The 121,896-nt window shown below is 36.5% G+C and overlaps 7 protein-coding genes and 1 pseudogene across 12 annotated transcripts; 4 read left to right on the plus strand and 4 right to left on the minus strand.

The window, feature by feature from the left end:
• Positions 1-52,596: 52,596 nt before the first annotated feature.
• LOC132149425 (myocardin-related transcription factor B-like) lies at positions 52,597-84,033 on the plus strand. Of its 5 annotated transcripts, none has more exons than XM_059558653.1 (17): positions 52,597-52,729; positions 60,990-61,070; positions 64,418-64,654; positions 73,153-73,218; positions 74,581-74,636; positions 75,815-75,890; positions 76,000-76,140; positions 76,333-76,493; positions 76,734-76,862; positions 78,129-78,376; positions 78,912-79,080; positions 79,159-79,896; positions 79,978-80,097; positions 81,854-81,976; positions 82,492-82,626; positions 83,250-83,310; positions 83,389-84,033. In XM_059558653.1, the coding sequence occupies exons 3-17, from the start codon at positions 64,501-64,503 to the stop codon at positions 83,793-83,795; spliced, it is 2,784 nt and encodes a 927-aa protein (XP_059414636.1). In that variant the 5' UTR covers positions 52,597-52,729; positions 60,990-61,070; positions 64,418-64,500; the 3' UTR covers positions 83,796-84,033. The 5 variants fall into 5 exon arrangements, with proteins under 5 accessions (XP_059414636.1, XP_059414637.1, XP_059414635.1 ...); XM_059558654.1 differs by having other exon boundaries at positions 64,496-64,654; XM_059558652.1 differs by having other exon boundaries at positions 60,990-61,055.
• On the minus strand, positions 61,936-62,052 carry LOC132150737 (5S ribosomal RNA; annotated as a pseudogene).
• Positions 84,034-86,933: 2,900 nt separating the features above from the next.
• Positions 86,934-88,694, minus strand: LOC132148643 (lipopolysaccharide-induced tumor necrosis factor-alpha factor homolog). The gene is made up of 5 exons (XM_059557344.1): positions 88,353-88,694; positions 88,071-88,187; positions 87,877-87,930; positions 87,600-87,747; positions 86,934-87,457 (listed from the first exon to the last, which is right to left on the minus strand). The coding sequence occupies exons 1-5, from the start codon at positions 88,486-88,488 to the stop codon at positions 87,349-87,351; spliced, it is 564 nt and encodes a 187-aa protein (XP_059413327.1). The 5' UTR covers positions 88,489-88,694; the 3' UTR covers positions 86,934-87,348.
• Positions 88,695-89,414: 720 nt separating this feature from the next.
• LOC132149409 (U11/U12 small nuclear ribonucleoprotein 25 kDa protein-like) lies at positions 89,415-90,616 on the minus strand. The gene is made up of 5 exons (XM_059558617.1): positions 90,239-90,616; positions 90,022-90,112; positions 89,845-89,950; positions 89,691-89,765; positions 89,415-89,564 (listed from the first exon to the last, which is right to left on the minus strand). Exons 1-5 carry the CDS (start codon positions 90,440-90,442, stop codon positions 89,507-89,509), a joined length of 534 nt encoding a protein of 177 aa, XP_059414600.1. The 5' UTR covers positions 90,443-90,616; the 3' UTR covers positions 89,415-89,506.
• A 228-nt stretch (positions 90,617-90,844) lies between these two features.
• LOC132149411 (DNA-directed RNA polymerase III subunit RPC10-like) lies at positions 90,845-92,904 on the plus strand. Its single transcript, XM_059558619.1, has 3 exons — positions 90,845-91,090; positions 91,771-91,858; positions 91,945-92,904. The coding sequence occupies exons 1-3, from the start codon at positions 90,980-90,982 to the stop codon at positions 92,070-92,072; spliced, it is 327 nt and encodes a 108-aa protein (XP_059414602.1). The 5' UTR covers positions 90,845-90,979; the 3' UTR covers positions 92,073-92,904.
• A 2,340-nt stretch (positions 92,905-95,244) lies between these two features.
• LOC132149408 (cell death-inducing p53-target protein 1-like) lies at positions 95,245-102,283 on the minus strand. Of its 2 annotated transcripts, none has more exons than XM_059558616.1 (5): positions 102,131-102,283; positions 98,048-98,201; positions 97,203-97,373; positions 96,154-96,424; positions 95,245-95,443 (listed from the first exon to the last, which is right to left on the minus strand). In XM_059558616.1, the coding sequence occupies exons 2-5, from the start codon at positions 98,130-98,132 to the stop codon at positions 95,332-95,334; spliced, it is 639 nt and encodes a 212-aa protein (XP_059414599.1). In that variant the 5' UTR covers positions 98,133-98,201; positions 102,131-102,283; the 3' UTR covers positions 95,245-95,331. The 2 variants fall into 2 exon arrangements, with proteins under 2 accessions (XP_059414599.1, XP_059414598.1); XM_059558615.1 differs by having other exon boundaries at positions 97,203-97,376.
• A 2,520-nt stretch (positions 102,284-104,803) lies between these two features.
• LOC132149734 (intercellular adhesion molecule 1-like) lies at positions 104,804-106,659 on the plus strand. The gene is made up of 5 exons (XM_059559141.1): positions 104,804-104,975; positions 105,411-105,668; positions 105,782-106,105; positions 106,345-106,528; positions 106,623-106,659. Exons 1-5 carry the CDS (start codon positions 104,912-104,914, stop codon positions 106,657-106,659), a joined length of 867 nt encoding a protein of 288 aa, XP_059415124.1. The 5' UTR covers positions 104,804-104,911.
• A 2,363-nt stretch (positions 106,660-109,022) lies between these two features.
• Positions 109,023-113,356, plus strand: LOC132149434 (protein amalgam-like). Its single transcript, XM_059558677.1, has 5 exons — positions 109,023-109,209; positions 109,758-110,015; positions 110,122-110,451; positions 110,776-111,022; positions 113,272-113,356. The coding sequence occupies exons 1-5, from the start codon at positions 109,146-109,148 to the stop codon at positions 113,336-113,338; spliced, it is 966 nt and encodes a 321-aa protein (XP_059414660.1). The 5' UTR covers positions 109,023-109,145; the 3' UTR covers positions 113,339-113,356.
• Positions 113,357-121,896: the final 8,540 nt, after the last annotated feature.

A 121,896-nucleotide genomic window follows, 5' to 3' on the forward strand; every position in this document is an offset into this window, starting at 1 on the left:
GAAGAAAGAATTGTGTTAGTGACTTTATTTTGATAAGTAGGGCCACGAAGGAACACCTCCTCAGCCTCCTGCCAGGATAATGCCTGCAGCTCACATAGGCCATGAATGATGGCCTGTCCATATAAATAAATACATTAATTAATGTATAAAACATTTCAACTTATGGCAATATTAGAAACAATTCAATTGACAAACATGTGCGGGCCTACCTCAGGAAAAAGAAAACTACAAATGAACTCCACTTCATTTGTGAAGTTCAGTTGAGTTTTACAATTGTGTAGCAGAGCTTTGAGGTGTTCAAAAAGAATGGCACACTGCTGCTCACTGTCCATGAAGATTGGCACACGTGGCTTTAGGGGGAACCACTTTGATGGTTTCCCATTGAGAACATCCTGCGGTGCAAACAAAAAGTGTTGTTTTATATATACACAAGCCATCAATGAATAATTGGCATAACCATTAAAAATATAGCTAAAGAGCATATTGGATAATCAATTGACAATGTTGTAGTTGACAATGATCACAGCCCTGGGTGAGTCATTTAGGAATGCTAATCTTTAAATGGTGAAAAATGAGCATTTCAGTACCACTAAATGCTGCTCTGTTCCCTTTGAAGACACAATGCAGGCCACCAGTGCTTCTTCAGTTCTTGTCCGATCTTGGACTGCTTGGACGTGCTGTGGGACATCTTGTGTGGTGCTTCTGCTTCTTTTTAGCCTATACAGAGGTTGAGTTTTTGCCTCCAATAAGCATTTTGCCTCGTCTGTCCAGAAGGCAAACCTGCGCCCATAGCTTGCAAACAATAATAAATAAAAAAATTATAGGAATAATAATAAAAAGAAAAGAAAAGAAATTGTCGCTTAAGAGAGTTATTAAGGGTGTTTAGTTACTCATGCTAAATAAAATGTTGTATTGAAAAAATATTCAAAAGTAAATTAATTTAAATAAATTTAACTCATATATGGGACCTCTGAATAATATTTTACCAAAATGTACAATACTTTTTGACATACCCGTCAATTTGAAATCGTTCCATTAGCATAAGGCACCACCATTTTCTAATCATGGGCATGTCAACCTGAAAGAAATGCCCAGTTAAAGGTCATACTGTTTTCTACTTTTACCAAATAAACTTAAAGTAAATAAAATAAACATAAATTTCCTTTTTTTAACTTACCTCTTGGAAATCGAACTCGATGTCACAGACCATTGAGAGGGTGTACTGAAATACAGGAGACAAGCTGTTGTTAACACTGTTCACTAGACCTTACTTATAAACAAATGAAAGACCCTATCATCAGCACAAAAACACCACAGTCATTCCCTCTTGTCTGACGTGGCAAAGCCTATGATTGAGAAAATGAGAAAGTCAGTTTAGAAATTAATAATTGATAAAAGGTACGGATGCAAAATAATAATTTGTGCAGTAGAATTATCACCGAAAAATCCTTTCCAGTCATTTCTGTCCAGATCCCTGGATCAATTTGGTTGGCAATTTGTCTGTAGACAAAAAAACATGAATATGACTGATCAAATTTAAATGACAGCTCATCTGTAACCTGAGAACAGTGTCAGACACACCATGCAAAACAGGCTAAATGAACGTAGCCAAAACATGCAAGAAATGGCTAGGAGAACATAGCCAAAAATTAGAGTTAAGGCAATAGAACATGGCCTTTAAACTCTGAACAAAGCTAATTGTATAGTAGAACAAAAGCTAGAAATGGCTAAAGGAACATAGCCAAAAATTAGAGTTAAGGCAATAGAACATGGCCTTTAAACTTTGAACAAAGCTAATTGTATAGTAGAACAAAAGCTAGAAATGGCTAAAGGAACATAGCCAAAAATTAGAGTTAAGGCAATAGAACATGGCCTTTAAACTTTGAACAAAGCTAATTGTATAGTAGAACAAAAGCTAGAAATGGCTAAAGGAACATAGCCAAAATTAGAGCCTGAAACTGCATGTCTAAATTCATAGGTGGACCTAAAAATTGCTCTGTATTCCACATCTCCAAAGCCGGATTCGTGCTCTGCATACTGAGAGTCTAAAAAGACTATCTCCCTTCGAAGTGGCCTCATAATCTATAATGTGTTAAGGTGTAACTAGATTTATTTCTAAAGTTCTTGGAAGAAGCATTGATGATAAGTTTAGTTTTAGAAACACAACAATTACGCTGTAATCAACATATCTATGAGACACTCAATATCTAGTAAGAAATAATTCCTTACACAGACAATGTAGTGGTCAGGGCCATTAGCTTTTGTCCATGCTGGAAAGACTATCAAGTCTTTCATATCTGCATCCTCCTAAAATTGATTTCAGAAATTATGAAATTTTTTAAATAAGAATTTATGCCTTTTTATAGTTTTTACCTCCCACTCACTATATACACTCACCGGTAAAGCTGTAACAATGTTTGGGGTTTCCTTCCAAGTAGGAACAACATAAAAGTTCTCTATGCATATATCTTTGCCCTATGGAAAAAGAAAGCAAGCAAAAATGTAGGTTAATTCAGACACATGTATACTCTTTGAGAGTTTACATTGTAATTTTTTATATACATACAATATTCCGAGCCATTTCAATAATAAGCTGCATGCAGGCATTTCCAATCTGCAATAAATAATTAAATTAGTCACTCATTAGTGAATGTTTAAATACAAATATAGCTTTCCAAATGCAGACTGCTTACGTGTGAATCCATATCCCTCAGCAAACCCAAGCTCCAAAACTCCTCTCTAATGAGACACAATTTTCCCTCCACAAATATTAAATAGACTGTTCATATGTTGGTGTATCGATGAGCTATAAAGCAGTTTGATTAAAAAATAAATCATTGTATAAAATTGACGATACTCACCGTGTTTCGGTTCTTCACGTGTTTATCCATGTGTTTATCCGATCCAATTTGATAGGAGGCGCTGTCTCGAAAAATGAGGGGTCTGAGAATGCAGGACTCTGGGTGCGGGACTGTAGATGCAGCAGGCTCCGAGTCTGCAGCTTCATACTACTCAGTTGAGGCCTGGACCCGGAAACAGCGCTTCTTACGTCATCACTTAACAACCGAATACTTTCACCACCATTAAAAGGCAGCAGGTGCATAAATACACTTTTGTTTACTCCATGTAGTTCTAAGAGCTGAGGTGTACATTGTGATTTTCTGAAATATATTAAGGTAAGTGCGCAAAGGTCTCTCTCACACACACTCTCTCTCTCTTTCTCACACACACACACACATACACACTCAATATAATATGCTTTTATACTCCATATAGCTTCATATACAAGTCAGAAACTAAGCTTTTTTTGCACAGGCCTATCTAAAGGGTTAATGGTCCCACTTAGTGATCAACTGTAAAAATAACAAATGTTAGCTCTTCCCAACAGGGAAAACCACCAACAATCAAGAATCTCACACACACACAAACACTATAATTTGCTGTTATACTCCATATAACTCCACATACAAGCCAGAAACTAAGCCTTTTTTTGCACAGGCCTAAAGGGTTAATGGTCCCACCTAGTGATCAACTTTAAAATTAACTAATTTTACCTCTTCCCAAAAGGGAAAACCACAAACAATCAAGAATGCATGATTACATGGTGGCATGGCTTTGCAATCAAAAAATGTCGTTATAATGGAAATCAAATGGGGCAAAAACAGCCACCAACAACAAATTACGGAGAAAAAAATTAAATCTAATGTTGCACAAAAACTAAAAATGCATCAAAGCCAATGTTGCTACTAATCTTTGACATGCCCAAGACTGTTATAAAAAGTAAAAAAAAAATCCAGCCACAATTACTTTTATATTGAAAATAAGTCATTTTGTGTGTTTTTCCCCCAAATTAGTGACATCATTTATGAACTTGGCAATTAAAGAGTTCAAATCTTGGATTTTTTTAAAAAACATTTGGTAGTTTTGATCAGGACTGAGGTTGATTAACAGATTTATGCAAATAAAATTGAAAAAAATATGAATCTGAAACATTTTTACAGCAGTTTAATTGAGTGGATGTTTTCATCCCGAACAACTCGAAAGGGTAGTGAATTTGAACAATCCACAAGGGTTAAGTGTGGGGCGTGCCTTCCCAGGGGGCGCAAGAGCATGTCAGGTGAGGGGGAAAATTATAATAAACTAAAAATATAATTATTGAGTTCAATTATTATATGTATTTTTTTTATATTTAAATAATAATCATTAAAAAAAGAAGAAGTCAGCATTTTTCACATTTTTCATGCAGAAGGCCGTAGCTGTGAATTTACTGCTGTTTGGCAAGCCTGCCATTACAGGTATATTCCTATTAATACATCATTAACACATCCCTCCACACTGGTGTTTTTCCCTCATAATTTAGACAGGCCATCTCTTTTAGAGAACTACAGACCAGTTTACTTTCTTCCTTTCATTGCTAAAACACTTGAACAAGCTGTGTTCAACCAAGTCTCTGCATTTCTCACAAAGAACAACCTCCTTGACAGCAACCAATCTAGCTTCAGAAGTGGACATTCAACTGAGACTGCCTTGCTCTCAGTTGTTGAAGCCCTAAGACTGGCAAGAGCAGAATCCAAATCTTCAGTACTTATCCTGCTTGATCTGTCCACTGCATTTGACACGGTAAACCACCAGATCCTCCTATCAACCCTACTGGCAAAGGGCATCTCAGGAACCACACTTCAGTGGTTTGAGTCTTACCTATCAGATAAGTCCTTCAAAGTATCTTGGAGAGGTGAGGTGTCCAAGTCCCAGTCTAACTACTGGGGTACCTCAGGGCTCAGTTCTTGGACCACTTCTCTTCTCTGTCAACATGGCATCATTAGGTTCTGTCATTCAGAAACATGGTAGCTCGGTAGCTACTTGCATCTCAGCTTGTCAAACAGACATTTCTTGCTGGATGATGGAACATCACCTTCAACTCAACCTTGCCAAGACAGAACTGCTTGTGGTTCCAGCAAACCCATCGACAGCCAGAAACCTTGGAGTTATAATTGATGATCAGCTAATTTTCTCAGACCACATTGCTAAAACTGTCCGATCCTGCAGATTTGCTTTATTCAACATCAAGAAGATCAGACCCTTTCTTTCGGAACATGCTGCATAACTCCTTGTTCAAGCTCTTGTTCTGTCCAGTCTGGACTATTGCAATGCTCTCTTGGCAGGTCTTCCAGCCAGTTCTATCAAACCTTTACAATTAATCCAGAACGCAGCAGCAAGATACATTTTTTAATGAGCCAAAAAGAATACAGATTGTCTTTCTGACACTGTGGATGATTTGTGGCAGGTCCCTCAGGGATCTATTCTTGGTCCAACCTTGTTTTTTCTGTATTTGTTGCCTCTGGGGTCTATTTTTACACGCCACAGTATTAATTACCACATCTATGCAGATGATTTGCAATTATATTTTTCTTTGGATAAGCGTGCTGCATGGGACAGTTTCAACATATGCTTAAATGAAGTGAAGGTATGGCTTGCGAGTAATTTTCTGCAATTAAATGAGAATAAAAATGAAATTATAGTTTTTACAAACAGTCTACGGGAAATCTGTTTATGAGTGAGGATTTTGCTCCCAGTATAAATGGTTATGTTAGGAACCTGGGTGTCATTTTTGACACAGAACTTTGCTTTGACAGACAAGTAAATGCTGTCGTGAAATCATCCTTTTATCAATTAAGAAAGTTGTCCAAGCTGAAATCTATTCTCTCCAGAAAAGATTTAGAATCTGTTGTTCATGCTTTTATTTCTACGAGGTTGGACTATTGTAATGCTCTATACTTGGGTTGGAATGCATCACTCATAGCTCACCTTCAATATGTTCAAAATGCTGCTGCTAGGCTTTTAACTGGCACTAAAAAAAGCTATCACATAACACCTGTGTTAATTTCTTTACACTGGCTTCCGGTGTTATATAGGATAGAATATAAGGTCCTGATCTTTGTGTATAAGGCCTTAAATCAACAGGCTCCTGACTACATCAAAGCTTTGTTGAGCCCATACAAAACCTCTCGCTCTTTGAGAGCAAATTAGCATATAATGTTGTCTGTTCTGCGATCACAGTTGAGGAGGAGTGGAAATCGTGCATTCTCCATGGCAGCTCCTGTGTTATGGAACGGGCTACCGCTATTTTTGAAATTGTCTCCCTCTTTGGGTAGTTTTAAAGGACAATTGAAGACTTTCCTTTTTTCTAAAGCTTTTGCTGTAAGATTGGTTGTTTTCTTGAGTTACTGTGTATGGTATTTTTATACTTTTATCTAATTGTTAGTTTGATGTGTTTTTATGATTATACTTTTTATGACTTATATAATGATTTTTACCATGTAAAGCACTTTGGTCCATTGTTATGGTGTTGAAAGTGCTATACAATTAAATGTTGAAATGTTGATTAATATATAAGACCTCTAACACTAGCTTGCTCTATTCTTTTTCTATTCTATCTGTTTTCTTTTTATTTATTATATTATTTAAAAGCCCTTGCTACGAGTACTGTGTTAAGCTAACTGAGACTTGTAATAGCACTTATATATCATTGCTCTTTTTGTTGTTTTTGATTGCTTCCACTGTCCTCATTTGTAAGTCGCTTTGGATAAATAGGCTAATAGGCTATAAGCTAATAGAAGACTCAGGAAATCAAAATAAAACTAGTCATAACCAGGCACTCTGATTGTTTTTGCTGTAGAATACGATAGGTTATATATTCACACATTATAGAAATGGAAATGATGGTACATAAAATTGATTTTAAGATTTAAAAAAATACGATAAGGAATTTACTTGATGGAGCTCAAACTCAAAACACACGTAGTGAATTGTTTTCTTCCCCTTGCAGAACTGTATTCTCCCTAATCTGCCCTAACGTGACAACTGCAAGGCAACTGATTAGAAGAGAATAGCACACAGCAAAAAATATTTACTACCTGCAAATATTTACTCATGCTGTTAATTACAACTCTGTCAAGACACTTCCCCACCTGTTCTTTTCATCTTTTTCTTGTCCTTTCAACAAAGAATCTAAATTAGATCAAACCATGAGTCACAATAATTATCGACTTTATCTCTAGTTGCTGCTGTACACAGATGTCACAGTTGACTCAAGACAGATTTGTATAGATTTGCAATAGCGTTGCTTCAGGCAGGCTTAGCAGTGATTCACGCTCACTGTAAAATGCATGTATAATGTGAGGATTACCTATGGTGGCCGAGAGAGCTCAACACGCTGCAACTTAAGAAAACACATGCAAATTGAAAAAACACCAGCAAATGAAGAAAACATCTTCATCAGTTTGACAACACAAGTGTTGCAAATCCTCACAACACATTACAGAGCCTAACACATTCATATGGCTGATTCTGTGCAGCTTGGAATTCTTTGACTTTGGATGCTGTATTTGAATGCATTGTGGACATCTAGACATCTGCTCGGCAGATGACATGCAAAATCTCTGCCATGTCCAATGTACTGAAGAGTTCAAAATGGCTGACACAAACTATAGAGTCATTCTGCCAATATAGCCAGCACGTCCTGAAAAGACACTAACCTGCAATTCCTTGTGAACAAAGTCGATGTGGCAGCCAGTTTAAACAAAAGTCTGTTTGACCAGAATTGGTTTCATGTTTTGTGTTAAAAATTCAATACTCTCTGACAGTGGAGGCTTAGTAATCACATTTCGGTCTCTAAACTCTGATAATATGCAGTGAGTCATGATTACACTGGTAGAACAAGCCCATGTCAAAATCTTGTCAAAAGAGCAGTTAGTTAAATGAGGTTTCTGTCAGAAGACTGCCTGTCATGCTTTAAACAATCTATTTAATTTGTCACTCAAAAAGCATTTGGTTTCTGTGGATAATTTAGGTGAGGGAGAAATATGTAGAGCTGAGGAAAAGAGTCCTACATTAAGGCAGGTGCTTATGAATATTCATAAGGAGTCAAACGCTACCTGTTCACATCATATTCCAGCACCCACTGGTGACTATCAAACATGAATATCCACACTAACATATGTGCTTTATGTTCTCAGCAGGTATATTTGATGATGTAAGGAAAAATAAGAGGCAATCCATATACTCAAGAACTTTTCAGAACAGTTTCCAAGATCAGCTTTCATGTGCTGGAGAGCAAATAAGTGCTCAAATTGTTTCAGACAGATTCCCTGAATGACATTACAAAGTCAACCAAAGCATCTTCACCAAACCTCTTGCATCCATACATTTCACCCATAAAGCTAATGCCTAGGAATTATAGAAGCAAACTGTGTAATTACTTTAAATTATTGTTTTAAATACTGATTTAAAAAACAAGCCATTTTTTATAAGTAAATTAAAGAACATTTATAATGCAATATATAAAACTAATTCAACTGAATTCTAAATGTTAAATGTAAATAGCATTGAAAGAACCTGGTTATCAGTGATGACACATCATTGACCAGAAGTTGATGAACCAAAATTCCAAATCTGGAATTTAAAAAAAAGTCACACTAAAAAAATAAATGTATATTAATAAAATATAGTTTTAATTTTATAGTTCATTATGGAATATGTTTTCTTGGAAAGTTATATGGGTAGTCCTGTGAAATGGTATACTGAGGAACTGTTTAAGAATAATTTTCTCTAAATTGTCATTAAAATACAAAATAGGTGCACCAGTCAACTGTATCAGTATTGTCAAAAGACAAGACATTCAAACACACACATACACACACACACATTGGGTGGAATTAATCTAAAATTAGCCCAAGAAGAAAGAAGCTGCTAATTATTGTCAATCTCGCACGTCATCCCATGCAATGTTGGTGAAACACCCCCCTCACCCTAAAGGAATTCTGATATGTCTACCACCAATAGCATTTTCACTCCACGTCTTTTACAAATCTTAAATATCTGATTCAGTTCACACAGAATCCCCTTGCAAACATTCATCGTTTATTAAAATCTCAGTTATAGAAGACATAGCTCAGGAGCAAAGTTGGGAAAGTCTCAAAAACTTTTTCTTTCTTTTTTTTTTGTAAATGTTGACATAAACATTGTTCTGTTCTTTTCTTCTTATGGTAAACAAAAGTGTGTTCTTGTAGACACTCGCTGGCCTAAGCGTCTAGTATACTGTAATAAGATGTGAGAAATCAGGGCAAAAAATGCTTTGTGGACATAAGCCGATATGGGATTTGCACTTGTTATGATCAACTTAAATGAGTGTGAGAAAGGCTTGAAATTAAATTAAAGGAGGCAGGGCTGACTGGGCACAGCTGGATTTGTGAGGCTTGACATGGACGGGTTTGATTGAGACCCTGCCGGTCTCAAAGTGGAGATCCTAATTGAAAGCCAGGAATATCAAACAGCAGGCACTGATGAAGCAAACTAAACAAGATGGTACTGAGGGGTGTCCTGTGTGCTCACTCCTAATTGGGTCTCTGATGGGTCAACAGAATCATTATCACTCCAAAACATGCTGATTACTGACATAAACTTGTTTACTTGTGCGTCTTTGCGAAATCCCTGGTTAGCATAATTAGCACAGCACTTCTCCTTTCCATTCAGAATAAAGTATGGTGAGAGCGAGAATTAATCCAGAAGAACTAATTTTTCCAAGAATTTAAAAAATATCAAATCACATTTTTTTACAGCCCTGAGAGATTCAACAATCACATCCAAAAACTGAAACACTTTCAAAAAACTGCAGGGTTCCCTGCTGGAAAATTACGAGCTTCTTATGGCAGTTAATTTGTTTTTACCTGATTTTTCACCAGGATTTTTTGTTTGTCTGTTTTGAAAGTATGGCTACATTGTGACATGTTTACATGATATAACTTTTTTTTTCCAGTCATTCTGTTTTAAATTCAAGTTTTTATCTCTCCAGTCTAGCTTGTAGGTGTCAGTAATGTCAGTCTAACAATTTCTGTTGAGCTGCTGAGTTGCTGCAAGTTTACTTTCATAATGAACAATGTATTTGGACCTGAATGGAGTAAATGGAGCCTTTGATCAAAAAAGGAAGCAGTTTCTTTCCTGCCTGCTGAAATTGTAGTGAATTTTGTGTTTGCTATTTTGTGTCTTATCTTTTAGATACTGATGCAATAAACCTGCAGTACATGGACCATTTAAAAGATTCCAGAAAGAAAGATAACTTACTGTCACATATTCCCTGAACTCTTGGTTCCAACCTTGCTTACACATATATATATATATATATATATATATATATATATATATATATTAGGGGTGTAACGGTACGCAAAAATCACGGTTCGGTACATACCTCGGTTTTAAAGTCACGGTTCGGTTAATTTTCGGTACAGTAAGGGAAAGAAATGCAAACATTAAACTGCAGGTTATTTATTACTATAAACTTTTTTTAACAATTTGTTTACACTTTTTTTTAATACTTTTTAATAAAATATATATAAAATAAAAAAAGAATAGGAAATAAAATACTGCTGCAAAGTTCTCCACTAAATAAAATACTCTCAGTCTCAAACCAATATCATATAATAAAATATAATGAAAAATATAAATAAATAACGGTGTAGCATTACCAATCCCAGCTTGTAGGCCTGCTCATATTTAAAAATATATATAACTTTTCCAAAGTTTAAAGTGCAGCATCAACAGTTTCAGTTTTTAGACCTGCTCAGATTTCGTTTTTGCATTGGACCGATCGGAAATTAAGAGCAAAGGTCTGTTTAATTGCCGATGGGAGCTGCGTTTGAATTACAATCATTTTTTTCCTAGTTGTAGTGATGTTCACACTCGCGTGATGACTTTTGAAAACCTTAGGCCGGTGACACACTGGCATATTGCACCTGTCAAACATAGTCTATTTTGCCGTCAATACTGTTGATGGTGTCCTTTATCAGCAGGCTTTATATTTATGCTCAACATGAAGTATGGATATTGTTGTTGTGAAGACAAGATCCTGGTCTGTCGGCGGTCTCCCTCTATGTCACCTAAAGTAGCAGCAGCGTGCCAGGGCCGCGTCAGGCACCATTCTGGTGTGTAAAGACACAGAAAACGCAAAGTAGCCGTCACGCAACTGACGCAGCAGAAACGCCATGCTCACGCCACACAGCCAGTGTAAGCTGCAGGGCGGGATTTGCGCTGAACGCGGAGACTTCCGCCACTTAATATGTTCATTTTGAAACACGAAAATATATATGTTCCGCACACAAAATATTGCATTCGGTCATTCCGTACATACATACATACGAATACATGTACCGTTACACCCCTAATATATACATATACATATTTTCTGTAGACTACAGGAGCACTGAGCAGCATTGAGCGCCCTCTGACAGCTGGAGACGGTAATGTTTTCTATTGGTTCATTTCTCTTGGTTCATTTCTCTCGGTTCATGTCAAATTAATTTTGATAAATAAGTCGCACCTGACTATAAGTCGCAGGACCAGCCAAACTATGAAAAAAAGTGCGACTGATAGTCCGGAAAATACGGTATTCAGGTGAAAGCCCATCCACGCAAAGCAGTGGGCCCAAATATTCAGTCTACAGCGTGATTGTCTGCCAACAACAGCGGGCATCATCAGGTCTTATGGCATCATGGTGGCAGAGAGACACTCTCTAGGGGGCTGAAGGGGCAGCTGCCAGGATTCCTTCCGCCCCATTACTCCCACATAATTAGATCACCCCTAACAATCTCAGCTGCTGACATTGCGCTGGTTTAGCCATCTGTGACAACACCTTACCTGCACTAATTCCTGACTAAGTTCTTCTACTTCCTCTAGTTCAGCAGCATCTGGTCACTGATAAAGGAAATTTGGAGAGTCATGGAACACAGCTTCACCTGAACACAATGTAGAAAGAGACATAATGAAAAAAAACATCTAATTAATGTGACAAAACTGATCCCTATTCACCTTTACTGCATGACAAAGAGCAGATTAGACATTACGCTTAATATCTCCTTTTTGTGATCTACAGAAGTCATAGTTTGGAATGACATGAGGGTGAATAAATTATAGATCTGTCATTTTTGGGGGATTTTTAGAAAGCTGATCAGTTTTATGGTCTTGGTTTCAGAGTCCTTCTGTGTGAAACACCTCTACAAATGACATGGGTAGTGATTTCAGAAAGAATATAGAAAGAAGAAGATTTGAATGCATGTTTTAATCTAATATGAGTGTCGCAACAACAAAATTTTAATGAAGCCCACTGTAAACCACTTGCACTGCAGGAGTATTAATTTTGGGGCTTGCTATGTGAAAGGATGCTAATAAGGAAAGAGATCAAAGCGAGGATGTCATGCGAGTTCCCACAAGATTTTGTGGCCCATATTGCTGTTTAGCTCCAGGCTTCCACCTGCTTCTCTTCTCTTTAAAATCACCCAGCACACTATACAAACTCTTCTTTGCCATGGACACAATTTCTTTCCCATTATTCCCTTTGTGACCAAAGTGTATAGCTACTAAAGACACATTTAAAAGAGTGTTGCACAAGATTGAAAGAGCTGTACTGACAGATCTGTGGTTATGATTATGTTATTACTGCTTATTATTGCTTAGTGCTAAATATAACTTGACTGGTCTTCAAATTTCATTTTGTTTTGATTTAATGATATTTAAATAGCCTAACCTTGTCTGGTGCTATTTTTAAAGGAATAGCTATTTTTAAAAAAAATTATAATATGCTGTCATTATTTTCTTACCAACACTATCCTTACCATCTACAGTAACACAAAAGGATAGTTTTTTTAAAGAATTTTCATGCAATTTCAGTTTTCCATAACCCAAGAAAAAAAGTGGGGAAAAAAGAATAAAGAAACTTTTCATAAAAATGTCATATGATTTCTATGCTACAGTCCAAACACATAAATGTAAATAAGATGACAAAACGCATTCATGAATCAGGAGTGAAACTGTGCACACTGAAAAATTAGTGTAATTTTAACTAAAATATTGTAAAAAAAAAAAAAAAAAAAAAAAAACTGTTAATAGGTTAACAGTAAGTTCCCATACAGAGAAAACTGTAAAAGGTCTAACCAGACATTTTATGTAATTTTACAGGAAAATTCTGATAATTGTAAAAAAATGTACAAAGTAAAAAAAAAGGAGAGAAAAGAACAAATCAACATATATTTATAGTAAAAACTGATATTCCCAGAATTCCCTGCATGACACTCCAAAGTATTTTGTTTAAATGATCATGCTCCTTAATAGTTTTGTCATGTTTGTTTTCAGTTATGTACATGTGGGTTAATGTTACATCTTCTGTTGTTTAATAAATGTTTATTGGTTTAAGTGTTGTGTGTTACCATTATGGTGTTTAGTGTTTGTGTGAATGACTCTATATTCTATATACCTTCTATATATTAGTATATATATTTAATATTCATATTCACTTTTTTATCATATGTATTATTATGGTGGTTGTCAGTTTGGAGTGGTGGGGCTAAATCACACATGCAACAACTATACCAACCCTGGGTCCCAATGTTCATACTATCCATCCTAAATAGTATGTGAGATTAGAATAAGTGTGTCCCAAAGCATAGTATGTTGAAAATAGTATGCCCTAAGTCCCTAGATGGTCTATTATGTCAGGTAGATTTTTGAAGTGTGGATCCACGCACTCTGGTATTGCTAATATTATCCACAATCCATTGCCCTTTGGCAAAGAGTTATAAACATTAATAAAAGTGTTAAAAACTACAAACATGGCGGACATGCGCTACTGACGGTTAAGGATAATGCATTCAAGTCCTCCCTTGGAAGTTCATATTTATGAGTTGACAGGTTGTCATTACGATGTCAGAGGCGTTCAAGTCACTTTAATCAAAACAAGATGTTAATTGAACTTTTCTACTTAAAATTCTAATCACTTTTTAACTCTACATCTACAAAACGATGAATAAAGAATGCGCATCATTGTGTTTTTGTTTTGATTTTCTGATTTTATTCAAATTATGAAGGTGATATAAACTGAATGATATATATGATATATCATATATTCTATGGTGTTTATACAATAATATTTTGTATATTAAACATAGTTTTATCGCACATTACAGAAAAAAACTGATAAATACACTTTGAACTGTTCCATATTTTCAGTGAGTAATGACTGTCAGGATTGAGTATTTACTATATTTGTGTGTGTGTGTGTGTGTGTGTGTGTGTGTGTGTTTTTTTTTTTTGTAGTATCAAATGCCCCCTTTCAAATGCAACATCAGAGGCTTGTTTCATTCTTTGACAACTGTAATCTAAAATTTGTGATTGCAAAGTCTTTTTGACCTTTTTACCTTAAAGAAACAACTGACAAACAGTCTTATTTACAAGACAACATCTTACCCTTGAGTTAAAGAGTCAGCACATTTCTTCAGTCAGCAAAACACATTAAAAAATAAATTCACATCAAATATGGAGCGCAGATAAAAGTCAACTCCTATAATTGGAAACATGAGGGCAAGTACAAGGTGATAATAGCGATAATGAACCACTCTAGACTCATTTGTGAGCAATATAACTGTACTTTAAGCAGTATTCCTTTGGAATAAGTGTTATTTTAGCACTGTTTCTATTTTCATATAAATGAAAGCTACTTAAAAAGTTACTGGATCTCTATAGACAGCACATTCCGAAACAGAATCTGAACAGAATAATCTCAGAAGTATTCAGAGGGAAGAAGATGATGGGATGTATTAATAGGACTTGGGCTGTGCTATAGGACTGTCAGGAAAGAGATGATCATAAACATATCATCTTTCTAAACCTCCCTGTGGCATGGAGGAGGCAGTTACAGAACTCCCCAGGTAAAGTTTACTGCTGGAAATGGACATTATTGGCAATGCTTTCCACAAAATTGTATTTCTCTTTCCATTTGTAGAAAGAATCACCTTAAGAACATCTTGGATACATACATAACCCTTGTTCCCTGATGGAGGGAATGGAGACGTTATGCTGTAACGACATTAGGGGTCTAACCTGAGATTAAGAAAAAACAACAATGAAAATGGAATAGGAATGGAACAATTGCCAAAAGAGATGGGTTTACAGAGAGGAAAACCTTAGCGTGGAAGAATACATATATGGGATTACCTGTAGGGAATCAAGCCATATGGACACCTAGTCCAGTAAAGGGGCTGACCGAAACTCTGGGCATGCAAACACCAGTACTGGGCCTGGCGTCAGACTGCTCCGCCAAGTCTGACTGCGGGAGGTGATGGAGGATGCTCGATCAGCAAGCTAGACACAGAGCCAGTTCTTCCTGCCAATTACCTGCAGAGGTGGGTAGTAACGAGTTACATTTACTTCGTTACATTTACTTGAGTAATTTTTTGGGGTAACGAATACTTTTCGGAGTATATTTAAAGATGGGTACTTTATACTCTTACTTGAGTAAATTTTGGGGGAAAAATCTGTACTTTTACTTCGTTACTGTGGGCGACGCTCCTCTCATTACTTTATCTTAATGCAATAAATGTTATAATGCTTCAGTTTATTCCAAACGCGCCGTCTACTTTTCTCTGGGCAATGAGCGATGCCCATTCGCGAATGATTCATTCTTTTGAGTCAATTCTGTTCAAAGGCTTGATCAAACCAATTGGCAAACGAGTGAATTGGTTCATGAATCAGTTTGAATGAGTCGTTCAGTTCCCTGCCGCACGTGCTGAGCGTCTGAAGTGGTTCACTCGGAGTTGTAACGTTTAAGAACAGAAAGAGCGTTGAAAACGTGGCTGGAACTGCAGTGAATTGAAATCTGCAAAGGTTATTATTTGCTAGCGATGGAGATCCTTATTAGATGAACACCGCGTGTGCTGTCTACTGTTTAACAGGTAATAACTTGGGCTACATTCGATTACAGTACACGATACCACTGTGACATTCGTTTGTTGTACGTGTGTGGCTTATAACAGAGGGGAGTCAAGTTGAATGCAGCTTCCAAAAGACAAAAAATAGCCGATTAAGATTTTATTAATTTTAATACAATCACACTGGTGCAAGTACGTTCAGCGAGTCATATTATCAGCTGCTAAATTCCGATCTGTGATTGCTTGCTGGCGCTTAGCCAGAGATAGATGCGTTTATACAGCGCTGCGCATTATAACCAATCACACATGATTCATTTGAGCTTATTAAAGCATTGGCCAATCAGAGGCGTTCAGATGAGTCATCGCTAAAATGCCGGTGCTTCCTTCACTTGCTCACTGACTGAATACCTCTTTCTGGCGAATTCTCTCGCAGGAACAACAAAGTGCAGATGTGTGTGTACGAATCTTTAATTAAGATATTGATTTCACAGTGTTAACAGTTTCAGTGATTTTAATGGGAGTTTCTGAGAGTGATTGAAATCTAGACTGTCAGTGAAAATGATCTTTAATAATGTAAATGTTATTTGCTCTCTTTCTGAACAATGAAAGATTAGTAGCAATATTTATATCACATTAACTTTCAATGTTAAATTCACATTTAATATAAAGTCAGTCGTATTAAAAATATGTTATGGCATGACACCTATATCTGTTACTTAAGTAAACAGACAGGGTTTTATAATAAATTACATAAATTGGAGTAAAGGCTGATGAAATACATACATTTATACATGCACACATACATTACATACATTTTATCTATATATCTAAATAAAAATAGGCTCAGTATATATGACCCAAAGTAACTAGTAACTAACTACTTGAGTAGATTTTTTATCCGATACTCTTTTACTCTTACTCAAGTAACTATTCAAGACTAGTACTTTTACTTTTACTTGAGTAAATATTTCTAGAAGTACTTTTACTTTTACTTGAGTACAGTTTTTGGGTACTCTACCCACCTCTGATTACCTGTTACCCAACACAAGGGGAAGAATGTCAAAGTTCGCAGCTGTTTTGGTTTTCTGAGCCAAGAAACCAATCACCCAGCTGCAAGCGCTCAGGTCTGGGAGATGTAGTCTCCTACAGCCTGATGCTCACGGCTGCCTGGGCAAGCATGGCTGACAACTCTGGGTCCGATTCATCAGTGGTGTCAACACCCAAGGGGGGTAGCCCTGCCAAATCTTCATCCTCAAAGGCCTATAGCCCATCCCCTGATGCTGTGATCGATATCTGATTCTCTGGCGGACTACTGAATGACACACTGGGACTGCTGCCAGACGGCCCAGCAGAACCATGCCCCACAGACCTCTCACTCCTCCCATAGCGCATGTCCTGTGTGGCTGCTGGAGGAGTGAGAGGTCCGTGGGGCATGGCCCAAGTGAGAAACTCTCACTGTCACCCTCAAAGCTAGTGGTCCTCCTCTCTTGGCAGAGAAACCAGGGGTGGGTAACGGCAGAGGGTTCTGCTCCTCTCCCCTTGAGGAGGGAGAGACACAATCGCAGCGATGCCATGGACATGCATCCACAGAAGATGCATGACTCATCCACAAACAGAGCTTCAGCATGCTGAAGGCCCAGACACTGAAAACAGCGATCGTGGCCATCGATAGAGAACAGGAAACGACTGCATCCAGAAGAACACGAATGAAACAGCATCTTGAAAAAGATGCAAATCGTCCGTGATTTGCTCTTTTAGGAAACTGCTCTTTTAGCTGAAGTGTCCAGGGGAATCGCTGCAGAAAGGGACACCACTGTAACATACCATAACACCAACCAGGAACAGCTCCTCTCTCTTAACACAAAGGTGAATGGCTTTGTAGTGAATGTCATAGACATAAACCATTCAGCTCCGAAGCAAAAATCGAATGAGTGGATGCACGCTGTCACCTTATATGCCCGTGTGCATAAATTTCTGAAAATGTAAGAATTGTCTAAAGATGAAATGCAAAATGTGGAAACCAGAATAGACCGCAGCTGCTGGTACTCCATAAACATTGGAATTGAAAGGACCTCAGGATAGTTTTTCTGAGAGGATTACTTTCCCAGATCTGCCATAGCTGGTTTAACTTCTGCATCTTAACTTCTGCAAGTTATTTTCAATGTGCAACCATTAGCAAACAAACATTTGCTTGAGGATAGAGCAGGATTGCCAGTGGCTGATTAGACCATGCTATTCAATGATTTTGTTCAGTGAAATCTGTTTAGCTGTGTTTCTCCTCAACACCAGTGTACTGTTTATATTTGCATGTAAAATAGGCTATAAAACAGACTTGGTAATAAGATATCGTCTTACATTAGGCAATATAGCTTTATTATCAGTCAAGAGAAATGGTGAATGTCATTACTGACACCATGATTGAGCTTGAGAACAGTCACTGTCTGGACACATGGAATATCATTATGTTTACAGCAGAAGAACGTTCCATTATATGATATTTAGTGGACCATTTTTAATCAAAGCAGTTTACGGCACAGGAAGTCACCCTGCAGCACACTGACCTGTCATGGCTTGCTTAAGGGCGCCATGGTGACTGGGCATCTCACAAATTGTCCTATTTGTGGAGAACACCATCAAGTCCAACTTATTTCAGACAGGATTCTGAGAAAGCATAATGGTCTTATGATCTACAACAAAATAGACAGAGCTTTGGTAAAATTAAACTAAGCAAATATCTAAACACGAAAATAATAATGTGGGTTGTGCGCAGCAAATTTCCACTAAGCTCAGGTTGCATCACCTACGGTTCCCTTTCAAGGGAACTTCGAACTGCCTCCTCTAGGGGTCGCTATGGAGAACACCTCGTTGTGACCCGTGTCTGAAGCATACAATGAAAAAACGCCAACGCGTTGGCCGGCGACAGCCTCTGACGTCACTACCAGCGCGACTATAAATAAGCGCCCGGAGAGCACGTCATTATCTTCTTCGTCTTCATTGACTGTTTTGTTTGAAGCGTGCATTCTGAGAGAATGACCACGGTAAGAGCGATCTTTCTCTGTTTATCATGGCATCCACTAGTAAGGCGTTTAGACAGTGTGTACATCCGTGTCAGCGTTATTTGACACCTGATGACACACACAGTCTGCGTCTCTTGTTTGGGTGAAGAGCACACACGCGATGTCCTTGAGCGGGCGATCTGCGTGCACTTTTTCTATGAAAAAGCTCCACTCTCGTCTGTCTCTCTTTTCGAGAAAAGAGGGACGGCCGTCTGATTCCCTGAATCTCCTGAGCTTGTGGGGATCGCAGATGGAGCTCGCTGAGGAGTTTAGGGAGGGACTTTCCCTTTCGCGCTCTTTGGCGGCAGGCGAGAGTGAACTTCAGGAGGAAGATGTGTTGTCATTAACCCTTTCTGATACTGAAGTTTGTGCTCTGCTGGGTTCTGCCCAGGAAGAGCAGGAGATATTTGAGGGTGGCGAAGAATCTGAGGCTGAGTCTCCTCAATCCTCCTGCCCTGCTTATGTGGAGCTGTTAGAGGTTATGGATCGCGCCACGGCAAAGTTGGACTTGCCATGGAAGCGTGCCAGCAAAGTGACGCCGCGAGGTCGTCTCGACGTGCGTTATTTATCTGACCATAGCCCTCCAGCCCAGGTGAGCCTTCCATTCTTGCCTGATTTACATGCAGAAATTGAGAAAGAATGGAAGAGGCCGTTTTCTTCTCGCATCCATCGGTTTCAGCATACGAGTTATGCCAATATTGAGGCAATGCGCGAAAACGGCTATGAGAGGATGCCCCCTGTGGAAGAGGCACTAGCTAGCTATCTCTCTGTGGGGGAAACATCCTCTCTTAAATCTCTCTCTTTGCCATCTAAGCCCCTCCAGGATACATCCCGCTTAAATGGCAGAGCATACGCAGCAGCAGGTCAGGCTGTGGCTTCGTTGCACACAATGGCAGTGCTTCAGGCTTATCAGGCTGACCTGCTGAAGGACCTGGATGAAGGCGAGGGCCTTTCAGCTGACCAGGTCGCCGAGCTGCGCCGCACCACAGACCTCTCTCTTCATGCTACCAAGCAGGCCACCTCCGCCATGGGTAGGTCTATGGCGGCCATGGGGGTAACGGAGAGACATCTGTGGGTGAACCTGGCAGACATTGGGAGGAAAGAAAGAGGCTCTCCACCTAATTGAGGTTAGGTGGGGAATTTCTTGCATAACAGTCTCCTATGCTGGACTTGTGATGTTTTGGATGGTTTTATGTTCACAGAACAACCACCTTACTGATGGTCCGGACTAAGGAGGCGCCCCTTGAGGGGGGCTCCTATACAGGAGGGTGGGTAAGTAAAATTGTAACCCTTTCTGTATATACTTGTGTATTAAATTGCTGGTGGTTATGTGTCGACTAAAAAAAAAAAAAAAAAATCTGTGAGTTTCCTTTACAGTGCTCCGGTTTAGGCGGCCGAGGTCACAGGCTTCTGCGGGAGCCTCGCTGATCATCAAAGCTGGCTCAGCACTGCAGGGAATTTCATGGATGTCCGGCCAGGTCACCCCCCAGGAGGCCTCCTGGCTGCTTAAGTCCCTCAACGGTGGTCCCAGGGAGAACTCCTCTCGCTGAGAGCAGTCACATTCCTGGGCATCTTATTATGGGAACAGACATCCTGTTGAAGCAGGGGCCGAGGCCCGGGGAATGGCGGCTTCACACTGAGGTGATGACGCAGAGTTGTAGGGGTTGGCTAGACTCGGGTGGATCTGTTGCGACTCAAGAGAGCATCGCGCTGTCCCCTCTGGCTTCCTCTGACTCATCCAGCTCCAATGGGGCTGGACGCCATTGTACAGACATGGCCGAGGCTTCATCTGTACGGTTTTTCCCCCGATTGCTCTGCACCCGGGAGTTCGGGAGGGAGTGCGCCGGGACGGTGTTCGGCTGCTGTTAGTAGCCCAGTTCTGGCCAGGTACGATTCCTGGGCCTGATTTCTATTTTTTGACGGTACTCCATGGGAGGTTCCTGTCAGGAGAGATCTCCTCTCGCAGGCGGAGGGTGCGCCCCCGCATGGAGCTTAGAGGCTGTAGGTGTGATCTCTGAGAAGGCACAACTCGTAACTTCCGGTCTCTCAACCGAGGTTTTTAAGACCGTTTTCCAATCCAGAGCTCCCTCAATGTTGAAGGGATATCTGGGTGTTTTCTCGTGGTAGTTAGCAGCGCTCCCCTTTTCCAAGGAGGGTCGCCTATGAGCGCGCTACTCTAAATTCGGAGTTCTCCTCTCATATGAGACGGAGTTCTCTGTTTTTTCCCCCAGAGCGCTCAGATTGGGTTGATGACTCTCAAACATACTGTTTTGAGATGCACCATTCCATTTGTGAGAGGCTCAATCAGAGGGCCACGAGAGCCCCTCCTTTGAACAGTATTTCGAAATCCATGTTATGGTAAGTGTACACGCGAGGTCTTTGTGCACTTTCTGAAATCCACACTGTGGTAAGTTCGCACGCTAGTGCTCTGCGTTCTTTCTTAAATCCTTTATGGTGAGGGCTTCGCACGGTTGCTTCGTGCCCTTTCTTGAGTTGGTAAAAGCCCCGTTCATCTTGGGCGCCACTCCACCCATGTATCCTCGGATACCCATCTAAACAGGGTGTTGCTGCTAGAGATCTGTTGAGACAGAATTTTCAGCAAGCTTGTGCGAGAGCAAACAGTTAACCCTGTGTGACAGGCGAGACCTTGTATAAATACTGGGTTCTTAGCCATATCCCTTTAAAGGAATTCTTCTTGATTCCAAGCCTTGAGCAATACCCTGGGTCGAGGCCCTAACAGGTAAGTTGGGTATGTAGCCTAGGTTTCTGGCCGTAAGGGATAATGTCACGGACAGCCGTCTAAACGTCCCAGGGGCAACTCCCATGGACATGGTAGAGTTGGTACTTAGTGTTTGCCATGGTTCTGGCCTGTACTCCCCTCAGCATGGCGGCGTGGGTATACTGTTCCCCATAGCGACCCCTAGAGGATGCAGTTCGAAGTTCCCTTGAAAGGTTACGAATGTAACCTTGGTTCCCTGAGTAGGGAACGAGACACTGCGTCCTCTAGCTTCCTAAGCCATGCTTCGGACGCAAGCTTCAGACGAAGAAGTAAATGACGTGCTCTCCGGGTGCTTATTTGTAGTCACGCCGGTAGTGACGTCAGAGGCTGTTGCCGGCCAACGCGTTGGCGTTTTTTCATTGTATGCTTCAGACACGGGTCACGACGAGGTGTTCCCCATAGCGACCCCTAGAGGACGCAGTGTCTCGTTCCCTATTCAGGGAACCAAGGTTACATTCGTAACCTGAGAAGTTCTTGTCTTTTGATATCTAATTTTTTCTTCTGACTAACTTTCGAATATTAGAATTGAACAGCAACAATAAAAAGAACTAGATAGGTTAGCTAATTACCTTAAAAGTCCATAGATAGTTATACTGCTAATACTTTCTCTGGCATTATTTTCTTGCAATGTTCAGTGTAAAACTTTTTTCAACTTTTTTCGTTTACAGGCGACATTTGTCAAAAACGATCCTCGTTCACACAGAACTGCGGAAACAACTAAAAACACTTCCCTGACTGCGGGTGTCATTGTTAGACAGTGTTTTCTCTGCTTCCTGCTGACTTCCTGCTGGCCTTGATGCAGCTGATCGTAGCTCCGTGTAGCTGTTTTTTTTTTCTTTTTTCTTTCATTTTATATCCGTGAGTGCAGTACACCTGCATTGCGTTAGCACTCGTTAGCTTGTCGAACCTATCACTGTTTTCTCCTCTCCTCTCTCTCGCTCCAGTTTTTCAGTTGATCAAACAACTGTGTTAAGAATATTTCATCAAGCATGGTGAGTAATGGCTTCTCCTGCTATTGTTATTTGCACCTCTTGCCACATGTACAGTTTATCTATCTCTGTCGCTGATGAGGGATTCACATGTGATAAATGCAGGGAAATAGTTATGGTGACAAAGAAGATTTCAGAATTAGAGACATGCATCCAAACTTTAATTGAGGACAGTAAGAATGTTAGGGCTCTAGATACGGCTTTGGATGTGTCTAGCTTAGGGATTCCTGTACATTGTTCGGTTCCGCCACCAGAGCCCCTGCAGCAGGGCAACTGGGTGACAGTGAGGCAGCATAGTCATGGGTCAAAACACCGCTCTTCTGTTCCGATCAAAACATTAAACAGGTTCTCCCCACTCAGTGATGCACCCACTGAGAAACCTGATGAAAGTGCTCTAGTTATTGGCGATTCTATTGTACGGAACATGAATATACAGACACCAGCCACCATAGTCAAATGTTTACCAGGAGCCAGAGCGCCTGACAAATTTAAAAGTGCTGGCTAATGCTAAACGTAAATACAGTAAGATTGTTATTCATGCCGGCGCTAATGATGTTCGACTTCGCCGGTCAGAGATCACTAAATATAACATTAAAGAGGTGTGTGAACTTGCAAGCATGATGTCAGACACTGAAATATGCTCTGGTCCCCTCCCTGCTTACCTTGGTGACGAGATGCATAGCAGATTGTCATCACTCAATGGCTGGATGTCTAAGTGGTGCCCGCAGAATAACATAGGTTTCATAGACAATTGGACGAGCTTTTGGGGCAGACCTGACCTGTTAAAAAGAGATGGCCTTCATCCCTCCTGGGGTGGCGCCGCTCTTCTCTCTAGAAATATGGTAAATAGTCTTAGAGTTTATACTTGACTAACTGGGGCACAGGTCAGGAAGCAGACAGACTGGTTAAACCAACCGTTTGCTAGCTGCCTCACGTCACAGAGGTCAGTTAATTCTCAGCATATAGAGACTCTTTCACCTAGATATCACACTATAGAGACTGTGTCTGTTCCCAGAACTAGAAAATACGCAAAAACTTCCAAACCAAGTTAAGAGTAACAATTTAATTGAGGTTCAACAATTAAAAAACAGATGTAATACGGATAAACAAATTATAAAGCTTGGCTTATTGAATATCAGATCCCTTTCTACGAAAACACTTTTTGTAAATAATATGATCACTGATCATAATCTAGATGTGCTCTGTTTGACAGAAACCTGGATAAAACCTGATGAATACATTATTTTAAATGAACAAAACTAAAGGTATTTCATTTTGCTTGGCGGGAAAGTAATCTATCCTACAGAAAAGCATTAAAAACTGCTAGATCCGATTACTTTTCTACATTACAATCAGTGTTTTCGGGATAACCAGATAGATACAGGCAGATGAGTTTTTATGAGGGCTGAAGCTAAACTCTGCAGGATATAGTGGCCCTCCAGGACTGGAGTTCCCTATCCCTGCCCTATACCATCTAAGCTCCTAAAAGAGGTGTTTCCAGAAGTCATAGATCCTCTTCTGACTATTATAAATTCCTGATTGTCATTAGGATATGTCCCCAAAACCTTCAAACTGGCTGTTATTAAGCCTTTCATCAAAAAACCACAACTTGACCCCAAAGAACTAGTTAATTATAGACCAATCTCGAATCTCCCTTTTCTGTCCAAGATACTAGAAAAGGTGGTATCCTTACAATTACATTCCTTCTTAGAGAAAAATGGTTTTCAGTCTGTTTCCTGTGATCTTGTCCTGGTGGTCATCTGAGACATGGTCTTTACAGGGGATCTGTATCTTGGGCTCTAGTTGTCCTGGTAGTTCTATTGGATCTTAGTGCTGCGTTTGACACAATTGACCACAACATTCTTTTGCATAGACTTGAACACTTTGTTTGCATTAATGGAAGTGCATTAGCATGGTTTAAATCGTACTTATATGACCGCCATCAATTCGTAGCAGTGAATGAAGAGGTATCATATCGATCACAAGTGCAGTATGGAGTACCTTAAGGCTCAGTACTAGGGCCGCTACTCTTCACGCTCTATATGTTACCCTTGGGAGATATCATCAGGAAACATGGTGTTAGCTTTCACTGTTATGCTGATGATACTCAGCTCTATATTTCTTTGCGGCCTGGTGAAACACACCAATTTGAAAAACTAATGGAATGCATAGTCAATATAAAAAACTGGATGACGTGTAATTTCTTGCCGCTAAATTCTGAAAAAAAAACAGAGGTGTTAATTATAGGACCTAAAAACTCTGCATGTAATAACCTCGAACACTGTCTAAGACTTGATGGCTGCTCTGTCAATTCTTCGTCATCAGTTAGGAACCTAGGTGTGCTATTTTATCGCAATCTTTTCTTAGAAAGCCACGTTTCTAGCATTTGTAAAACTGCATTTTTCCATCTCAAAAATATATCTAAATTACGGCCTATGCTCTCAATGTCAAATGCAGAAATGTTAATCCATGCATTTATGACCTCAAGGTTAGATTATTGTAATGCTTTATTGGGTGGTTGTTCTGCACGCTTAGTAAACAAACTAGAGCTAGTCCAAAATGCAGCAGCAAGAGTTCTTACTAGAACCAGGAAGTATGACCATATTAGCCCGGTCCTGTCAACACTGCACTGGCTCCCTATCAAACATTGTATAGATTTTAAAATATTGCTTATTACTTATAAAGCCCTGAATGGTTTAGCACCTCAGTATTTGAGTGAGCTCCTTTTACATTATAATCCTCTACGTCCGCTACGTTCTCAAAACTCTAGAATATCAAAATCAACTGCGGGTGGCAGATCCTTTTCCTATTTGGCACCTAAACTCTGGAATAACCTACCTAACATTGTTCGGGAGGCAGACACACTCTTGCAGTTTAAATCTAGATTAAAGACCCATCTCTTCAACCTGGCTTACACATAACATACTAATATGCTTTTAATATCCAAATCCGTTAAAGGATTTTTAGGCTGCATTAATTAGGTAAACCGGGAACACTTCCCATAACACCCAATGTACTTGCTACATCATTAGAAGAATGGCATCTATGCTAATATTAGTCTGTTTCTCTCTTATTCCGAGGTCACCGTAGCCACCAGATCCAGTCTGTATCCAGATTAGAGGGTCACTGCAGTCACCCGGATCCAATACGTATCTGGACCAGATGGTGGATCGGCACCTAGAAAGGACCTCTACATCCCTGAAAGACAGCGGAGACCAGGACAACTAGAGCCCCAGATACAGATCCCCTGTAAAGACCTTGTCTCAGATGACCACCAGGACAAGACCACACGAAACAGATGACAATCTGACTTCTGCACAATCTGACTTTGCTGCAGCCTGGAATTGAACTGCTGGTTCCATCTGGTCAGAGGAGAACTGACCCCCCCAACTGAGCCTGGTTTCTCCCAAGGTTTTTTCTCCATTCTGTCACTGATGGAGTTTCGGTTCCTTGCCGCTGTCGCCTCTGGTTTGCTTAGTTGGGGTCACTTCATCTACAGCGATATCGTTGACTTGATTGCAAATAAATGCACAGGCACTATTTAAACTGAACAGAGATGACATCACTGAATTCAATGATGAACTGCCTTTAACTGTCATGCATTATTGACACACTGTTTTCCTAATGAATGTTGTTCAGTTGCTTTGACGCAATGTATTTTGTTTAAAGCGCTATATAAATAAAGGTGACTTGACTTGACTTGCAACTTTCAGATGCCATTTTTTTTTTCAAATGTCACGCAAACGCACTCATGGGATAGTCATAGGCAGTGAAGGATACATCTATGCTGCCTTCAAAAACTGATCAAATAAAAGTATCTCAGCAGACAGGATATGACATAATCATCTGATTCGGACACGCCTTGTTTTCCTTCTTCCTTCATATGCTGCCTGCAAAATAAAAAATTGTAGGATTAAAATTAACTTAAATTAAAAGAAATGTATATAACTGTATTTTAAAAAAAAAAAGACAAACCCTTGTTTGAAAGTTCTGAAGCTTTTTAAGGCATTAATAATTTTTTAATAATTGCAGTGTAATGTAATGTTTTCTTAATATGTCTGAGATACAAAACTGTAAATTTACAAAAAAAAGTTATACATTGAAAATAGTTTTTTTTTAAATGTTGCCATTTGTATACATTTATTATATTTATTATATAATAATATGTTTTATTTCTAGAATAAATAATGGCTCTTCAGTGCAAGTGTGAATATTGTAAAGCATGTGACCCCCCCCCCCCCCCCCCAAGCATTACAGAGCATATATCTATTCAAATCATTAATTCTATTCACTTTTTGTAAATCCCGTACATCCATCTCATTTTTCAGTAATTTGGATTGAGGTGTTTTTGAGGAAATAAGATTAGAAGTCATATAGAATGAAGTTTTTGTCCCTATAATGTCACTATAAAAAATTAAAACCTCTTTGTGTGTGTGTGTGTCACAATCTGAGTCAACAAACTTAAATCTGCCAATGTCACACACTATAAACCCATCTCACCATTCATTAATAAAAGAATCCAGCACACAATTACTAATCAGCATAGCCTGTTATTCTTTCATTTACACTGTCAGTCAGCAGTACATATTTCCTGTCTCAAATCAGATTGACTTGAACGTCTAGAATCATTTTTGTTTCATCTCTAATCATGGTCTAAAACGATGCCAACCTATTAGTCACTGTAAATTTCCCTGTTTTCAAAACATCAACAGCTGTTCCAGGAATTCAGTTCTATTTCTGATTGCTGGACTGGAAACCTTGATAACACTTGATAATGTGCTCTTTTAAGAGGCACTGGAGCCCTGTCAAGTGATTATTCCAATCTCCTTTTGATTAAGATACCGCCATGGTGCATTTTAATTATATTTTGCAATCGGACATGTGTGCTTTACGTTATTTGTCCTCCAGTCTTCTTCAGCAGGATGAAGGATGCCTTTAATAAACTGATTCTGTCATTATTACACTTTGCAGAAAGTAGCTGTTTTACTTTATTCCCAATGCAGTAAACTCACTGATGCCTACGTTTTCATTTTTATGTTGTCTGACTTCCAAATTGTAAATCCCTCACTGCTGACATGCAGCCAATAATCTGTAATAACCACAATTCCTGTGTTTCTTCACCTTAAATTTGCATATTGAGTTTTGGTGGCTGAATTGAGCAGGATCAGCGAACCCACAGGGAATTGGATGACGCCCGTGATGAAGTCAGTCAACACCTTTAGTTTCTGAATTTTCAGTTCCAGAACTTCATGCATTCCTGCTGAAAGGGCTTGAATGTTAATTCTGCCTTATCCCGAGCAAAACACACCCCAGTCCCAGGATGGATAGGCACATCAATCAAGGATTTGGCCTCTCTCACTTTTTCCATCTCCTGTGCATACTCATGCTGCTTCCCACATGTCAGAGTCGTACATCCCTGAACATATTTTTTTATTTATATTTTCCAGTTAACATCTAAATATCTCTTTAATATATATATATATATATATATATATATATATATATATATATATATATATATATATATATATATATATATTATATATATATATATATATATATATATATATATATATTTAGTGTACACATACAGTACTACCATTAAATTTTTTTTATAAGATTTTTCAATGTTTTTGAAAGCCTCTTATGCTCCAGAAAGCTGCATTTATTTGATCTAAAATGCAGTAAAAACAATAATATTGTGAATTATTACAATTTAAATTAACCGTCTATTTGAATATATTTAAAAATGTAATTTATACCGGTTTCAACAAAGCTTATTTTCCATTATGATCATGCAGGAATCATTCTAATATGCTAATTATTTGAATATAAGTTTTTATTGTTGCTTTTTTTATGGGAGCCATGAATAAATTGGCAACACAGTAATAAATTCTGTTTTAAAATATATTCAAATAAAAAATATTGAATGTATTGTCATAATAGTTTTATTGTATTTTCAAAAACATTGAAAAATCGTAATTATTATAACGTTTGACTAATGTGTATAGTATATACACAAAAAATAGGTTAAATAAAATTAAAAACAAGTGAAAAATACTTAAGTTTTTTCGCACTCATTTTTTGGAAGTTCATGTGCACTTTTAGAAACACCCAAAACCTATTTGGACCAGAGAAACTTTTTTAGAGAGCCAGAATCACCAGATTCTGTAATAAATTTTATTTTTTATATATATATAATGAATATAAAAAGTTGCTCTTTTTGTCTCTATGATGTCTCCATAGACAGCTCGCCAGAGTTTGTAACAGAGCTCTTGTGTCACTTTACATGCTGTGCTACATGCTGTCACCTTCCCTCGCTCTCTGTGAAGTTTGCACAAAACTAGTCGCCTTAATTTCATAAGGCGAATGGTTACTTCGCTTTGAAAAATTACTTCATCTTCCCTAGTGCTCAGCCTCTATTACTCCCTCTCTCGCATTAACTGACCTTTCAGGCTTCTCAGACTGTGACAATGGACCCATCTTGTCTGTCAATGTGCAAGACTCAAAGAAAAGGGACTGGCTGCTGACACTTCCCATTCAGCACAGAGCTTCCCAAACTCATCACGGGACTGTTGCTTTGTGACAGATTGCATTAACGGCAGGAGACATTGATGGATTCGTTTTTTGGCAAGAAACAGTTTCTGCCTTTTCACACCCAAACCACACACATTAATCAGAAATCTTGCCCGGTGAAAACCTGTTCCTTTTGGAACTTTCTTCAAATATTGCTGCTCTAGCAATACCAGATTGCTGGTGTCGAGTGGGGATATTGGAATTTGAAATTCGAATTGGCCCCACTGAGCTAATTTTCTCACTGTAATGAAAGCCTCAATTTAATTTTACAGTCTGAGATCTGATCCTCTGACAGAAGCAATATTTTTATTAGCCTGATGTAGGAGGTGCATCCTCTCCCTGCTTTGTGCCCTGCAGGCAACCATTTCGGTCATTTGCTGCCATCTCTTATCATATGGGGTATTGGAATTGCTCTCACCCATAGTGACCTATTTACATTCCATTTCTCTCTCACAAAATCCTTTTTTCTTTTTTATCGGCTTCATTGGATGCTCTTATCTCTGGTTTGGTTTCAGATGAGGCACATTTGGCTCATATTTCACCATCCAGTTTTTTATTACTTTTGCAATTGTTTTTGGAGTGAGACTCTGCCTTATCATAACGTTAATGGCCCGTTTTTGACAGAGTATTCAAAGCTGTCTCCCTCACCCTATTATTTTATCCAAACTTTGCCTGAAATTTTCCTGCTGGCTTTATTGGTATTTATTGCTAACTCCATGCAAAACTGGACAATAATATCTCTGAACCCACTATCCATGAGTATTTAATAAACTTTAAAAAATTAATACGAAACCACTGCAAAACAATATACATCAGACAGATATTTTACTTAGAATGCCTTTTAAATATCTGTTTCTCTAGAAGATTTTGATGCTGTAAATGAGATTGTCTCATACTAAACAAGGAAACGCCAAGAGTAAGTATTTGCTTTCATAACACAGAGAGTAAGTTTATGCATTCATATCCATCCTAATGTAGGATTAATGATAAACAGGAGTAATAATAAATAGCTAGTTTGAAGACTCCTAGCAAAATGAAAAACATGCATCAGCTGTCTCAGTGATCACATTAACAACCTTAATGGTCTGTTATACCTCAATACCACAATACCGAAAAGTCCCCTAAATTATTGACCCGATCAAAACCTTGCTGAAAAAGCTGCTGTACACAATCTTCTACATGCATTGTGTAATCTGATTGATAGTTTATACTTTTTTAGCAAGTAAAAGGTCTTTAATTGTGAAAACAAATATGATACATCAGGCTTTTCTTAAACGTTTATTTGTCAAATTAGTTGATTGGGTCAAAGCAGTGAGGAGGAAGTGATCCGAGGTGTGCAGTGGAGTAACCAGTACATGATCAGTGGAGCAGTGATGTGTGTAAATAAGGTCCAGTTGACAAATAAGCAAAAACATATAAAGTGAAACCAATTAGTTCAGAGCTTAATGAAAATTATACAGAAAGAATATCACAAGAATATTATATGACTGGTTATTTGGAGGGGCACGTTCAGATCAGTGATACTTGACATAGTTCCAGCATCTGTGACAATGATAGCCTGATTATGTAATTATGTGTCATTTACATTACATCATTAGCATCAATAACGCAACATGGTCATTTGTTGCTGTGCTGCATCACAGATTGGCACAGCTCTCATTGACACACTTTAGGACTCTAAAGTGGTTGTGGAAAATGTGGTCTCTTACCATATATTTCCTTTCTTGTGTAGCTAACAGAGTCAACTAGATTGATATGTGGGAGTATATCTATAAATTCTGCAATGGCCCTGTAATTACAGTATATTAAGCAATGAGGCAATCTGGATCACATAGCAATTTAACAGGTTTTTAAAACCACTTCCATTTACCCAGTTCTCTGAGCCTAGTGCACCCACTGTGAAATATATAGAATGCATGGTGCATTGTCATTACATTCATTTATTTTCCCTATAAGCCCGGTGAGCCATATGTGAATACCTAGCATTGTGGAGCAGCTTCCTCCGTATTACAATCACATAAGATCTGATAATGCACTGGGGGAATGAATACTAGAATTCGTTTAGATTTTATACTAGTTCAACCTTTATGGAGCCTTTGGATGATTGAAGGTGTTAAGTCTTCATTGTTCTTTTAACATGCACCCATTTTAAAGCATCTTTCAACATCTCTGACATAATGCCAGCTGTTAAAGCCTTGTTAGATTTGTCACTGTCTTAATATAAAAGCCCGGACTGCTGTCCTTTCAATTCATTAAAGCCTTTTTTATCCTCAGGTTCTGAGACATTCACACTCATCACATAATGTGAAATTATCTTTTGTCTAGACCATATATGATTCTCAGCTGATTTTGCTTGAGGACTCAGACGTTTACATTGTATATCAAGTGGGGACCCAGAAGAAGATCCTCAGAAGATTTTTTTTTTTGTTTTGTTTTTTGGCAAATCGATGCTACATGACTAGAGAAATGGGGCTGTGGCATTACCTTTGGCCAAAAAGATGAGAAAACTTCAGCTTTCATAATGCACTTGGCTCAGCAGAAATACAAAAATGCTGAAGTATGATGTGTAGTTTTATGTCATCTGGCAGGCTTTTAATGACAAATATACAAGTATAACTCAGTGCAGTTCATACTAAAAAAGAGTCTAAATTGTTTGTTTACCAACACTGGATGTATGTTGCATGCATGAAGCAGTATATTGCATATGATGATGTTGTGTGGAGCACTAACAAATGTGTTTTGCTGATGACTGTTGTATTTGCTGGTGAGGGATGCGAGTTCAGCATGCATGACACATTTTGGACAGGAGTGGGTGTTCAGCCCACATGGCAAAATGAGTGGAGAGCCTCTGATACAGGCTTTTGTTATTCTGAGTACTAGGCTCTTTGAGAACAACATCATGTTCACATTGTTTTCAAAGGCGTATTGTTGTTTGTTAATGTCATAGGTGTAATTGCAGACTACAATACTTCACACCATTGCTTGGTGTTGTGTTTGGCATTTCTCAAAGGTAGGTAGCATCCACCAATTTGTGATTTTTTAAAGTCAGCCATATACTTTTTTTCTGTATTTTACATCTAATATTTGACCAATTATAGGTGACTATAAAGAGCACCACTACTCTTTCAGTGTGCCCCCCAAAATCTATTGAAATTCAAAGACCTCCAAATAGAAGGGCTGCAAGCTGTTCTTGGTTTTCTAATGCTTTTTCCATAAAATTACCAAATTGGAGTTGTTTACAATGAGAGGAATTGGATGTGGGGTGTCTGCAGATGGACTGATAAGCCACTTTTTTTTATTTTGTATCACTATTTGTCACGCTCAGAATGCAGAAGCAAAAAAGAGTGGTTGTCATGACGACAGCTGAAAACTAGATGACCATTAGTAAGAGGTGCCTAGTAGGTAGTCCATTGTGAGATGCCCCATTTGACCTGACATAATAACATGATGACAATGTCCTTAAAAGCCACTTTCATAAGATAACTTATCCAAATAAAACATATATAACCCATCAAATAACTACAACTACTTTTTTACAACGTACTTTACTTGAGTTTTTATATTAGCAACTTTTACTTTTACTCGACTACATTTGCTAATTAAAATGTATACTTTTACTCCAATACATTTCCCCCGAAACATATTCGTTACTTACTACAAAATAGTCAGAAGAACACGGACTGCAGGAACGCAGGTTTGATTAATCAGTGGTCTGCCGTTTGCAAGTTAAACTCATGCTCATTTGCAAACAAGTGTGTTTTGTTTCTGAATTCATCAGTGTGTTTTTGAACAATGACTGTTTTAAGACAAATACTGTTTTATTGCCTTAATGAATCAATATTTTAACAAATCAGTGGAGTCAATGATTCAGTGACAATTAATTATTTCGTTTCCTAAGTGTGTTTTAAGAAATCAGCAGAGTGATTGATTTAATGGCACTCAATAAAGCCCACTACAAATTTTATTCCTGAATCAATCAGTGTTTTTATTTTTAACAAATCAGTTAAATGAATGATTCAATGACTCACTCATAAAGACTGTCATTTGTTTCCTTCCGAAATGAATTAGTGTTTTCGAGCAAATTGAGTTGAATGAATGAATCAATATCTAACTCATGTCAGTTAGCTAATAACAGTGTAACAATGTTTTTGTCATTATTATGAAAACAATTCAATCTTCTTAAATATACTTGTGCGCAAATTGCTTTCACAAAACAATAGAGTGGTCAACAGTATGTAGCCAATTCAGACACAAGTACCCACATTCCCCTTGAGTTGTTCTGCACAAAGACACTATTAGAAGAGTAAACAAGGTATTGCCTTGCAGCAGCAGAGCCAAAAGCCTTGTGATGTTTAGTTGTTGTGGAGCTAATCGAACACTGTTTATTCTGACACCGTTTCAGCTGCTTAATTGTGCTTTGGGGAATGGGTGATTCAATGGTGATTCATCCCGTCTCATTACAATAAAAATGTAAACCATTATGCTTTCTCATCCCAAAGCCTGCATTCATGCATTCTCACAGCTCTCAGAATGATGACAGAATTTGAATTGTGGCAATTTCATGTGGCACCCGATGGGGCTTTCTGACAGTCTCAGAGATGTTCTTTGGTTTAAAAACTCATGGTAAAATGTAACTCTGACAGATTATACTCTCGTGAATTGAAAAACAGAGCCACAAGTTTGACTCTGAGGGATAATCCTTATTTGAGAAAGCAAAACATGACTTATTCTCATTCCCATAGCCTTCAAATTGACATCACTTGTGTATTTATGGTGTAATATTTTGTTTACCTATGATTATTATATAGAATGCAATAATGAGAAATCCACTTAGAAATGTCTATTTTATGAACAAGAAATGAGAAGTGAGATTGAAATGTAAGTTTTGCTTGGAAATGCTGTTTCTCTGATTCTTTTTCTTTTCTTTTTATCACTACATCATCACTTCAGGGCTTCAGGTTTATATTTGCACTCTTCATTTTCACACAGCAGAAGGTGAAATGAGAATAATCAAGAGCATCAAATTAGAGCAACTGGAATAACTTTATAAGTGTACTTTATAAACTTTATAAATGATTCCATCTTTTTTAAATAAATCAAATTCAGAGCATAGCTCAAGTATACCACCATTAATCAAAATGTATTCTCAGAATGATACAGCAATTTTAATTTTAATTTTATTTATTTATTTTTATATTTTATATTTTCAGTGTTGCAGTGGGATTATGCAGATACTGAATCTTTTCAGGTAAATATGCTGAAGAAACAGTGTTATGGAATAACTACTAACAAGCTATATTTTCAATGGTGTGACAATAATTTGATGTAACTCAAGCCTAGTGGATATGTAAAGCCCTTTGATATACCTTTGTGGTGGAAAAAAGTACACTTTAACATAGTGTACTTTTGTACTTGTTGTTCAGTTAATATACTGTAAAAGAATGAACTTGCAGTAAGTATAGAAAAGAATCACCCCCCCCCCCTCCCCCTTTCAGTTAATCATATTTTGTAACTTTGCAGCCTGAGATGAAGAGGGACACAATTTTTTTTTTCTAACTGTGGTTTTACCCCAGGCCCTCCCTGGATCAGGACCTCACTCCAAACTGGATGAAAGAGCAGGAGGAAACTGGTCAGAGAGGCCTAAATCAACTCTAAAGCAGTTGCAGGACTTCATGACAAATAGTTTTCATTGTGTGCATGTGACAACAATATCACAAATTCTCCACAAATGTGGCTTGTATGGGAAAGTTGAAAATGGAAAAAGGCCACATGCAGTCAGACTGAACATGGCCATAACACACCTTGACGATTCTGAGGCAGATGAGAAAAAAGTTTAATTATTTGTCCTCAACACCAAACAATATGTCTAGCGGAAATCCAATACAGCTCACCATCTAAATAACAGCACTCCTCCAGTAAAGCATGGAGGTGGTCATATCCTGTGAAGGGGATGTTTCTCTGCAACAGAGACTAGAGAACTTGTCAGGATAGAAGTGGGGCAAAAAAAATGCCCCAAAAATGTTTGCCCTATGCGAGAAAATCATCAATGGGAAGAAATTTTACCTTCCAACATGACAATGACACAAAGCACACAGCAAATCTGACACACAGTGGTTGAAGGAGAAAAAGATGAATGTCCTTGCATGGCCTCATCAGAGCATATATTTAAACCCCATTCAAAATCTGTGGAATTGTCACCATCAAATTTAACTGAATTTGAGCATTTCTGAAAACAAGAGTGGGTAAATATTGCAAAGTCTAGATCATGCAGAACATCTAGACTAGATTTGCAAGTTAGTAGAGACAGATATATATCCCAACAGACTAAAGGGTTTAAAGCAAAAGGTGTTTCCACAAAAACTTATCAGAGGTGTAAAATACTAGAGTAATTTTACTTGATTACTTTACTTAAGTATTATTTTGGGGGTTTTTATTCAAGTACAATTTAAACTGGTTACTTGTACTTTTACATGATTACATTTCTGGAGGAAAAAAAACAGTACTTTTTACTCCTTACAATTTTATTTAATCTTAAAAAGGTCATTACATTTTTATTTTATCTTATGCACAATAAATATGGTAAAAAGACATTCAAATGTGTGTGCTTGATGTGAGAACCAATGAGCACTGTGTTCATGCATCAAGCACACACATTTCTACTTCAGTTGTGACTTTCATCAAGTAAATTTCTGGCTTCAGAAGTTCACTATCAAATCTGAATAATCATACTTAAGTAGCAAAGTTGCGTTTCGCCCATAAAAAGTTAATTCATTTTTCTTTCTGTTTTGATAGAGCCTGTAGCTCTGTAATATATTAGCTGAACGCACAAGATTGAGCGCAAATAAATCAGTGATGAGAATTTAAATACAATTAATATTTTTGTGGTAATGTTTATATATATAAAATGTTACAGATCTCCAAAAAGAGTTTAAATAAACATTTTTTTATGTTAAATAATTTGTAATTTATGTTTAGTGATTTTCTTACCAGGTAGTGGATATTATGTCATATGATAAATTGAGAAGCAATTAAGACTTGTCGATAAGTATTTTTTTTTTTGTTTTTGTAATCTTAATAATTTTATGATTTGCTTATTAATTAATCTAATTAGTAACAAATAATTACTTATCAATATTTGCTGAGAAAAAAAACTCTAAATAACTCAAATAAATAATTAAAAGTTTAATTATCCTTATATACGTACAGTGATGTTGAATAGACAACACAAGAAAGTGGCCTTTCAAAATGTTAATGTTGTACAGTATGTTTTACTTCTATGACTCTCCTCATTAATGCAACACATTTTTGTGTTCTGTCTGGAATATGTTTTAGCCTCCGCATCACATTTTGCTATTCAAAGGAATAGTTCACCCCAAAATGAAAATTCTCTCATCATTTACTCACCCTCATGTCATCCCAGATGTTTATGACTTTCTTTCTCTAGATGAACACAGGAAAAGATTTTTAGTCTGTATAGTGCAAAAGGACAGGACCACTTCAGAAACCACACAAAGTGAACACAACAGTCAAGTTTCAAATATTGGTATTTGTATTTTTTTGCTATTTATCTTTTCGCTAAAGAATAACACTTTTTGTTCATCTGATAAATGAATAAATATGTTTATTGGATGGCAAATACTTCAACTTTTTTAACACTTGTGTACAATTTAAAGTTGTACTTTTTTACTTTTACTCAAGTATGTTTTTGGCCAGATACTTGTAATTTCACTGGAGTAAAAGTTTTGAGTGCTTTTTACACCTCTGATACTGACACAAGGGGGTGATCCTTTTTCAAACTCAGTGATTCAGTTTTTTTCCCCTCTCTCTCTCTTTCTCTCTGACACGTTGGTGTTATATCTTTCACTTGGATGTTATAAGTTGCACTGAGTAAATACAGCTGGATAAAACAAAAACTGTATCTGTCTTCATTTCAGGCTGCAAAGAAACAAAATATGATTATTTTAAAGGGGGAGGGGGTGATTCTTTTCTTTGCAGTTCACACTGTAAATGTGAACTTATTTTTTTTTTCAGTCAGTGTAATTGCTTTTTAATGCAAATTATATAAGCTGTATAGTTTAACTTTATATTACATTTATATTAAATGCAATTAGCTAAGCTAGAGTTCTTTTTATCCTTATCTTTTTATATGTATTTTATATACAGTACAGACCAAAAGTTTGGACACACCTTCTCATTCAAAGAGTTTTCTTTATTTTCATGACTATGAAAATTGTAGAGTTACACTGAAGGCATCAAGGGCTATTTGACCAAGAAGGAGAGTAATGGGGTGCTGCGCCAGATGACCTGGCCTCCACAGTCACCGGACCTGAACCCAATCGAGATGGTTTAGGGGTGAGCTGGACCGCAGACAGAAGGCAAAAGGGCCAACAAGTGCTAAGCATCTCTCAGGGAACTCCTTCAAGACTGTTGGAAGACCATTTCAGGTGACTACCTCTTGAAGCTCATCAAGAGAATGCCAAGAGTGTGCAAAGCAGTAATCAAAGCAAAAGGTGGCTACTTTGAAGAACCTACAATATGACATATTTTCAGTTTGTTTCACACTTTTTTGTGATGTATATAATTCCATATATAATTCCACATGTGTTAATTCATAGTTTTGATGCCTTCAGTGTGACTCTACAATTTTCATAGTCATGAAAATAAAGAAAACTCTTTGAATGAGAAGGTGTGTCCAAACGTTTGGTCTGTACTGTATATACAGTATATATGTATATATATATATGCAATTTCATAATACAGTTTTTGATTGTCATTAATATACTGTAGAATATACTAAAAAAACATTAATGGGCTATAATTTACTTAAATGTCATTTCTATTGAAAGTTGCATTTAAGGTATACTTTTTTTTTTCAGGAAGGTCCCACTGAGATTAAAAGAAATCTGTTCTTCCAGGGAGTCCTGGCCGAGATGACCATACAAACAAAGATTTTCACATAAATTGAAAAGGTTATACAACACACAGAATTACAAACAAACAAAGCAAAACAATAATCGGAAATCAACAGCCTAATTAAAACAACCACAAGGGTCATTCAGTACATGCTGCAATATATATTTTTTTAAATATTAAAAGAAGGAATTGCTTCTAATGGAGTATTAATCTAAAAAAATAATTCCACAACCAAGAAGCATAATAAGAAAAAGCTGATTTTCCATCTTCTGAATGCACTCCAGGCACTTCTAGTTTAATCCAAATTGAAGATCTGGTTGAATAATTATTTCTACGCAAGCATAAAAGACTAGTAATATACTTTGGAAGCATACTCCGCGATGCCTTTACTATAAACAATAACATACGTATGTTCTTTCCTTCTCTGATATAAAGAGAACCAAACTACACTCTGTACACAAACAATGGTGAGTATGTGAGCAAGTATTTGTTCTAGATTGCAACACAGCATGATAAACACTATCCAAACTTTTTAGTAAATATATAAGGAAGCGTACATATAAATACAGTCACCATAATCTAAAATGGGTAAAATAATAGTCTGTATGATTTGCTTTCTAACTCCAAAGGAAAATCTTTCCTTTAATTATTTTTTATTTTATTTTTTATTTTTTTGCCGAAACAGAAATCCCAATCTTGGTTTAAGGTTTTTCACCAAGCAATCAATATAAACAACATAAGCCAACTTCTCATCAAGTTATATCCCTAAATATTTATAACCAGTTACTCTTTCAATGTTTAAGCCATTAATTGTAAGAATAGACGGTACAGTAGTCATAGAACGTCTATGTGTAAAAATAATGTATTTAGTTTTATTTGCATTTAAAAATAATTTAAGTTTTAATCAATTGTACTGTAACGTATAAAAAGGTATAAAAAGTCCTGAAGGATTGTAATAGCTTGAGACAATGAGGATGAGGCTGAATAAATAATTGTATCGTCCACATAAAAATGAAACTTTAGAAGTTATTTCCTTATTTAAATCATTAATAAAAATAGAAAAAAGAAGTGGTGCCAGTAAAGAGCCTTGTGGGACAATCTTCTTGACTGTTAACATTGATGAAGTATAGTTATCCACAGAAACACATTGAGTTCTATCTGATAAATAATTTTTAAACCACCCTAAGGCCATCTACCATCTTCGTCATACTACCGAAGCCTATACTCTTAAGCCTCTGTAACAATAAGGCATGATCCACCAAATCAATTTTTTTGTCAAATTGACAAACAATGCTGTCTCTTATCCAAGGCTGAAATTAAATCATTAGTGACTTGGGTAGAATCCATTATCATACTAAGGCCTGCTCTAAACCTTGACTGAAATACATTAAAGATATAATGTCTAACTAAGTATTCTTTCATTTGTACACATATCAAAGATTCAAATACTTTTGCTAGAACCAATAATCTGGAAATAGGGCGATAATTATTCAAATCAGAGGAATCTCCTCCCTTTAATAAGAGGCATAACCATAGCTGATTTCCAAGACAACAGAATAACATAAGTTGATAAACTCAAATAAAAAATAGATGCAATAGATTCAGCAATAATGTCTGCAGAATCATAATCAAAACAAGTGTACTCCTTTAAACCATGTCAAAAGAATATTTAAATATAATGACTTAAAATGGTTAATTTGACATTCACAATCAGTAATTATTACAATAAGTATTGAGTGCACTTTTTAAAAGTGTATTTAAGTGTAAAAGAAACATAACTTTAAGTAGGTACACTCAAGTGGCCTGTAATTTTTTTCATATTATTTGCATTTTCTTTCTTTTTTTCAATATATACTTTTAATATTTGAAGTACACGTGCACATTCAATGCAATTACATGCAATTAATTCTGAGCTTTTGAGTCTGTTATATAGAGTGTTTTATCATTTTATTCAGTGTAAATTTAATTAAAAGGATTATGCCCTTTAAAATAATTTCAATGTACTTAGTAATATTAGTAGCTTGTAATGTGTTTTACTTTAAAAAAGTGTCTAGATGGTAGCATAACTACTTTAAATAAGTAGCCTGGGAAACCACAGTTTCAAAGAAACTTCTCTAACACTGCCAAATAGTGATGGCTAATGGCTATGCATTAAATTCTGGTCTCAGCTGGGGATCTTCACTCATTCTCACCCCAGAGACAGGTATACAGGCTATTGATTGACACACGCTGTCCTATTAGCAAAGCCATGCGGAATATACTGTAGACAGGTTCTGCTGTTTAAGGATCTGCTCATACGTAAGAACTCAGAAACATGTGACTTTCTGATCATCACTCTCTTTTCATCAGTAGCTTCATCTGTTTCATGATAGATATCGTTACATGAGTATTTACTTTTTCTACTTTCTGTGCAGGGCTTGACATTAACACGGGTGGATCTTGCTCGTGGCAGGTAACACAGTTACTCCAACTAGCCATTGTTGGCGGGCTGAATAATTGTAGTGTTTTTAAAAGGCATCTGAAATAAGCCATATTGCAGTGTGACACAATGACACTACAACTCTCATGAGTATTACATGCACACTAGTGATGCATGGGTCTGGGTTTTTGTCCAACCCACGGGTCCCGCTTTTATGAAATTATTTGGCCCGCCTCGCAAATAAAGTACAATTTTCTTACCCGCCCCAACCCTACCCGCAGGTTATTAGACGCCCTATTATAATTCATCTATCAAACTGCCCAGCTATTTCACTTCAGCACCGCATTTCACACACGCGCACACAAATGAGGATTAGCGCATGTAGCCGGTGAAGTCTCCATCCACAAACAGATGTACATCATCTGCAGATATAAGGTATTTTATTGCACTTTAACAGGTAATCTGAACGGCCTATATATGTGCAATATTTTAAACGAGCTCTCACTACCTGAGTTTAATGCCACAGTTATGTTAGAATGCATCTCCTTCTTGTTTCTGTGACGGTGCATCAGGCTCGTCATGGAGCGCGCGGTCCGGAGCGCTGTAAGACTAATGAATTAGTTCATTTCGACTTTACTCCAAATATATGAACTTACCTGTTTTGAATACCCTATTTTATATTTAACGTGTTCGTTAATATCCAATATTAGGGTTAAACTGTTGAACTTGATGAAATCTACTATTGATTTTCACCCTTGACTGATTTTGACTAATAACTGTCACAGGATGCGCGATATGACAGTTGTGTCTGACTATGTATGAACTAGCTGTTTTTAATACAGTATTTTTATATATAACATTAGTTTATTAGTATGTTTGAAAGTAAATATTTCGATTATTGGTGATTCCATAGGCTCTCTCGCGCACCTGTGCGGTATAAAACACCAAATAGTTATGCTATGACAAGAACAAAGAGTCTCTCTCTTGTGCGACCCATGCACGATAATATTGTGTATCATCGATCTGATCTGATTTGAGAAATGACCATATCGCCCAACTTTACATCATATATGGATGTTTTAATTTTTACTTTTTTTTTTTAATGACCCGTCCCGCAAAGTGAAAATTTCTTCACCCGCCCCAACCCATTATGAGATGACCCGTGCATCGCTAATGCACACAGTGTTGCCTTGCGCTTGCGCGCTATACAGAAACGAAGAGACAGCTAGCTGCCCTGCTGGAGTTACGTCGTTGGACACCGGTGGAGCTATGTGGTGACATAAAAGGTGTAGAAAAACCCTTTAAGCAGACAACACACAAGAGAAAACCTGACGATGAAACCAAAAAGGAAGAAGAGACAAAGGAAAACAAAAGACTTTTCAACGAAAAGTGGAAGTCAGGTCGAGAATGGCTGGTATATGATATGAGTATATTTACAACAACAAAAATTTGGCTAATAAAAATGCTGTGTGGCTAGTAACTTTGGAAAACCACTAGCCACATTGGCTAGTGAGCAAAAAAGTTAATGTCAAGCCCTGTTTCTGTATATTCAGTATGACATATATTGAAAACATTTAAAATATCCAGTCTCGTGGTTGTACAGTAGCTTTTGTTTATTCCTTTTTATAGTCATTCACTTTATTTGTATTATTGGACTATTCACAAGTGACTAGTGTTTAGTCCACCAGTGACATCACTGATGAGCTCATTAGCTTGTTCAGTGACACATTTTTGACAGTTTCACCTATGAGATCACTGATTAGCTCACTGTTCATTTAACAGATGAGGTCATGGAGTTCATTAAGTATTTCATCGCTGACAACAAGGAAATTACAGATGAGAAAAAAGATAAGGTCACCAACGATCCATTGATTAAGCCTCACATAACCTTTGCAATAAGGTCATCTTTGCAGTGTAATAGGTTTGATTATTCAGTCATGGGGTTGAAGTTATGCTTTACTACCCATCATCCCAATAATAACCCTGAAGCTCAATAACCCTTGGTGAATGTCTTTTTAAACCACAGGTTTAAAGGTTTGTTTTTACCTTGAATAGCAATGCAGTGCTGAAAATGATATTCTTCAGCAAGCATTTATAAACTGAGCAGTGTTTGCTTCATTAAATATTCAGCTGCTTTGTACAATTTCTGAAAATGCCATGCTGTGTTTGGTTTTATCAGGTTTTTTTTTTCTTTCTAATTTGTCAAGTCTGTAATAAGGTAGTTCATATTTTCAAAATATAGACCTTCCAGACATTGCGCTCACAAACAAATTCAGCCTGTTTTGTCTCAAGCATGCAATGAAACTGACCCCTCAGAGGCTTTGTTCCATCATAGAGTAAATGTCCATCACAGCTTCAGCCCGAATCTAAAAAAGCTCTCTGATGGCAGCACATTCTCAAAATACTATGACAGAGCTGAGCAGAGGTGAGAAGAGTGTCCTCAGGTGTAGTTTGACAGCAGAGCTGAAGAGGGGAGAGAGTGGATTGGGGATAGTGGTGACATGTAGAACAGGATGATGGCACTTATCCAGGCAGGCTTGACTCACATGAGCAGAGCAACAGAATCACTGGCCCAACATCACACCCTCTTATCAAGGGACTGCTTTAAAGTCTAAGGAAGACAATAATAATAATGATAAATTATTAATTAATAAAAAATAAAAAATGTATTATTGTTATTTGTTGTTATTGTTGTTATTGAATTGTATAAGTATAATTACAGTACAGTAATGTGGCCCATATATAATTGTATAATATAATAATGTGTCTGTGTTTATGCTACATATAAGAGTATAATGATAATAATAACAACAATTTAAAATATTGTATTAAATATCAAATATTAATTGAATATCTTCTTTAAAATATTTTGCATAGCCTAATACTATTATTATATTTATTGTTGTATTATAATAGTAATAATATTATATTACTATAAGTATACATATTATTTAATTATTATTGTTGTTGTTGTTATAATTAGCACAACATACATGCACATTCATTATTATATTCTATAATTTTATATCCACCATATTACTGTGCTGTAATTAAACTTTTTACACAATTCAACAGTAATAATAATAATTATTATTATTATTATTATTATTATTATAACAAAAAATAATAATAATAGCAATAATTGAATTATAGTAATTCATACTATCATTTATAATTGGTATTAGGCTACCACAATACTAAATGATTAATAAATATAATACATTGACTGTGATGACACCTGTATTAAAGAATATTCTATTTATGATCAAATATTAAATTAAATTAAATATTAATTACTTTTTATAATATATAATTATCCCAGTGTCTACTAGTACTACTAATGCTAATATTATATTAATTATCAAGAAATATTGTTCTTGTCTGTAATGGATTTTAGTATTAGTATTAGTATTAGTATTAGTGTTAGTATTAGTATTAGTATTAGTATTAGTATTAGTATTAGTATTAGTATTAGTATTAGTATTATTGACATTCTCAAAAACATTTCTTAAAACTTTAGTGTTCGAAAAAGCATGAGGAAAGCTCCTTATTAAATTGCTCCTTATTCTTACAAATGACACTCATTGCCAAGTTTCACAAAAGTTGGCCTCGAACTATATTTTCATATTTCATTCACAAAGACAAAAACATTCTGTAAATGCACAATTACCGTGTTTTCCGGACTATAAGTCGCACTTTTTTTCATAGTTTGGTTGGTCCTGCGACTTATAGTCAGGTGCGACTTATTTATCAAAATTAATTTGACATGAACCAAGAGAAATTAACTAAGAGAAATTAACTAAGAGAAAACATTACCGTCTACAGCCGCGAGAGAGCGCTCTATGCTGCTCAGTGCTCCTGTAGCCTACACTGAGCAGCATAGAGCGCCCTCTCGCGGCTGTAGATGGTAATGTTTTCTCTTGGTTCTTGCTTCTAAGGGGCTGTTTACACCTGGCCACTTCATGTGTTTTCTCAGATCGGATAGCTATCTGATTTATCAAAACGGTTCCATTTACACCTGGTCACATGAATGTGTTTTTGCGAAACGGATTTAAATCCGATCTTCAATTCCCGCGCATTTTATTGATCATCAGCTAAAATTTCAAAATCAAAGACTGTAATAAGAGAGAGCGGCAACAGCACTGGTAAGATAATTTCGTTTCTCTACTATTAATGATGATGATTGTGTGTTAAGAGTTCGCAAATTACTTTCACTTTGATTTGTGATAGTTTGCACGTTGGTTTAATGAATATATGCTCAGCTTCTCATCTGGTGGTGCGTGTTCCAGTAGCGTCGTCATATCTGGCTATAACATTACATATAGCCTATAACACGCCCTCACACGTTTATTTTTTTAGCATTTTGGGGGGGGCAGTACAATTTACATATGTGGTTTTAACAACCAGATGCATTTACACTTGTCTAGTTTTGTCTGGAATGCGGCCCAGACCACCTCCTGAAGTGGTTTGAGCGATCGGATTCAAATCCGTCTCAAATGCGTTTCGGAGGGCATTTACACCTGGTCTTTTCACGATCGGATAGCTATCCGATCTGAGAAAACGCATGAAGTGGCCAGGTGTAAACGGCCCCTAAATAAATGCGACTTATAGTCCAGTGCGTCTTATATATGTTTTTTATTCCTCATCATGACGTATTTTTGGACTGATGCGAGTTTTACTCAGGTGTGACTTATAGTCCAAAAATACGGTAATAATAGTCAAGGACAAAAGACTCAATAGCTACAGCCCAGAGCGCATGATGCACTCGACCGCCTTACATGTAGATCAAATCCAAGGGGCCCCTATCAAATAGCAGTTAGTTAACTTCAGCTGCACCTGGTGCTCAAGGCCTGGGTGTGTTTTTGGTCCCCGTTATCATCAGTCATCTGAATGCACTATTTCATCTGAGCTAGAATGTCTATTTGTTTTGCTCCATTTTCTTCTCTGGGTAAATTTACTTTCTCAAGTCATATATCTCCCTGATCCTGCCTGCAAACAATATTTCTCCGGTTTTATTGCCTCAGTCTTTTCGGCAGAATCAAACCTGACAGGCTTGTTACACTTACAGCAGAAACAGCATCCGCCTTAGAGATAAACTATAATCTCTCAGAGAAGTTTCTCACTCTGTGTGTGTTTTTTTGACAGCCAGATGAAGAATTGCAGGTGCTATGGGTTGTTTATCTAAGGATGAATTATTAAAACATGCATTTTCAGAATGAAGAATTAAAAAACACTAATCTAGGGACAACAGGCATAACCGAGTGCTGGAGTTATTTCTCAAGGCTGTTCTTCTGTCACACTTCACCGACAGCAGCCTAATCATTTAGGGCTCTGAAACAAAAGTTGCACTTTTAGTTTAAGCAGGGGTGACCCAGAAACGGTCTTAAAATCACTGCTCGGCTTTATCTCCACTGGGCCTCTGAGCGAGGTGCTTAACTCCATTTAACACCTCAGCAATTGTCACTGCAATTAGTGTACCTGAAAACAACACTAAATGAAAACAGTTACTGATGGTGAAAAAATAAGATCAGTTCAAAGTTAACACACTTCAAATCAGAATGAAGAAATTCAGCGAGAGAAGAGATTCAGTATGTAGAACAAGCCCTTTTCCAGGGTGTTTTATAGCTGCTGTTTCACACGATCAGTCTCTGGCTCTCGTGTGGATTCATGCAGATCCGTTGAGTCGAGTCGAGTCAAAACTAAGCCCATAACAGTCACAGATCCTAGGACAATGTTCCTAGTTCACTGGATTCATACACTATTTGAGCAGTATATTTGAGCACTATTTGAGCACTATTTGAGAGTCTCTTTTGTTCACAAAGGCTGCATTTATTTGATTATAAAATAGTTAAAAAATAATAATTATTAACTCCAGTCTCCAGTGTCACATGATCCTTCAGAAATCATTCTAATATGCTAATCTGCTGCTCAAGAAACATTTATTATTATCAATGTTGAAAACAGTTGTGCTGATTAATATTTTTGTGGATTTCTTTTTTTTTCAGGAATAGAAAGTTCAAAAGAACAGCATTTATTTGAAATAGATAAGGATAACGACACATCTAAAGACTTTTGTTAGTTATGTCATTATTTTATGCTTATCACCATAGTAAAAATCCTATGCCATCATTTATTTAAAATACTAGGTATACAGTATACAATCTTTATTGAATAAGTGCTATACAAATTAAGATGACTATACTTCAAATCCATTAACATATTTATTAACATGTCAAGACTTAATGCTGATATAAAATTGTAATTAAACTTTATTTGGAGTATTTCTTTATTGCACAATTCACATTTTAATATTTTTGTTGGACCTCAGCACTACTTCCGCACAATTAAAGTACAATTGTGGGTATGTTTTTTGTAGTTTAGCACAAAATAAATGTATTTCAAATACATTTTAGTATACTTTTTCATAGGGTAAAGATATATGTTTTATACTGAGCCTCCTAAGAGGACATGGTGATGAGAAAATCATGTGGGACCGGAGGAAAAATGTGTATTCATTCTCTCACAGAAGTACTGTTCCCCTGAGAACTTTGCATTCGCTCGCAAAATCAACTCATATTATTTCCATCTTAAAAGTTTCTCAGGGAATTGCAATAATTTTGCAATAGAACACAAAAGTTTTGCAAATGAGAGCGACACCTTTGACATTTTTTGGATCGTTTTATTATCTGTACAGGTATGGCGTAGAAAATATGATTTCTTATATTTCTTTTTTTAATAAGAACGCATCTAATCAAAGTAGTATTATCAGCATGCACTTCTTAAAAAAAAGGAGGGACAAATATGAATTTATAATTAGGCTTTACTTTCATTTCACCATTTTATCATATTTGCATTATGATAAATACAAACTTAAACAAGAAAGAAAGAAGTCTTCAAAACAGTACTGGTCTCATATAAAACCAAGAACTTTCCTCATCTTTATAGCCTGCTTCTGTGTTATGGAGACTGGTAAATTATGTTTTTCATGTCTTCAAGGTTGATCAGGAAATCTGCTTGTCAGGCATGAGGAAAGCTTTAGTGGTGTTTTTGTCAACACATTCCCTTGTGACATTTAGATTGCATATCAAATTTTCTAATTCTACACATATTATGATAAGAACGTGTGACTTCAAACACTCTCACTCTAAAAACTAGATATTATCTCTAGGTCAAAAACACAAAAAAATCCTGCTGAAATCTTGTTTTTTGTCATTGACATTTCAAATAAACTATCAAATCGTACACGGACCCAACTTCAGTTGCTGCGTAAAGAACCAGTTGTACAGTTTAAAAATCAAATGCCTGAAGAGAAAGATACTTAGAGACTTTTTCAATGCTGTGTAGATTTACAGCTGTGTTTTATTTCTCACATAATCGCTGTTTAAGACATCTCTCTTTTGTTATTCAAATCAAAGCCAGTCCAGACTTTTGTATTCTCAAAGAACCTGTGATACTCTGCAGTGAGTGACTCTCAAAACATTTAGTTGACCAACTATTTAATGAGGCAGAGATGTGACCTTGAAAATGTACTTACAGTATACTGTTGAAAAATATGGCAGAAAAAAAATTGTTACATATAGTTTCTATTTCAAGTAAATGGTGATTTTTTTTTTTCCATTCATCAATAAGTAAAGAAAAATATGTATCAAAGTTCCACAAATATTATTAAGCAGCACAACCGTTTTCAACACTGATAATAATAAGAAATGTTTCTTGAGCAACAAATCAGCATATCAGAATGATTTCTGAAGGACTATTTGACACTGAAGACTGGGGTAATGATGCTGATTTTGTGTAAGGAACAGATTTCTCTTTTGTCTGAACTTGAATGTGAGATCGATAGAAAATTTTAATGAAGAAAAAATAGCTTTAGAGCAACATGTCTGAGTAAATGTTTTAAAAATATATAGGCTACTACTGTATTATCTGATGATGACACCATATCTCACTTATGCTTGTTAAGTCTCTTCATGTTTTATATATATATATATATATATATGTGTGTATATATGTATATATATTCTGTGTTTTAATAAATCACTATTACCCCAACTTCTTCAACCCAGCGGTTGGGTCATATTTCTGCTCTCACTTAGTCGAATCTTCAAGGTCACACACTCCAGTCTAGTTGGCATGATGGACGCACACACTGCATGTCAATTAACAATGCGACATTTCGCTCCACCATGGGATGTCATTATGGACGCTTGCAGGATGTGGCGTGAATTCTGAAGCCTGGCAGGACTTTAACCGTTGCACTGTAAGAACTCACGGATGGCATGACTGCTTCAGCTATAAACGGCAACATATTCGCGTCATCATAGGAGGGGCACTTAAATTAGATGCAGATGTTCAGCTTTCAGCCTCCATCCATTGAGAAGGGTTTCATTACACACTAAACAGATCTCTCCAAACATCCCCCATACTCACTTTCTGATGCCGTCACACAGCATATGCTTTCCCATCAATAAACATTTCACAATTAAGCGGAGTGTTTGCACATGTGTCTGTGCAGTTGTTGATCCATTTTATCATTAGAAACGAGGGTCATTGTCAGTATCATGGATCATTTCATCTTAGATTATTGTATAAAGTAGAATAAATGTGTGAATGTCAGCATGGTGACAGGTATTATAATGAGAAAATGATAATCTGTGACTCTCTTTATGTAATCAAATACATAATTTGACAGACTAATTTAAATGATTTGCCACTGATGCTTTGTTTTGAGCAAGACGTGACCAACAAGTGAAATTTAGAGTATCTAATTCTCTCTGTATATGCTGAAAATTTGGCCTTCCACACTCTCCTTTTGTTTTCCACGGTTTCTTCGATACCGAGACATGCATTTTTCCTTGAGAAATCATTATGTTCTGGTTTAAAGGCTCAGAAACAGAATGTCTAATTTTGTAATGTTCAAAAAAAATGTAGCTCATGAAACAAAACAGAAATACTATACTGTCCTCTGCTGCTGCTGCATAGTAAATGCACAAGTGCTCCTTTAATAGCGCAGTCATTTTTATGTATGTTATAAAATCTGTGAGCACTGGTAATTTAATATAATATTAAACATCTTTGTTCACCTCAATAGTAAGAGTAATTAACAACTGATATCAATACTGAATAATAATTATATTTGTATTATCCAGGCATGTTGTTCATCGATTCAACATGGACTGTTATTTTAAACAGATGCTTTCATATTGTGAAATGTTATTACAACTTACAATAACTCAGTAACTGTTTTCTGTTTGAATATATTTATTCAAATTTTATTCAATTTGTTCCAGGGAATTTTCTGAATCATTTCTCAGTCTTCATTATTGAAAACAGTTTTGCTGCTTAATATTTTTGTGGAAACAGTGACGTTTTTTTGTTTTTTGTTTTTCTCCAGGATTCTTCAATAAATTGAAAGTTCAAAAGAACAGCGTTTATTTGTGACGTCATTTTTTTTTAACATAAAAAAAATGTTACTGTTATTTTTGAGTAACTTAATACATGCTGAATAAAATTATTTATTTATTTATTTATTTTTCTTAAAAAAAAAAAAAGATTCCAACATTCTTAAGAATCTGAAGTGTTTTTCCTTTTTTACAGTGGTACAAGGTAAATCTACATGGTAAACGTGTGGACAGGATGCACACTGTCACCGAGAAAAGAAAGAGCAGGTGTTGAAAAGGACTGGGTCAGTCTTCCCACCAACATCCTTCAAAACCAAATGGTGCATAAGTAAGCCAGATTCATTTTGAAGAGCAGCACTCCTTCATTCTTCAGTCAATGTCCCCTTAATCATCTGTTTTTCATTAATCATGTTTTTTGTACAACTTTGAAAAATCATTTTTATAGAGGAATCATTATTGGGAATTGGCTAGAATCAAACTTGAATGTTGATGCACAACATTTGTGCATGACCTGATCGCCAGGGCGCAGCTGCAGCACAAACTCAGACTGTTTTGTAGTTGCATTTATAGATTGTAATCTAAAAGAATTATCAGTGGTTGGTGCCCCAAAGTCTCCCAGGCAGCTGGGGCTCTATCCTGCCCATCACACACTGTGTGTGAAGCAGAATGTAAAGATACACTGCACTACAATGAGTCACATCTCAAGCCAGCACTCTCAGAGATACGGCTGGCATCCAGCCTGCCTCCCCCTTCCCCAAACCACACACTATTCTGGGCCATGATTAAGCCTCACACCTCTATCAGCGGGGAAGTGTGGGCAATGTGGGACATGATCATCCTGAACCAACTGTGTGGGAGTAGACATGAGAAACGAAAGCAAGAGAAACAGAAAGAGAGAGGGGAAAAGAGCAACCTTTCTTATGACTCACACCATGCTACTTAAGTTTGTTGTTATGTTGGCTCTGGTTTGGTTTGCAAATGATCTGTAATCTACTGCTTTCTAAATGGCTGTTGAAACATGAGGACACTTGCAAAGTTTATTAAGATGGTGTGATCCTGAAATGTTTGGGTAAACCAAGAGTTGTATGGTTCATCTCAAGTATTATATTGTAAACCTTTAAGAAATTACCTGCTGGGTCCACTATAATGTTACTTTGAGGGCACAGTTCAACACCATAAACACTGGCTTACAATAAGCAATCAGATATCACATGCATTTACTCTCAAACATACTGAAGTAATCACAAATATTGTGAATACTTATTACAATTGAATATCTTAATACTTGGTCTGCCTTTGCATGTTTGTGTTAAAGGGGATAGTACACCCAAAAGTTAGATTCTTTCATCATATACTACTCACTCTCATTTCATTCCAAAGCTGTATGAAGATATTTTGAAGAATGTTAGCAACAAAACAATTTCGATTCACATTGACTTACATTCCATTGTAAAATATACTATGGAAGCCAGTTGGAAACAAAACTGGTTGGTTACAATATTCTTAAATAAATATATTATTTTAAGTTCCACAAAAAAAAGAAAGTCATACAGGTTTAAAATGTCAAAAATACTAAAACATTCTGGGTTGTTTCAACCCAACTTTGGTTCAAATATGCACTAACCCAGCTGTTGGGTTACATTTATAAAATACATTTTTAACCCAAAGTTGTGCTGAAACAACCCATCATTGACAGCATTTTTGTTTTGGGGTGAACTATCATTTTAACTCTCAAAAAGCTACAAAAGCTGTCACTGGGAACTTTATATATGTATAAATATATGTATAAACATATTTATACATATTGTATAGATATTTGTACCTGAAGTGTACATATTGGTAACTAAATGCAACATTTAGTATATTTGGAAAGATACTGCAACAACCCTGTGGAAACACACTAAGTAATGTAATTTGTAAAATTCAGTGACAAGGGAATTGAATCTAGTTGTGTAAGTGAGTGGTTTGCTTCTGACAGCAGTAACAGTTTCTCAAGAAATGTTCCTGTCATTATTTTTGGATATGTTCATGCACTTGTCGGGAATGAATTGACTTTGAAAGCACACCAGATGGCAGTGTCATACAAACACAGAGATAAAAATTCAGTGTATTTATTTATTAATTCTTATCTTAGTTTATAACTTTATCTTATTTTTCGTTATTTCATTTTGCCTGTTTATTTACTAAGTCCACTTGGACTGATGACAGACATTTAACAGTAGGGTAACGGTTCACATCAGGGTCTGTAACTGATATGAGCTTATGAGTCTCTCAGAAGCGCACTAATGCAAGTCATGACATTATCAGGGGTGCAAAGTGCTTATAGGCTTATTATTTAATAATAATTAAAAACGTGTACCCCATAAAACCTTCTATAAATATCTATTTAAATGTAAAACATCTATAAAAAAAAGAACAGCTTTGATAAATTTCAGTTTTAAATAGTTTTAAGGACAAAGATTTGAGTTATTTGAGTTGAGTAACGTTTTTTTTTCTTCATTAGGCTATAACATCACTTTTCTTACTCCTCTGGGCAAAGGCTATATGTGCATTGCTGCGTGTAGACGCTTGTTTACGTTTATCTTTCAGAATCAGATATGAAGTACATTATGAAGTACTTTTATTCCGTTTCACTTCGATGTGGTGTCAGTTGTCTTCGGAAATGTTGTGAAGGGTTAACAGAAGTTCATTACATCACCGGCTAAACACAATAAGAACGGCCATCTTTACCCTCTGTAACAACTGCTACTCCAGAAAAGAAAGAAAACAAATGTCCTGTCGGGATTTTGTTGTATTCTTGGTGTCATCAATGGGAACACATTCAATTTTGAAGCCAAAAACACGGTAAGATATTTATCCAGTTTTATTATCTATAAGATGTATCATAACTGCCGAGCAAGCGATTGACACTCCAGTCATTGCATTACATTGAAAGTGACACTTTATATATTAAATACCTGCGCGGTAATTCAGAATAATGAGTCATAAACTGAACTTTTGTGTAACAGTCTGTTATGTGGAGGTGTTTTTTTCTGATATATTTGCTGCTAGAACAGTGTCACTTTAGGGTAATTTTAGGGAATATTTAGAAGCACTATTACATTGGTAATAGTAGCGTCAGTTCACGGTTATAGAAAGTTCAGATGACGTCATTCTTTTTATTAATGTGCGAATATGTAGGCTATATGTATTTATGTATGTAATATTAATAATATGGGTTTTCTGGTCGGTAAGCGTTTTTTAATTCATGTAAACTTATTGTGTATATATCAAATACAATTTTTAAATGTAATCTTAATGTTCATTCTACGTACATTTACATATAAACAATATAGCCTAAGTCTAAATGTTAATTTTAAATCTCCTCTCATCTCATGCCTATCGTGAAATATACAAGTTGTATAGGAATATTTTATATTTCTACAAGCTCTTTAAATGTACTAATTCGATATCTCTTAACTTTCTTGTTACATTAATTATACATTTTAAATAGGCTATAAATAATTAAAATTTTATTTGTGTCAGTATTAAAGCATAGAGTTAAATATTTATATTAACTGAATCATGTATTTCATGTTTTCATATATTTCCACTATTCCCATGTTACATTTGAGAGTCACAGAGAGCCTCCCCCAACCCCCCAGTAAATCTCTACATTTACACTTGAATTAAATTTTGATTGATTGCATGGGTATCATACACTGGTTTCCATACATGTACAGTGCAAACATTCAAAGATAATTCAAACAAAAAATGTGCAAGTCATTTTAGATAAATGCATTTGTGTGTGTCGCTCCAACTCAATAGGTGTGAGGTCACAGAGTGCATTTTGAGTCGAGTATTTGTTACCATAAACAAGTGAAACAGTCTTGATAGTTCATTAAATTGTTGTTAAGCATGCACACACTCATGGCTTTATGGGTGTGTCTGCAAGGCAGCATTGTTGAGCGTTCCCATGCAGCGACCTTTAGCTTCAGTGTGATTTGTGTGGAGGTGTGGTGCCTGAAGCACTCCCAGTGTTTACTGCCTCAGGCCTGAATAATTAGTCTCTACTGCAGGTAGAACGAGTTTCAATAAGCCGGCTTTATGCCTAAATATAGTCTCAACCATAAGCCACCCTTTCTTGCAGTATTGAATACATTCATGTTCACTAAATTCAGTTTGTCCTTTAGACCTACAATGTCTCTGTCCACTTACAGTGTTATTGTGTTTCTGTTTATTTGCCGTCATTGTAGTCAAGAAGAGCATGACAACCATCCAGGACTGGATGAACCAGCTTGTTATTACTGATATTTATTTAAGCTTGTCATATTAATGGAAATATGTCAGGCAAACCAGACAGAGTTGTCAAAAAATAGTGAATGTGTGTTATGATTTATGAATAATATTTGCAAGCAGCTCTTAAACGGCAGAACCACGTGTTTTAATTGTTTATCCATGCCAGTTAGCCTGCACAGCATCAAATGCCAACTTATTTTCACAGCTTCTCAACTCACATTTTTTGGATTTTATCTAATGATACTGATCAAATATTATAATCTGAACAACATAGTCTTAATATATTAATATAGCTCATGCTATGGATGGACGTTGACTTGAAAAATAAAGCATTCTTTATTGATGACAGGATGAATCTTACCCACTGCAGGTGTCAGTTCACCACAGCGTATTTCACATACAAATGTCTTTCCTCAAACATTGTGCACTGAAAAGATGAATGATGAGGACTGTTCCCTGTCTGTGAATCGATTTAAAGGAATTCTGACTTTGTGTAAAATAACGACCCGTGTTTTGACTACCTTCCATCATTTGGTCAATGTCCACATGTCTACAGTTAAGACAGGACCTTTAGACTGCAGCTGTGCTCAAACAGGAACTTGAAAGCTGTTGGTCCTGGTATTTATAGTAGTTGTAAGCATGATGTGTCCCTGGTGGTCTGGACATTGTTTTCTTAGTCTGCTGCATCTCCTGTTTGACTTCAAGTTTGCGGCCTCAAGTTATCGTTAAATGTTATCATCGGGTAAATGTTATTTGGTGCATTGGAACTAGTTTGGAAAGGTAAAAGTTTACAAACAAGAATGAGGTCATTGCTTTTGTAGATATCACTGTTCCTGGCTTTTTTTAGTTCATATTTCAAACGGATGCCTGATGGAAAGAGAATCAGGACAAATAACTGTTCTGCACTCTCTGATCACATGACACAATCACATTCCGCTGAGATGTCATGTGATGCGACCTCACAGGCTTTGATGCTGATGAACCAGATTCATATCCATGCTCAGGTGTCCTTAGATCAAAAGCCCTCGACATAATTAGTAAATCAGCACTGCCAACCAAAATTTAATCCTCTCAAATGGTCAGGGAACTTGTGTGGGATGCGTTCTGATAAAGTTGCATGAAATGACTTGCTGGGTTGCACAGGTATTCCTGTTCTCTCTGAACCACCATATATTACAGAATGGAAAAGTGTAGTTAGCATGTATTGTTACATTTTTATAAATATTTTCAGCTAAATCAAAACCATGTGGTGAAACCTAATGCAGAAGCATGCAGGGGGCAGAAAACAGAAAATGGTGTCATAAAAGTACCCTCATGACTGAGTGTCAAGGTCAAGAATTTTCTTAAATTATTAGATGTTTTTATTGCATAACTGGGTTCAGGTTGGAACATGTTATGTGGTGCCCCCCCCAACCCCCCCCCCCCCCCCCCCCCAAAAAAAATGATGTTTGATTTAATATTTACTGTATTTGTAAAATAAATAAATAAAATAAAATGAAATGGAGTGAAAATGTACTCACCCATCCAAGATGTAGATGAGTTAATAGAAATTTAACATTACATCACTTGCTCACCAGTAGATCTTCTGCAGTGAATGGGTGCCGTCAGAATGAGAGTCCAAACAGCTGATAAAAACATCACAATAATCCACACCACTCCAGTCCATGAATTAACATTGTGTGAAATTAAAAGATGTGTGTTTGTAAGAAACATTGTTTGTGATGTAATGCTAAATTTCTACAAATCTGTTCTGATGAAGAAACAAACTCATCTACATCTTAGATGGCCTGAGGATTTTAGGCAGATTTTCATGTTTGCATGAACTGTTCCTTTCAAAAACTTTTTTTTGAAAATAATGATTAAGTTGAACACTCACACGTATCCAAGATCTAAGAAAAAATATGTTTACTTTATGGTTATACTACATGGAATTTTACAATCATGTTATTTAAACCTTTGATGAAAATTTAAATCTTATAATAATGTGGAAAAATATGAAAATGAAATATAAAGATGTTTGTTTTCACAACCACATGAAAAGCAGCATGAATACACAGAGTAGGCACATGGATTTTAAAAAGATTTGTCTCATTATTTATCTTGAACACTATTTTGTTATTGACCCAGCTGTCATTGTTCCAGTTTGTCTTTGAGTAGGAGCCATAGCATGATGTCTGGTGTTGATGTGTTTACCCAAAAAGAACACCCTGAAACCACTTATTTCATCACTCTGGCCATTGTACAATATGATCAACAAGCTTATCTCATTGTTTGCCACATTGTTGCTTGATGAAAGTGGTCAGCTATCATAAATCAGACTGCCAAACATCTGCTGTTCTGAAAAAGATGCGTGAGGTTTGTGGTAATGTAAGGTCACAGTGAAACCTGAAACTAATTGGGTTGAATGATGGGAAATAGATTCTGAGAAGTAACTGTATGGTCACGTTGTAACCAGAGAGTCAGCTTTTAAAACGAATTAAATCCTTGATGAGCATTACTTTGGTGCATTGATTTAAATTCAGCCTAATAGACCGCCTCAGTTAAAAGCAGGCTATTTTGATTTCTGGTTTATTGATCTCTCGCTACTGACTCCCTGTGCTGGGCCAATGGCATGAGGGGAAGTGGGAGCCTTGTGTGCTGTGTCCAGGGACAGCCTCTTGGGAATCAGCTGGCTTTCTGGGAAAGTTAAAATGTGGGATCTTTTTTGGGAATGGTGAAGGAATTTCCCCCTTCTCTTTCCTTTCCTCACTTGAGCGGGTCTCACAGTGTTTTCTTTGTGCTGACTCCTGATGCCTGCGTTCTCCGCGCGCACATGGAAAAGCGTTGGAGGGGTTTCTTTTTTATTTCTGATGCTTATTCTGGCTGGTCTCACAGCTATTTTTAGCAGCACAGCTGACCCCTTCCATTTTACTGTGATTGAGTCATTCTGTGTTTGTGTGAAGAGAAGTTCTCAGTGTGTAATAATGCAGTAATATGGCCATAATGTGTCCCGCCAAACTCCACTTGGATCGGTGTTTGGACTTTACAGAACAACTGTTAACTATTTTAAATAAACACAACTGAGAATCACACCTATTTTTTCCATTCAAAATAACAAACTCCATTAAGAGACTTCAGGCTGGAATACTACTCAGTTTTTGCCCTGATTTGAGTCCAGACTAGTTGCTGAAAGTCAGAGATAGTGTAAAGATTTGGGGCTGTCAGAACTGACAGATTTCACAGAAAATTGTGTAGTTTATGATGGACTCATGTTTTTGTTTTTCTTGTCATGTTCATACTTTAGTTTTATCCAGAGATATCATATCAGAGAATATTTTGAGCTTGTTTGAGAACACATATTGTTTTCATTTGCAACAGGCCACATGTTCTGTGGGATTTTGCTGTGTTCGGGACAACCTGAATGTTGTATGATTCTCAGCCGTGTGTTAAGTTTTTCTCTGAAATCATTTACAAAAGGTGTCAAGTTTATGATGTCACATTTACTAACAGCTCGCACCAGTGCAAACCCTGACCGAATTTATCCAAGACATGCAGTGAAAAAATAGCAATAAAAAGGCATGGAGACCGTTATATTTGTGGCTGCATATACATTTGTTAGAGTTTCTCTTTCAGATGCAAAATTTATGTGAAAAGAAGATTTAAATAAATCACACAGTAGGTATTTCTAAGCTTTGCGTCTGTCAGTTTACTGGCATTTAATTTTGCATCATTATTTTAATCACGTCTTAAGGCAAGGCAAGGCAAGTTTATTTATATAGCACATTTCGTACACAATGGTAATTCAAAGTGTTTTACATAAAATAAAGTAAAATAATAATGAAGAAAAATAATAACAAGAATAAAACTAATAGCAAAAAAAAATAATAGCAATTTTAAAACTTTTAAAACTATTAAAAAAATTTACTTATTTAAAATGAATTTAAAACAGTTAGAAAATGATTTTACATAAAATAAAATAAAAAACAGTGAAAATATAGTGCAATCAGTTCGGACATTGCACAGTGCTCATTCAATAAATGCACAGCTAAACAGATGAGTTTTAAGTCTAGATTTAAATGTGACCAGTGTTTTAGCACATCTGATCTCTTCTGGAAGCTGATTCCAACTGCGGGCGGCATAGTAACTAAAGGCAGACTCCCCTTGTTTTGTGTGAACACTTGGTATTTCCAACTGACTCGATCCTAATGATCTGAGTGGTCTGTTAGGCTTATATTCAGTGAGCATATCTGAAATATATTTTGGTCCTAGGTCATTTAGTGACTTATATACGAGTAAAAGTACTTTAAAATCAATCCTAAATGTAACTGGAAGCCAGTGTAAGGACCTGAGGACTGGTGTGATATGCTCAGATTTTCTGGTTCTAGTCAGAATCCTGGCAGCAGCGTTCTGGATGAGCTGCAGCTGTCTAATGGTCTTTTTGGGAAGGCCGGTGAGGAGCCCATTACAATAGTCCACCCTGCTGGTGATGAAGGCATGAACTAGTTTCTCCAAGTCTTGACTTGAAACAAAACATCTAATTCTTGCAATGTTTTTTAAATGATAGTATGCTGATTTAGTTACTGCTTTGACATGACTACTGAAACTAAGGTCTGTCTCCAGAATCACACCAAGATTCCTGACTTGATTTTTAGTTGTTTGACCCCTAGAGTCTAGGTATGCATTCACCTTGAACACTTCATCTTTGTTTCCAAATGCAATGACTTCAGTTTTTTTCCTTGTTTAACTGAAGAAAGTTCTGGCACATCCAACTATTAATTTCATCAATGCATTGGCATAGGGAGTCAATGGGGCTTTAGTCATTTGGAGATAAGGCTAGGTAAATCTGGGTATCATCAGCATAGCTGTGATAGGCAATTTGGTTCTTTCTCATTATTTGACTTAGTAGAAGCATATACAGGCTAAACAAGAGCGGTGCAAGAATTGACCCTTGTGGGACTCCGCATGTCATGGACGTCCACTTAGACTTATGCTTCTAAGTATGACCTGAACCATTTGAGTACCATCCCAGAAAGCCCGACCCAGTTTTCCAGTCTCTCTAGTATTATGTTATGATCGACAGTGTCAAACGCAGCACTGAGATCTAGCAATACCAGCACCGATATTTTTGGTCAGAGTCAAAATTTAAGCGAATATCATTTATTATCTTAATGAGTGCTGTCTCTGTGCTGTGATGCAGTCGAAAACCAGATTGAAAATTGTCCAGGTATCCATTTGAGTTTAAGTATTTGTTCAGCTGATTAAAAACTACCTTTTCTATAATTTTGCCTATAAAAGGAAGATTAGATATTGGTCTAAAGTTGCTCAAAATGGTGTTATCAAGATTGCTCTTTTTCAGGAGGGGCTTAACAACTGCAGTTTTTAAGGAGTTTGGAAATGTCCCAGAAAGAAGTGAGGCGTTCACCAGTTCTAAAAGATCTGCTTCTAAGCAGTTAAGCACACTTTTGAAAAAAGGTGTGGGAAGTGTGTCAAGGTAGGAGGTTGACGATTTTAGGTGCTGCACTATGTCTTCAAGAATTTTGCTATCAATTGCTTCAAAAATAGACATAGTATTTTTTTGATATTGTGGCCTAATCTGTCTGACCTCTGCATTACTTGAGGATTTTTCTCAGAAAAGAAGGATGCAAACTCTTGCATTTGCTGTCTGAGAGCATTTCACTGGGAATCTGACTTGGGGGGTTTGTCAGTCTCTCAACAGTGGCAAAAAGAGTACGAGTGTTATTTAAGTTACTGTTTAAGTTACTTAAGCCAATTTGTGCTTGAGATGGCTGTGATAGTTGCTCATTTGTGCTAGTCATTATGGAAATGAGCTGCATCTTTGTCCTTTAATTTGCACATTGTCAGTAGATGACAGGTTTCGAAACTGTGACTAAGATGAATTGTCATAGTGTCACTGAGAGGGGCTTACTGCTGATCCTTAGCGAGAAAACAGCTGGAAAGTCTTTAAACTCAGCTGAATAAGATTGAGAGTGGGGAATTGGAGTAGGCAAGAAAGCCAACCAAGGCTTAGTCAAGTCATCGGGGCTTGTACATCTGGAAGAGTTAAGACATTCATCAACCTGTTGTTTTTAATTTGCACAAGATAACAAGATCACAGTGTTCACTGAGTCACTTAATTTCTCTGCTTTCCATTGAAAGTGGTTGTGAACTCAACAAGTATGAAGTCCTCAAGTACACATATTTAGGATTCTTTTATACATTCATTAAAGAAATCAAAAGTAATAGATGGAAGATGAAACTGGTGTATATTTCTGCAAGGAGGTTATTATTTTTTTAGTAACACTAAGTCTGCTTAATTTTCAAACATACAGATACAAAGATACAGTTTTTTATTTGAGATTGCATTTTAAGTTTAGACGTGCCGCTTCTGATAGTGTGAGAAAAAAAAGATCCAATGTAACTGCAAAATATCAGATGTGCAACAGAGAGCAACACAGCTGAATGTTTGTCTTGTTGTTCTTTAATGAATATTAATGCCCTTGTTTGCGGAGGTGGTGTTTGATGCTATAGTGCAGACTCTCATAAGCTTGTTTTCCATATCTCATGATGGGCCTCTTCTGTGGAGTGGCACGCATCCATAAATATCCGTCATCCTATTGTTTAGCAATTAATCAGCACACAAGCAGATTAGCGTTTCCACAGCAACTGCATTGATTAGATGCAAACCACCCTTTACTTTCCTTGTCCACTTTTCCACATGCTGTTTTGCAACCAGATGAGGTGCAAGGTTTCTTCTTTCACCTATGGAAAACTGCTACTGGGAAGATTTATGTTGCTTGAACTGGATGTTCTGTTTCATCTAATGACAGAATATTGATTTCTGTTTCAGAGGCATCATGACCTAGTAATCTTCATAAGAAGCACTGTGGCACAAATCATCCTTCTCCTTTGGCAGGTAAATCATCGGCAGGTACTGATTAGAATTAAGTTATTGTAGCAGATTTGTCATTTTGTCGGTTGTAGACTTTTTTTAGTTAATAAAGTTAACTAGTTAATTTTAAGGTAAGTAGAATTACAAATTATTTTAATACATCCCATTGTAGATTTCATTCAAAAGGTAATAAATAATTTGAATGGGCAGTTAGGACTAAAAATGCAGTTGTAAATTAAATTGCGATGCATTTTATATTTCTATTATTGATTTTTGCATGAGGCTTTGTTCTATACTGCTACACGGTTTTTTGTTATGAATATATTTTTATATTATTTATCTAGTTATTTATTTTATTATTTGTATGTGTGTATTTAATGCTTTTGTGTGTGTGTGTGTGTGTGTGTGTGTGTATGTGAATATATATATATATATATATAGAAGGATAATAATAATAATAATACATTACGGTTTATATAGCATTCTAGGCACTCAAAGCACTTTACATAGTCAGGGGGTATCTCCTTATCCACCACCAGTGTGCAGCATCCACCTGGATGATGCGACGGCAGCCATATTGCGCCAGAACGCCCACCACACACCAGCTTACTGGTGGAGAGGAGACAGAGTGATGAAGTCAGTCAGCGGATATGGGGATTGTTAGGAGGACATGATGGTCCGAGGCCAATGGGCGAATTTAGCCAGGATGCCGAGGTCACAACTCTACTCTTTTCGAAAGACATCCTGGGATTTTTAATGACCACAGAGAGTCAGGACCTCGGTTTAACGTCTCATCCGAAGGACGGTGCTTGTTGACAGTATAGTGTCCCCATCACTACACCGGGGTGCTAGGACCCACACAGACCACAGGGTGAGCACCCCCTGCTGGCCTTACCAGCACCTCTTCCAGCAGCAACCTAGTTTTCCCAGGAGGTCTCCCATCCAGGTACTGACCAGGCTCAGCCCTGCTTAGCTTCAGTGGGAAACCGGTCTTGGGCTCCAGGGTGATATGGCTGCCGGCATAGAAACTAGATAACAAGGTTTTATGGTAGGCAAAAAAGTAATATGCCAAATGTTATTCTACTGAGGTTCCCACCACTAAAGTGCTCCACATCACGTCAGCATTGTATTAATGTCACAAGAGCTTTTTATTTATGGCGGCTATTATAGAAACTAGACTTCTTTAGATAACCCTACAGTGGGTGGAGGATGTTTTGAACACTTGTGCCAAGTCAACACCAACCTGTAATCACTCATTGGCTGTTGTGAGTTCATATAATTGATTTTAAAACTTGGTTTTTAATGTCTTATTTGTCCAGTCCATCACAATGCATATACCGAATTGAGGCAAGCCTCAATTCTTCCACAGAAAAAAAAAATCTCTATGAGAAGCTATCCAGACAGACTCAGTCAGGCTAGAATAAGCAGATGCCGCAGTTTTGCCAAACTCCACTATGTCTTCAGCTTGGCATGGTTGGACAGAACAGCCGAGTGCAGGATTAGTCTTAGACATTAAACAGCTATGCATTTTTTTTTTTTACCTTTTTCTTTAACTCTCATCCTTCTGGAAAAAGAACAGACTGAGCTTTCTGAGCAGACATCATGCACAATACAGTAAATATAAAAATAATTTTCTAGCATTCCAAAGAGAAGCGTCTTTGACTTGTCTTCGTCCCTTTAATAGAAGTATACTTCGGAATCTTAATTTGATTCTTAGACTATGGTGAGATATGATATACTTCTATTTTACTTGTATATTTATAACAATAATATGGACATATAGGACATGAGCTTTATTAAGAATTAGCTTATTTTCTTGAACCATTCATAATTATTGCTTTATCAGTATATTATTATTATTATTTTTAATATATCATTTTTTGCTGTTGTTTTTATTGGACACATAGGACATAAGTCTATCTTTTTTGTGCTGCGTATTTGTGTATAATAAAAAACATACATTATTGTGTATTTGTGTATTTAAATGTTGTTTCAGAGTCCAAATAATGTTTGGAGCCACTGAATCGAGAAAATTTACATTAAAGTGTTTGCTACTATTATTATTATTATTAAAGGGATAGTTGACCCAAAAATGAAAATTCTGTCATTAATTACTCACACTCATGTTGTTCCAAACCTGTAAGACCTTGGTTCATCTTCAGAACACAAATGAAGATGTTTTTGATGAAATCTGAGAGCTTTCTGACCCTGCATAGACAGCATTGCAACTGAAATATTGCCAGGCCCAGAAACACATGAAGGTGAGTAATTAATGACAGATTTTTTTATTTTTTTGTGTCAACTATCCCTTTATTATATATGTAGAGTTGCTTGAGTCATTATTTTATAACCTTGTATTCTTGACTTGGAAATGCTAGAAATAATGTAATTGAGAAATATCAGTTCAGCATACCAGTAATAGAACAACCGTTTCTTTCTATTAGTACGTTTTTGTTTTTTTTTGTTTTTTTAATAGACAAAAATTGTAAACATGAATCTTTAACCACAGGGCAGGTCAATGTACATTTTAGTTATGGCCATTTAACTAGGGTAAGTGACTAGTATCCATCAGTCTATATCACTTTTAGCATAACTACATACATACAGGTATTTCTAATATGTTGCTCATAAATTTGCGTTGTGACATGTTTTGAATTCTGTGTGTCTTGTACTTTGTGGAGCCCTGTGATCCTTTAAAATGTTTGTTTTGTAAATCTCCATGTCTGAACCATGAAATGTGGTTACATATATTTTCCAGTGCAGTACATAGCAAAATCAGATTAAGCAGATATTATAGACAAAGTTGTCCTAAGTGTACCAAGATGTAAAGCATATGTCAGAATAACACATTAAACAGCTGGGCCAAACGTGCTGCCTGGATATACTCCCAGATAACTTGTCTTGGATTAGAGTAAGACTTATACAACTTGCACTTTTAAACATCATAAGGATTTAAGAGCTTTCTTTATAGGTTAACTGGGAGGACCATAAAACTTATTTGATTAAATACATTGGAGAGGATAGTTGAAGGTTGGGTTTGGCTGGTCAGATTTCGATCAAGCTATTCAAGGAAGCTCTGTGAAATAAGAGTGTTTCTTAAGTTTAACAGCAGTTTACAACAAAACGTAGCAGTGTGATACAAATGAATACATTAACCTTTGAGCTGCATTTCTGGCCAATCTAAAGTTTATTCACAATCAACCACATACAAGTAAATTAGTTTTGCCACCACACCCCAACAACAACGTTCAGCTCCATTAGGGCTTTCTAATGTTTATAAGGACTGCTAAACACTTAAAAGCCTTTTCTCTCTCACTCTCTCTCTCACTCTCTCTCTCTCTCTCTCTCTCTCTCTCTCTCTCTCTCTCTCTCTCACTCTCTGGCAGACTGTAGTTCAAGATTCCCACTAGTCGTCTCTACTGTTGTGGTAGTTTCCAGGGAGAGACCTTTGCCTCTCCCCCCAGGAGATATGGAGCCCCAGGAGAGTCTGGGAGTGGAGGGCGACTCGGGTGTGCTGGGGGTGCTGGTGCCGAGCCCATGGAGTGAAGCGGTGACCCATGACCTGGAGGAATTGTCTCTGCAGCCCACTCAGAACCTTCCACCCATTAAAGAGCGCAAGAATGGTGAGTGAGCCCATTTAATCAGGCCCTTGGGCCATAACTCTGCTCCCAAGCTCCTATTTCCTCCTCATCCATTAAACTACCGCCCAGATTTGACACTGAGAAAATAAGGCCTGCCAAAAGGTTGAGAAATTTGTTTGCGGTAAGACGTGGGGAATTACACAGGAATTGCATATGAATGCCAACATGTAATCATGTCTTAAGTGCTCCCTTTAACCCTTTCCAAAGTGTTCTTGGCTCACGTAAGGGTGCACAACTGCTAAATGAATGTGGTAGATTTCCGTCAAATATGATTGCCGAAATCTCAGATATAGAGGATTCTTAGACTTGCAGTCATGTTTTGGTTTTTGTTTGGCTATAACTCAAAGGAGCAGTTGATCATTCAAAAATAATCTTTATTTTACTCTTTATACACCTTCATTATGTTCCAAAGCTCTATGATTTTCTTTTTTCTTTGTGGAACACAAAAGATGGATTTTTGTAGAATCTCTTGGGCCACTTGAAGTAAAGAAAAGAAAGGAATATAAAAGTACATTTCTGGACAATACCAATAAGCTGGTTATTTTCATACTATGGCTGATAACATAAATGGCAGACGTTAGAATTCTTAACTTTTTTGTCTAGTGATGCACAATAATTTTGCAAATCAAAAATAATCATCCAAAACAGAAAGGAAATAATTTGGTTCCACATATCTAAAAAATAAATCGTAATGAATGAACACTTCTCAGATGACTTGTTAGACTGTGTCAGTGTCTATTTCATGCACAAAACATGGATGAACTACAACAGGTTAAAAAAGTCAGCAGCATGAATCCAATTGATTGTGACCAAAAAAGATGATAGAATAGCAATATGTACAATTTGTTTAGCTGAAATATCAAAGTGTCAGCTTATTGTTGAAGAACATTACTATGATTGATTGGTTTAATTTTTCAATGAAGAAAATGATACTCTAAACAGCATAAATAGAAGCAGGTACCTAATTACCCAAATGTAAACTTTGGATGGGTTAAATGCAGAGCATGAATTCTGAGTAATAATTTAATTATTTACTTACTTAGTTACATGTTCATGTTCAGCCTAATGTTAGCGTACTCTATTAACTACACGTTATATTATTTAGTCAAGTAGCATATGGATGTCATGTCATAAACCTTTGTAATATGAATGACTTTGTATTTAACATGATAACAGTTTAATAAAAACGATATAAGTTACTAATTATTATGCTTCCATTTCCTTAGTTTCTCAAACAGCAGCAAAAATGAGCAAAGAACATTTAAAGTACATCATCACTGTATTCAGACTAGGGCAAGTTTATTAACTTTAAAAAAACACTCCTGTTATAATCAGTGAAGCTATCTATACTGTACGATGAATAAATCTCTTATACTTACATCGCACCAACATCTGCACTTTGTTGTTTATAATGAGAGAATTTGCGTGAGATCAGAATTCAGTCAGCGAGCGAGCTCTCAAAAAAAGTCTGGTGTTTCAGCGATGAATCATCTGACCTTTGATTGCCCATTGCATTCATAAACTCAACGGAATCGCGTGTGATTGGTTATAACGCCAACACCATAAAAACATGTATAAAGACATATGATGGAACAAATAAGTAACCTAACCTAATATTAATGAGATATAAAAATACTAGTCTGATGATAATAATAATCATCTTGATATTGTCAAAGCCATCAGCCACAGGCAATATCTCTGACTATCGTCGATACACGATACTATCGTCTATGAACAAATCGTTCTTTTTGCATAGAAAACAGCTACTTTTTGTGCTCCAAGGAATAAGGGCAGTCAAAAGGGTTTGTATTGACGTGAAATTGAGTAAATGGTGACAGTTTTTTCATTTTTGAATTTGCTATCTCTTTACATTTGGCTGCTTTGATGTTGACGTCGAACTGTTTGAGTGCTGGTCACTCTGATGGTATTGTCTTTTTTTTTCCTTCTGTTTGGCTTTCACAATCCTGGCCCTGCTTTCATTATGGAAATGTTTTACTGTGGTATGAACCTTTCCAAATGGCAGTGAACCTTTCCGTATTGCATGTTGACATCTATCCGACCGCAGAAAGAGTTCATGTCTCACTCCCTACGGACATCCTTGCCCTTGAGAATGTCAGTGTGTCCTCGGGCTGCTGGATAATTTAGTGCAGAAGGGAAAGTAAACAGAGACTCCACCAGGCATGCGTGTATTTCAGATCCCACTACATGATATTCTTCATCTCATACTGATTCAGTCAGCAGTTTATACTTGTTACATTTAAATAGACATGAAACTGTGTCTCATTTAGACACTTCAATAATTAACACAACTATAGAATTACCCTGTTTTTTGCCAACCCTCACACAGGGCCTGGAGTTATTTTAATCCAGTGCTGGTTACAAGTCTTTCTATACTTCTAAGATATTTTGCCAAAATGCAAACAACATTGCAAATTCAGTTAGTGTTTCCAATTTCTATGATGTGCATAAAAGTCATGCCAAGGATCTCTTGGTTTTTAGTGAAAGAGTTTTTAATAATATATTTATTTGAAAATAATTAGATTGGGGGTTGATTTGGTGTCTTTTTTACTTGTTTATTGTGTTTGGTTATATCCATTTAATTGTATATACTGTATTATATTTTGTATCCAAGATTTGTGGTTATGGCCAAGGTGCTCTAATTTGACGCATCACTAGATACGTGTGTGTGTGTGTGTGTGTTTGTGTGTGTGTTTAAAGTTAAGTTTTCCATGAAGTATACTTGCAGTAGTTCCACTTTAGCACAATCAAATATACTTGAGTATATCTATAGTTGGACCTCGGCACTATTTCCGCACAATTAAAGTTAGTTTAAAATTAGTTGTTCCAGTTTAGCAGACTTTAAGAATACCAATGTAGTATACCAAAAATACAATTGCGGTGTATTTTTCCTAAGCTCATAAATATGTAAGTGTATTTGTAGTATACTTAGCACAAAATACAATATTTTAGGAGTTTTAAGTAGGGTAGAAATATGAACAGGGAAAAGATGTAAGCAAATCATTGACAAGTGGTGGGTGAGGTGATGGGTGGCTTTGAAACCCCATGCCGATCGACCACTGTTATGAATTTTGGGGGGCACCACCCTCAGTTTCATGTGTTTACCGCCCTGGTACAAGGTGTACTTAATGAGAACATAATGTGCAACAGACCACCTCATAACATTCAGCATAAGATGATAAACTTGAAAGAGACTCGCAGTAAATCCTAAAACATTGCATAGTTTCTGCTTTTTATCAGCTTCGAGACAGATACTAAGTGAATGAGTTTTAGTCAGTGTCATTTATCAGAATAACTGCACCAATAAATACCTTTTTAAAGGAACACTCTTTTCTCATAATTTACTCATAAGTGATTCCTGCTCGCTGCTGCCTAAAGATAATATGAACTCATAGAGGGTTTGTTGCACTGGGCAGAATCAGCATGATCTGTTGTTCCTGTTCAGGCTGGAGGGCAGACGTACCCATCCTTCCTCTTTTCAACCCACCCTTCGAGCTGTAGTGAAACTTTATGTCACCACTGTTTACAAATTCCCCTACTGAAACATTTACGACTATGTTCCCACAGGTTATCTTGACGCCTACGCCTTATAATACTATATTAATATATGAGACTTAGAATTGTCTTGGTACAACTGTGTGGAAATGGACTGTTTTCACACGAATGTTGATCTGTTGGATCTGTTTGTTCACATGAGACTCCATTGGATGGGTTGTTGCTAAACATTTTTTATGTGTAGTAGAGGCTATGTGTCACAATGCCTTCCAACAACAGACTTCTCCAAATTGATTTATTGTAGTTTTAGGTTTGATACATTTAGTGAGTTTACGCCGTAAAATAATTTTGTAGAAGTTCAGCTTTAAAATGAATTCCCTTTAAAACACAGACACTGCAAAAGCATATGGATGTTTTTTGCTTTTTTTTATTTTTTTATTATTATTTAGTATTTTATTTTTTGAGTGTCCTCTTAAGGGTTATATTTTTCAGATAGTGTGCCAAGTTAATAATAATATATCTTGCTTTGGGGTCATGCAGTTAAAACATGTCAAATACAATAAGCGATAAATGAACATTATTAAGGGGATTAAAAATCAAGACCCTTGTGCTCTGATCCACTCTGTTTTTGAAAATAGGAATGCATCGTATGTAAACACTTTTAAGTCTGATCTGGGTCAGGTGACCTGAAACTTGTTTAATTATTTAGGGATGCTTTAGGACCATTTAATTGTTCGGGCAACCCACCCTTTATATGTAGTTTTGCACATCCCTAATAGACTAAACCATGCAGGTCTACATTCCCTATTCCCTCCCCCCAGGACGTTCCTGTTCCATTGTGTTTAATCACTTTGGCTGATTCAGATAGGCTTTAATTAAATATTTTCTTTCCCTCTGTGCAATATTAATCTCTAACTACTATGAAAGAAATATACCTGGATGTAGATAAGAAATCTAATGGCATTTTTTCTAGAAACATAGTGCTTTATTAGAAAGGCGGATTGCTGAAATACAAATGAGAGTCATCTGTAAACCCTGAATATGACTAGTCTATGTCAACACTAAAGTGACAGAGACAAATAGAAAAATCCCTGGGGTGCTGCTTGGTTGTTTTTGTCGTTTTTGTTCCATGACAAAATGATTGCAAGACTAAATTAATTTGCTCACTGCTAAAACTGAAGTAGCGTACAATGGAAATATGGGAAGTTGTGGTTGTACGTGTATATATTTACATTGGCTTCCTCTTTATTGTTTAAGATTAAGTAAGCTTTTAAACTATTGTATTTACCCAGTGTTCAGTGCTGTTGAGGGTTAACAGCTGCAGCTCTGTAGTCCCGCCTCTCCTGTCAGTCAGAGACGGAGCCGGAGCTGAAGCACTGCAGAGAGCGCTGACTCTCGCAGAGAACTACACACCCACAAACACTCACACAAGCGGTCTAGAGACAGAGCTGGTGAAGGTGCTTGTGGGGAACGGTCTGGAATCAAGCTATACGCTGGGGAATTTCCTGCCAGATCTCGCCATCTCGTCCTCATTTCTCGCAGCAATCCATGGGACTCCAGACACGGCAACTCTCCGGTCCGTCTCTCAGCTCCATGGCCTGCCTTGAAGTGGAGACCTTGAGTGTCTGCAGGGGTAAATGCAAGTAGTTTGAAATCTTTTTCAAATTCCATGTCAGCATGAATTAAAATGGGGAAGCTGATGCTAAACATGAGTGAAAGACACTAGGGAAACCGAATATAGCTCATGGCAGCTGGTAATTATCACTGGAACACATGCTGAGAAGATCTGGAGTGGATATAAATTGTTGTCATATCAAATGAGCTTAACAGCATTAATAATGTCATGAAAAAAGTGACTAGAGGTTTGGTTATGGTGAGTGGGGGTTGTTGTTGTTTTTCATCTGTCTGATGTTGGTTTCATTATATATTTTTTTGTATTAGCATCTAGGTTTTCATTCAAACTTACACCCAAACATTGCCTCACCATTCAGCCAATCATTAAGCCAGCTAGCCGTGCCTGTACAAGAAGTTTATATGCTTTTAATGCCTTATGGGAGTAACACCTCTTTACAAGTTTCTTAACAAGAAGACTTTGAAATGCATGACGAAATCTCTGCAGCCTTCACTGTTTTTAATATATGGTTTCACTTGTGAGAGTTTCAAGTGAGTTATTGGTCATTGGGATGGTTCCCATCAGTGAACCATAAACCAAATGATATATTCATTTATCAGATCTCAAGCCTGAGCCAACATGCAGTCTCTGCTGTCCTCTAGAGCTCCGCAAGCACTCATGAAGATACAGTCATCTGTCAAGCTGCTGAAATATTTTTTGCAAAAGTAATGTCAACACAGTCCAGGTCAATGTCAGAGTGTTTTTAAACAGCCTCAGTGAAGTCAGACTCAATAGCCATAACACAGCCCATTCATTTAATTTACGATAGTAACATCTGGTTGCTTTAAGGTGTGGTCAAATTGGCAAAATTTGGGGGTAAAAAAAGGTCCATTGTCTATAGTCTATGAGGCACAGCTCACACAGAAGTCACTTTCAAAACTAAGCAACAATCTGTTGGGCAAATCGGTCAATTTGATTAACTTGAACCTGAAACTTGTTGTGACATTAGTTTGGGGAAACGTTTGATGTTTCACATGGATTCCTATTGAAATTACTGGATTTTGCCCTCCAAAAAATTGCTGAACATTGATTGTGACATCAACTATAGGCTTGGTTTTGGATTTAAATTGAATCTTGAGAGGGTTTTAGAAAAGTGAGACATACAAGGATCTAAGCTGTCTTTTGTTTATTGTACAGATTGAGAGAGGGGCCCGGAGCCACATAAAGGTCAGTCAGGGTTCAGCAGAGAACATCAGAAATGACATCATCTCAACAAACACTGGGATGACTGCAGGCATGTCATGTACCGGCATAATGAAGTGAAGATGATTATGGTATTACGCTTCTATCAAGCTTCATTCGACACATTGTTTTGAAAGAGCTACTTGGTGGAGGCATGGAACTTGATTTGAAATGGATAACCACTTTAATATTTAAACCCACCAGAGGACCTCCTGGCACAGATAATAATGGAAAACATGATTCGGGACGGAGTGTTCCAAACTTTTGGCGGTGGGGTTTAGAAGAGGCACTCAGTCCCCCCCTTCAGTCTGTCCACTCTTTATTCAGCTGCGATACAGAATGTATGTGTTCAATGTACCCCCCCCCCCCCCCCCCCAATGCCATATCCAATCTCTTCTGTTTCCCAGGCCTTGTTCTCACAACGGCAGGGTTTATTTTAGCAGGGGTGAGTCAGACAGAGTGGTCGCTCTCCCGGGACTTTAGCAGAACTGGGTGTGCTAGGCCTCATTCTGTAGCCAATCAGATTGGCTCAGTGCTCCCAGTGCCGATGATGAGTGGAAGCGGGGGTCTGCTGGGCATGTTCCACACTCCACTGTCCCATTTGTCATTATCAACTGCCATCCTCCTCTTTAAATGTTTTGCAGAGGAGTGGTGTTATTCTCTTGAACCAACATGCCTACGCTTGTATGTTTTGAAATGTATAAACCGAGCCATCTGTAATTGGATGGTGTAATTGCATTCAGGGTATATGTAGTAGGCTGTGCACATCAACCCACATTTCACCCCTTTGCTCAGGCATCCATTGTCTTTTTAATGTTCTTGGTTGTTAATGCACCAGTGCCTCCTCATCCAAAGCATAACACCTTGCATCTTGCTTATTGTGGGCAGCAAATCCAAAGCCAAGGCTTCAGATGACAACACTGGGAGAAGTTGATAGGACTATTGCAGTGTTTATTATTTTGTGCGTTGAACACGGTTTTGTTGTTGGTCCTTCTTATAAACAGATTCTGTTGTATGTTTGCTCTGAGGTCAAAACTGTTGAGATTTTGTACTGCTTCTACTTAAGTACGAATCTTGGGTTGACCCTTAACCCTGCAACATTTTGAATGAAAAGGAAAATGTGGTGGATTATTTAAGTATTAAGTTCTAAAATAATTTAACACCAAAACTGAGCAATACTATCAACTATTCACTATTTAAACTATGCATGCCTATTCAAATTTTGAGTTCCACATTTACTACAATGAGTTTGAAATGTAATTCTTTGAGAATAAATAAGTCATATCAAGATTTGGATATTAGGATTTGGCCTTTGGTGGGGGGGGGGGGTATTTATTATTTATTTATTTGTTTATTTGGTTGGTTGGCTGGTTGTTGTTGTCACCCTTGTACATGGGGGTTAGAGCCTGAGGTGGAAATATTGTTCAAGTTCAGTACTATCATTTTAGTATCATTGAGATACTATTGAAGAATTTAATATTCTTTTTAATTAGTCTATATTTGTATGTTGTTTTGTATTCACTTCATTTTGTTAAAGTTTTAACTTGGTTGTTTTTGTGATTATTATTCATTTTTGTTTGAAAAAAAATGTCTATATAGTTTTTTGTAGTCATTTTTATTCCAGTTTTAGTTATTCAAGTACATCAATGCCTGGTTTCACAGACAGGTTTTAGACTAAAACAGGATTAGGCCATAGTTTAATTAGGATATTTAAGTAATTTTTTATAAACGTGCCTTAGAAAAAATATTACTGGTGTGCATTTTTAAACAAAACAAAGGCACTGATATATTTTAAGATCAGTCAGAGACAGTTTCTTTCAGTTGAAACAGACTTAGATTTTAGTCTGGGATTAGGTTTAAGCCTTAAAATATTTTTTATTTTATATTTTATTTTAGTTTTTATTCTTTTAGTTAATTATAATATCCCTATTTTGTATTATTTGCATTTTTTATTATTTTTCTTAATCATTTTGCTGAACGCTGTATGAAGAATCTTGACCTAATGCTTGATTAGGTCAAGGCTTACTTTGGACTGTATTTAGTGCCATCTCAGAAAGCATTAAAAGTTGAAACTCACCAAAGTTACATTTTTCTGTTTTTGCTTCCTCCACAGTGCTTCAGTTAAGACTCCAGCAGAGGCGCACACGCGAGCAGCTCGCAGACCAGGGCATCATGCCACGTCAGTATGCATGCTTCATGGAAACATAATGCTCAAACTATTAATGTTTAGACATTACCATAAAAGTTCAACCTACATGCAGTGGACTTTCCTGAAGAAATCCTTTGAGACCAAAACAATATGTTACTCAAACGATCTACTTCCTTGTTATTTTAACTCCTAATCCAGCATCATTAACAAAGTGCCGCTCACATTATCACCTAAGCTCTGAACACACACTGACCGTATTCTTTATAAAGTTGAACACATTTACCACCAGCCACATTTTATTTGTATTTTTTCTTTTGACGGCGGGGGACTTAGTAAGTTATGTGTCAGTAAGGAGAGCAGTTCTAATAAAAGAAAGCGTCTGTTGAGGATACAAACTGATAAGGCAGGAGAGATAGAACAATGGTGTGACTGATGTCTGTCTGAAACAGTGGGAGCTGTCCTGCTTTCTCAGTGCTTGTCTGTATAGGGCCCCTAACGTCATAGTCCAAGCTCCAAGAGTAACAAGAGTGAGTCAGTGACTGGGCCTGCACTTTTGCTCAGCAAGTTCTGTGGTTTCCTTCCAGGCTTTAGTCAATGCTTAATAACCGCAAAGACCAATTCTTGCATTCTTTAATCACGATTATAACTTTCTGGTGTTGTTGTTAGTGCAGTAGACTGCTTAAGAGGCCACATTTGGTTAGTGATATATGACTAATCAGGGTAAGCAAAAGATGCCTTTGCTAATCAAACCACAACGACTGTCAGAGCGCTCATTTCCTGTTGACCATGGATGCAGATGACAGTTCAACACCCACTCAAATATGCCTAGCAGAAATGCTTCTTTGATGTACAGTATTTGTTAAAACATATGAAATATTTGTACCAATTGTTTTCGTCTTCCAGTAAAAAATAAAAATAAAAAAATATATAAAAATAAATATATGAACAACATTTTTATATTTAAAAAATATTCCAAATGGTTAAAACGTGATTTACTCAAAGGAAAATTACATAAAATAATTATACTTGTTTTCAGGGATTATATCTTGAATTAATTTTATTTTTCTTTACCCATTGGCAGATTGACTTTATGACTTTTATGCATAAATTTAACAAAATAGTTTTAGTTTATAAATTGTCAAGCACACATTCTCTAAAGTGGATCAAAATGCTGACTTTCTAGTTCAGCTTCAGTACATAAGACAATCTTAGGTTTTGCTTTAGGGTGTAAGTGCAGGAACTTTGCTTTAAGCAGAAGTTCTTTAGCACACAGCAGTTAAACACAGCAAATTGTTTAAAAATAGCTTTGTGCCACATAGACGTGATGTATTATATAATGTCATTTGACTTCTTGTTTTTAAATGAAGGCATTGAATACATTTTTCTTTCCAGCGCTGAAAACACCTGGAGCTTTTCACGGACAAGTCAGAAGTCTGGAGAGGGCAAGGGTAAGAATCAAACATTCCTACACTTTGCATTATCTATTCTTAGTGAACTGGCCTTTAAAGGGGTCATATAATGTGATTTCCGTTTTCTTTTCTCTTTGGAGTGTTACAAGCTCTTGGTGCATAAAGAAGATCTGTAAAGTTGCAAAGACAAAAGTCACAAATCAAAAGAGATATTTTTTATAAAAGTTAAGACTCATCCACACCCCACTAAAACGGCTCATTCAAACACACTCCCACATCTCTACATCACTATGTGGGAAGATTTGCATAACAGCGCCCAGATGTTCACGCAAAGAAAGAAGGCGTACCTTTTATTCTCGTTGTAGTATTGTTGTTGTTGCCACCACCGCCATGTCATATAGATGATGTGTGTTTCACTGTGAGAGTGAAACTATTTGTTTGGCCTTCCAAAAGAGGATGATATCCATTTCGTCATGTCTGGGGCTGATCCGTGCTAGTCGCTGAGGAAATACATCAACTTTGCACTGTGGATCGCCGGATCGGCTTTCATTGTGGACGAAGTGGAGTCCAACGAAAAGCTCCTTCATAGAAACTGCTGGCTGCACTGTTCTCAAGCTGCCCGCCTCTGCTCACTCGACGCTTCCAGTGTTTGATGCCGTGAAACTACTTTGTTTGGCCTTCCAACAGAAGACACAACTAGTAATCATGTTTATATCATGTTTATAATGGGTTTTATGTTTATGTCTCGTCGCTCCGGCCAGACAGAGCATCACAATATGTTAAGGGCCATAACATTTCAGTCACATGCGTGAGGTATTCGACAAATCACAATGCACTGGATAGCTGGCCAATCAGAGCACACCTCACTTTTCAGACCGATGAGCTTTGTAAAAATCATACAGAAACAGAGGAGAACCATTAATGTACAGTGGAAAATAATCTGTTTTTTTAACCTTAAACCGCATAAACACATTTCATTACACCAAATAATGTTCTTTCTAGCAGCATCATATGACCCCTTTAATGTTATAGGAAAATCACAACAATTCCATTATATGGGTTACCATCATTTAATGTGCTCATGTCATGAGATTGCGTAATGAAATACAACAGATTTTACATTTGTTGGTTACTAGAGTGCAATGTTGAGATGTACTTTACGCAAATTCTTAATTCATTTACTCAGTTCATATATATTGCATTTTCATCATATACAGACTGAGAATTTCCTCAAGCATAAAATCCGCAGCAGACCTAACCGCGCTGAACTTGTCCGTATGCACATTTTACAAGGTACGCACCTGAACAAAAAGAGCATTGTCAGAGTCTTTTAATTCACTTCCTGGATACTTCATTTGTCATGCATCTTTAGTATGGTCTGAAGTTGTTCTGTATATTTCAGAAACCCATGCAGAGCCTTCTTTGCAAGCCACTCAGATGAAACTAAAGAGGGCACGTCTAGCAGATGACCTCAATGAGAAGATTTCACAGAGGCCTGGACCAATGGAACTGGTGGAGAAGAACATTCTGCCTGTGGACATTGGTAAAAACAATGAAATATTGTATTATCTTCATGCTTAATCATCAAATTTACTGGAATTGCCATGGATATGAAATCACTGCCACTAATTTGTTTTGTTTTGTTTTTTGTTTTGTTTTGTTTTGTTTTGTTTTGTTTTGTTTTGTTTTTTGTTTGGTTTGGTTTGGTTTGGTTTTGTTTTGTTTTGCACTGCAGTTGGAGAACTGGATGTTTATAACTTCAATGAAGACAGCAGTGAAGCTCTGTCTCCAGAGCAGCCAGCTAGTCACGAGTCTCAAGGCTCTGCTTGTTCTCCTGTAGAAGCCAGACTGCCTGAACCATCCTCTGTTTCGTCTCCGACTGGCTCCAAACTACAGGTCAGCGTCTTAACAGTTCCTAGTTTCACATTCAGATGGATAACCAGTTCAGGAATATTCAGTTCTAATATTTACAGTTATCGAGAATTCACTGACAAAGCTTTCCAGAAGAGCCAAGTAGTGTCTACGTCTTCGTTTTCTCTGCAAATTATCTGGACATCAGCCTTGTGTTGCTGGTTAGATTTAAACATCTCTGTCTCATCTCATTGCCATATGGCTTTCAATCTCTTTTTATCTCAGTTGTGTCCACCTACAACCCAGAGTTCAGACTTCCTGAACAGAACATCAGCAGAAGATGGTCGAGTAATGACTGCCATTCAGCTAGTCACTGCTGCTACTCCCACAAAGCCTGGTCCCACCCTTGTGAAGGTAAACCATATTTCCTAACCACAGTGATGTTATTTCCATTTCCTGCAAAAATGTTTATTTTATCCTCTGAGATAATGGTCAGTTGCTCACAGTATTACTGGATAATTTCAAAATAGCAACTCCAGCTAAATAACGAAATATACCATACTGACTATGAAAGGTGGAATAAAGTAATAATGCTGCATTACAGTAAAAAAAAGAAAAACCAAAAAAAACTAAGCTGTTGTCTTTTTTTAATAATTTTGCTTATAATTAGTTATTTGATGCTATAAAAACGGAATGTGGTGTCATGATTGTGAGTTTGCGATTGGGTCTGCGGGAGTTTGGGCGGGACTTTGATACCGCGGCTCCACCTCATGATCACTACTGCGCAGACTCTGGCTCTAAATGCACCACAACTGCAGAGACTCTGATACCATTGTGCTGCTTAATATTTTTGTGGAAACTGTGAAAAGAACAGCATTTATCATAAACATCTTTACTTTCACTTTTGATCAATTTAATGCATCCTTGCTGAATTAAAGTATTAATATCTTTAAAAACATGCTTGTTTAGAACGACTTGTCAAAGGTACCTTAGGCAAAGTTAGTTTCAGAAGAGCAGCAGGTGCAGAGCTAGAAGTGCTAGCAGCCGTCTTCTGTCTTCAATTGGAGGTTAAATTAAACACTCTTAATGCGGAGGAGCACAAACTGAAGCTGGGAACATAGAAACAGGAGTCAGGCAATAACTTGTGCATTTATCATAATCCATGCCTTCAAAGCATACTCCGCATATTTACTCCATGACAGAGGGTCACTGCTGACCCAGTGGTGCTTCGGGAACCTGCTTACACATAAGCCAGCTTGAAATGGTGTGTTTTTACATTCTGATGACTTTCAACTCCCTTCCTCAGAAGCCAAACCATTTTCATGTGTATCCTGTGACTCAATATTTAGGAACAATGAGGGTCATGTCACTCCACGCATCCTGTTTCCTCTTCCTGTGATTTTAGGTAATGTTCATGCAAGTCCCACCTATTCACAGCAGTTACAAACTTGCGGTTTTGCCAACAAATCTCTCAGCTCCTGGTTTTCTCAGAGTGCTGACACATCTGTTAGCATGAAAACTGGGCTAGTTGGAACATTATGGGAATTACCTAAAATCACTAAGCAAATAGACTTGTGATATCATGCCAAAGCTTGAGGGTGTTGACTGTGATCTGTAGGTTTGATGTGTGATTTCAGGTTGCACCTTTTGTTCAGTTCTTCTGCCCTTGTTTCCATGCAGCAAAGCCAGCACAAACAGTCTAGTGACAAGAGCCGAAGCAAGAAGAGTAGAGAACCCAAACCGCGAATTAAGAAGCTCAAGTATCACCAGTACATCCCGCCCGACCAGAAGCAGGAACCAAATGAAGCCCCGATGGACTCAGCTTATGCCCGGTTGCTTCAACAACAGCAGCAGTTCCTGCAGCTCCAGATCCTCAGCCAACAGCAACAGCATTACAATTACCAGACCATATTACCAGCACCACTCAAGTATGTCACATTTGACATACAACCCTTAACTTTAGCACCTTGTGTCACTATGACCCAGACATAGAAAAAAACATTTTTCACAACCAATTTTGTTTAATAATTCACATAATATATAATGTGTACATGCTAAACATAATGCTATTTGTCTTTGTGTAATGTCATTTCAGTTGAGTGATTGGTTACGTACCAGTGCAATTGCATATGATTCTGAAATATCAGTTTCAGCACTTTACTCTAAAAGGATTTACTGTGAGCCTGGTTGCTTTGCAGCAGAAGTATGCAACTCAGAAAAGAATGTGAATGTTGTGTGCTATGAGCGATTACCTTTAAATAATGGTTCACCTATTAATCTTGTCTAACATACCTGTCATCCCCCAAGCCGTGGTTACGGCAGTTCCTCGCATTATTTCCCATTTTGGCTCCTGTTGCCACAAGATAGACCTCTGTTTCTATTGTGTAGAAAGGCTGTTTATTGTGAATGATGAGGGAACAGGAAGTTACCATTGCATTTAAAATCCCTCATACACCTCTACAGGCCAGTAGCTGAGAGTCAGAACAGCTGCCCCAACATCACCCTTAGCACCAGCCCTAGTCTTCCGGCTCCCATTGTGGTATCTCTGCTCAATACGGCTCCTTCGCATCCCAACCACACTGTGACAGGTCGTAAAACCGGGTGTCTGCCTACCAACCTAGATGAGATGAAGGTGGGTAATATGCTCAATTATTTCCTGCTCCTAGAATACATAAGTATGCAGAGCTATAGCTGTTCTTTGGTCCTCTAGGTGGCTGAGCTTAAGATGGAGTTGAAATGGCGTGGACTTCCTGTGTCAGGCACAAAGACAGATCTCATAGAAAGGCTTAAGGCCCACCAGGAGAGCTCTCAATCTGCTACAACCATGGATACAAACATCTCCAAAGCTCCTCTACAGCCTGAAAGCATGGGCACAACTCCTCCCATTTCTCCTGAGCAGTCAGAAGCCTCCAATATCAGTATGGAGGACTGCAGAAATGGTCCCACCAAAGCTCTATGCATGTTGTCTCCAGCCCGTCCACCAGCAGGCACTTCACCCCTCAAACCCACACCTGAAGACATGACCATGGACATCAAGGTGTCCGAAAAAGACCAGCGTCTTCACGAAAAGGAGCGTCAGATTGAGGAACTCATGCGTAAGCTGGAGCAGGAGCAGCGGCTGGTGGAGGAGCTGAAGATGCAGCTGGAGGTGGAGAAAAGGAGTCAGCAGGGCGGAGGGCAGCAGCCTGAACCCAATCGATCAGTCCAGGTCAAAGAGGAGATCGGCACCACCCAGAGCTGCAACTCCAAGCAGAGTCCCCTGCCACAAACTACAGGTGTGAAACAGGAAGAGCCACATGCCCAGCTTCACCACACTCCAGTCCAGCAGTTCTATATCAACACCCAGCAAGTCCCTCAAGTACTGCATCAGAAGACACTGATCAACACTCAGCCAGCCACACAAATCCTGCTGCCTATCAGCCTGTCCAACAACCCCATCAGCACACAGGTCTCTAAACATTCATAATATGCCAGTTCTATTTACAGTGAAGAAAATGTATAAAATGTAATTTTTTTATACTTTTTACAGGCGCAGACCATTCTCCAACCAACATTGCCCAGCATCATACAAACACCACTTCTGCAAACACAGATGTTCAACAACACAATATTACAACAGCATTCAAGTCAGACACCATCTCCACCTCAAGTGAGCAAATCACTTTTTTGTGATTTACATCTTCTGAATGATCAAAAGGGTGAACTCTGGACGACATTAAAGTGGGGTCCTGATCGATGTCTAGAGACAGAGTTATAGAAGCTAAGGGGTGGGCGTTTTTGATTTGGACCAGTAAGCAACCACTTACACAACCATCCATTCAGAACACCCTAATGATTGCATGGATTGCAGTGCACTGAAAACACCTTTACAATCCTATATAGCAAAATTTTTGCAAACCACCTTGAACTCCCTAACAACTGCAATGTAAAGACCATGATACACCAACCTAACAGACAGTCACAGCCCAATGTAAGGCTGTCATTGAGCATGTTGAATTTGCAGCAGAGTCTATTAGTGAGAGAACATTCAGATTGGCTGTTCAACTTATGCTGGGTTCACACTGCACGATTTTAGACGAGATTTCACTCGCTGACAAATCAGCGCTCGTTCATGCCAGTGACAGTCATGTAGAGTTATCAAAGATGCGATCTGAGAGACGTGCCGATGCATCACTGATGCCTGTGAGACTTTTGGCATTCTAAATATTTGGACCTGTCAGCGATTCTCACATACATTGTAGTGTGAAATGTGTTTTGTCTTTGACTTTGGTGACAACTACAGCCAATGAAGGTAGGGGAAGGCAAATGAAGGTTGAGGGGGAGGAGTCATAATAGACCTGCAAGAGAACATCAGCAAGCATCCATTTTCTCCTTTATATACTTTATTTTTTTTATTTTTCACTGCAAATCAGTGTACAACTTGGATTGCAATCTTTTGTGGGAAAAATTTTGTAGACAAGGCAGAGTTATCGGCGATTCTTACTATTAAAAAGTTGTGTAATATGTGACCCCCGTCGTGTAGTGTGCACACAACAGCAACTTGATGGTACTCCAGACAATTGTGCAGTTTGAAAAGAGCAGCGATCCGACATCTTTGAAAATCATGCAGTGTGAAACCGGCATTAGCGAACAAGAACAGAAATTATGAAAAAAAGCAAACATGAGGCATTGTGTATGGTTTGTATATGGTTTTCCTATTATAATGACTAATACATATTACTGCCATCTGCTGGTCTGGAGAGTAATTTCTGCTCAAGCAGGCTCAGAAAATATGTGCTAGTTGACCATTGGCTGTAGTCTTTACAGTGTGTTCAAGCACAACTTTTCGGCCCAGACTCAGGGCATCATCAGAGCTGGCACTAATTATATGAGCTACTTTAGACATACAAAGTAATTACGATATTCATTATGCACAATTCTAATTTAAAAGACACCACAAATCACAAATATTATTTTTCTTTGCAGTAAAATAAAAACATTAATACAACAATTAATACACCATAAAGTAATACACCATATGATCTGAGTTGTGTTGTTATTCTTGTATATTTGAAGGTGCTTGTAGATCTTGATCTTTCCTCTTGCTTTAAGTATTCCCGCACTTCATAAATCCAGTTCAGCTCACTATTGTGATGACAAGGCCAATACGCATTTCTCTCTTATTTGGCACGTAGGTTGAAATGGAATGCCTTTCTGAGGCGTGCAGTGTGTTCTGTGCTTATCTCTGATGTTGCCGTGGCAATAGCGGTTGAGTTCAGGTGATACATTACCCTCTCAACAACATCAAACACAGACCTGAGAGCACAGAGAAAATCAGAAAGAGTTGGTTCGAGAACAAAAGGTTTACACACTGATATTTCTTACACAGCGTACAGGGCCTAAAACTGCCTTCCTGTTGTTTACAGGATTCACCCATTTGTGGAAGCTACAGGCAGAACCAGAACCAGAACCAGAACCAGCCCATGGCAGACATTCCCCAGTCCTTTCTCAACAACTCACCCAGACACACAAATGGACCCATTAACAAAGTAAGACAAGCTGACCTGTCTGTTATGTCCTGTAAAATACTCAGTATATGCAAGTACATGAACACAAATTCTCCTAGTTAGCACAAGCTACTTCTCAAGCTTTAATGCACTCAAAAAATGGTTTAGAACTCCTAATCCCTTACGAAAGGAAAATATATTTACCAATATATTTCTTAAAATATATTGTGATATATTGTAATATATTATTTTCCCTTTTTATTTTCTAATATATATATTTAAATACATTTGAATAATATATTGATGATACAAATATTATATAATATATTGCAAAATATACAAATGATTGCCGCTTTCAATATATTGCAATATATTGGAAAAAAATAATATTAAATCCCATATATAAGAATATATGCCTAATATATTACATGATATTTTCCAATATACTGCAATATATTTTTGTTTTATAAGGGATGCAAAACAAGCACACATTGCTTACTAAGTTTTGCTACAAGGGCCGGCTATTTCGCAGTTTGAAAGTTATATGTTTTGTTCAGCCTCCCTCGCCCTGTCAGCTCAACTATATCTTTCAACCATCAACGTTCCCCAATCACCATAGCCCAAGGAGCAAAGACCCACCCCGTTACGAGGAGGCCGTCAAACAGACCAGAGGTCTACAAGCAACAATGCAGGTATTTTAAAGTTAAGTCCAAAGTATACTTCAGTTTTGACACCTGAACAGATAGCCTTTTGAAGTATGCACTACTTGATAGCACTCGACACATGAGCACTCGAAAGTTTCATCTTTATTCAATGACTGCACCATTTCTCTCCAGAAGTTATGACTAATAAAAATGTTGTTTAAACTAGAGTTTCTTAGATTTTTTTAACCTGCTCGTCAACGCTGCTATGTTTTGTTGTTACCGTCTCCAGTAGTTTGTTGTTGTAGTTGTTGTAGTCTTTTCCATTTCTTTTTCAAAAATTAAACCATAGTGGTGCCACCTTGTGGACAGATGTATTAGTGAAAGAATAAAAGAGTGCTCCATTGGAGAATATGTTGATGATGAAATGTATGTCATATATACTGTACGCATACCCTGATATATGCATAAAAAACGAAGAATGCTCTGGGATTTAGGTTAACAGACATTTAACAGACATTCCCTATCATAAATACGACTTCTCTCTATCATTCATGTGCTCAGAATTTAAATATTTCCAACTCCAGTTAAATGGCACAGTACTAATATTAAATACTTTGTAATCTATTTCAAACACTTTCTGCTGTCTTAATAACTTGTATTCTTCCATAAAGGTTCCCACTGCTACCAGTCAGCACATGGACGATTTGTTTGATATTTTGATCGAGAGTGGAGGTGAGAAAAGTCAAAACGGGTCTTTGATTTCAGCTGCAATAGATTTGTGTAACTAAACCATTTTCTTTGCTTTTCCAGAAATTTCCCCTCTGTCTAGGCAGGATGCCTCTCTGGACAAACTTCTTCCGGTGACAGCAAACATCACCACCCTGCCCATCAACACAGTGCTGTCTCGTCCTCCCCCTCAGATACATGTTGCCCGCAGACCCAACCAAACCCAAGCACCTCCCTCCAACCTGGAGGCTCTGGCCTCCGATAACCAATTGCTAAACCAGCTGCTGGAGCGACCCCACTCCCCAATGGACACTTCAGATCTGACCTTCACCGACACGCTGCCTTCCACCCTTACTCTACAAGATGCAGGCCTCGACAACATGGAATGGCTGGACCTTACGCTTCCAGGACGTGCTGGTCTCTGCTCACCGACTGCAGTCTTTTCATCTGATTTCTTGGACTCCACTGATTTACAGTTACACTGGGACTGAGCTCACAAATGGATGGAGATTGGAGACATTCTGAAAAGATCTGCGGTGTGCAGACAGGCACTTAAGAAAGAGCTCGGTGTTTCAGACTTCATGGGTTCTTCTGAGGATCTGTGTACAAACCACTCATCAAATGATGTAGCATCATCTTTTCTCAATTGTGCCTATACATGCAGGTTTATGTGCTGTTACTGTCACCAACACCTCTTTCAAGGCAGAAGAAGAATGTAGAGACACCTTTTTTTTAACCTGTATATTTAGGAAGTCCATTTGTCCATAAAAATTGGGGTCCATTGGGGTCCAAACTTTCAAGCTCCAAAAAGGACATAAAGGCATGATCTAAACAATCCGTATTAATTGACTGGTATATTCAAATTCTTCTAAAATATCACTTTCTTTGATGAAAAGATACACATTTTAACTCTTTATTCACTTTCAAACCACACCAAAACATTCAAACACATAAAAAAAATTGACATTTTTCTTGAAGAACCATAAAGTTGGCATGAAATTAAAACATCATTCATCCAGGTGAGCAAGTAAATAAAAACAAAGAAAATGACCTCTTAATGTTTTTTCAGTAGAAACCCATACGTTTATTCTGTCAAAAACATGTTTCACTCAGATGTACATCACAATACAAACATTTCATCACAACTCTAAATGTCAAAACCTCACTGAATGTCGCACATCACGTGACCAATCATAATAAAGGCTTAAAATCTGTACATCATACAAAATGATTCTTATGGATTCATTATATGCTGCCACTATATCCGTTCTGAAGCTTGAAAGTTTTGGACCCCAAAAACAGCTGAAAAATTCTCTGTCCTTTTAACTACAGAGTTTGCAAATGTTAAACAATTGTGATGAAAACAGTGTGCCATGGTAATCCAAATGTGATGTCATCTGCATTTAAAGGAACATGTCTTATGGCTTGTGGCTGTCTAATGGCTTATTTACAGTCACTACCACCCGCCATGTTCAATGAGCTGTTAACCGTTGCATTAGGATACTTGAAATTGTGGCAGCTAAATAATAGCATTCAATTTCTTAACATTCGAAATCATTGCATGGACTGGGAAAAGGCCAGAGCGAGTTTGTTTACCAATGCCAGCATGGGGCCAAAGAGAGGGAGGGAGGGGGGCACACAAATGCCTGACTAGGGGCCATTATTATCTCTATCAAAAGAGTAGAGCTAGAGATATTCAAATCTGAACTGCCATTGTTGCGTGTCTTGACCAGACAAACAACACTAAACAGGACCAGTGAAATTTCCATATTCAGATGAGGCGATCAGAACTACATCAGAGAGCAGCTGTTTGTTTTGGATGTAGTTAAAGCCAGATTCTTTATATTTCACAGAATTTTCTTTCTTCGTTACCACTGAAATACAGGTAGTTGGCAGGTAATTTGCCTTTGTTAATGTACCTAAACCTCATTTTCTCAGTTATTTGTTATTAGTTATTATTTCTTATAAAATGTGACAATGTAGCGACATCTGCTGGGACAGACAGCTGAATGAATTTCTTCACACCACTCCCTTCAGATGTTTCACTATGAAATGTTTTCATTCAGTGTTTGGCAGATGAAATGGCAGATTTCATTTTAGACACTTTGTAAAAAAAAATATGCCAAATAGTGCACTTACTTGACCTTGGACTGAACTCGTTGACAATCAGTTCCTTATCCAATCATTTTGTCAAAAAGAATGTATTTCTATATTTAGAAATGTAATTTCTAAAGGGATACCATCGTTCTGTCTCTATCAGAGACCCAAAGCTTTTACTTTTCTAAACATACCATTTTTCTGCATTTATGTAGTTCTCACATATATTTTATCACACTTTTTATGTCTCTCTCTATACATTTTTAGTGTGAAAAAAGACCTGCGGTGGAGTAAAATCCTATCGTAAACCTTTAAAGATTATTAGGAGTTCTGTACCTTTATTTTCAACATGCCTATCAAAGTAATTGAAATCTTACTGACCCTTTGAAGTGTGACAGATTGTATGCCTCATATTTTGCACAGTGTATATATTTTTACAATATACATTTTATACAAATGTATTTGTGCAACTGTAAATAATGTTTTGAGGTAATCTTTGTACATATCTTTATTGTATATACAGCCTTTTATCATTAAAATGTTTCTGTATTTGAAAACATTAAAAATGTACTTGTCTGGCCTTCCAAAGGCCGCACATAACCTTACTTATGATACAAAGAAAGCTAATAACTCAATAAATAGACTTGTCATTTTGACATTTTAGCAAAGACAGTATTTTCTCAAAGACAAGTTTGCCATTTATTATCTACAAAACAAGCTAAAATAATTTAGAATTGTTTTTAATCAGCTGAAGAACTCTACAACACACTACAAACAGAATCAGGCTTATGGTGACAAAATATTACCAGGGTTTCTGCAGATTTTATAAAGGTAAATTTAAGACTTAAGATACACTAAAGAAACTTTTAAGGAATAAATTGAAGGAAACACAATATGTCCATGTTTTCAACATGTAAATCTCTCGCCGTAGCAGAAAATGGCTTGTATTAGCAATACTTCAAAGTTTGAAAATACAGCTTCAAACTTTATCACTTACAAAAAATAAAAGAAGAATGCAGTAATAGGCAATACTAATCGAAAGCTATTAAAATGGTTTGACATTTCATTATAGGCTACTTTTTGACCACAAGTTTGAAATGTTTTGAATACCTTCAGGGCATGGTGCCTAAAACACATACTGATTTTGTAATGATACGCTAATGCATTCATAAAATATAGCATTTTACATCTAAATAAACATCCCTTATAGTTCTAAATAAGCATGAGTGCAAATTCAGACGGTGGAAAATTTCACAACTTTTATCCATATAGTTCTAAGCTGCCAAAGACTCGAGCAGAAGATGAAGAATACTAACGGATACAATGGTTACCTATAGACCTTCGGTGATCGACCCCCCAAATATCTGTCAATAGGCTCAAAAAAATCTGCTTGAAAAAACCACATCGTTACAGATATTTATTAAGTATAAACACACCTAATAGTGTGCAGTTTTTCCAAGACTTCATTTTACATTTGCATATCAAGTAAATGTACCTGTTTTCAGGTATTCAGGTATTCAGGTACACCTTAAATGGTCAGACGTTTTAATTAAGACCTGCAGAAACCCTGATTGCGTCTTGATTCCATTTTTTGCATTCCTGTAGAACCTGAAAGTGTTCAGTGCTTTAGCAAATATTCAACCCAAAATTCAAACGTGCCATTGAATGCTCTTAAAATTCAAAGCAGAAGACGGATGTCAACCTGAAGATTCAGTTGTCTTACATTTTCCTTTTGGTATTTCTAGTTCTGGAGGTAAGCTTTAAGGCAAACCGAAAAGTTGACTCAGTCCCCTCAAAGAGAGAACCATGACATATCGCCATCTTATCCTCAAAGAAAGGCACTCCAGGTAATTCCATGGGGATCGTCCCTGTAAAACGTTCAGGATGACATTGCCTGAAACCGTTCCAGCAACTTTTCACATGACGTGGATTCAAAAATTCCAGTCCTCAGAGCTTTTTGCATGTTATTATGTGACTACGACATTTTGGACACTTGTGAACGACGTCTTTGCATCCATCCACGCAGAAAGGGATTACACAGCAACCAGCTACACAACTACACAAGAAACAGTCCAGAACACAAATATGTCATGTTTAACCCTTAACAGAAAGATAAACTGCTAATCACAATGGAATAGTGGACATACATTAGACTAAAGCTAATAAAGTAAAATGTCAGATGACAGAGTTCAACTCACCAAAAAAGAATGGAAATTAAACACACAATATAGGTCGCACTGCCAGCTTTGGTTGTTACGTCTGTGGTTACAAACTGGTGACAGTCTGGACATTGCGTCTGAGATGAGTGTCGAGGTAGTTGCTGAACATCCAGAATCACCCGAGGAGCTGAGAGAAACAAACATGAGCCGCTTTCAGGAAGCTCTGGTCCTGTTGGATTTTGTATTTGCGTGGTTGTCTCTCATCTCAAAAAACACCTTACCTCACATCAATTAAACTACTGTAGAAACTACTAACCTGGATAAGGCGGCGGACTCTCTATAATTATCACATCAGTTGAAACCGTTGTGTCTAAAATAATAAAAACATATGGACATAATGAAAATGACATATGATCTATTCCTTCGAATACAAAAACAGAGGGCAAATTCCAAATGTTTAAGTGTATTTCCTAAATACAGTTCAACATATCAAACCTCAGAGTGTCATACCTATTATATGAGTCCTTCCTGAACTTCTTTGCCTATTCTCCAGTTGAATCTTCTTCTCAGAGAGAATGTTAAGCTGCTCATCAATTTCTTTAAGTTCTTCGGTCTCTCTGGAATACTCTGTTGGTCACAAGATCTAGTGTGAGTTACATCAGTTTATCCCTTACATACAGAGAAGAAAATCGCTATGTTTGCATATATAACCAAATTCAAGAATAATCTCTAAATGTCTTTCACTGTTTATTTGGTTTCTGTTATCAAATAGTTTCAGCTAATGGGACTCACGTTGCTCATTTTGGCCGTTGTTTCGCTTGAATTGGATGAGCATTGCCAGGATGTTGCGTTTGTCCATCAGCTGCTGTCTGCGAAAGGACAGCCGGTTCAGCTCCTCAGAAGTGTTCGTCAGCTGTTCATCAGGCATGTTGAGGGTTGAGATGACGAGTCACTTAAACCTCCAAAAGCCTCAAACCTTCATACAGCGTCGTCTCTGAAATAGATCAATTAGTTTCACAACAAAACCTGATAGCTCTAGAGCGTCCAGTCAAGAATGCAGGAGAATTTTTAATACAATGGTTTATTCCTGGTATGAGAACACTACTTAACCCAAGTGCAATTACAATGGGAATGGACAATAAATATCTATTTAAAATTAATAATTACCCATGTGTGCTGCAGCGTCTCTTCAGTTGCTCTTCACTTTGCAGTAATATGGAAATAAGAGCCTGGTTCACTGTACTGCAGTGGAACAGTATGAGGAACCTGTTCATAATATTTAAAGTGTGTGGTTTACCTGTATTTTACTAATAACTCTCATCGTGACAAGGGTCTTAATCTACATGCATCTGTTAAGCATCTTAAAAACCAACTCATTTTCACCATGTTCAGGTTTAATTGTTTTGATCAATATAAAAGAAACATCAAACACAACAATATGACTTTTTAAGCACTTTAGGAGACATGTTCTTCCAGTGAATCAGCTGTTTTGTGGAAGTATAGATGTATACATGTAAATAACTAGGTGTTATGCTTGCAAATGTGATGGTTTGGGTTTCTGTCTCAGTAAAATTGACAGCCTTTATAAAGTGTATTCTAAAAATAATTATTAAAGTTACTTGTTACAATAATTGCTTTAACAAGTGTCCACCTTCACAGGATTAGGAAATAAAGTCTTTCAAAAGCATTTTTACTCAGGGTTCATGGTGACCATAGCTGGAGGTCACTGAAATGTTGCTATTGTATGGAAAATAACAGTTTAAAAGGCTACAAAGAAAAGAAAAAAAATATAGAGAAAGATATCTTTTTGTTGTTGTTTTTGTTTCAAAGAAAAAAATGGGGGTTATTATCATGAGGGTTTTTATTTTTTATTTTTGTGCAAACTATTCCTTTAAATATCTATTTACAAATGTGGCCTATTAAAGAAAACTTGCAATTGTCTCCGTTCATTTCATCCTCAATTTCTTCAAAAAGGTCACTTCATCTCTGTTTCTGATCCCATAGCTGAGGACAGAGGAAACACAATCACATCCAAAACATATCAGAATTCAAAGCACAGCTACTATTGTGCACAAACATGAATAAAAGTTAACACATTTCCACAAAAGCAACAGGTTTTTTTGAACTCACTCCTTAAGCTTTCTTTTGTCATCTTCTAATTTTTCTGCATTGAAGACCAGATGAAATGTCCTCCACACATATTTCCTTGAAAGAAAAAGTAGATTAGGGGTGAAAGAAAAAAATCCTATCCTGAATCACATCGCATACTTTTTTAACATCTCACCAGCTGATGTGTTTGACACCCCCCTCTCGCTGTTGCTTCAGCTCCATATATCTGCGAATGGCTTTCTTCAGATCCAGAACCGTAGCAGACTGCACAACCACAATAGCTGTGAAGAGATTTGCTCCAGTTAGAATCAATACATGTATAACAGTGGTGACTAACAGCCAGAAAACTCACGCATGACTTCTCCATCAGCTTTACAAACACGAACAGTCATGGCTTGACCGTATTCCAGAGCCACCTGAGAGTTCACCTCCTCCAGTGTGACCTGAACATTTCAAAGAGCAGAAAAGATTTAGAATTCTAGACCTTATGGATTAATACATTCAGATATGTAGCTTGTTTTGATATTATTCTATTAAACCAAACTCTTTATTGTTATCTATTGGTCGACCTGGATTGGCAGGTCACACAGTAAAGGGTCCTGCACCATCAGAGCCAGGCCTTCCTCAAAGATGTCAAGAAATTCAGAGTGGGGCAAGGCCTCCTCGTCCTCTTCTTCTTCTTCTTGCTCTTCTTTAATTTCATCGACAACACTTTTCTCCCCTAACTCGGCCTCGTCGACATTCTTTAGGGAGCCTCCCTTTAATTCATCCATTTATAAACTGACAACAAGCGAAAACTATCCAGAAATACAAGACATTCAAGTGTCAAGTTCTTTTTATGTTTATTAAACTATTTGTGAATTTAAACCGAATTACATTACATAGCTGGTCAATTATTTCGTTAAAAAAATTTAACATCTACAGTTCTGATACGTTCCAGCTTCCCTTGTATCCACTTTTTTAACAAACACGGTGTCGGAACATTTTTATGATGCACAAAACTTCAGTTCCGCATACGTTTTTGTATTATGCATTGACATTTCCGATACGTTTCTTTACATTTTAATATTTCTATTTAACATTTATATATTTTCTGACATGTCTAAGTATATATAAGATTATTATATGGCCTATAATTAATGTTTATTCGCGTTAATATTTCGTTTCATGCCGAGCTCAGAATAGTGAGGAACATTCACCCACCGCCATGTGTTTCCTGTAGCGAGAATGTGTTGTAAACACCAACTTCGGTTGCATCATAAAAAAAATAACAGTATTTAGTATTCAGTATTATATATAACCGCTTGAAAATGCTGCTGTTTTGTCCAACCTGTGGGAATGTTTTAATCGTGGAAGAGGGGCAGAAATGCTTTAGATTCGCGTGTAATACATGTCCATATGTGCACAACATCACGAGGAAGGTAATGAGTTACCAATAACAGTTACACACGTTTGGAACGTTTTATGAAAATACGTGATAACCTGTGCTGTGTTTGTTTTTGAATGAAACGCATTAAAATACGTTGAAGATGAAATTATGGGACATTATGATGCCAGCATATCTGATGACGTGAACCTTCAATTAAGACACGTGGAATAAAATTATTGTTCGATTCCAACCTCCAACACATGTAACGTTAATATGTGAACATTCGATTCGAGTGATTCGAATATTTACGATTCATGTTTATTCACATTATGACGATATAACACACCACATTCGCATTAAACACTGTTAATGTTCCATTCAAATGCATGTAATAATTTTCTTTTATTATTTTTTTTATATCATATATGAGTTTATTCGAACGCAGGAGAAATAATGTGAATTCTTGATTTAGTTGCTGTATCTGAATATACATAACGTTACTTCCCTAATATGTATATAAAAAACAGTACCCAACTGTAGATTAAATGACAATCATAACACGATGTGGTATGTCTGGATTACATTCAGACGCACTACAAAGGAGTCTTTGGGATGAAATAGGAGAGAAAGGACTCCTGAATTAGAACATTGCCCAAAAATGCTGTCACTAGTTTTTGAGACACTGTCAACATAAAACATAAGCATATATCTAACTATTGGTTATTTTGGCAGGTGAATAACAGAAAGTACCCCAAGCTGAAGGAGGTTGATGATGTTCTCGGGGGCTCTGCTGCTTGGGAAAATGTGGATTCCACTCCAGGTAAAACAGTGTATCCTAGTGCAATAAAAACACTTCTTATATGCCTAGTGAATATTTGACCATGCATTCTAATTTTTTCTTTAAAGAACCTTGTCCAAAATGTGAGCACCCAAGGGCCTACTTTATGCAGATTCAGACTAGATCTGCCGATGAACCAATGACAACCTTCTACAAGTGCTGCAATCTACAATGTGGGCATCGTTGGAGAGACTAAATCAGAGACCTCGGTTTCTGACTTTGTTTGAGGCTCAGAAAATGTGCTCATAATAGAATATTCGGTTTTCATCAGAAGATTTTATATTTATTTCTTGGGAGCCAAAACGGTGGCATATATTTGGATTAAAAACCAGACACCCTTTATGGATCAACTACTTTATTTTCACTATTACAGAATGTATCATTATGACAGTAACTACATGATTTACAGCTTGGTTGTTCTGGCCTGATGACTGTGTTTGTGCGTGCATGTGCAAGTAATAAAACAACTTCTCATATATAACAGTTTATCTTTTTATTTGTTCAAATAATGAGTCCATAAATTTTGTTTTACATACACATTTAAGACTTGAGTTGAGCATGGAATCTGGTGAAGTGCCATTTACTATTCTCAAGGCATCTATCTACAGCTGCATTCATGTAACACAAGCTTGACATCTATTGTCTGCAACAGCATCAAGTCACTTCACAAAGCAAGTAGACCTACGTAGACAAGAGCATATTAAATTAAAGGGAGCCAGACAGGATTGTGCACGTAAAATCCCATCATGCATACATATTTACAGGAGATTATCTTCTAATAATCAAACAGACATCATGTAGTTTTTGCAGATGATGGAGAGGTATCTTAATTATATTACAATGAAATAATGGCAGATAGGATTAAGTCATTTTGTCAGTGAGAAAATAGTACATCGGGATTTCTGCTGGATATTTTGAAATCAGAACTGAATGTGGCTAAAGTTATTTCTGTAATGACTGCATATGGAATATAGAGCCAATGTCAGTGTTCACTGGACAGATCTGATTAAAAAGATAATATACAATGAGACACCAGGTTTATATCTATTTACAGACAGATTGCAAATTTTTTTTTTCCTTTTTTGTTAAATAGCTAGTACAAAAGTCTGATTGTGAAATAGCTATAATGTTGGCAGATTGTCTAACAGAGAAACATAATTAACTGAATCTTCTTTTGAAACTACACTATGTAACCTTTTAATGAGAAAAAAATAATTTATATATATATATATATATATATATATATATATATTACTAAAGAGTGAGTGCAAACCATGTCGTTTATTTACCCAAAACAACTTGATCATCCTATAATAATTATTTATATTGTCGGGACGGATTTTGCGGGAAATTGCATATATCCATACAGAAAAATTTCTTAGCGTTTATGTTAACTACATTCATCCTCTTTAGAGGAGCGGAGCCGAAGCACAACTAAAACAATGTGATATTCCGCGAGACGCATGAAGGTTTCTTTTTTTTTTTTTAACCGCTACAGGACCAAAGCTTACTTAGTGTAGTTTTGAACAAAAGATGAAAAAACAGACGTCTCAATATTGAGATATAGTGTCTAAGCACTGCTGTTGTTGTAGCCTTCGTACCATTGCAGCAGTAAATCACATTTCTGAAAAGAACAAAATAATTTTTTTTAGCTATTCAGAAATAGCCCTAACCAAATAAAGGAAAATCTTTGGATGATTCCATTCAAATCACAATCACAATCTGACCAGACACACACACACAAAAGGAAGATCAGGACAATCATCCTTTAAATCCTCGTGGCCTGTTGCACATAGTATTAATAAGCGAAGGGTTAATCTGCTTTGAGTTATGAAGCCCAGTTTAGCAACCAGCACAGGGTGACACACTGAGGGCACATATGGCCCAGTAGAGCACTAGGCAAGATTAGAGTGTTGTCATACAGCCGCCTTCCTCATGCTGGTGAGCCCCAACAGCAAAGCAGAACAGCCTTTACCAAAAATGTATTCCCTTTTTGAAGATGAAAATTTTACTACATCAAGTAGAAATAAAAATAATGTAACATCCACTTCTAAACATATCACTGTTTAAAAAAAAAACGGTTTAAAATGCTTATCTGTAATTATAGAGGTTTATACGCCAATCTTAGTATCAGCAAACACCGATCTACCTTATTGATGATTAATAAACGTGACCTGAATATAAGATGATAGTTTACAGAAGTCTCAAACAGCTTACTGACAAGACAGAACAGCTAGTATAGTTGTTTGAAAAGCACCGTAGCTATACTTTTGATTCAAAGTTCAAAAATAAAATGTATATTGGTTGACTTCCACAAATATGTCCCTAGCATCACTGCATCCCATATTAAAGGAACAGTTGGGGAAAGCAATATGGATTATGGACTCTAATTTATTTCTGGAAGCAATGGTTTGAAGTTAAAAATGTCTTGATTTTTTTTTTTTTTTTTTACAAACACAGTTTGTAGATTACTCACATTACTTGTGGATTATTGTGACGTTTGTATCATCTGTTTGGACTCTCGTTCGGACGGCACCCATTCACTGCTAAATTTCTCTAAATCCGTTGAATCCTATGAAGAAACAAACCCATCTACATCTTGGATGGCCTGAGAGTGAGTATATTTTCACCAAATTTTCATTTCTGGGTGAACTATTCCTTTAAAACACCATGAGCTTTAATGAAAGCTATTTAGCATCTCTAAATTATTAAAAGGAGAGAATTTAAATTATTAAATGTTATTTACATGGACATACAGATCCCTTTATAAATATAAATCCTTCATCTAAAATGACATCTATACAACAATGCATGTTACACTGATAAGCATATCTCAAATCAACTTGAATCTTATCAACAAATCTAAGAAATTGAAAACAAAAGAGAAAGAAAATAATTTCCATAACATTTGCATTTCATGCCAACTATAGAGACATTTTCACATGTAAAAGCAATCACATTACCCCAGAACTTCAAAAGTCTCAGACCCAGCCATCGAAGACTTTAAACAATAATGCCTAAAATAATAATCCTATAATCCAACAATACTGACCCTGCAGTGAACTTCATTTAGTTTCGCTACCCAGTAATATTCACAGATGAGCTTTTCAAGGTTAATGTTTTCACATATTCTCTAAATGTATACACTTAGCCTTACAGCTTAAAAAAAAAAAAAAACAATGCTTGGATGACACAATGTAAATGACAATCATGCATCATATAAAACGTACCAATCATTCAATGACTGCTAATCACCTCTGCTTAATTTTAGAGACATCAGTAACTATGTCAAGTGCCTGTACAAAATGATATATATGTAACATGAAGTGAGAGGTGGCTGGAAGTATGAACTGTCAGCTGATGCAAAATGACCACAGAGAACAGAGGGAAATGAAAAGGGGTCGTCTACACCCATCAGAACGAGGACACAGCATGATTGCTGATGGGATAAACTGTTAGCATATGCGCTTATATGTGTAAATATAGCCCTTGCAGTTCGGGCAAGTGTGTGTCACATCCTTGAGCTCATCGATAAAACAGGGGATCAAGCAGCAACCTAGATCACACCTGCAAAACAAAGACAAGAGTCAGAAGGAATCTCTAAGGGGTATCGTAGGGCTCATTATGAATTAATTTATTCAAAACTAAATTAAAAATGCTATTCATGCACGCAATGACCTGAATACACCTCTTTTATTTTGAAAACTGAAAAATCTCTGTGCTAAACTTCATTTACACCACTATTGACAGGTTTGGAGTCAGTTTGATATTTAAAAAGAAATTAACACTTTTTATCCAGCAAGGATGGATTAAATTGATCAAAGGTGAAAGTAAAGACTTTTACAATGTTACAAAAGATTTCGATTTCAAATAACTTCTGTTCTTTTAAACTTTACTTATCACGACTAACACAAAAAAAGATTAATGGTTTCTAACATTGATAATCATGAGAAATGTTTCTTGAGCAGCAAATCAGAATATTAGACTGATTTCTGAAGGATCATGTGACTGGAGTAATGATGCTGAAAATTCAGCTTAGCATCACAGGAACAAACTACATTTTAAAATATATTCAAACATTTTAAATTGCAATTAGCAATTTTATTTAAGTATTATTGAGCTACTGTTATTATTTTAATTACAATTTTTAATGGTTTATATATATATGTGTATATATACAAACCATATATGTGGTTTGGTTTTCAAATATATCTATAATAACCCTGCAGAGGTCATATCAGATCACATTGTGCTGCTGAGTTCCACGGCTCACTTACCCGACAAAGAAGCAGAACATACAGATAAGAGTATTTGTGAAGCCGATGTCGTGGCTGATGCGAGTGACGATGGGTTGCTGGCAGTGTGGACAAACCGTCTGCACTGGAGCCGCTTGGAACATCTCCCCCTGTAGAACAGTCACAGTGGTGGTGGTGGCACCAGGAGGGGCGAGAACTGTGGCTGTGTGACCTGGAGCAAAGTGACTGGGACCCGGGCCATAGTGCTCGGCTATCGGATGAGGAAAGTGTCCAGGTGGAGCATAGTAAACACCTGCAGCACATGAATGAATTTTAAAGATCCCTGCACACAATAGATCTCTTAGACAATGTAGCTTGAATTGCATTTCAAGGTTTCTATTCACGTAGTATCTTGCACAGTAGCCCTCCCCACAGTGAAATCTCATTAGTGCTAAATCTCATCATGTAAATTACATAAATGTTAACCATCATTAAATTAGTGCTTTAACTATTAAATGGATAGCTCGTTCAAAAATTTTAATTCTGTCATAATTTACTCTCATGGTGTTCCAAACCTGTATCCATCTTCCGTGTAACACAAAAAGAAGATATTTTGAAGAATGTTCATATATATTTGGTTCTTCAAAATATCTTCTTTTGTGTTAGACAGAAGAAAGAAAGTCATACAGGTTTGGAATTACATGTGGGTGAGTAAATGATGCCAGTATATTTAATTTTGCCTGAACTATTCCTTTGCAAGAATTCAGTTCGGAGTGAGTTGTTAAATATTAATGAAAGATTATAAACACACACAAAAAAAAATTCTACTGATTAATGTTCACCAATCAACCATTTACAGACCAGAATGTGTATTTTAAAAAGTGAATAGGATTCATTTTGTGTAATACAGCTCCGAGGCCTGACACATCACTTTCAGTTTCATCGTGAACAGAAAAATGACCTGTTGTTGGAAATCTGTCGCATCACAACAGGTTTTGATTTATTTTATTAGTTGCTCTTCTTTATGAAATGCTAATGGTTTCTGAATGGCTGCGGTTAGGAATAGTCTGTGGTTAGGAAGGCACACTCACCGTGAGGATGAGGCATGGGCATTGACATATGCACAGGTTTAGGCATGTGACCTTCTCCTGGGACATGCGGAGGAACAAAGCCAGGCTGAAGTGTGGCTTCATAAGGTGGAGGTCCATATTCTGGAGGCAGCGGATGTCCTTGTGGAGGTCCTGTCGTTACTGGAGCACTGGCTGATGAGGAAACAGCTTTATGTTAAATAAAAGAAATGGCAAGATTTGATCTGCTCATAATTCATTTAAACATGCAGTGGTGTCCAAACAACTTTGACCACTAGTGAAATGACTGTATTAATTATTTTGCATTGTTTTTTTAAAATAAAGTTTTCCTTAGAAATTACTATATCAGCATAACAATTTAAGTGAAAGATTGTATGTGACAAACGTAATGGGTTTAAAGTTTAAATTAGTTTAAATGTCACTAAAAAGATTGGTTAAAAGATTAGTTTTTTAATTTAATCTTTGTGTATGCTATTTATTTTATATTAGGTCTATAGCATGGTGTATTTTTATTTTATTTTATTTATTAAAGATAAAGTATAATATAATATATATATATATACACACACACACACACAGATATATATATATATATATATATTGGCTGTGGAGGGTCAGAAAGCTCTCGGATTTCATCAGAAATATCTTAATTTGTGTTCTGAAGAAGAACAAAGGTCTTATGGGTTTAAAACGACAAGTAATTAATGACAGAATTTTCATTTGTGGGTAAATTATCCCTTTAAGGGAAACATAACACTGCATTTACATACTATGAGACTGTCTTCAAAGTAGGTTTAAAACTATTCATTTTATGTTAATAGAGATCAGAAAAATATCAAGGAATTTACCAGGAACTGAAGGTTGTCCATTTTTCTCCCCAAGAAATGGGGCACTGGGGCCTCCGGGGTATGGAGGAGGGGGGTCACTGGACATGTTTGTTCCCTGGAAGGAGGCCAGAGAAGGGAGCTCTCCTCACACTGTGCTGATGTTCAAGCAGCGGTTCTGAGGGGAACACAAACAGGCCGCACGCATGGTTCAGTACCCAAACACTGTAATGTGATAGTGCTATCCTTGACTACTGTTGCCGAGGCATTTCAAGCACATCCACATATTTACAGAGGCTCACTGCCTACTTTACCCTGAGACCACAAATAAAAACAGCGTGTCCATAATCATGAATGATCTGCCCTTATGAACACAGATTTTCTTTGCCCTTTAGACTAATAAGGGTCAGTTGGTCAAGCCACGTGCCTCATTGATACAGACCTGTATCCTAAATAAATAATAATAAAGGTTATGATATAAAACACTGTTCTGCAAGACTGTCTATGATCATCTTTGAGCCAGATGTACACTCTACATCAATATACTATATGATAAACCATTCAAAATATAATTATAAAAGGTTTGGGGTCAATAGTATTTTTTATTTTTATTTTATTTTTATTTTTTAAGCAATTAAACCTTTTATTCAGCAAGGACTAATTATATTGACCAAAAGTGACAGTAAAGACATGTATGATGTTACAAGAGATCAAAGTACCCTGAAAACAAATCAACAGAAAAATTTGAACATTTTAAACAGTGAAAATAATAATAATAAAATGATTCTTATTTAAATTCATTTACACTGTATATGTGTGTGTGTGTGTGTGTGTGTGTGTGTGTGTGTGTGTGTGTGTGTGTGTGTGTGTGTGTGTGTGTGTGTGTATGTGTGTGTAAATTATATCTATTTCAAATATATGCTGTTCTTTTAAACTTTCTATGAGTCAAGGAATCCTGGAAAAAAAGTCTCAGTTTCTGCAAACATATTAAGCAGCATAACTGTTTTTTATCATTGATAATAATAATAATAACTGTTCATTGATCAGCAAATCGGCATATTATAGATTGATTTCTGAAGGATCATGTCACACTGAGGACTAGATTAATGACTGCTAAAAATCAGCTTTGACATCACAGGTATAAATAAGAATTAAATAAAAATATTTCAAAATGGAAAATAATAATATTCACAATATTTTGATCAAATAAAAGCAGCCTTGGTGAAGAAAAAAAGAGAGACAAATATGAATTATTTCTTTCATAACTATTTTTAAAAATCTTACCAACCTCAAACTTTTGAAGGGTAGTATATAATGCATAACCTCATGCCTCCACTTAATGTTCACTTTATCAGTAAGATATTCATCAGTCACTACCACACACTGACACTGTCACCCTGTTTGAACATTTGCTTCTTGTACATCCCTGTATATCTTAATATTTAAGACTACAGTTTACTTTCATGCATATTATTTTGCGTTCTATGTTTAATTCTACAATATACATCTTTTTTATATTTTATTCTTATATTTTGATTGTTTACTTTTATTTAATTCTTACATAGCTATATTTATGTATATTTTCATCTGTGTTGTTTTCTTTAATAATTGCACTGTCCATGGAGCGGACCTGACTCACATTTCACTGCTGGTTATATATGCTATATATAATTTTGTATGTGACGAATAAAAATCTTGAATCTCTTGAATCTTGAATAACCCTCATAATAACATGTGCTTGAGTGGTGAGGTGCATCGTTCTATCTGTTGGTTAAAGATTACCTAGTTAGTTCAACGTATCAAGATTCTTCTTGTACCAGACAGCTATGAAATCTAGAGATATAAAACAAAAGCAGACAAATAAAATAAGTAACTTGGATTCAAAGCAATGTTACAAAATAAGTGTGATCTTCAGCATCTTGGGTGTAAGTATAGTTTGGGCCTTTGAGAAGTCAAAGTAATAACATTTATAGTAGAAACACAATGGCACAGTATTTTTGGAAACTCAGATATGTAGGTCAAGACTAAGTAGATTTCACACGATGAGTGCTTTATGTGAAATACGTGTCATTTAGTTTCATTTTAGGAAAAATAAATGCAAATGAGAAACAAGATCATGGTGGTGAAAACAGCATCTCATTTGAAACCCAAATCGAAGTATAGACACTATGTCATTATTGTAGGTGTGTCCCCTTTCGTGACTCAGCAGGTGATATAACAGAAATGATCAAATTTGCATTTTCTTGGAATGATTGCCACCAGCCAATGGGGATGAAGCAGGAAATGCAAAAACAAAGGCATACTTTATGTGGAGCATATAAATGTTGTGTGAACCTAACGCCTGTTGGTTTATGAGAGTGATTTGCTGCTCAGTTCACATCCCATATAACTTGAGTTACTGGAAATGGATTACACAGAATGTGCTCTCAATAAGCACAAATTATGTTAACATAACTGATGCATTTCTCTCATGTCATTAGGGCATTTCAACTTCAATTAAAAAAAACCCAGATCTGATACACACCAGTTGATTTACAAAAGGCCTTCCTGTTAATTACTAACATTAATACTGCATACACTACAAAAAACCTGTTGGGTCATTTTATTGAGTTATTTTTTAGGTGCTGGGTCATACTTTGAATACAAATGAAGAACCCCCTCACACACCTACCCAGTGCTGGGTCAGTGTAACCCAATGTTGGGTAAACTGTGCCAAACTAGTTTCAAATGGATAGATTTGTCAGCAGTCATCCTGTGTTCTGTCCTGAAGGAAAACATCCTGAGGGGAAACTTCCTGAATGAAATTAAAGTTTGTATTACATTGCATTCCTATCAAATTATTATTCTACAAATAGGAAAACATCTGCAGTCCCACATATTTTCCTTTTTTATGAAAGTTAATTAAGTTCTTTTAAGACCAAGAAAATGGAAGTAATAAATTAAACAAATTGCAATCTAATGTAAATGTCTTGTATTAGCAAGACTTCAAAGTTTGAAAATAAAACTTTCAACAGATCTCCATTTAATTTTAATTACTTTTTTTTTTTTTACTGTACTCTCTGATCAAACTACAACAAAAGTGATGTTCTTGACTGATGCAAAATGACCTATTAAGTCTTGTGAGAAATTAATTAAAATTATTTGATTTTACACTTAAAACAATAGCAAATATCTGACAATTGGGTCAGAAAAATCAGCTTAATATAAAAGGAAAACAAGGTTTTTTTATACCCCATTGACAGATAACGGTTCTTGTTTTAAGCACAAACTCACTTCATTTTTTTTCAGTTTGCATCTCATGTGAATGTATCTTGATTTAAGGATGTTTAGATATTTGCAATATAAAACAAATCAAACTACTGTGGAAGATTTCTTTTTTTTTTTTTTTTTTTTTTTATGCATGCATTATTTAATGGCTTGAATTTAAGACTTTCTGCTCACATATAAGACTCGTTTTTTGCCTTAGCCTTTTTAGTGGAAGGGAAAACTAAGGCTTTTAAAGTCCCACAGAAGCCCTGGGTTATTCTGGTGCTTTCTGGGATAGATGATGCGCTCAAACAGAGATCAGTGATTATCCAACCTGCTTCATCTCCGCGAGCACTGATTGCATAAGACCACCCTAACCTTCACTATTACTCAACTTTTACTGTGATTTACCATCACAAAGAACCAGCAAGCAAATTGCTATTTGTGTCAATAGTTACTGGCCTCATCATCAATGTAAGGTAAATCCAGTTACGGTTACTCTGGCTAAAATAAGCCCCGGTCTCTACACTAACCCCAAAAATAGCACACAAGTGTAGAATGACCATGTCCAGCTCTATTGCATAAATACAATCCTCATCCATCGCAGTAAGCAACAACAAGCCTGGCTAGCTAAGATGTCTCACTGTCATTTATTCATATTAACATAGTAGCGAAAGATATCTGTTAAAAAAGCCACGCACAATATATAAACGAAAACCGTTTCACAGACGATAAACGATAGTAATAAAATTCCCTCGGTCATACTTGTAAATAACGCGCGAGTAGAGGCCTAACGGCTACATCTAGGCTACCGGCGCACAGAACCACAGAGCCGGTCATATTCTGGCAACGAGTCGTTACCTTCTGTATCCTCGGTGATGATGGAAATATCAGCTCTGATAACTTTTCGATGGTTTTTAACTCATACGTTGACGTTTGTAGCACCCCTTTTCCAACAACATCCGCTGCTGGGAAGGATTTGACGTAAACATGGGAGATGGGAGGAGTATGTGAATCCTATTGGTGAGTTACATCTCCTACTATTATGACGAAGGCTTGGATAATGAATATTAATAAGGTTGCCTGAGAGGAGGCTTTTTCACGGTTACCACGCAACGTCAGCATTACGTATTTAATATTCACATATATTAAGCCTTCGTCGTAGTAAGAGGTAAGTTACGGCTTTTTTAGTCGATGATAAAGAAAATCCATAAAGAATATTTCCTAATAATTATTTTCAGGGTTTATTTATATAACCAAACACTAACCTCCAAAGAACATTGCATTTAGAACGTTTCTTAATTTATTTATTAGTTAGTTATTTTAGGTTTTATTTTTTATAGCCGAAAATATATTTTTCATATATCATATATTTATATATATATATTATATTTCATTTTTTGTTAGTCATGTATATTTTTTAAGGCCAAAAATACATTACTGTCCTAATTACAGTGTATCGCTGTACATGTGCATTTGTGGCTGCCTGCTCACAAAACTTACACACATGTACAGTTAAAACAAATATTTTTGAAAAAGCAATTTGGACCTTCAACCCAATGGTTCCCATATTGCAGGTATTTCATGAATTGTTATGTTCAAACACTTTCACTGTATAAATAAAATCTGATCAAAAGATAGCCTTGGTTTTATTGCTTATATACATAATTTTGTTTTGTGACATTATAGCATATTGTTTTTGTTATTGATGTTCAGCTTTAAGTTAATATGAAGAAAATGCTGTGAGCTATGTATTGTAGATGCACAGAAACATCAAGAATCACTGCATGAATCTCAACATGAAAATAAACAAAATCTTTTTTTCTGTTTTTTTTTTGTGATGTTCAGAGCTGATCTGTTTAGCTGAATATTTTGTCACCATGGTTGAGATTCATACTCTGATTTTTGATGTCTGAATGATCCTGTCAAAATAACTTCTGCATACTGGCAAAAGCTTTTAAAACATCATAGCCAAGTAAAATAAATGTATGATATTACATACACAGGTCAGAATCTGAAACAACCACTAGCCAAATTTTAGTTTCACCTGCTTTTTTGCCAAAACAAAAGTGTTTTAAAAACAGCTGAAGCAGCAAAAGAAAAAAGCTTATGTGAGAAAGTCAAGGGTGAAGAGCCGAACCAAAGCAACAACTGATTTCCATCATCATTTGGTAACATCAAACTTTATAAAAGAAGTTCAATATTTAAACCTCTGTTAATTCTCAATAAGAAATTGTTATGAAAGAAATCAAGTTAATGAAGCTGGTAATGCTGTTTGTGGAGTTGTTTAATCCTCCTCTGCTGAGATCTTTAGAAATCTGTAAGTTGTTCAACATTTTGTTTGGATTTTAAGGGTTTCTTTTGAGTTTTGTGAGTTGTCAATGTCAATGTCAATTTTATTTATATATCACTATTAAGCGCAATGTAGGTTGACCAAAGTGATGCCCAATAGAAAAAGAAAGAAAGAAAATTAAAAAAAAACATTGTTACCATTGTGTTGTAAAGTAGAGCTAGTGCTTGAGTCCAGGATGAACAAGAAAGCATTGATGATATGACTGCAGTCATTAATGCAGTGTTGTCTATACATCAGCTCACTCATATGTATTACTATGAAGTAATTCAGGAATAATCTGTAAAATACCAGTATTTTTCTGTTAAAGTGTTTAATGAAAATTTCCGCACAATATTTTTGCATTTTATTTGACAGATTAATTACTTTTTTTTCTGTGCATACAAAAATGGCCAAAAAATATATTAGAAGAAAATATATGAACGTAAATATATTTTAACAAATAGATTTTTGGACCATGTTGTATATTATATATATAAGTTTCAGTTTAGTTTGCACCAATCCTGGGTTTTAGGTACCTTGGCTTGGATTTTACCTGCTCCAGGGCAGGTTAAGTTTTGGGTAAGAGATCTCAAACTGAAATTGGACCAATCAGATGTAAGCAAAGCATGCTCCACAAACTGAGGATCAAAGCGTGAGTTGACACAGAAAGTTGGTGATCCGCATCAACAAAGCCAGATTGGAGTGGTTTGGTTTTGTCAACTCAAAACTAATCCTGTAAGTCTGAATTTGTACAACTATGATACAGACCTTTGATGTAGTGGATGAACTACCACTGAAGAGATTGAGATGTTTCTGGTTTTGTTTTGTTGTATCCTGGAATTACCATAAGAGGGCACTGCATGCAATAAAATTATTACTTTTTCGGCCATGAATCCCTTGAAAATGTTTTACAGTAATTTATTTCAGTTTTGATTTTGTTGTTTTGCATGTTAAATTTCTGTGAAAGCATAAATTATTGTTGATTGCCAATCAGCCTCAAGTCTCATCTACAGAGGTTCTGGTTATCTGGTTAGAGTAAAAACAACTCGACTTATCACAAGAATTCAGGTTTTTACTAGAGTTCATTTAGTTTCATTTCTGCTTCTGTTTTGTGGCCATCCATTAGCGGAAACAGTTCTTGGAGTCAGTCCACTGAAATTACCTCTAAAAATATTTTCTGGGTGGGGTTTGTTGTTTTTTCTTTTGTTTCATTATTGGAGTACAACTATTCAGGCACAGACAGATAATGTCATAAAGCTGGGTCTTTGCATTATTTTCTGATCATTTGCTTTTCCCTGAGCACATTGAATATGTTTCAGCGTTTCTTGGGATTTATTTATCTCTCTGCAGTTTCACAGCTTGTGAGTCTCACAGGTTTGTATACTGAAGCTCAAATGTTATTTATATGGATTTAACCTAGATATGTTTTTAGCTTTTGTACTTTGAGATTAAATGATTATAACTTTTTTTCTTAGGACCAGTGTTTGGAGATTTAAATTCATTTCTATTCAGTTTACATGTTTGAGCTTGAACAAACTCTGCCAAATGTTGTTTTGCTACTGCATTTACTAGTAAAGTTTTTTGTTGCATATCATGATTATGACAATATAAGGCTTCTGCAGAATCCAAAAACAAAATAACTTTGACCTAACTCTATAAAATACAAAGCTCTAGATGCACGTAGACCAGTGGTCAGTTTGCAAGTCTTAAGGACTCGTAGTAGGTTATTTTATCTGATAACTCCTTGCTGCTATTCTGTGCTGTATCTTCACCTGTTTTAAATCACATCCTTCTCAATGTGTCTACCAGGTACAGAAGCTGAATGTCCTGTTCAGCTCAACCCACAGAGAGCTTTTGTGAGATACAGAGGTTCTGTAGCAGTTAACTGTAGCACTTCAGTCTCACATAAAGGGATTGGATGGGAAGCCAGTGAAGGAGCAGTGCCCAAAACCAGTAACAGTCTGATCACATGGAGAGTGTCACACCTGACAGAATGGGACATAAAGCCATTCTGCTACATAAACCATAAGAAACAGTGTCAAGTAGAGCTCCCAATCACTGTTTATAGTCAGTTTCTCTGTTATTGATTTTTTTTTTTTTTGTCTTTTCATTCTCAGAAATATCTAATAAATGTACATTCATCACTGCAGATTTCATAGTTTGTAAATCTTTCTCCACAGAGACTCCAGACAGTGTGTCCATCAGCTTTGTGAATCACAGAGGACCAATGATAGAGGAACAGCAGTATGAGCTTCAGTGTGATGTTCACGATGTGGCTCCTGTTCAGAATCTCACTGTCAAATGGTATAAAGAACAGACTCTGCTGAATCAAACCAACTTCACTGAGGATAGCAGGACTCCAGTGAATGTAAACACCACACTCCTGATCCGTCCAGACAGAGCTGATGATGGAGCTCAATACTGGTGTGAAGCAGAGCTGGATCTGGGAGCAGAAGGACCTCAACCTCCTCCAAAAGAAACATCAGGACTTGTTGAATTGTACTGTAAGTTTATCATTGCTAAGCTTGCCGTATAATTCAACGGATATTTTCTGAATAGTCTTCTAGTCTGAAGGATGTGCAACTGTCATATTTCAGCTTACGCAAAGATGTGCATATTAACTGAGATCATTTAGTCAATTATTACATTATGGTTTCAGTTGTACAGTATTTTACTGATTTATTAATAACAGCTGCTCATCATGGTGCTATTGTGCTATTAAATGTCTCTCTGTCTTCCTCAGATAAACCAAAACACTCCAGTTCAACAGAGTTCAACATCATTCAAAAGGATGAGGTTAAACTGACGCTAAACTGTACAGTGAAAGCAAACCCGGCTCCTACATACACATGGCACTCAGATCATCTGAAAGAGGAGATAAGCTCCTCAGTGCTCCAGTCCTCCACACTCAAACATATACCTTACCAGTATTTGCTGTTTTTTTCAACAGGGAAATCAGTCCCTTGTTTTCATCCATGTTAAATTCAATATGTCATCTAACCTGGTGTCTGTGGTCATTAGATGGCTGGAGTATTCTAAGCAGAGACTTGCTGTGTAACAATTTTCAATTTTATTTTTGCAGTAATGTGTACAGTCATAAAATCATTTACGCTCTCTGTGTGAAGGGGTTGGTAGATGAGAATCTTTTGCACACTGGATGTTTTATAGTCTCACTTTATTTCTCTGTGTGTTTGTTCAGCATAATACCTGATACATATATTTTATTTTACACATATTTTTAAAAGAAAAAGCTTTTATGCCACAATTATAATCTTATCTATGTAAAAAGTTTATATTTGATCTGGCCTACAATCTGTGATGTGATGTGATTACTGTTTATGCTCTTCTTTTTCCATCTGTGCTTGAATGTATCTGATGATTATATCTGTTATGATTTATTGTACAGCACAATGGACAATGCCAGTTGTTGTAATTGTGCATTAAAAATTAAGTGAAAATTAATTGAATAAAAAAAAAAATCATAATAATAAATGCCCTGCTATTTTTGAGTTTTTCCCATTCATTTCCTATGGTTGGCAATTTTGACCACACACAAAGTGGTCTTTACTTAGATTCATTGAATTAAGTCCATTATTTATTTATTTACATTTTTATTGCATATCTAAAAAAGAGAACACTTTGAGTCACTCAGATTGAGGAAAACGTTTCAATATATATATATATATATATATATATATATATATATATATATATATATATATATATATATATATATATATATATATATATATATATATATATATACATATAAAAAGAAGACAGAAGAAAGAAACTGGTAAAAAATAATCAAAAATGAGTCAGAAGTTTTTTCTCTCTCTCTTACTTTCATCTTCTCCAAAACAGTTTGAATCTATGAATCCATAAAACTCTGTTGACTTGTAGCAGTTCCCCAACTGTGGAAGTGAAGTCAGTGTAAATCAGTCATGCATGATCAGAGAACTACCACAGCTATCATTTTTATATATACATTCCTGCCTTTAAATGTTTGCATGAAATCTAACAGCTGATAATCACTATAAACATACTTTTTTATTGTAAGTTTTCCTTCCAGTCTGTTATGTTAATTGTTGAAGTTCATGGTAATTTAAAAAAATAAATACAGTTTGCTTGTACAAGGCAAACAACTTCAGTAGAGTTAATGGGTTACCACTTTGTCTCCAGTGTAAAATCTGGGACCTGAAGCAAAACCAGCTGAGAACCACTGATGTAGATGACAGTTTAAAAGGCAAACAGAGCTGGAGTAAAGGACCTGTTTTTATTTAATTTAATTATATATAAAAAAAAAAAAAATATATATATATATATATATATATATATATATATATATATATATATATATATATATATATATATATATATATATATATATATATATATATATATATATATATATACATATTGGAGAACACGTGAACATTTATTTTAAGCAGTTGAACAGCAATAAAATAAACTTTGATTTCTTTGGAATTTATTTCTTTCTCAGTGTAAATTGATGTAATTTTGTTCAGTTTTAGTTTGTTGTGCCAAATGTGCTTTGTGAGGATCAGTGGAAACAGTGACAACTAGGAGGGAGTTTCTCATTTAAAACAATGCTAGCAGCTGAACAACCTCCCTGAACACCTACTGTAAAAATAGTTCACTTTTTAGTGTTTTACCAATGTGACAATTGATAAACTTATTTTAACCCTTTACCTGTCACCTCGTCCCGTATACGGGATGCCTACATTTACTTCACTATATTACAATTAAATCTAATCTAATCTTGACAAACTATATATCGCTGGAAAGGTCTAAGACTATATTTATTTTATAATATATTTGACCTATATTTTTTGTTAAAAATTATGTAGGAAAAGTAATAGATTAATTTATGACGAGTGCACCCTCAAAAATCTACATCATAACAGGAGTTCTGACCTTTGTTAAAAAAAAGACTTCTTCATTGCCTTTTTCTCGATAACATTTTAAAAATCATCAGAAATTATATATCAACTGAAAACTTAAAGTCTCATAATTCATCCTTTAAAACCCATTTTAAAATCAGACATTGCATTTCCATGTAAATGGTATATCAATATCATGTTACAAAATGTTTTCATTCATGATTTAAATAAATTTAAGTTTGGATCGTGCACTATAAAGTCTATGTTCAAAAATGTGAGTGACAGTTAAGGGGTTTTAAACAAGTGACTAGCAACTAGCTGTATGAGTGTTATGAATGAGTACTAAATACATAATTGTTGTTTTTGCATGATGCAAATTGTCAGATAACTTCAACTCCTCACAATAATTCTGGTTCATTTAATTTAATTTCTGCTTCTGTTCAGCTGTCATCCATTAACACGAGTCATTCAACTGAAATCTCTTTTTCCGGGTTGGGGTTTGTTCCCTTTTTCTGTTTCATTATCGTGTGCTCGAGGTACAGCTTTTCAGTCACAGACTGTACATTGAGAGTTACTGTCATAAAGTTTGGTCTATTTACAACATTTTCTGTTCAATTGCTTTTCCCTGAGCACATTGAATATGTTTCAACATTTCTTTGGATTTGTATATCTCTCTGCAGTTTCACAGCTTGTGAGTCTCAGAGGTTTGTATGCTTTATTTGCTCAATGCCTGAAGTACAAACATCTGTTACCTGGAATGAGCCCAAATTTGTTTTATGTAGTACTTTATTGGACATGAAATTATTATAACTTTGTTATCTCTATTAGGACTAGTATTTGGAGTGCTAAATTCAGTTCTGACATTTTTTTCCTTATCATAATTGATAATAGACAAGCTTCTCACTGTTAAGTAAATGTCAGCAATGTACAACACTCTAGAACTGATAACAGTCTACAGCACTGTATATAGAAATCTATAGATGCACCAACTGATCCATTGATTAATTATTAGGATCAGTTGGATTAAATGATATATAAATGAAAAGTTATGAAAGGCAGATACTGTGAATAAATAGTTTGTGTTCTCTAGATGAAAAATGAAAAATTTGTGTAGTGAGGATACTTTCTGATTCTGTGTATTATTAACACATTAGAAATTGTTCCGAATGTTTAGGAAAAGGTGCATTTTTTATATGTTGTGAGATTAACAAGTGTTATATAAAAAATAAATCCTTCTTATTTTGTTTAACAGGTGCACAAGCTGATTGTCCTGTTCAGTTCAGCCAGCAGCGTGTTGTTGTGAGATACAAAGGTTCTGTAGCAGTTAACTGTAGCACTTCAGTCACACATAAAGGGATGGGATTGGAAGCCAGTGAAGGAGCAGTGCCCTTAACCAGTAACAGTCTGATCACATGGAGAGTGTCACACCTGACAGAATGGGACATACACCCATTCTGCTTCATAAACTATGAGGGACAGTGTGTAGTAGAGCTCCCAGTCACTATTTACAGTCAGTTTCTCTGTTATTTAATTTTTTGTCTTTTCATTCTCAGAAATATCTAATAAATGTACATTCATCACTGCAGATTTCAGAGTTTGTAAATCTTCCTCCACAGAGACTCCAGACAGTGTGTCCATCAGCTTTGTGAATCACAGAGGACCAATGATAGAGGGACGGCAGTATGAGCTTCAGTGTGATGTTCACGATGTGGCTCCTGTTCAGTATCTCACTGTCAAATGGTATAAAGGACAGACTCTGCTGGATCAAACCAACTTCACTGAGGATAGCAGGACTCCAGTGAATGTAACCACCACACTCCTGATCCGTCCAGTCAGAGCTGATGATGGAGCTCAATACTGGTGTGAAGCAGAGCTGGATCTGGGAGCAGAAGGACCTCAACCTCCTCCAAAAGAAACATCAGACCCTCTCTACATTACTGTACATTGTAAGATCCATCTTCTCCTGATTAATCTTTGTTAACCTCCAAATCAAGCAGACTTTTAGTAGTTGTTGCACTTACTATGCAACACAGTGACACAAGTTTTGTAGTAATAGGGATCACATGAACTGATCATATTTCATCGAACTGTCATATTTCATCAAACGCAGATAATTTCTTATTAACCAAGAATTTGATCGAATATTATATATTATGAATAGAATTAACACAGATAAAAAGGTTTCAGTTGTACAGTATTTTACTGCTTTATTAATAACAACTGCTCATCATGGTGCTGTGTACTGAGAAATGTCTCTCTGTCCTCCTCAGATAAACCAAAACACTCCAGTTCAACAGAGTTCAACATCATTCAAAAGGATGAGGTTAAACTAACGCTAAACTGTACAGTGAAAGCAAACCCGGCTCCTACATACACATGGCACTCAGATCATCTGAAAGAGGAGATAAGCTCCTCAGTGCTCCAGTCCTCCACACTCAGTCCAGGAAACTACATGTGCCACGCCACAAACTATCTGGGAAGTGACAGCAAAGTGTTCATCTTTGAATCTACAGGTGGGTTATAGATGAAAAATTGCAGTGATTCTTATATTTGAATTAGATTTCATTGATATTCATTTAAATTCCCATTCTTCAGCGTCTCTTCCATCGCATCGCTTAACTCCCTCCTCCAACCCCAACTCCCCCCCCCCCCCCCCACTTCCGTCCCCAATCTGTCAGAGTTGAGTTGGTCCACAACAAGTACGCGCAAATGTGTAATTTTTTTAACAGGCTACAGAAAATTAATCAAAATGGACAGACGTCAATTGAGTGGTTTTGAAAAAGAAAGTTAAAGAAAGACAAGGACGCTAGACGTTTAGCTACAATTCAAAATGTTTCAGGGATCGAAAGTTTTTTTTTAAAACGAGTGAAGAATGAGCTCAGGACGACAATGACACAGAAGCGATTGACTGCACTCTCCCTGTTTCCCATTGAAGTTAAAGTTAAAACATTGCCGTCTACAGCCGCGAGAGGGCGCTCTATGCTGCTCAGTGCTCCTGTAGTCTACACTGAAAACATAGAGCGCCCTCTCGCGGTTATATACGGTAATGTTTTCTCTTGGTTCTTGGTTCTAAATAAATGCAATTTATAGTCCAGTGCGACTTATATATGTTCTTTTCTTTATCACTATGTATTTTTGGACTGATGCAACTTATACTTAGGTGCGACTTATAGTCCGAAAAATGCGGTATTTGGTCAAGTGAATAAATTACATTTGAGAAATCACCTTAATTAAGTCTGAAGGGGGGGGGGGGGGGGATTTTGAGGTATAGTGCCTCAAAATCCCTGCAACTCCGCCAACTGAACCTGAAATCCGATCTTTGTTCTTTCTTTACAGTCTCTTCATTGGAAGCAGTCTCTATCACATTTCGCTTACAACTCATGTTATTGTGAATTGTTATTATGTATGCATATAATGGTTCTTTATTATCATATAATGTATGCATTAATACTGCTTTTTTTCCACAGGTCCAGGATACTACATGTGCATCGCCACAAACTCTTAGTGAAGTGACAGCAAAGTGTTCATCATCGAATCTACAGGTGGGTTATAGATGAAAAATCTTTGTAAAATGCAGTAATTCTTATATTTGAATTATTTTGAATGTATGTATTTAAATTAGTTGTATTGCTCTCATTAATAATGATTGCACTTTTGTTACATATCTGAATACTTAATGATATTTTCTTTTCCTAATGTTGGATTGAGTTATTCTTATTTTGTACACGGTGTTTGATTTCTTGGTGTAAAACCAGTCAATCTTTTGTACACTCTTAAAAATAAAGGTTCTTTATTGGCATCTTTTCCATTAAGAACTTTTAACATCTTTTAACATTCATTGAATGTTTCTATTACACAAAAAGTTTCTTCTGTAAAATATATATAAACTATATATAATATATATATATATATATATATATATAGATAGATAGATAGATAGATAGATAGATAGATAGATAGATAGATAGATAGATAGATAGATAGATAGATAGACAGACAGACAGACAGACAGACAGACAGACAGACAGACAGACAGATAGATAGATGTGTGTGTTTGCCCGTGTTCCACAAAACCAGTCTTAAATGTCATTTTTTTCGAAAATGAGATTTCTGCATCATCTGAAAGCTGGATAAATAAGCTTTCCATTGATGTATGGTTTAATAGGACAGGACAATATTTGGCTGAGATTATTTGAATTATTTGAATATCTGGATTCTGAGGGTGCAAAAAAATTAAAATACTGAAAAAATTGTCTTTGAATTTGTCCAAATTAATTCTTAGCAATGCTAATTAATAATCAAAAATGTATTGATATATTTACATTTTATCTTCATGTAAATATTTAATTATCTTAATGGAACATTATCTTTACTTAATATCCTATATCCTATGATTTTTGGCATAAAAGAAAAATCAATAATTTTGACCCACCCAATGTTTTTTTTTGTTTTTGTTTTTGGATATTGCTTAAAATACACCCCAGCAACTTAAGACTGGTTTTGTGCTCCAGGGTCACACACACACACACACACACACACATATATATATATATATATATATATATATATATATATATATATATATATATATATATATATATATATATATATATATATATATATATATATATATATATATATATATATATATATATATATATATATATATATATATATATGTGTGTATTTTTAAGTACAACTGTAAACATTTAACAGGCACGAGAACTGTTTATACTAACATTAATACTGCTTTTCTCCCACAGTAGTCGTCCCACATTCTGGACTGTTCTTATTTTCTTCCAGTTGCTGGTTGCATTGATCATTGCCATTTAACTCTTTTAAGTGTTTTCACACCTTGGTTGTTGTTGCGTGTTTTTTTCCGGGATTATATACATTTTATTCCAGTTGGTTGTACTGATAATTGTAATTTAGGAGAGAATTAGTCATAGTAATGTATTTCTTTCTTTCTTTCTTTGTTTCTCTGTCTTTCTTTCTTGTTCAATATGGTACTAATCTGCTCAGTGGCATGCAAAGACCTCTGCAGGGGCAGGGGTGAAATGGCATTACGAGGGCACAATTTCGGACCGTGTGGGGGTCTTTGGTGGGTGATGGTTGGGGGGAATGGGTAGGGTCCATTGGTTTGTTCAGTTAAGCGATATGGCAAAAATTTGTTTTTTCAGTCGAGTATTGAATGATTTTTCTCTTTGTGTTTGGTGTTTTATTAAAATTAAAGGAATAATTCACCCAAAAATTTAAATAGGTTAGTGTTTTGTTTTTTATACCTTCATGTACCCACTCAAAAGTTTAAACCTTGAATGAGTTTCCTTCTTCTGCTAAACATAAACTCTATTTTGAACAGTTGCTGGTTCACAGTGACTTCCAAAGTATTTATTTTTTCCTACTATCAAAATCAATGTGGACCAGCAACTGTTTGGTTATCCAGATTCATTAAAATATATTATTTTGTGTGCAGCACAAGAAAAAAAAATTCATATACTGTAGGTTTGGGACAACATGTGAGTGAATAAACAATGACAAAAAATTTTATTTTAGGGTGAACAATCCCTTTAATTCACAAGGCAGTATGTAGCCTACTGTCCCTTTAAGTCATGCACGCATCTAATATACAGATATGCATCTGTTTCTTTCAGTTGTTTACTTTCATTTTAGACATAACCAACTGAGGCTATACATAAACCTTGTGTGTTTTGACAGTATTAACACAAAACATAACTTAGCTCAATAATCAGGTAAAGTAAACATCCACACTGAACACCTGAGCCTAAAAGAATAACAAAGCTAGTTCAATTTTAATGTTTGACCAATGTGACAATTTTAAGAACCTGAAAAAATCAGGCTACTAGCATCTGGATGCTACATGAATGGGTAACACTTTAGAATACTGTTTCTTACTTACTGCATAACTAATAAGGAATAATTGAAGAACTAACAGTTTATTCATTAACACTTAACTCACTACTGTTAACTACTAAGGAAGATGTGTTAACTAATCAGTATATAATATAATTTTAGGATTGTGTTAAGTAACAGTTAGCTAATCAATAACTAATATATTCTGTCATACCTCCTGAAGAACTACTGTTAATTATCTACTAGTTAAGGTTCAAGAAAAATAACTATGAAATAACTACTAATGAACAGTTATATGCAAATAGTCACTATAATAATCAAGCTGTGGCCCACAAATCAAGTACTTGAGTAATAGTACAGATACCCCAATAAAATATTATTCCAGTAAAATTATATGTAGCCTATTCATTTTCAAAATTACTTGAGTAAAAGGACAAGTACAAAGTACTACTACAGTAACAACTTTGTTACAGCCCACTTATTAGCCTATCATGGAAATGAAATATGCATTTTTTTTTTGCTTCTATATGTTAAACTTTTGATTGTGAAATGTTTGTTAAATTAGTTTAAATGTGGGGAGTATACATGTTAAAATGGAATAAAATAAGCTGTATTAAGAAATGTTCTCAACTGAAATAAAGATCGTAAACAAGTTGTTGTGTATTTTACAAAGTTTATGATTACTTTTATTGTTTTTTTTGTCAAAATTATGTAGTTATTATTATGTACTAATAGGTTCACTTTAGAATACTGTTTCAGGTTCTAAGTCCTACAGAATTATCTGATAATTCTTTATTAATTACTAATGGGTTCTCAACATTTTCACTTTAGATTAGAATAGGCCTACTGTTTCAGGTTAAAAAGAAGTCCTGCAGAATTATTTGATAATTAATTATTAATTACTAATGGGTTCCCTATGTTTTCACTTTAGAATGGGCCTTATGTATCAGGTTCAAAATAATTCCTGCAGAATTTTATTTGATAATTCTTTATTAATTACTAATGGGTTCCCTATGTTTTCACTTTAGAATACTGTTTCAGGTTCTAAGTGATTCTTGACAAATTATCTAATAATTAATTATTAATTACTAATGGGTTCCCAATATTTTCAATTTAGAATGGGCCTTATGTATCAAGTTCAAAATAAGTCCTGCAGAATTATTTGATAATTCTTTATTAATTACTAATTGGATACCTGTATTTTCACTTTTCCTCAGACTTTGCCTTACATACAGAAATTGAATTAATGGTAATGCCTTAAATATTCAGGTTTTGGCTTTGTTTGAACAGCACACCCTGCTGAAACAACCAGCTAAAACAGCCTAAGCATGTTTAAGCTGGAAGTAGCTGGTTTTAGCTGGTCTCCCAGCATGAAGCCAGTTGGTTTTAGCTGTTTGGCCAGCATGTCTCCCAGTCTGACCAGCTAAAGAAGTGGCCAAAACTCCTCTAAATAACCAGCTTAACCCAGACAATCAGTTGAACACATCTAATAAGTGCAAGCATTTGCATCGCTTTGACCATTTTCAGTAGATCGCACCTTCTCACATGCCACGACTGGTCGATTAGCAAGTATGAAAGCAGGAAAACAAAGCCAAATCCAGGATATTTTAGGCAACACAAAAATCCTGACATGTCTGGGAAAAAGAGCACATATGGTTACCCTAGATGCACATTCATCTGTTTCACATAAAATTGAACACATTTTCAGTGCCACTCATTGGACATTACACTTTGAAAGTGTCATGAAAACAGAGATGCCTAGCGCAAGCATGTTTTTTTTTTTCACAAAAACAGAAATGCCACCGCAAGCATGTTTTTATTCCACGAAAACAGAAATGTCACCGCAAGCATGTTTTTTTCCCCACGAAAACAGAAATGCCACTGAAAGCATGAGTTTCAGCATTTCCCGCTGAAAGAAAGAAACAGCTAAAATTATGTGAGGATCCTGTTTGTGGACTTTAGTTGGGTTTTTAACACTATCATCCCAACAGCCCTCCAGACCAAACTGACTCAGCTCTCTGATCCTAGCTCTATCTGTCAGTGGATCACCAGCTTTCTGACAGATAGGCAACAGTTAGTGAGACTGGGGAAATTCATGTCAAACAGCTGCTCCACCAACACTGGCGCCCCTCAGGGATGTGGTCTCTCCCCACTGCTCTTCTCACTGTACACCAACGACTGCACCTCTAAAGACACCTCTGTCAAGCTCCTGAAGTTTTCAGATGAGACTACAGGTCAATGAATAATGTAAAGGATGTCATTTTGGGGTAAACAACTACAGACCAGCACTGTAACGCTGTACAAACTTCATAATCTTTGGGAAGAAGGAGGCGGGTACCGGCGGACAATCAAGTCAAACTTTAATAATCAAAATAAACATAAAACAGCACACAAACAAAACCAAAACACAAACTAAAATCCAGGCCTGGTCCTCTCTCGTCCATCACTGTCGTTGCTCCTGTTTTATATCCTTCCATCTCCTCCGTGGGACTCGAGACAGGTGGGTCGAGCAGGTGTTGCTCATCTCCAATCACTCCACCGGCCTCGCCCCATTCCCTCGGCTCTCGGAAAAAAAATACTTTGCTATTTAAGCTGGAATAAACTGGTCTAAACAAATATATATAAATATATATATATAAATCTCCATTAAATGCCCTTGTTTCAATTTGAAATTATCTTCACACAGAGAAACCAGACAGTGCGTCCATAAGTTTAGTGAATCACAGCAGTCCATTAACCGAAGGAAGAGAGTACCATCTACAGTGTGAGGTGTAGAACATCACACCTGTCCAATACCTTGTTTTACGATGGCATAGAGGAAAAACTGAGGTTTACAGTTTGAAGTTAACCCCTTCAACACCAGTCCAGGTGTCCTCCACCTTGCTGATTGTCCAGAGCACCAATTCCGAGTATGGGTTACCAAACTTGGCAAATGTCATGACTTTCTTTCTTTCTTTCTTAATATTTGTCCCCACTAGTCTGTCTAACCGGTTTTAAATTGTTCATTCAATAAATGCAAAGATTATCTTATAAATTCTTGTCATGTCACCAAATAATTTCTTGTTTAGCTAATTATCATTTAGCAACACAAGATATTTTCAGTTGTCAAAACTTTACACATACAGTAGTTAAAATCTAAAAAAAAAAAAAAAAAATAGAAGAAGCCTAAAATATCTGACACTGAGGAGTAAAGCATTTTGGAAAACAAATACCTATGCAGTAGTTTTACAAAGATGCAAACAGACCTCAACAGCTACAACCAATTATTTTATAACCAATTCTTTATTCATGCACTGCCCCAAGCTCTTTTTTTATACAGTGTAGCATAGTAGTGCCATTCACTGAGTAGATCTGCTCAGCATGCAGATACTCCCAAAAGAAGATAAGACATTTCACACATTTAATTTCAACAGATGCAAACAGCATACAACTCTTTTAAAAAGGAGGACACTTTTGCAGTTTTAAAAAGAATAATAATTACAGAAGTATTAAACAACTTTTTCTAACACTTATCATTGCATTTAAATAAAAATGAATTATACTAAAAAATTTATATTAAATGCAATTTGTTTTTTTGGTACACTTAAGGCACTTAGGACATAAATATATGTTTATGTGTGGTTTCGAACCATCGCAGCATTAATAGCTGCCCACTGCTCCGGGTGTGTTTGCAGTGTGTGTGTGTGTGTGTGTGTGTGTGTGTGTTCATTGCTGTGTGGGTGTGCACTTTGGATGGGTTAAATGCAGAGCACGAATTCTGAGTGTGGGTCACCATACTTGGCTGCATGTCATGTCACTTTTTCATAATTAATTCTGTTGTCCTTGAAATATAGTTAAAGTGTACTTGCAGAATGTACTAACAAGAATTTCACGGTAAACTAAAACATACTTAAATGCCACATCTATTGAAACTTGAATGTCATAAATATAAATATTTCTGTAAGTTGCAATTTAGTACATTTAAAATGTATTAACTTTAAGTGTAATACTGAAGAAACATTTCAATAAATGTACTTTTTAAAGCACGACAAAATGTATACAAAATAAAAATACTTTAAAATGTACATTCAAACTTTTAATTCAACAGTATCACAAAGTGCACTTTTTTAATAGTGCTTATTTTCACATCCCACTGTCACTTAAAATCGTTATGTTGTGTTTGTAGTTTGTTTCCTGTTTCCTGTGCTGGTTTTGTAGCCCAATCTGTAGATTTGTTGTTGATTTGTTTCCCCCGATTGTCTCGTCAAAAGTTTAAAGGGATAGTTCACCCAAAAATCAAAATGATGTCATTAATAACTCACCCTCATGTTGTTCAGATCCAGTTATATTGAATGATTCGTTCGTGAACTGGATATCACAAACTGCTTTGTTTTGAACTCTCGCTCACAACAGACATGGAAGAGAAGACAATGCTGAATAAATTCATAGTTTTTGCTATTTTTGGACCAAAATGTATTTTCAATGCTTCAAAAAATTCTAACCGACCCTCTGATGTCACATGGACTACTTTGATGATGTTTTTCTTACCTTTCTGGACATGGACAGTAGACCGTACACACAGTTTCAATGGAGGGACTGAGAGCTCTCGGACTAAATCTAAAATATCTTAAACTGTGTTCCGAAGATAAATGGAGGTCTCACGGGTTTGGAACGACATGAGGGTGAGTTATTAATGACATAATTTTTATTTTTGTGTGAACTATCCCTTTAAGTCTGTATGTATAGCCCTTGTGTTTCCTATGTTCTTGGTCAGTTGTTATTCATGAGTTCTGTTTTGCTTGTTCTTGTTTTGCTTCATCATTAAATTTTTGGTTATATCCTCACCTTTCTTCTTCTTTAAATGTATACCACAACAAATAGTCTGTTCTTCACACAGTGCTTCAAAAACCCATAGTAGAGATGGACTAACATGCTTAGAGATTCACAGTAAAAATTCACAAGAGTTTTAAGTGAAGTGTGTAAATGACAGTTTTTTGGGTGGACTGTTCTTTGATGGCCTCCCAACAGTGTGAAAAAAAAAACGCTTACATGCATGATGGATGTAACAGATGTTAGTGTTGCTCTGGCCTCTTTGAACTAAACCAGCAACAGAAAGAAAAACAAGAACAGGATTTCCTGTAACTGGTCTCTCAGAGCCTCTGTCACAAGAGACCTAATAATGATCACTTTTTATTATAGTTATTCCTGTATATTAAAGATATTGCTGATAAAGGAATACTCCACCCCAAAATGAAAAATTTGTCATTAATCACTAACCCCCATGTCACTCCAAACCCATAAAAGCTTTGTTCGTCTTCAGAACACAATTTAAGATACTTTGGATGAAAACCGGGAGGCTTGTGACTGTCCCATTGACTGCCAAGTAAATTACACTGTCAAGGTCCAGAAAAGTAAGATAGACATCATCAGAATAGTCCATCTGCCATCAGTGGTTCAACCGTAACATTATGAAGCGATAAGAATACTTTTTGTACACGAGTAACGACTTTATTCAACAATTTGTCTCCTTTGTGTCACTCGGCATCACCATAGTGCCATTTTGGAGAATATGAGCTGAACGCAAGCTGCGTACAGTCTTCTGTATCAGCCGCAACACACGTATACACTGTTTTCTTTCATATCAAAGCGTAAATACACATATAAAATGTATCCTTGTTTTGCAGTCCAGTGACCTTGAGAACGAATCAAAGATACTGTATATAGGTCTAGATGATACGCTATGGACTTTCTGGATGTGGGAGATCAAAATCTAGCTTGGCTAGTTACATTTTAGATGTTTTTAGGGGACCCTCTTTTCAGGGGTAATGAACTGTTGAATATGAGAGTCAAACCTACATAAGTGTAAAATCCATCCTAGTAAGCTTTATTAATTTTAACAGAGCATTTGTGTGTTCCATGACACACTGAGATGGCTTTGACATTTTAATGTTTTTATAGATATTTACTCACCCAATTTAAAAAAAAGAAATATTATGCCTACAGTACAAAAGGTAAAGCATGTTCTTTTAGGGTGGGGTTTGTTGTTGTGTTGAATTAGTGTTTGTGTCATTTGTGTTATTTATCAAATCAGGAGTAAAGGAGCTGCTATTCAAAATTTTATTTTCTCAAAATTTGAGAAAAAAAAACTATGAAAATTTGAAGAGACTAAATTAATACATAATTTGGAACATATAATTAAAGGAATAGAACATGTACTCACCCTCAAACCATATAAGATGTAGTTGAGTTTATTCTCTGTATTGGAACAGATCTGGAGAAATGCAGCATTATTATTATTAGAAGGTTGGAAAAACACAGGTTAAGGGTTGCCCATAACGCGGCATTACATCACTTGCTCACCAAGGTATCCTCAGCAGTGAATGGGTGCCGTCAGAATTAGAGTCCAAACTCATATAGATAAAGCACACCTATATAAGGCTTTGGAGATTAAAACAACCTAATGAGAGATTTGAACAAGCACAACTTCACAAGACATTAATTGATGGACTGGAGTTGTGTGGATTGCTTGTGGATTATTGTGATGTTTTAACAGCTGTTTGGAATCTCATTCTGAAGGCACCCATTAACTGCTGAGGATCCATTGATGAGCAACTGATGTATATTGGGCCACAGTTTATTATATTAGTAGTAGTAGTATATTGATGCTACAGTACTTAATAGTTTGATTGTTAATCTTGTTACTTCAGCACTTAGCAATTCATTTTTGTGACAACTGTGGCATGTAGATGATAAGTGCATCAATATGATTTACAGACTCATTTTGCAATCCTTTTTAGTCTAGTTTTGTAAACGTGGTGTTTGATCTGATAATAATGAGGTTTGCAACCAAATACAGAAAGTACCATTACATTTTCTTGGTAGAGAAACCTGAGGTCAACCAGTTTGCTTTCAGGAAATGAATGAGGAGATTTAATTTGAAACTGCATCATCCGAGTTAGCCAACAACTCTGGTTCATTCATTCATTCATTCACTTTTATTTATAAAGCACTTTACAACAACACCTGCAGACCAAAGTGCGGTACAATCAAGAAACACTTCATTAAAACACAAAACTTAAAAAAAAACACAGATCCTATTAAACAAAAAAGACTAGCCTGAACTCTCAAAGGCTAAAGACTAGAAGTAGTTTTTGACTTTAACTTTAAAAGCATTTAAAGATGAGGCCTCTCGAAGTTCCCGAGGAAGACTATTCGAGAGCCTCGGCCCCATAACAGTAAAGGCTTGATCCCCTTTTAACTTTAAATGAGTATGAGGGACAGTAAGCAATAACTTATTATTGGATCTTAGAGACCTAGGTACTTGATGGTTCAGTTGTTCTAAAGCCAGTAGACAACTTGCATTTTATTTGCAGACAGGTTCCCTCAAGATTCTTGTTTCTATTTATGAGTAAGCTTAATTAAGGCCTGTGGTTAAAGGGTTAGTTCACCCAAAAATTAAACGTAAACTGCATTTATAGTGTGTATGCCTTTCTTCTTTCAGATGAATCTAGTCGGAGTTATATTAAAAACGGTCCTGACTA

Source organism: Carassius carassius, chromosome 9 (genome assembly GCF_963082965.1).
Source record: "Carassius carassius chromosome 9, fCarCar2.1, whole genome shotgun sequence".
NCBI lineage: Eukaryota > Metazoa > Chordata > Actinopteri > Cypriniformes > Cyprinidae > Carassius > Carassius carassius.

Bases quoted from the DNA above. Each gene is read 5' to 3' on its own strand.
- LOC132149411 (XM_059558619.1), top strand. From the start codon at position 90,980: ATGCTGCTGTTTTGTCCAACCTGTGGGAATGTTTTAATCGTGGAAGAG. The intron at 91,091-91,770 runs GTAATGAGTTAC...TTATTTTGGCAG, and splicing joins TGCACAACATCACGAGGAAG to GTGAATAACAGAAAGTACCC. The intron at 91,859-91,944 runs GTAAAACAGTGT...TTTTCTTTAAAG, and splicing joins AAATGTGGATTCCACTCCAG to AACCTTGTCCAAAATGTGAG.
- LOC132149409 (XM_059558617.1), bottom strand. From the start codon at position 90,442: ATGGATGAATTAAAGGGAGGCTCCCTAAAGAATGTCGACGAGGCCGAG. The intron at 90,113-90,238 runs GTCGACCAATAG...TGAAATGTTCAG, and splicing joins TGTGTGACCTGCCAATCCAG to GTCACACTGGAGGAGGTGAA. The intron at 89,565-89,690 runs GTGAGTTCAAAA...CTCTGTCCTCAG, and splicing joins GACAAAAGAAAGCTTAAGGA to CTATGGGATCAGAAACAGAG.
- LOC132149434 (XM_059558677.1), top strand. From the start codon at position 109,146: ATGTTTCAACATTTCTTTGGATTTGTATATCTCTCTGCAGTTTCACAG. The intron at 110,016-110,121 runs GTCAGTTTCTCT...CTTCCTCCACAG, and splicing joins GCTCCCAGTCACTATTTACA to AGACTCCAGACAGTGTGTCC. The intron at 110,452-110,775 runs GTAAGATCCATC...TGTCCTCCTCAG, and splicing joins TCTCTACATTACTGTACATT to ATAAACCAAAACACTCCAGT.
- LOC132149425 (XM_059558653.1), top strand. From the start codon at position 64,501: ATGGAGCCCCAGGAGAGTCTGGGAGTGGAGGGCGACTCGGGTGTGCTG. The intron at 73,219-74,580 runs GTCAGTATGCAT...TTTTCTTTCCAG, and splicing joins AGACCAGGGCATCATGCCAC to CGCTGAAAACACCTGGAGCT. The intron at 83,311-83,388 runs GTGAGAAAAGTC...TTGCTTTTCCAG, and splicing joins TATTTTGATCGAGAGTGGAG to AAATTTCCCCTCTGTCTAGG.
- LOC132148643 (XM_059557344.1), bottom strand. From the start codon at position 88,488: ATGCCTGATGAACAGCTGACGAACACTTCTGAGGAGCTGAACCGGCTG. The intron at 88,188-88,352 runs GTGAGTCCCATT...TGTGACCAACAG, and splicing joins CAACGGCCAAAATGAGCAAC to AGTATTCCAGAGAGACCGAA. The intron at 87,748-87,876 runs GTTAGTAGTTTC...TGTTTCTCTCAG, and splicing joins GAGTCCGCCGCCTTATCCAG to CTCCTCGGGTGATTCTGGAT.
- LOC132149734 (XM_059559141.1), top strand. From the start codon at position 104,912: ATGTTTCAGCGTTTCTTGGGATTTATTTATCTCTCTGCAGTTTCACAG. The intron at 104,976-105,410 runs GTTTGTATACTG...TGTGTCTACCAG, and splicing joins ACAGCTTGTGAGTCTCACAG to GTACAGAAGCTGAATGTCCT. The intron at 105,669-105,781 runs GTCAGTTTCTCT...CTTTCTCCACAG, and splicing joins GCTCCCAATCACTGTTTATA to AGACTCCAGACAGTGTGTCC.
- LOC132149408 (XM_059558615.1), bottom strand. From the start codon at position 98,132: ATGTCCAGTGACCCCCCTCCTCCATACCCCGGAGGCCCCAGTGCCCCA. The intron at 96,425-97,202 runs GTGAGTGTGCCT...CATGTGCTGCAG, and splicing joins GCCCATGCCTCATCCTCACG to GTGTTTACTATGCTCCACCT. The intron at 95,444-96,153 runs GTAAGTGAGCCG...TTTGTTTTGCAG, and splicing joins ATGTTCTGCTTCTTTGTCGG to GTGTGATCTAGGTTGCTGCT.